Source organism: Hemiscyllium ocellatum, chromosome 23, assembly GCF_020745735.1.
Source record: "Hemiscyllium ocellatum isolate sHemOce1 chromosome 23, sHemOce1.pat.X.cur, whole genome shotgun sequence".
NCBI classification, from domain to species: domain Eukaryota; kingdom Metazoa; phylum Chordata; class Chondrichthyes; order Orectolobiformes; family Hemiscylliidae; genus Hemiscyllium; species Hemiscyllium ocellatum.
The window spans coordinates 51,890,644-52,012,539 of record NC_083423.1 but is presented as its reverse complement, the minus strand read 5'-3'; the positions used below and the strand labels follow the sequence as shown (position 1 = coordinate 52,012,539).

Below are 121,896 nucleotides of genomic sequence, written 5' to 3'. Positions count from 1 at the left end.
AATTTCCTACTAGTTGATGGTGGCTTGAAGATGAACAATAGAGGATGGAAAGAGAATGACAGCTGAAGTACCCCAGGCTGGTGCCAGGGATAAACCTAGGCAGTTTGTAGAGGGTGGAAAGAGGAGACAGTAGAGGGTGCTCTTCTGGTAATAGGTATGAGGTTGGGGTTAGAATGAAGAGGACATTTGGGCTACAGCTTTCTGGCGAGTGTTCATTGTATAAAAGTAGAAAGTTAAAGATCACACAACACCAGGTTATAGTCCAACTGGTTTATTTGGACTATAACCTGGTGTTGTGTGATCTTTAACATTGTACGCTCCAAAACAGGCACCTCCAAATCATAAGAGAATAAAGAGCACCTCATTCTGCAGTCAAAGCATCAGAAACAAAAAAAAACCCAGAAATTGCTGGAAAAACTCAGCAGGTCTGGCAGCACCTGTGCAGAGAGAAATCAAAGTTAATGTTTCGGGTCGAGTGACCCTTCCGCAGCACTGGGATGATAAAGAGGCATTGATGTTTAGAAGAAAACTGAGGCGAATACCCACTGCTAAAAAAAAATCCCTGTCATGATAATGACTGGAGAGGGAATAACCCTTCCATACATATAGATTTTTTTTTTGTTTTTCTAAATGAAAAGCCTCGAAGCGGATGATGAATGGGCACGGTGGCGGTTTTGATCAACATGTGAGCTGGGGAGGGGGAAGAGAAAGGCGAAAAATAGCCTGAGTGGAAACCCTCCCACTGCCAGCAGACGGGGCAAGAGGCGAACACTCCGGCTGTGGCTCCCACACAAGGAAGGCTTTGTGTATTGGAGCGGCAACATTGCATCTCTCCCTCTCCCCTCTCTCTCTCTCCTTCCCTCATGGATGCAGCAGCCGCTGTCTGTGATAACCTGCCTTTCTGATTGATCTCTTATCATTATTTCGTATTCCAGGCGCCCTGCTTTATTACCGATGCACTGAGATTAAAGCAGAGCGAGAGAGGCAGGGAGAGCAGAGATTCCCATTGTTTTGGAATCCTTTTAGAAAGAGGGGCTTTTTTTTTCGTTAGTGGTTACAGTGAAGCGATGGGGATGGGAGCTCTCCGTTCGCACATCCCCCGCAGACGCTGCATTGGCGTGACCTGCATCCCAGCTGGAAGGACACTCAGCCGGGCGACGATGTGAGGTTGGCCCGTTCCCTAAGCCCCTGCCTCCGGCCGCTGTTGGAGCATGCTGTGGAGGGGGCTATGCCCCCGCTCCCGGCTCTCTCTCGGGCTCGCCCTCTGTGTCTCGCTGCTGTGCTGGCTTTATGTCTACCCGGTCTACAGGATCCCCGACGAGAAGGAGATAGTCGAGGAGATCCTGCAGCAGGCGCGCTGGAAGAGGAACCAGACAGCCATCGCCGCATTCAGGTACGGCAAGGACAGGGGAGAGGGAGGCTGCCTTACACCGACATACATAACGGTACAGCAAGGTACCGGGGGCGGGGGAGGCTACAGGGCACCGAGGGATCATCACAGCAACTGGCTCAGGCTACAGCACCTCAAATACACACACATTAGTATATCTCACACACGTATTTAAACATATCTCACACACAAACATACCTCACACACAGAAATATCGTATACAGAAATATAACACACAAATATCTCGCACAGAAATATCACACACACATAGAAATATCACACAGAAATATCTCAGGCACAAAACTATCTCAGAAATATCAGATACAGAAATATAAGACACAAATATCTCGCACAGAAGTATCACACACACAGCAATATCACACACATAGAAATATCATGCACAAAAATATCTCTCACAGAAATATCTCAGTCACAAAAATATCTCACACACAAATATCACACAAAGAAATATCACACACAGAAATATCATACACAGAGAAATATCTCAGACACAAAAATATCTCAGACAGAAATATCTCATTCACACAAATAACACACACACAAATATCACACATACAATTGTATAACACATAAATATGTAGCACGCACAATATATAGATATGTACTTCATGTTATAAAGCATTGGAGCTTGGATAGGGAAATGCCTAAATTAATATATAACATAATATTTATATAGCAGGCATTCGTATATGAAGCATACATTTAACACATACCTTTATGTATTATATAGTATATGCATAACACTAAGGCATATGACATAAAGACAATGCACCTGCATACAGCACATGTTCATATATTCATGCTACTTGAAGTGCATATATATAAATTACGTTATATCTCATGACATATTATGCACACTTACAAAAATATAAAACACACCGTGCATGCAATATATAAGTTATATATAAAATGTCAATCAAATATGTATAATATGTTAATTGAATATGTATACATGCAGAAGGACACATATTTAGGTGTGTGTGCTGGACTTTGCACCACTAGGAGTCTGAGATCGTTAACACAGCAATCCGGTCCCAGTCAAGCTGTCTGACAGCAAAAGCCAGCTATCACTCCCAGTGTCTCTCAGATAGCTTTAATCTTCCTGTGAGTCCACAGTGGTGAGACTTCAGGACTGGTGAGGTGAATTGGTTTTACTTTGGTGCTGTGACTCTACACACACACACACACACACACACACACACACACACACACACACACACACACACACACACACACACACACACACCCCTGGAGCGTTTAATCATTCACCCATTCCCTTTGGTTCAAACTATGTGTGGAGCCACAGGAGATGGGGGAGATACTAAACGAGTATTTTGCATCAATGTTTACTGTGGAGAAGGACATGGAAGATATAGAATACGGGGAAATAAATGGTGACATCTTGAAAAATGTCCATATTACAGAAGAGGACATGCTGGATGTCTTGAAACACATAAAAGTGGATAAATTTCCAGGACCTGATTGGGTATACCCTAGAACTCTGTGGGAAGCTAGGGAAGTGATTGCTGGGCCTCTTACTGAGATATTTGTATCATCAATAGTCACAGGTGAGGTGCCGGAAGACTGGATGTTGGCTAACGTGGTGCCACTGTTTAAGAAGGGCGGTAAAGACCAGCCAGGGAACTATAGACCAATGACCAAGTTGCTGGAGGGAATCCTGAGGGACGGGACGTACATGTATTTGGAAAGGCAAGGACTCATTAGGGATAGGGATAGGAGCTCCTGCTCCTCCCTACCTTTTATCTTAGCCTGCTTGGCACACTTTCCTCATTCATGAAGAAGGGTTCATGCTTGAAATGTCGATTCTCCTGCTCCTTGGATTCTGCCTGACCTGCTGCGCTTTTCCAGCAACACATTTTCAGCTCTGATCTCCAGCATCTGCAGTCCTCACTTTCTCCCTGATTCAATACAGTCAACATGGCTTTGTGCGTGGGAAATCATGTCTCACAAACTTGATTAAGTTTTTTGAAGAAGTAACATAGAGGATTGATGAGGGCAGGTTGTGATCTATATGGACTTCAATAAGGCGTTCGACAAGGTTCCCCATGGGAGACTGGTTAGCAAGGTTAGGTCTCATGGAACACAGGGAGAACTAGCCATTCGAATACAGAATTGGCTTAAAGGTAGAAGACAGAGGGTGGTGGTGGAGGGTTGTTTTTCAGATTGGAGGCCTATGACCAGTGGAGTGCCACAAGGATCGTTGCTGGGTCCTCTACTTTTTGTCATTTATATAAATGATTTGGATGTGAGCATAATAGGTATAGTTAGTAAGTTTACAGATGACGCCAAAATTGGAGGTGTAGTGGACGACGAAGAAGGTTACCTCAGATTACAACAGGATCTGGACCAGATGGGCCAATGGGCTGAGAAGTGGCAGATGGAGTTTTATTTAGATAAATGTGAGTGCTGCATTTTGGGAAAGTAAATCTTAGCAGGACTTATACACTTAATGGTAAGGTCCTAGGGAGTGTTGCTGAGCAAATAGACCTAGGAATGCAGGTTCATAGCTCCTTGAAAGTGGAGTTGCAGTAGATAGGATAGTGAAGAAGGTAGGAGAAAGTGAGGACTGCAGATGCTGGAGATCAGAGCTGAAAAATGTGTTGCTCGAAAGGCGCAGCACGTCAGGCAGCATCCAAGGAGCAGGATGCTGCCTGACCTGCTGTAGAAAGGCTTATGCCCGAAACCTCGATTCTCCTGCTTTTCCAGCAACACATAGTGAAGAAGGTGTTTTGTATGCTTTCCTTTATTGGTCAGAGTATTGAGTACAGGAGTTAGGAGGTCATGTTATGGTTAGGCCACTTTTGGAATATTGTTTACAGTTCTGGCCTCCGTCCTATTGGAAGGATGTTGTGAAACTTGAAAGGGTTCAGAAAAAATTTACAAGAATGTTGCCAGTGTTGGAGGATTTGAGCTATCGGGAGATGTTGAATAGGCTAGGGCTATTTTCCCTGGAGTGTTGGAGACTGAGGGGTGACCTTTTAGAGGTTAATAAAATCATGAGGGGCATGAATAGGGTAATTAGACAAAGTCTATTCCCTGGAGTGGGGGAATCCAGAACTAGAGGGCATGGATTTAGGGTCAGAAGGGAAAGATATAAAAGAGACTTAAGGGGCAACTTTTTCACACAGAGGGTGGGACGTGTATGGAATGAGTTGCCAGAGGATGTGGTGGAGGATGGTACAGTTGCGACGTTTAAAAGGCATCTGGATGGGTATATGAATAGGAAGGGATATGGGCCAGGGATTAGGAGGGACTAGATTAGGTTAGGCTATCTGGTCGGCATGGACGAGTTGGATCAAAGAGTCTGTTTCCGTACTGTACATCTCTCTGACTTTCTGACTCTATGTAACTTTATACCTACAGGAGGCCACTGATTAAAGGGTCAGGAAAAAGATGATAACTAGGCTTTTGCTTTTTTTAGTAAATTATAAGTCTCGCCGTCGAATCATCCACTGATTATAAAACGTAAATTCTCACCTAATTCATATTGTACATAAGCAGGGAGGAAGCAGTGTGTGGTTTTGCAGAGCCTCATGCAAAAACCCTAGTGGCAGCTCCAAGTACACTGAGTGAATAAGTTCCATGTCCACGATTCTGCTCCTGTTCCACGACCATTGCTAAGAGACCAGTCTCAAGATATACTGCTGACAGTATTTTATCTTAACTGCCCTCTCGCGACCTCCCCCAGCTTGGAGAATGGTGTGTGGGGATTTGAATACAGCTTCGTCTGGGGTTATATATCAATAGGAAAAAAAATGGCAGAATTCAATCTTCTCCTGAAGGGTTGAGAAAGAAAGGTCCTTGCATTGAAGTGTTACCTCTCATGGCTCCAGGATGTTACAATCTTACAGCCAATCTTCTGAAGATTGTAATAGAGGAAAGGCACAGCTAGCAATTTGTGCGCTGTACAGTCTCCCAGAACTGCAGTGCCGATAAAGCCAAATTATTGCGGGTTACTGAAAATCTGACATAAAAACAAAAACAGAACATGGGAAGTATTCAACAAGTTTGTCTGTAGATAGGGAGAATCTGTTCCTTTTCCTAAAAGATAAAAGAATAAGAGGACATAGATTGAAAGTGATTAGCAGATGAATCGATGTTGTTTTGACACAGTGATGTTTTGACACAGTGAACACTTAGGGTATGGAATGCATTGCCTGGAGGCAGATTGAGGTGAATCAATTGATTCGGTTCAGGAGTTGTGGGATGGTTATTTGGATAGAAATGGTGTGCAGGGACCTGGGGAAAAGGTGGGAGAATGGTTCTGGGTAGCGGAACACTTACACTTGTATTGGGCTGAATGGCCTCCTTCTGGGCTGTAACAATGGCTATATATGCTCTATATGTTCAATTCCCGACTCAGGCGACTGACTGTGTGGAGTTTGCACGTTCTCCCCGTGTCTGCGTGGGTTTCCTCCGGGTGCTCCGGTTTCCTCCCACAGTCCAAAGATGTGCGGGTCAGGTGAATTGGCCATGCTAAATTGCCCGTAGTGTTAGGTAAGGGGTAAATGTAGGGGTATGGGTGGGTTGCGCTTCGGCGGGTCGGTGTGGACTTGTTGGGCCGAAGGGCCTGTTTCCACACTGTAAGTAATCTAATCTAATCTAATCTAATCTAATCATATTGTAACGAAGGCCAAAGTTCTATCCGTTGCCACTGAGCATGACCGGACAGCCTCACTGGGAGGCAAGCTATGCAAATGTTTGCTGGTGCAATCTAAGAGCAGGGAGTTGCTAAGTGATGTATTGAATAAGGTATGTTCTCACAGCTCACCGTATCAGCCTATGACAAACTGCCTCTGCTGAAGTGCCTTTCCAGAATGTTTTCAATGAGTCCCGTTTCTGGTGTGGTCGTTTCCTGATGAAGAGCGTTTGTTTGAAATGTCGACTCTCCTGCTCCTTGGATGCTGTCTGACCAGCTGTACTCTCCCAGCGCCACACTTTTTGATTCTGATCTCCAGCATCTGCCGTCCTCACTTTCTCCCCGTTTCTGGTTTGGTCAACAATTAAAACTATACATTTTTAAAAATTCATACACGGGATGATGGCATCGCTGGTTAGGCCAGCATTTGTAGCTCATCCCGGAGGGCAGTTAAGAGTCACATTGCTGTGGGTCTGGAGTCACATGTTGGCCAGATCAGATAAGGATGGCCATTTCCTTCACTAAAGAACATTAGTGAACCAGATGAGGATTTTTTCTGACAATTAACAACAGTTTCTGGGTTATCATCAGACTCTTAATTCCAGACTTTTACTGAATTCAAATTCAAATTCCACCATCTGCTGTGGTAGGATTTGAACCCAGGTCCCCAGAACATTTCCTGGGTCATTGGATTAATAGTCCAGTGATAATACCAGTACGCCATTGCGTCCCCTCAAATAACTGAAATAGTGGCCTAAACGGAGCAAATCAAAAAATGGACAAAATTAGCATACTTCATTAAAGTGTAGCATTGGGCAGAGCATAATTTAATTATCATATTACCATTCTGTTCAGTCCTATCTCAAATAAATGCCTGTGCAATCATAGGACTGTGCCACACTTTGGCCGTATCACTGTGTTTGAAAATGTAAACTAGCACTGTCTTGGGTTTAGTAAACTCTTGAACAAATTCAATAGAAGGTTTACCCATTTTTAGTTTACTTGTAACTTGTCCTATGTTATTGCTGTCCAAAATGTGGTCTTCATTGTTACCTCTGTCTCAGATATACTAACAGCTGTTTGGTAATGCAGAACTTGACCTAAAAACAAAAGACACACCTTGTTAAAGCTTTTCATTTGCACGCATCAGGACATTTTGCAAGAATACCAATTCGAGCGGAAAACCACCATTTATACTGCATCAGCGGAGAGTGCTGATTTGTTGGCAAACGGACAGTGAGTTGCGGAGGCAGTGTCATGGAGAATGCATCTATTAATGCTAACCAACGGGCACAGCTTCTTACTCAGTGCCAAATGCTGCGTGTGCCCAGTATTTCCCATATGGAACTCTAAGGTAGCTTCCAGGTGTTATCCATGCTATGCAAATGTGGAATGTTTAGAATATACGTTTGTAAGTTTGTGAATAGTTGCAGAATCATTCATTTGTAATTGAACGATTTTTAATCCTCTGCAATTGAGAGAGATCATTAAAGCAAGAGTAGCAATGCTTGATTAAAGAAAATAGGAATTTAAAGATGAGCAAAAATAGCATCCTGGAAGTCAGACAACAGTATTGAAGTTGGTGACTTGTTATAGTGATCTCTGATCGCTATCAATTAATGGTAGAGCCTTGGGTAGTGTTGTAGAACAGAGGGACCGAGGGGTGCAGTACATAATTCTTTGACCTTTACGTCACATATAGACAGGGTCACAAAAATGGCGTATGACACACTTGGCTTCATTGCTCAGTCTTTTGTGTATAGGAGTTGAAGTTGTACAGGACATTGGTGAGGCCTTGTCTTGAAAACTGTCCAGTTCTGGTCGCCCAGTTATAGGAAGGATATTATCAGGCTGGAGAGAGTTCAGAAGAAGTTTACCAGTATGTTGCCAGGTATGGGAGATTTGAGTTATGAAGAAATGCTGAATAGGCTGGGACTTTTTTCATTAAAGTGTGGGAGATTGAGAGCCAATCTGATAGAATTTATAAAATAATGAGGGATACGGACAGTGTTAATGGTTGTTGTCTTTTCCCAAGGGATTTCAAGTCCATGGGACACATTTTTAAAGTGGTATTTAAAAAGACAGAGCAAGCAATTTTTTTTTACACAGAATGTGGTTGATGTGTGGAATGAACTTTCTGAGGAAGTGGTGGATGTGGGTACAATTACAATGTATAAAATACATTTGCATAAGTGCATGAATAGAGTCATAGAGTCATAGAAGTATACAGCACGGGAGCAGACCCTTCGGTCCAACTTGTCCATGCCAACCAGATATCTTAAACTAATCTAATCCCATTTGCCAGTACATGGTCCATGTCCCCCTAAATTCTTTCTATTCATATACCCATCTAGATGCCTTTTAGAGTCACAGAGGTATACAGCTTGGAAACATACCCTTTGGTCCAACTTGTCATTGCTGACCAGATATCCTCATCTAATCTAGTCCCATTTGCCAGGGCTTGGCCTATATCCCTCTAAACCCTTCCTATTCATATACCCATCCAGATGCTTTTTAAATGTCATAATTGTACCAGCCTCCACCACATCCTCTGGCAACTCATTCCATACACACACATGCTGGAGATCAGAGTCGAGAGTGTGGTGCTGGAAAAGCACAGCAGGTCAGGCAGCATCCGAGGAGCAGGAGATTCGATGTTTCAGGCAAAAGTCCTTCATCAGGAATGAGCCTGATGAAGGGCTTCTGCCCGAAACGTTGACTCTCCTGCTCCTCGGATGCTGCCGGAACTGCTGTGCTTTTCCAGCACCACACTCTCGACCATCATTTCAACATTCTCCATTCTGCCACATTCTGTTTTATCTTCACTTGAAAGTACAAGTTTAAAACATAACTGTCTTAGAAATCGTATACACCACCACCTGCACATAATGTAATGTGATTAATATACATTTAAGCGATCCCTTATATCTAGTGAAGAAATAGTTAGAGCTTATATATAAAACCAAAATTTCAAAATAAATTACATTAATAACTCCGTATTCTGTACATTATGAGACATGTTGCCTGAAGGACCCCCAATAGTTTCTTCACTCCATGGCAAATAAGGTTAATGAGAACCCAAAGAGATTCTATGAATACATTAAGGACAGGAGGGTAACGAGGGAGAGAATAGGGTCCCTTGAGGGTCAACAAGGTAGTCTGTATGTGGAACTACAAGAGATGGGGGAGATACTAACCGAGTATTTTGCATCAGTGTTTACTGTGGAAAAGGACATGGAAGATATAGAGTTTGGGGAAATAGATGGCGACATCTTGAAAAACATCCATATTAAAGAGGAGGAAGAGCTGGATGTCTTAAAACACATGAAGGTGGATAAACCCCCAGGACTTGTGCAGATGTACTCCAGAACTCTCTGAGAAGCTAGGGAAGCGATTGCTGGACCCCTTGCTGAGATATTTGTATCATCAATAGTCACAGGTAAGATTCCGAAAGACTGGATGTTGGCTAACGTGGTGCCACTGTTTAAGAAAGGTGATCAGGACTTGGCAGGGAACTATAGACCGGTGAGCCAGATGTTGGTGGTAGATGAGTTGTTCAAGGAAATCCTGAGGGACAGGATGTACATGTGTTTGAAAGGCAAGGAATGATTACAGACAGTCAACATGACTTTGTGCGTGGGAAGCCACGTCTCACTAACTTGACTGAGTTTTTTGAACAAGTAACAAAGAGGATTGATGAGGGCAGAGCAGTGGACATGATCTATATGGACATCAGTAAGGCATTTGACAAGGTTCCTCTTGGTAGACTGATTAGCAAGGTTAGATCTCATGGAATATAAAGAGAACTAGCCATTTGGATACAGAAGTGGCTGGAAGGTAGAAGACAGAGGGTGGTGGTTGAGGGTTGCCTTTCAGACGAGAGCTGAAAATGTGTTGCTGGAAAAGCGCAGCGAGTCAGGCAGCATCCAAGAAGCAGGATAATCGACGTTTTGGGCATGAGCCCTTCTTCAGGAATGAGGAAAGTGTGTCCAGCAGGCTAAGATAAAAGGTAGGGAGGAGGGACTTGGGGGAGGGGCGTTGGAAATGCGATAGGTGGAAGGAGGTCAAGGTGAGGGTGATAGGCCAGAGAGGGGGTGGGGACAGAGAGGTCGGGAAGAAGATTGCAGGTTAGGAGGGCGGTGTTGAGTTCGAGGGATTCGACTGAGACAAGGTGGGGGGAGGGGAAATGAGGAAACTGGAGAAATCTGAATTCATCCCTTGTGGTTGGAGGGTTCCGAGGCGAAAGATGAGGACAGCCCAGGACAGAACCCCACTAGTCCTCACCTACCACACCACCACCCTCCATATACATCGTATCATCCGTCGTCATTTCTGCCACCTCCAAACAGATCCCACCACCAGAGATATATTTCCCTCCCCTCCCCTCCCCTCCCCTCCCCTATCAGCGTTCCAAAAGGACCACTCCCTCCATGACTCCCTCGTCAGGTCCACACCCCCCCACCAACCCAACCTCTACACCCGGCACCTTCCCCTGCAACTGCAAGAAATGCAAAACTTGCGCCCACACCTCCCCCCTTACCTCCCTCCAAGGCCCCAAGGGATCCTTCCATATCCACCACAAATTCACCTGCATGTTCATACACATCATTTACTGCATTCACTGCACCCGATGTGGCCTCCTCTATATTGGGGAGTCAGGCCACCTACTTGCGGAACGTTTCAGAGAACACCTCTGGGACATCTGGACCAACCAACCCAACCACTCCGTGGCTCAACACTTCAACTCTCCCTCCCACTCCACCAAGGACATGCAGGTCCTTGGACTCCTCCATCGCCAGACCATAGCAACACGACGGTTGGAGGAAGAGCGCCTCATCTTCAGCCTAGGAACCCTCCAACTACAAGGGATGAACTCAGATTTCTCCAGTTTCCTCATTTCCCCTCCCCCCACCTTGTCTCTGTCAAATCCCTCGAACTCAGCACTGCCTTCCTAACCTGCAATCTTCTTCCTGACCTCTCCGCCCCCATCCCCACTCCGGCCTATCACGCTCACCTTGACCTCCTTCCACCTATCGCATTTCCACCTATCACCCCTGCCCCAAGTCCCTCCTCCCTACATTTTATCTTAGCCTGCTGGACGCACTTTCCTCATTCCTGAAGAAGGGCTCATGCACGAAACATCGATTATCCTGCTTCTTGGATGCTGCCTGACCTGCTGCGCTTTTCCAGCAACACATTTTCAGCTCTGATCTCCAGCATCTGCAGTCCTCACTTTTTCCTTTCAGATGAGAGGCCTGTGACACGTGGAGTGCCACAAAGATCGGTACTGGGTCCACTGTTTTTCATCATTTATAGAAGGTAAAGGAGGTATAGTTAGTAAGTTTGCAGATGAAATCAAAATTGGAGGTGTTGTGGACAGCAAAGGAGGTTACCTCAGAGTACAATGGGATCTTGATCAGATGGACCAATGGGCTGAGAAGTGGCAGATGGAGTTTAATTCAGATAAATGTGAGGTGCTGCATTTTGGGAAAGCAAATCTTAGCAGGACTTATACACTTAATGGTAAGGTCCTAGGGAGTGTTGCTGAACAAAGAGACCTTGGAGTGCAGGTTCATAGCTCCTTGAAAGTGGAGTCGCAGGCAGATGGGATAATGAAGAAGGCATTTAATATGCTTACTTTTATTGGTCAGAGTGTTCAGTACAGGAGTTGGGAGGTCATGTTGCAGCTGTACAGAACATTGGGTAGGTCACTTTTGGATTATTCTGTGCAGTTCTGGTCTCCTTCCTATTGGAAAGATGTTGTGAAACTTGAAAGGGTTCAGAAAAGATTTACAAGGATGTTGCCAGGGTTGGAGGGTTTGAGCTATAGGGAGGGGCTGAATAGGCTGGGGCTGTTTTCCCTGGAGCGTTGGAGCCTGAGGGATGACTTGATAGAGGTTTTTAAATCATGAGGTGCATGGAAAAGGTAAATAAACAATGCCTTTTCCCTGGGCTGAGGGAGTCCAGAACGAGATGGCATAGGTTTAAGGTGAGTGGGGAAAAATTTAAAAGGGACATAACGGACCACCATTTCACGCAGAAGGTGATGTGTGTATGGAATGAGCTGCTAGAGGAAGTGGTGGAGGCTGGTACAGTTACAACGTTTAAAAGACATTTGGATGGGTACATGAATAGGAAGGGTTCAGAGAGATGTGGGCCAAGTGCTGGCAAATGGAACTAGATTAGGTTAGGATATGTGGTCAGCATGGACCAAGGGGCCTGTTTCCATGCTGTATATCTCTATGAATCTATGTATTTAATATTGTAAAGTAATCACGACAGTTGATGGCTTGTGTCTTCTTGGTTGATTTGAGATATCTCTTTTCTCTTCAGAAATTGGTTCGAGCCCCAGCGATATCAATCTGTAATTGACAGATGATGCCATTTCTCACTGGCTCTCCTTGTGTGTACATTATTCTTTTAAGGAAAGATTGCCCAGTAGTTGTAAATGCTTGCATGAGCTTCAGCATGGTGATTGCACAGATGTAAGAACTAAAATTCCATATCCAGGACTTCCTTAGAAACCAATGTTTCAGCGATGTAAGTATTTTTATTTGACCTTCCTGTTACATCTCCCGTTTTTGCTGAAACGACCTATTCTAAGAACAGCCGTACCCTGGCAGCAGGGGAGGCATGTGAAAAATAACTGGTTTTATATTCCTTGGACCTAATGGCATGCAGTTACACAGACTGAATTGTTTTTAATGCCTTGTTTCCCCTTGCAACATTTTCTACTTTAGTGTGTTCCATTGCAGTACTTAGCTCGAACACATGTCTAAGTTCCTAACCAGTTCAAGTTTCTTAATTTCTCTGTCTCTTTTTGAGCTGACCTGGTCTGTTTATTCAGGTTGAGAGTAACACTCTCTAAGTAACATTGTTGATTAAAAGTTCCTCCAGACCTACTCTGAGGTCCTGTGGCGCAGTAAGTATAGTCCTTGCGGCACAGTGGTTAGCACTGTTGCCTCACAGCGCCAGAGACCCGGGTTCAATTCCCGCCTCAGGTGACTAACTGTGTGGAGTTTGCACATTCTCCCCGTGTCTGCGTGGGTTTCCTCCGGGTGCTCCGGTTTCCTCCCACAGTCCAAAGATGTGCAGGTCAGGTGAATTGGCCATGCTAAATTGCCCGTGGTGTTAGGTAAGGGGCAAATGTATGGGGAATGGGTGGGTTGCGCTTCGGCAGGTCAATGTGGACTTGTTGGGCCGAAGGGCCTGTTTCCACACTGTAAGTAATCTAATCTAAATCTAAACTAGAAGCTCCTCGTTTGAGTCTGACTCCAGGATCCTGATGGCCACTGAACCTGTATATTCATAACATGACTGAGGAGGTTGAATGTCATCCAGTACATCTTTCCAATGGTAGATGGTAAGAATGTGAGAGACTCCTTATTAACCATGTTAATGTAGAGGGGCACCCCCTCAAACTGTTCCACCATCAACAGGAGATAATGACTGTGGAACTAAACTTAAGAGTGTGCTTTCTCTGTCTCATGCATGAGTGGATGTAGAAGTCTTCTGTGTTTAGAATCTACTGTGAGTATTTTCTGAACCAGTGTGTTTAAATACCTCACAAGTCTATTTCCCATTTTTAACATATTTATTCCAACATTTTTAATATTCTCAAATCCCGTGGTGAAAGAAATCAACAACATGCATCATAAAGGTTCCTGTATGTTCTCTTTGTGGCACCCATAAAATGTTATAGGATGTGTATTTAATTAACTGCAATTAGTAAACAAAACCGAGCCTGCTGAAATGATGATCAAGTTTCACTTGTGCATCTATGCTGCCTTTTCAGTGGTGGCTGGGTGCAGGGAAGGTTTTGTGTTGTGTGGGCAGTGGGATTGTAGGTCTTAGTTTCTGAAGTATTTGCATCTAAGAGTTATTGTCCTGTGGAAATCTGGTTTGAATTTTGATTGGTCTGCCCTCCTGTGGATATGTCATCAAAGGGCTGACAAATATTTTGAAGATAGTGTAGACAATTATGGGAGAGTCCATTCTAACAACCACATAACTCAGTCTCCCAAATCTTGTGCTGTTAGCTGCACTTTCATTTTCTGACTCTCATTCACAAGGAGTCTTTCAGTTCAAATCCATCAACATGACTAATTAACTCCTCGTGATTGTTTCTTATTAGTTTATCGTCATGGCCACGAGGGCTCCTGTATTCATCTGGGTCAAGACTGCTTTGCTGCCTTCATTTCATTATGTAATCTATTCAAGGCCTCTACTGGTATTTTTTGGATCTGTCAAGCTTACTACACAGAGACGGCTCTTGTCACCATCAAATGCTCTTTCTCCATTACAAGAAAATTCAGGAGAAACTCAGCAGGTCTGGCAGCATCTGTGAAAAGAGAAACAAAGTTAGCATTTTGAGTCTAATATTGACTCTTATTCAGAAGAAGTTCTAAAGATATCAGATTTGAAATGTTAACTCTGCTTCTCGCTTCACAGATGCTGCCAGACCTGCTGAGTTTCCCCAGCATTCTCTGTGTTCATTTCAGAACTCAAGCATCTGCGATATTTTGCCTTTAATTGAACGTTGCATTCTCCATCACATGCTTGTTTGTGGATCTATGAGCCATCTTCTGATCCAGTATCAGAGCTTGCACTACTTTTTCTTACTCTTCATTCTTCCAGTGCATTCTGCCAGTCCATGGACCTCACGTCTTGGCCATTATCCGGAATATTCAGCTAATATTCAAACTTCCCAGTAGCATTTTCCTGCAAATTATGTCAATGGAGTATGCATTCTGGCCTGTTAGCTTGTGGATTTGTTATCTCTGCCATGATCACTCATGTTATCATATCCAACCAGTTGTCTAATGCATTTGGTTCCTTAAGTATTCATCAGAAAACCCAAGTGCCTCATTTATTTCATTATCTTTTACGAGTCAAAAGTTTGTAATTCGTATTGATGACTTGATGAATGAACTTCAACAGTTTCATTTCAGGATTTGGAGGTGCCGGTGTTGGACTGGGGTGTACAGGGTTTAAAATCACACAACACCAGGCCCACAACCACCTGATAAAGGAGCAGCGCTCTGAAAGCTAGTGCTTCCAATTAAACCTGTTGGACTATAACCTGGTGTTGTGTGATTTTTAATCTAGTTTCATTTCAATTTTGGTGAATACGATTTCCCATTATACCTATCACTTTACCTGGTCTTTCTGTTCTCTCTGACACCCCTCTTGTAAACTATACCAAATTTTCTGAATTGAAATCTCATTCAGATGGTCATATAGAGTCCCTCATTGATCTTGAAATATTTTCAAGACCTCGGCCTTGAGGAACTTTTGCCTCCTTGCTTCTGGAGAATAAATGGGACTACGTACTATCACTTCCAGAGCAGGGTGTCGATTGCACAGAACAGCAGGCACTGTGCATTGTTAAGTTGATATCCTCCAGAGTGAACTCTGCATGAACTGTATGAGGATGTACACGAGTTGATCAGCTCCGGATTTATGCACCAATTTGTCACTCACCAGATGATTCCTTTTGTAAAGTGTGTGGCTGAAAGGAGTTTTGGATGCAGTAATCAGGAACATAATGTTTCTGTTTTCGCATTTGTCATAAAAAAAACTGACATGAGGAACAAATTCTCCATTCACAATAAAATCTGAGTATTCCAAACCAGATATCTGTTCATTTCTGTGTGATTTTGGGGATGATCACCCTTACTAAATATTATTGCAAAAAGACAGCTGGGTGAAAAGAATTGTCAAATTGAACTATTTCTATTATTGCAGGCAAAAGTGAGGACTGCAGATGCTGGAGATCAGAGTCTAGATTAGAGTGGTTCTGGAAAAGCACAGTAGGTCAGGCAGCATCTGAGGAGCAGGAAAATCGACGTTTCGGGCAAAAGCCCTCTAACAGGAATGGTGAAGGGCTTTTGCCCGAAACGTTGATTTTCCTGCTCCTCGGATGCTGCCTGACCTGCTGTGCTTTTCCAGCACCACTCTAATCTATTTCCATTGTAGTCCCAGAGCATGACAATGATCGTCTCAAAGTCATATACCAAGGGAAGGCTTAGAAGAAGACTTAACGGCACTCTCCAATAATTTGTATGGACCTTCACAAGTCTTTTTTTAAAATTAATTATTGGAATCTGGATGTCACTGTCAAAACGAGCATTGCTGCCCATCCCTAAGTGCCCTCGACAAGGTGGTAGTGAACTGCCTTCTTGAATTGCTGAAGTTCTCGAGATTTGGGGGCACCCACACTGGTGGCAATTCCAGGATTTTAAATCGGTGACTGTAAAGGATGTATTTCCAAGTCAGGGTGCTGAGTGGTTGGAGGAGAGCTTGCAGGTGGCACTGTTCCGTGTATCTGTCTTCATGGTTTTTCTAGATGTTAGAGGTCAGGGTTTGGAAGGTGTTGTTAGAGGAACCTTGCAGTGCATCCTGGCTATGGTACACTCTCTGTCCACTAAGATCATGACTAATCCGATAGCCTTCAATTTCACTTCCCTGCCTTTTCCCCAAAATCATTGGTTCATTTCCTGATTAAAAATGTGTCTCTCAGTTGTGAACACATTTTGCAACTCAGTCTGGACAACTTCTGTGGTTTAAAAAAAAAATTCACAGATGCACTTCCCTCTGAGAGAAGACATCGTCTGCATTCTCTGTCTTAAAAGGCAACCTGTCACTCTGCGATGGTGTCCTCTGATCCTAGATTCTCCCAAAAGGAGAAACAACCTCTCTGTGTCTACCCTGTCAAGTCCCCTAAGAATATCTCATGTTTCAATAACGTTGCCTTCTGTTGTTCTAAACCCAGTGAGTAGAGGCTTAACCTGCTCAACCTTTCTTCATGAGAAAACCCCTCCATCATCAGGATTAAACCTAGTGATCTTCTCTGGACTACCCTCCCAATGTCAGTAAGATCTTTCTATTGATAGTGGGACTAAAACCATTCACAATACTCCAGCTGACCCAGGGGCTTGGATAGTTTTAGCAAGATGTCCTTGTCTCTCTACTCCAGTCCTTTGGTATCAAGGCCAACAATCCATTCGCTTCTCTATTACCCACTGAACTTGAATGCTATCTTTTTCTCATTGCTGTATGAGAACACCCAAATTGCTTTGTCATAGAGTCATGCAAAATATTAGATTAGATTACTTACAGTGTGGAAACAGGCCTTTCGGCCCAACAAGTCCACACCGACCCCGCAACCCACCCATACCCCTACATTTACCCCTTACCTAACACTATGGGCAATTTAGAATGGCCAATTCACCTGACCCGCACATCTTTGTGACTGTGGGAGGAAACCGGAGCACCCGGAGGAAACCCATGCAGACACGGGGAGAACGTGCTAACCACTGTGCCACCGTGCCGCCCACTACCTCCCTTAGACTAAGAGTGAAAATGACTGTTTCCTCATAATTTTTTGTTGAAAGCACTAGATGCTGAATCCTTCTCTGAGCAGTTGGAACCAATCGATTCGCACAACCCAGTAATTTAAATACCCCCCAGTAGCAATCCAGGAACTCCCAGACAAATTTTGATCAATTTTTCCTTTAATCTTTAATGTCCAGTTAAAATCATAGAGTCATACAGGACAGAAAAGATCCTTTGGTCCAACTTATCCATGCCAGCGAGATATCCGAAATTAACCTGCCAGCACCTGGCCCATATCTCTCTAAACTCTTCCTATTCATATACCCATCCAGATACCTTTTAAATATTGCAATTGTACCAACCTCCACCACTTTTTTTGGCATTCAATCCAGACACGCACCACTCTTTGCATGAAAAAGCTTTCCCTGAGGTCCCTTTTAAATCTTTACCCTCTCACCCTAAACCTATGCCCTCTAGTTCTGGATTCCCCCAACCCAGGGAAAAGATCTTGTCTATTTACCGTATCCATGCCTCTCATAACTTTATAAACCTTTATAAGGTCACCCCTCATCCTCCAATGCTCCATTGAAAACAGCCCCAGCCGATTCAGCCTCTCCCTATAGCTCAAACCCTCCAACCCTGGCAACATCTTTCTAAATCTTTTCTGAACTCTTTTGTGTTTCTCAACATCCTTCCTATAGGAGGGAGACCAGTGTTGCACACAGTATTCCGAAAGTGGCCTACCCAATGTCCTGTATAGCTGCAACATGACCTCCTATCTCCTGTATCTAATGCTCTGACCAATAAACAAAAGCGTACTAAATGCCTTCTTCACTATCCTCTAAATGTTCAAGTTTTAAATTGGAGAAAGGCCAATTTTGACGGTATTAGATAAGAGCTTTCGAAACCTGATTGGGGGCAGACATTCGCAGGTAAAGGGACGACTGGAAAATGCGAAGCCTTCAGAAATGAGGTGACGAGAGTCCAAAGAAAGTATATTCCTGTTAGGGTGAAAGGAAAGGCTGGATGACTAAAGAAATTGAGGGTTTGTTTAAGAAAAAGAAGGAAGCATATATAAGGTATAGACAGAATAGATCGAGTGAATCCTTAGAAGAAGTAGGAGTATACTTAAGACGGAAATCAAGAGGGCAAAGATAGCTTTGGCAAATAGAATTAAAAAGAATCCACAGAGTGTTTACAAATGCATAAAGGAACAAAAGGGTACCTAGGGAGAGAACAGAGCCCCTCAAAGATCAGCAAGGCGGCCTTTGTGTGGAGTCACAGAAAATGGGGGAGATACTAAATAAGAGTCATAGAGTCATAGAGATGTACAGCATGGAAACAGACCCTTCAGTCCAACCCGTCCATGCCGACCAGATATCCCAACCCAACCTAGTCCCACCTGCCAGCACCTGGCCCATATCCCTCCAAATCCTTCCTATTCATATACCCATCCAAATGCCTCTTCAATGTTGCAATTATCAGTATTTACTATGGAAAAGGATATGGAAGATATAGACTGTAGGGAAATAGATGTTGACATCTTGCAAAATGTCCATATTATAGAGGAGGAAGTGCTGGATGTCTTGAAACGGGTAAAGATGGATAAATCCCCAGGACCTGATCAGGTGTATGCTAGAACTCTGTGGGAAGCTAGAGAAGTGATTGCTGGGCCTCTTGCTGAGATGTTTGTATCATCAATAGTCACAGGTGAAGTGCTGGAAGATTGGAGATTGGCAAATGTGGTGCCACTGTTTAAGAAGGGCGGTAAGGACAAGCCAGGGAACTATAGACCGGTGAGCCTGACCTCAGTGGTGGGCAAGTTGTTGGAGGGAATCCTGAGGGACAGGATGTACATGTATTTGGAAAGGCAAGAACTGATTAGGGATAGTTAATGTGGCTTTGTGCATGGGAAATCTTGTCTCACAAACTTGATTGAGCTTTTTGAAGAAGTAACAGAGAGGATCGATGAGGGCAGAGCGGTAGATGTGATCTATATGGACTTCAGTTAGGCATTCGACACGGTTCCCCATGGGAGACTGATTAGCAAGGTTAGATCTCACGGAAAACAGGGAGAACTAGCCATTTGGATACAGATCTGGCTCAAAGGTAGAAGACAGAGGGTGGTGGTGGAGGGTTGTTTTTCAGACTGGAGGCCTGTGACCAGTGGAGTGCCACAAGGATCGGTGCTGGGTCCTCTACTTTTTGCATTTACATAAATGATCTGGATACAAGCATAAGGGGTACAGTTAGTAAGTTTGCAGTTGACACCAAAATTGGAGGTGTAGTGGAAAACGAAGCGGGTTACCTCAGACTACAACAGGATCAGGCATAAGCCTGATGAAGGGCTTGTGCCTGAACCGTCGATTCTCCTGCTCCTCGGATGCTGTCTGACCTGCTGTGCTTTTCCAGCACCACATTCATGCTGACCATAACCCCAAACTGAACTAGTCCCACTGACCTGCTCCTAGCCCATATTTCTCCAGACATTTCCTATTCACATACTTATCTAAGTGTTTTTTAAATGTCGTTACTATGCCCACCACCTCCTCAGGAAGTTCATTCCACAGGCAAAGCAAAAGTATGTGTAAAATATTTTCCCGTTGTGTCTTTTTAAAATCTCTCTCACCTTACATGGTTGGTTTGGACATTTCTATCACTGTTTGTTAGTGATGGCAAGAACAAGTGTTTAATGTGGTGGATGGGGTGCCAGTCAAGTGGGCTGCTTTGTCCTGGATAGTGTCAAGCTTCTTGAATGTTGTTGGAGCTGCACCCATCCTGGCAAGTGGGGAGTATTCCATCACGCTCCTGACTTGTTCCTTGTTGATGGTGGACAGGGCTTTGGGGAGTCAGGAGGTGAGTCACTTGCTGCAGAATTCCAAGCCTCTGACCTGTTTGTGTAGCAATTGTATTTATATGTCTGGCCCAATGGCAAGCCCAAGGATGTTGATTTTGGTGTCTCAGTGACGGTAATTGAAAGTTTAGTTGGTTAGTTTCTATTTTGTTCAGATAATAATTGCCTGGCACTTTTGTGGTGTGTATGTTATCTTGCCACTTCACAGCTCAAGCTTCAATATTGTCTGAATTGTGTTGTACATGAGTATGGACTACTTCAGCAGCTGAGGGGGCCATGATGCTTAACATGATGTAAACGTCCCAAAATTCACAATGTTGAAGGAAAGGTGATAGCTGAAAAAGCTGAAGATGCTGAAACTGAGATGGTTGACCTCCAATAAATTCTTTGTAAGCTTTTCCATTGGCTACATGTCATTGTTGACCACACCTGCATTTTTTTGTGGGGGTTATAAGTTTTGTCTAGTAGGGTGAGCACACTGACTCCATAATTTTTCAATAATTTGATTTTTGCCTTGCTAATTCCTCTCACTTGATGCTATTAACACTTGTCTAACACTCTGTTGAGAAACATCAGTTTTTTAAAAAAATAGATGCAACAATTTTCTGACAGGGTAATGTATCCATCAGATTTCCAAAAGTAATTGCCTTATCTCATGTCAGGACTTATTTGTGTCTTTCTCGTTAAAGTTTTATGGCATCTCATTGGAGGATACAGCATTACTTACAAAGTGGCTTAATCCAGCTGTTTTATATGGAGTTACAACTCTCCATAGGGATCTCACATTTACTGCCATTGCCAAATCTGAAGCAGGTAGTACTTGTGTACTCATTAGCCTTGTATTGGTAAGTGATTTAAGTACTCTGTAGTACTGCATTGTTAAAGGAATCTGTGACTAATAACTAATTAACCTAAGCTCATTGTGATCATTATTATTTGTCTGGGTTCATCATTATTTTCATCTTCGTCCTTGGGACGGTCACATGTCCTTTCGAGAACCCAGTCTTATTTGAGCAGCCCATTGTGTAGAGAAAAGCTTAAAGTCATCTATTAACTGTTCTATAGTCATTCCTTGGATTTATTGGTCCATTATTGTTGTTTATTTTTGTCATTTGATGTAAACAGCAGAGTCCCGCGAGGTTTTTATACTCATTACACTTGCCTTCAATCCTGCCAATGGGTTAGTGCCTGCAATTGGCAATTCACAATCTGGGAAGTGTGAAGTCCTCAAGGCTTTGCATCACTGCAGAAGGTCTCCTTTGGCCTAAGAATGAAAATGACTGTTTCCTCATAATTTTTTTCAATGCACCAGATGCTGAATCCTTTCCTGAGAAGTGAACAGCAGTTGGAACTAATCGATTCACACAACCCAGTAATTTAAATACCCGATAGTAATCCAGGAACCCCCAGATTAGTTTTGAACAATTTTTCCTTCAATCGTTAATGTTCAGTTAAAGTCACACATAACAGAAAGAGATCCTTTGGTCCAACTCATTTGTGCCAACCAGATATCCAAAATTAACCTGCCAGCATTTGGCCCTTATCCCTGTAAACTCTCCCTATTCGTATACCCATCCAGATGCCTTTTAAATGTTATAATTGTACCAGCCTCCATCACCTCTTCTGGCAGTTCATTCCATATAGACACCACCCTCTGTATGAAAAAGTTGCCCCTTAGGTCCCTGTTAAATCTTTCCCCTCTCACCTTAAACAAATGTCCTCTATTTTGGACTCCCCAACCCTGGGGAAAAGCCCTTGCCTGTTCAGTCTCCCAAGCCCCTCAAGATTTTATAAACCTCCATAAGTTCACCCGTCAGCCTCCAACATTCCAGGGAAAATAACCCCAGCCTATTCAGCCCCGGCCTATAATTCAAACCCTCCAGCCCTGCCAACCTCCTTATAAATCTATTCTGAACCCTTTCACGTTTCACAATATCCTTCCTGGAGCAGGGAGACAAGAATTGAACACAGATTCCAAAAGTGGCCAAACCAATGCCCTGTATAGCCATAACATGACATGCTAACTCCTATACTCAGTGCATTGACCAATAAAGGCAAGCATACCAAACACCTTCTTCAACACCCTATCTACTTGTTCATATCCTTCCATGCAATGTTCACCTAAGATTGATCTGAGTATAGACTGCCTCATACGTTTTGAATAGATTGGCCTTTGTGGAGATCGCTTCCAAGAGCTCTGTTGGAAGGTCCAAAGCTTCATCACTAACAGACTGATGGGCCTTCATCTCACCAGGTACTTCTGATTTAATTCCTAGTGGGAAGCAATCAAAACAAGCCACACCTTGTTTCCTATTCAGTCAGGGTTTGCCCCTTGTCTAGATTTCCACTTCATTCTTTTCCTCATCATGTGGTTCAGAACCAGAGGACATTGGAGAATAATCAAACCCCAACAAGTCACACAATGTTTGCCACTTTTTACAATAGCCACAGGATTTTAGTTCCTTTGATCCAATGTCCATCTTTAGGCAGACGTCCTCTGCTGCCATATAACATTCCAGGGAGTCGGCAGTGAAGGATGGACGTGGAGTCAATCCTTTTGCAATCTTATAAGCAGAGATACACATAACAGGTATGTGCCTCCCTACCTATATCCACAGTTTCACTCAGTTCCTTTTAATAGAATCCCAAGTTAGTGTTCAGCACCTGACATACTTAATATACAGTCATACCCAGTGCATCTCTTTCTCCCTATACAGTCTATCCTGAACAATTTTTCCCCTTCCAACTATGTATCTAATTTTTTGTGATCATCCTACAAGTCTCTGTGTTGCCAACTTTGTGCACAATCTTTCATGTTACTGTCGGAGAATTCGCCCAATGAGTTAGAGATCACAAAGCACAGCTCGGAGTGAAATTGACAAACAGTTCATAACAAGCGATATCACTGGAGGAGAAACAGACTAGGCGAACACAGAGCTGACAGTCTGTACAAGTAGATCAGAATCTCTCTTCCCAGAGCTGAGGATGAGAGCAGTTTTTATAATAATGCTGTACAATAGGCTGATTAAGAAATGGGGAAAATGAAGTGTATCTGGAAATGGAGTAATCTAGTTACAAGGATGCTAATTGGAAAACAGTTTTCGGATAAATGTCCTGTTCCTTCACACAGTACAATATCCTGACATTATCGATAGTTCCATTCCTCTTCACAGGTAGGTGTTAATGTCTCCTCTGAAGGGGTGAGGTGCTTTCATTGTCCTGTTCCTGGAGCATGTCGTTGCTGGTGCTTCTCTGACCTGTTCCTTGTGTGGCTTTGATATTGCTGGGTTGTGAAACTGCCCTTGGGGATTTGAGATATCTGTGGCGCTCAGTCATTGTGAGAGAGTTTGAAGTGTATTCCCTTGTCTGTGTGAGCTGTCTGATTTGGCTTGTGAGCCTGCTTGAGAATTCTGGATGTTTTTGGTACAGTTTGGCCAATTTTGCTATTGTTGGCCTATCGTGGGTTGGCACGGTGGCAGATCTTTTCCCACAGTTACATTAGCACATGTAATTAGCAAATCTCTTGCACCAGTATATCTTCATTATTTTTCACCTCTCCTATTTACTTTATGGCAATTTTCATTCCAGCATTGGAATTATTAAATTTAGTTTTGTGTTTTCATTGATACACCTTTGAGGGTTGGTCTGCCCTTTCTCCAGCTAGTACCAACTACCCAAAGGCAGGAAGTCCTGAGAGAACTGTTCCATCACTGGGGTCAGACAACATTGTCTGTATGAGACCAAGAAACTGGGAGGGAAAGAAAATCTAGCAAAATGGACTGTAAAATCTGCTACATATTCATAAAAATGAAACAGTTGGATAACTCATTGCAGGCAGAGTTAGGAGAATTTAGAATGGGGAATAATGACAGAGAAAGTAATATTTACTTTGCGTCTGTTTTCACTGATGAAGTTAACAGGAATCTCGTAGAATCAGAGATTCAAGTGACTAGGAATAGAACAGATCATTCTATTATGTCAGGGAGGTAATGGTCTAGTGGTGTTATCGTGGGGCTGTTCAGCCAGAGATCCAGGTAATGTTTCAAGGTTCAAATCCCACTGTAGCAGATGGTAGAATTTGAGTTCAGGAAACATCTGGAATTAAGAGTCGATTGATGACCCTTGAACTGTCAGGAGAAGCTCACCTGGTTCACTCATGACTTTTAGGGAAGGAAACTGCCATCCTTACCTGGTCTGGCCTACATGCGACTTCATTACCCTCTGGGCAGTTACAGATGGGCAATAAGTACTGTTCTTGTCAATGATGCCCACTTCCTGTGAATGAATAAAAGCATTTCCAGTACATAGGGGCAATGAGAACTGAAGGAAATTAATAACAAGATTGTACCATGGAAATTAATGGGGCAGAAAGTTGATGAGTCCCTGGGATTTGACAGTCTGTATCCCTGAATATTGAAGGAGGTGGCTATAAAGAAAGGAGGTCCATTGGTGGCCACCTTCCAAAATTCCCTGGATTTTGGAATTATTTCGACAATTTGTAAGCTTGCAAATGTCACCTCACATTTTAGAAAAGGAACAAGAGAGAAAACAGGAAACTACAGACCTGTCACCTTCTTATCAATAACAGTGACAATGTTAGAATCTATCATCAAGTACTTGATTAATGGATGATAATGATCTAATTAGCCGTAGTCAGCATGGATTCTCAAATGGGAAATTGTGTCTGACAAATTTGTTGGAGTTTTTTAGAGGCTGTCCCTAACAACATTGATAAAGAGGAATTGATGGATTTGTAGGTTTGCATTTTTAAAAGGTGTTTGATAAGGTCCCCACAGGAGATTGCTTGGTCAAACTGAAGCACAGGGGTAGGTCATGGATTAATGATTGGCTAACAGACAGAAAACAGAGAGCGTTGGCAGACTGTGACTATTGGGATGGGCAAGAGTGCATATCGATGTGGAGATCAAACGTAATCCAAATTTGCAAATGATACAAAGCTGTTGTCTGTTTTGAGAAGGCAGTAAAGTAGTTTCAGAAGGATTTGGACAAACTTAGTGATTGAGCAGAATGTGACACGTGGACTACAATATGGAAACCTGTGAGGTTATCTGCTCTGGTAGCAGGAACTGTTGTACAGAGAATCTCTTAAGCGGTGGGAGGTTGAAAAGTGTAGATACGGAAAGGGACCTAGATGTCCTTGTTAATAACCACTGGAAACTAAAATAGAAGTGCAGCAAGTTATTGGGAATTGTTAGCCTTACCACAAGAGTTGAAAATGTGTTGCTGGAAATGCACAGCAGGTCAGGCAGCATCCAAGGAGCAGGAGAATCGACGTTTCGGACATGAGCCCTTCTTCAGGAATGAGGCAAGTGTCCCAAGCAGACTAAGATAAAAGGTAGAGGGGGAGGGACTTGGGGGAGGGGCGTTGGAAATGCAATAGGTGGAAGGAGGTTAAGGTAAGGGTGATAAGGTGAGGGTGATAGGCCGGAGTGGGGTGGGGGCGGAGAGGTCAGTAAGAAGATTACAGGTTAGGAAGGCGGTGCTGTGTTCGAGGGTTGGGACTGAGACAAGGTGGGGAGAGGGGAAATGAGGAAACTGGAAAAGTCTGAGTTCATCCCTTGTGGTTGGAGGGTTCCTAGGGTTTACCACAAGAGTATAAGCATAGTGAAGTCTATTTTCAATTGTATCCGAGAACATAGAACTAGAGGGCACAGTTTAAAACTAAAGGAGATGCCACTTAGGTCTGAGATGAGGGAATTTTTGTTTTACACAGAGAGTTATGAACCTTTGGCTTTCTCTACCATGAGGAATGTGGAAGGTCAGTCTTTGAGTACACTGAGGTAAAGATTGATAGATATCTGGTTACCAGTGGCATACGGTGTCAAGGGGACAGTATGGTTAAAAGTGTTCGATCAGCCATGAACATATTGAATGGCAGGACAGGCACGATGGGCTGAAAGGACTACTACTATTCTTACATTCATTTAGGGCAGAGAGCCAGCAACCTTCTAGTATGATGAAATCTTGTTGGACCAATTACGCTGAAGACTGCATTTTGTTCAGTAGCTCCTTGAGTTTTGAATGAATGGTTCAGACTAGTAATAAAGTGCACCCGCTTTAATTACAATTGGCTTGATTCTTGCATCTAATTGAGATTAAGTGAAACCACAGAAGAAAGGCAAATAATGACTGCTGAAACACCAGGCAGAATCTCTTTAGAAACAGCTAGGCTCCTGTTGAATACTTAAATGCTGATTCCCAAGCCACATTTTGGGTTTCACTAGTATTGAGCTGAATGTTATCAATTTACCCTGGTGCAGATTTCCATAGCTTTGAAGTCACATGGACAATACCGTAATGGATTAATTGAAATGGTCATCTCGTTGAGAAAGCTTCTTTGTACCTGAAGAGAAAAAATAGAATGCACTTGGACTTCTAAAGTACGTTCCACATCCTTAAGACATTCTAAAGAGCTTTGCGGTCAATTGATTACCTTTAGAACTGTAGCCAACATGGCAGCCAATTTGCAAAGACCCAAGAACAGCCTGAACTAACACTGATCTGAGATGTCATACAGTATGGAAACAGACCCTTCGGTCCAACCAGTCCATGCTGAGCATTATCCCAAGCTAAACTAATCATAACAGCTTGCTCCTGGCACATGTCCCTCTAAATCTTTCAGATTCATGTCCATATCCAAATGTCTTTTAAACATTGTAACTGTACCCATATCATTCAGAATCCTTTGCTTTCAGTTAATCTGGGAAGAATGCCCTTTGTGAGTTTATTGAATCAGTAAATACATTTGGCCATACATGGATATTAGCTTGCCAGAAGTCTCCATATCAAAGAGGGTATTAGATTACTTACAGTGTGGAAACAGGCCCTTTGGCCCAACAAGTCCACACCGACCCTCCAAAGAGCAACCCAGCTGGACCCATTCCCCCACACTCACCCCTTCGCCTAACACTACAGGCAATTTAGCACGGCCAATTCACCCATCCTGCACGTCTTTGGACTGTGGGTGGAAACCGGAGCACCCGGAGGAAACCCACACAGACACGGGGAGAATGTGCAAACTCCACACAGACAGTCGCCCAAGGCGGGAATTGAACCCGGGTCTCTGGCGCTGTGAGGCAGCAGTGCTAACCACTGTGCTACCGTGCCACCCCATGTTTTGATCTGAGCAATGACTTTTACACACAGGAGTACACACTCTGGCAGAGATGTCAGATTTACTGAATAAACCCATCTTTCCTTGTAAGCAGAGGCAGAGCTAGTTAACTTGGGAACCTCTGGGCTCTGATAGGAATTATTTGACAATTGATCATCGTCATTTTGAAAACTGTATTTTATGGAAAGCTAGGAAAGTTTATGAGACCGAACAAAGCAGAAGAATGTTCTTGTGCCATATATTCATTAGCATGGACCAGATGGGCTGAACATAGTTTGCAGTACTTAGTAATTTTGTAGTCTATTCATTCATGTATTTTTTTCAGTGCCTTGTTGTGTGCTCATTGGTCACTGACTAGGGAGTTTATCAGCCCATCTCTGTCTAGGTGGCATTGCAGGGATGGGCACTGTGTGAGACAGTATTAGTCACTTCCCCCAACAAGGGTACTGTGTTATTATACCCGGGTCTTAATTAGTCGAAACAGGCTTGGGATTAGAGAGAACCTGAGAGCCAGTTTTGTGGGTGGCTGTCAGAGGTGAACCCCAGAAAATATTGAATGTAAAATTCTGGCAAGTTGCACAAAGTCTTGGAAAATACGAGCAAAATGCGTTGCGACACCAGTCCTACAGTCACCTAGGCAATGATCACAGACACCAGGCCCATAATAATGCACCCTTCATAGTCTTCTGGGTTTGTTTCGGAAGGTTATGATGAATAACTGAGATGAACAGGTTAGTGCAATTCTCCATCAGTATTCCTGGTGAGAATCCCCAAATATGGTGATTTTTGTCGTCTCCAAGCAGCCACAAGTTGATTGATTGCCAATGGGATTCTCAGCAGTCAGAAGGCGTGATGCTGGAACGACTTCTTAGAGATGTCTCCAGCAGTCTGGTATATCTTCTCTGTGTATCTCTGTGAAAGAATGAACCCAGTTTACACGTACCTGAACATGGGCTCATAACTGCCCAAACTCCAAAGGAACGAAAACAACAAGGTGCCTCAGTGGTTAACATTGCAGCCTCACAGTGTCAGGGACCCACGTTCGGTTCCAGCCATGGGCAACAGTCTGTGTGGAGTTTGCTCATTCTCCCCGTGTCTGCATGGGTTTCCTCTGGGTGCTCCAGTTTCCTCCTACGGTTCAAAGATGTGCAGGTTAGGTGGATTGGCCATGCTAAATTGCTCATAATGTCTAGGATGTGTAGATTAGGTGGATCATGCAGAGATATGGGGGCGAGATGCTCTTCGGAGGGTCAGTGTAGTCTCAATGGGCTGAATGGCCTGCTTCCACACTATAGGGATTCTATGATTCTAACAGTGTGAGTGCTTAAACTTATAACAACATGCAATCTTGAAAATGCAGTAATGTGGTGCTATCTGAGTGGAATTATTAATTCAGAGGAAACTATATTAAATTTTATCATAGCAATTTGAGAACTTGAATTCTAGTTTGAGATACAGGTTCAGGACGTTTGACACAAAAGGCCCAACCAATGCATAGAGGCATCACTCTGCCATTAGAGAGAGACGACTGAAGGGTGACTGTGTCTCAGGAGAGGGACAAGATTGTGACAGGGAGTCCTTCGTGGTAGCCTCAGCCAGTACCATGTATATGAGCGCGGTTTTACTAGGTTCAGTATCTGCATTGCTATTATACTTCCTTTTGGATCATTATTGGGGTTCAGGGTAAGGGTCATTTAAAGGGGCCCGAAATATTTAAGCAGAACCTTCTGGTGACAACAGCTGCCGTTGAAGTGCTGTTGGTAATCCTCCTATTGAAAGGATGTTGTGAAACTTGAAAGGGTTCAGGAAAGATTTACAAGGATGTTGCTGGGGTTGGAGGGTTTGAGCTACAGGGAGAGGCCGAATAGACTGGGGCTGTTTTCCCTGGAGGCTGAGGGGTGAGAGATTTTTAAAATCACAAGGGTAATGGGTAGGATTAATAGCTGAGGTCTTTTCCCCAGGTTAGGGGAGTCAAAAACTAGAGGGCATCGGTTTAAGTTGAGAAGGGAAAGGTATGAAAGGGACCTAAGAGGCAACTTTTTCGCACAGAGGGTGTTGTGTGCATGGAATGAGCGGCCAGAGGAAGTGGTGGAGGCAGGTACAATTACTGCAATTAAAAGTTATCTGGATAGGAAGAGGAAGGGTTTATAGGGATATGGGCCAAATGCTGGGAAATGGAACTGGATTAATTTAGGATATCTGCTCAGCATGGATGAGTTGGATTGAAGGGTCTGTTTCCATGCAAGACTAATTTTAAAAAGATATTTCTAAGCCTGCAGTAAAATTAAAATCACTGTCTAACAAGGTAACTGCTGACAATCTGCAAGTCCATGGTACATGAGGATACTTATCCAAGGATGAAATATGGTCAAACCAAACTGTGTACACACACAACCAATAAAACCTTCCTCATTATCCAATGTTTACAGGTTTCCATTCAAGCAGAGACATGGAGGGAAGAATTGAAATGAAGTTGAAATGTTCAAAGGGGAAACTGCATTTTGATTAATCGAAATCTAAAAAAAAGTTAACCTTTTTTGCTGCATCTAAGCCTTTCCTCAGCACTTCACCTTTCGCCCCTGCAAAACAAAATTTATAGTTTTTAAACTTCGCCTATGCAGATATAGTGACAATGTTTCCCAGAGTTCTAAAGCAAATTCTATTAGTATTTTTGAAAGGTTGTAGGTTTTGTTTCAAACCCTTCAAATAACGCACAGACTACTGCAGCCGTGATGTACACACATGGGAAGACGTTATTCAAGTAAATAGAAGGCACAAAGGCCCATAATTCAGATGGTAGAAGCTGTGATGCTACTTGTACCTTCTGCACTGAGTACATTGATCTCTAGCTGTTCATGTCACATTAACAGTGAGTGCTCAGCAGCAGTTTCTGTCGTAAATCACAGTTGATTTGGTAACTTTATACTTTGATCACACAGTTTGGTCTGATATCCATACACAACAAAGAGTTTCATTTTCAGAGTGATTCCAGAAACACAGTTTGTGAACTATTGAATTGGCTCCAGAAGTCACTTTGCAGATGTAACCATCACTGTATGTGGGATATTGAAACACATGAAAAAAATAAGAGAGACAGTAGTTTTATTTGCCGAAAAGAGCAAGTCAATGGAAAACGTTGCGTTTCCCCAAGTTGGTGACATGATTATGTAGCAGCAACCTTGTAATTTCATTGACTAGTGAAACAGAGTGCAAAGCTCCAGTCAGAAAATGCCGAGATTACCATAAAGGTCTCGCTTTCTGTCTTCCCCTGAGGCATGGTGACTCTAAGGTTAAACCACCATCAGTCATTCTCTGAAAAGCGATTGAAATTGTTTGAAAATAGGTTGGCAGATTTTCATCTAATTTAGACTTATTAAAAATTTGCTTAATTTCTTGTATTACAGCAACATGAGCTGCAACACTTTCTAAACCATCTTGTCAAATCTTGAGGGGAAAATCTTGTCAAATCTTGCTTTAAGGTATCTCAAGATTCCAAGAAGTATTTCTCAAATAAAATCTTTCTATTCTCCTTGACTCCAAACCAAGAGAATGGCTTCAGTATTTTTTATCTTTTCAACGTCAACAGAGTTTGAAGAAATGCGCACGAACTTTGCTTTACTCTGTTATAATCCAGCAGCTACCTGCTCATGTTCCACTGGCATGAGATCCACCACCAGTTCAACAAGTGCTTGGGGACTAATATTTGGCTTTCCCAATTGCCTTTAAACTGAGTGGCTGGCTCAGCCATTGCAGTGGTTAGCTAAGGATGAGCCACATTACTGTGGGTGTGGAGCCTTATATAGGCCCAGCCAGGTATGCAGAATTTTTTCCTCAAGGGCATTAGTGAGCCAGGGAATTTTTGCAACAATAAATGAGAGTATGGCTAACGATCAACGAGCTGGGATTTGAACCTGTCTCCCCAGAGTCTTAGTCTCTTGAGAAGCAAATTTAGTGACATTAACATTACATCACCAGTTCTCTCTGTTTTGATGTGGAGCTGCTATCCAGGAATGCATCCAGTGAAGTCTGGGAAATACATGCCTCATTGACCTTTCTGGATGGCAATTCAGCTTTCAAGCAAGAGCCTTGATCTTAAACCAGACCATTCTTTGTGGGTGAAGGAGGGACAGGTCAACAGTGCAAGCCTTGTGTTTTAAATCCTCTTCTCCTTTGGTTAACGTATGGTGGAATGGAATGGAGTGGGGCTGCACAACATGGGAGTTTAAACAGACATGCGGGCGAATGTCTGTAAAACACATGGGCACATGTGTGGCCATAGTCAACCTCCTGGAGACAAGATGAAATGTCGGAATTCGTTTGTCAGCGGATTGAGGTTCCTAGCACATGCTGGTAACCACACAAAAGATGCACTGAGTTGCTCCCGACATGGAGTTGAGCCTTGCTGGACTTGTTGATACAATTCGTATCAGAGCCCACATCATTCAGGCCCCAACTGTTTTAGCACTTTGAGATGTTAAAGGTGCTACATAAATACAAGTTCTCGCTGTTGTTACCGATTCCCTTGGATGTGATAGTTTGATTTACTGAGGCCCTCTATGTTGGTATTGGGAATCCCCACCTCAGCTTCCTCTTTCCCACCTACTACAATGTGTTGCTGAATTTGTTCAGTACTTTAGCTTCTAATTACATTTTAGACACATCTAAAAATGTTTAATGAGTGAAAAAATATTGCAACAGGGCAAATATTTGTTGAAAATAAAACAATATTAAAAGTTAACCCTGTAAACACTGGGGTAAAACATCTCAGAAAGAATCTTCCTCTACTCGAGAACCTGATTTAAAATGAGCTTTTAGAACAACCAGACCTCATTTCTGTTCTTAGCCAATGCATCTGACCAGAACATCTACCTCAGGGAATTCAACGGGAATAATTTGAAAAATTCTTGAGAGTTACTTTCTTGGAGACAATGCGGTTCACCCAATCATTTCTGTGCTGGTTCTATGGCAGAGCTATCTAATACATTATTACAATTTATTTGTGGGACTTGGGACTTCTAGCCTGGCCAGTCCAACATTTGTTATCCATTCCTCATTGTCCTTGAGAAGGTAGTGATGTGTTGCCTTCTTGAACCACTGCAGTCCATGTGCTGCAGTTAGATCCTTAGGGAGGGAATTGCAGGATTTTGATCCGGGGAAATTCAAGGAACATCAAGATATTTCTCAGTGAGAGTGGGGAATGACTTGGAGGGGAATTTGAAGATGATGCTGTTCCCATGCATCTGCTCCCTTTTAGATGGAAGTGGGCATAAGCTCAGAAGATGCTCTCTAAGGATCTTTAGTGAATTTCTGCAGTGCATCTGGTAGGTAGTGCATACTGCTGCTCCTGAGTGTTGGTGGTGGGAGGAGTGGACATTTGTGGATGTGGTGTCAATCAAGCGGCTTGCTTTATCTTGCATGGTGTCAAGCCTTCTCAGTGTTGCTGGAGCTGCAGTCCATCCAGGCAAGTGAGGAGTATTCCCTCACACTCCTGACTTGTTCCTTGCTTTGAGAAGTGAGGAGGTGAGTTAGTCACCGCAATATTCCTAGCCTCTGACCTGCTGTTGTAGCCAGTGGATTAATATGGCTGGTCCGGTTCAGTTTTTGGTCAACTAGTCCCACTCCCTAACTCTTTCCCCAGAATTCTACAGCAGTTTTACCTTCAAATATTTATCCAATTGTCTTTTGAAAGCTGATATTCAATTTGTTCCTCCATCCTTTCCAGCAGTGCATTCCAGATTACAGCATTCTTTCTAAAGTGTGGTGCCCACAATTAAATGCAGTCCCTCCACAACCCAAATCCAAAGATGTGCAGATTAGGTGAATTGGCCGTGTTAAGTTGCCCATAGTGTTCAAGGATGTATAGGTTAGGTGCATTAGTTAGGGATACATGTAGAGTAGTAAGGTAAGTGTATGGGTTTGGGTGGGTCACTCTTCGGCTGGTCGGTGTGGACTTGTTGGGCCAAAGGGCTTGTTTCCACGCTGTAGATGATCAGATGAGGACTGGCATGTGTTTTTTATACAGCGATTTTATATAGCTTCTTCCATTCCTTTATTAATAATGGTTGCTTTATGTTTCTTTCACAGCTTGCTTTAAATACCTTTCTACTTCCACCCCAGCTTCCTGTTCCTGCGTACCTTTTAAAATTGCACCATTTAGTTTTTAATCGCCTTTTCTCGTTCTTTTTTTTTGCCAAATGTATCACTTCATACTCCTCTGCATCATCTGCCATATGTTTGCTCATTTCAGCAAGTTATCTATAACCTCGGAAGTTTGGTACTCTCCTCATTGCTTATCATAATTTTAAATTTCATGTCAACGTGAAATTTTGGAATTGTGCACAGTACAGCCAACTCCACTTCATCGATATCTGCCAAAGAAAACCCAGAGTTCCTGAAACGCGGCTATTTGCTACTACCCTCAACTTTCTGTTCATTATCTTGCATCTGCTATACCACTGACCTTTCAGCCAGGTGCAGAATCTTGAACTCTGTGCCTCGGAGCACAAGTGGTGGTTGAAGACACTGTGGCACATCCTCAAAGTAGGGAGTTACGTGGACAGCATGTTCACAAAGGTGATCACACCCCAGCTTATGGGTTTTGAGATAAGCAGGGAGTAGGTGACCATTAGGTCATTCTAGAAGACCTAGCCAGGTGGTGCAGGATTTCCTCAGGGTCCTGCTCACAAATCAGGTTTCCATTTTGGAGACAGATGGCTGTATTGCTTCCTCGAGAGTGTGCAGTCAGAGCCACTTTTGTGTTCTTTGTGAGTGGCTTGTGACTTGAGGTGGCACGGTGGCTCAGTGGTTAGCACTGCTGCCTCACAGCGCTAGGGACCCCGTTCGATTCCAGCCTTGGGTGACTGTCTGTGTGGAGTATGCACATTCTCCCCGTGTCTGTGTGGGTTTCCTCTGGGTGCTCCGGTTTCCTCCCACAATCCAAAGATGTGTAGGTTAGGTGGATTGGCCATGCTAAATTGCCCAAAGTGTCTAGGGATGTGTAGGGTAGGTGCATTAGTCAGGAGCAAGTATACGATAATAGAGTAGGGGAATGGGTCTGGGTGGGTTACTGTTTGGAGGGTTGGCGTGGACTTGTTGGGAAGAGGGGCCTGTTTCCACACTGTAGGGATTTTATACAGAAAGGGAGGATGGAGTAGAAGGAGTGACAACAAAAGGAGATTCATTACTTAGCGGATCAAACAGGTATTTCGGTGCTTTGATGTGACTCCAGGATGGTATGTTATCCCCTTGGTGCCAAGATCCAGGATGTTGCCATTCTTCTGAGGGAGGGAAAACAGCCAGAGGTCAAGGTCTACACAGTGATGTAGGTAGGAAGGGGGAAATCATTAAATTGCTACAGTGTGGCAGCAGTCCATTCGGCCCATCGAGTCCACACCGATCCTCTGAAGAACATGACACCCAAACCCAATTACGATTCACTGCATTTCATGGCCAATCCACCTAGCCTGCACATCCCTAGACACTGGTCAGTTTAGCATGGCCAATCCACCTAACCTGCACATCCTGGACACTGCTCAGGTTAGCATGGCCAATCCACCTAGCCTGCACATCCCTGGACACTGGGCAGTTTAGCATGGCCAATCCACCTAACCTGAACATCCTGGACACTGCTCAGGTTAGCATGGCCAATCCACCTAGCCTGCACATCTTTGGACCCAGAGGAAACCCTCACAGAAGCAATCTATAACATAGGAAGGATATTAATAAACTGCAGAGGGTTCAGAAAAAATGTTGCATGGAAGGGAGGATTTCAGTTACAAAAATAGGCTGAATAAGCTGGGACTTTTTTCATTAGATTAGGGGTGATCTTATAAAGGTTTATAAAATTGTGAGGAGCATAGATAAGGTGAATGACAAAGGTCTTTTCCCTTGGGTAGGGGGAGTTCAAAATGAGGGGACATCTTTTTAGGGTGAGAGGAACAAGATTTAAAAAGGACATGAGGGGCAACCTTTTTTACACAACGAGTGGTTTGTGTGTGAAGTGATCTGCCAGAGGAAGTGGTGGGTGCAGTTACAGTCACAACATTTCAAAGGCATTCAGATATTCGTGAATAGGAAAGGTTTGGAAGGATGTGGGCCAAGAACAGGCAGATGGGACTAGTTTAGTTTGGAAACATGGTCAGAATGGACTAGTTGGACTGAAGAGTCTGTTTCCATTCTGTAAGACTCTACGAGGAAGTTCAGTCATGATGATAGATTGAAGAAGTTGGGACTGTTCTCTTTGGAGAGAAGAAGGCTAAGAGGAGATTTAATAGAGGTTTTCAAAGTCATGAGCCACTGGATAGAGTGGATAGCAAGAAACTGTTCCAACTTAGAGTCATAGAGATGTACAGCATGGAAACAGACCCTTCCGTCCAACCTGTCCATGCTGACCAGATATCTTAACCTAATATAGTCCCACCTGCCAGGACTTGGCCCATATCCTTTCGAATCCTTCCCATTTGTATACCCATCCAAATGCCTCTTAAATGTTGCAATTGTACCAGCCTCCACCACTTCCTCTGGCAGCTCATTCCCTACATAGACCACCCTTTGCATGAAAAAGTTGCCCCTTAGGTTCCATTTATATCTTTCCCCTCTCACCCTAAATCTATGCCCTCTAGTTCTGGACTCCCCCACCCTAGGGAAAAGACTTTGTCTATGTACCCTGTCCATTCCCCTCATGATTTTATAAACCTCTATAAGGTCACCCCTCAGCCTCTGATGCTCCAGGGAAAACAGCCCCAGCCTGTTCAGCCTCTCCCTGTAGCTCAGACCCTCCAACCCTGGCAACATTCTTGTAAATCTTTTCTGAATCCTTTCAAGTTTCACAACATTTTTCCAATATGAAGGGGACAGAATTGCACACAATATTCCAAAAATGGCCTAACCAATGTCCTGCACAGCTGCAACATGACCTCAAAACTCAATGCTCTGATCAAGAAAGGAAAGCATACCAAACGCCTTCTTCACTATCCTATCTACCTGCGACTCCACTTTCAAGGAGCTATGAACATGCGCTCCAATGTCTCTTTGTTCAGCAACACCTTCTAGGACCTTACCATTAAGTGTATAAGTCCTGCTAAGATATGCTTTCCCAATATGCAGCACCTCACAATTTATCTGAATTAAACTCCATCTGTCACTTCTCAGCCCATTGGCCCATTTAATCAAGATCCCGTTGTAATCTGAGGTAACCCTCTTCGCTGTCCACTGCACCTCCAATTTTGGTGTCGTCTGCAAACTTACTAACCATACCTTCTATGTTCATATCCAAATCATTTATATAAATGATGAAAAATAGTGGACCCAGCACCTATCCTTGTGGCACACCACTGGTCACAGGCCTCCAGTCTGAAAAACAACCCTCCACCACCATCCTCTGTCTTCTACCTTTGAGCCAGTTCTGCATCCAAATGGCTAGTTCTCCCTGTATTCCATGAAATCTAACCTTGCTAACCAGTCTCCAATAGGGAACCTTATCGAGCGTCTTACTGGCGTCCACATAGATCACATCCACCGCTCTGCCCTCATCAATCCTGATTGTTACTTTCTCAAAAAGCTCAATCAAGTTCATGAGACATGTTTTCCCATGTACAAAGCCATGTTGACTATCCCTAATCAGTCCTTGCCTTTCCAAATACATGTAGCTCCTGTCCCTCAGGATTCCCTCCAACAACTTGCCCACCAGCAATGTCAGGCTCACTGGTCTACAGTTCCCTGGCTTTTCCTTACCACCTTTCTTCAACAGTGGCACCACGTTAGCCAACCTCCAGTCTTCTGGCACCTCACCTGTGACTAAACAAGAATGAGAGTGTATAGACTTAAAGTGATTTACAAAAGGAACAATGTAATGTTCACAGAAAGTAGTTAGGGTGTGGAATGCCTGAAAATACAGTGGAAGCATTTTCAACTGAGGCATTCAAAAGGACATTAAATGGTTATTTGGAAAGAAATAATATGAAAAATGGGGAAAAGACAAGAGATTGGTATGAGGTAATGATGCTCATTTGAAGACATGTTGGGTGGAATGGCCTGCTCCTCTACTGTAATAATTCTGTGATTTTTTAAAATATAAACTAGGATGTTGTCAAATACCTTTCAAAAGCCCTTTTACACGTTGATCTTTCTTCCATCAGAAACAGTTTCATCCTATCAGGGGTCACAGACTATAGATAAGGTGAGGAGAAATTTGTTCACCGCAACAGTGGAAGCCTGTGGAAACCATTGTCATAGAAAGCATTAGAGACCAAACATTGAATGTTTTTAAGAAGAATTAAGACATAGTTCTGAGGTGAAAGGAATCAACGGGTGCCAGGAAAAAGCGGGAATAGGACGGAGCTTGATGATCAGCTGTGATCGTACTGAATGCAGGAGGAAGCTTGAAGGGCTGAATGGTCTACTCCTGCTCCCATTTTCAATGTTAATTAACTTTACCAAAACCATTCATGATCTTGAACACCATTGTCAAATATTCACTTAACCTTCTCTGGTCTGAGGGTATAGTCTCTAGTCTCTCCAAGTAACTTAAATTCCTCATCACTGATATTATTCACTCACTAATCCTCTCCGTTTTCTCAACTAAAAGCTTAATGACATTAATTAGCTAGCTCCTCTGTATTTTTCTATTAAGTCCATTATTAATGCTACCTTTACATTGGTAACATGCTCTTCTTCAGTGAAGACAAGTGCAAAGTACTCATTCAGTACCACAGCTCCTACAAGCCAAGGTTCCTTTTATTGATCCTTTCCCCTACCAGTCGCAACTTTCCTTTGACTACATGTTTATGTTTAGAAAAGTGTTCCTTTTTGAATTAACTGTCCAGGGAAAACTCTGGACCAGGAGAACAGAGTGGTAAAATTTGTTGTCAATTCTCTTTCATTTAAAATGACTTTTGTTTTATTGTAGGAGACTACTTGAACAATGTTGTGATGCACAACGGCTGTTTGCTGTGACAAAGTTGAACTCACCCTTGGGAAAGAATCTCAGGTTTGATGGAGAGTTCCTCTACTCACTTGCTGTCAACAATGAAATCTTCTCCATGTTTCCACAGGTTAATAATCAATGCTTTGACTTCAGTCCTAACCTCGGTCTCAATGGTGCATGAGAAAGCAATGAACTAGGAACTAAAGTAGATGTGAAAACTTTACATATTGACAATGATGAAGGTTATTGAAGTTTGCGAAACAAAATGGTCAGAGACATGTTTTAATATGGCCAATAGGGCATGATTCTTTCTATAGTGTAAAACAGGCTTTAAACAAATGAAAATATGGGAATCTTAAACTAGTCTTGTGCATGAAACATTTTAAGGCCTGGTATACTGTATAAGGGTTTTAATTCTTGTATTGTGCATATAAGATCTTTATTATGGTGTAATCTTTGAAGGATATTGAAGCAAAACTAACCTTTTGTAAAGCCAGTAGTCTAAGAAATTGAGTGAAAAGCTCCCAGACCTTAAAGGTCAAAGGCGACGAAAGACTTGGAAGAGGGCAGGCTGAATCCAATAATTGAAAGCAGCTCTCTTTGTTGCTAGGATACACCATTCCAGTTGCCGCTGAAAAAGTGTTCGGTTGTGGGAAATGGCGGAATTTTGAAGGAGAGTAATTGTGGCAGTCGGATCGACAAGGCAGATTTTGTCATGCGGTAAGAGACCATTTTAACGATCTTTGTCTACAGTTAAGTAACTCCTGCTGTTGAGTTTCACCTCGAAGCCTTTCTGTGTTTTGTCTGCTGCACACCATAGTGTTGGCTCTGTTGTAAATATTCCACGCTGAACCACAATGTTGGTCCTCCTGAATTAAAATAACAATGAAAGAATCTAGTCAGAGGGATTGGGGAGGACTGTTTCATTGGCACTTAGAATTAATGAAGCCTGATAAAGTCTGCACTTGTCCAGTATCTTCTGTTTTTATTTTCAATATCTGTAATGTACTGTGAGACACTGAAAATCTGACATTAAATAAAATTTATTGGTAATATTCAGTCAGTACTTGTTGGCAAAAAGCAGAGTTAACATTTTAAGTCAATGAGTTTTCATCAGAACTGGTGAAAAAGAATGTTTGAAGCAAATATACAGACAGGAAAGAGAATGGAATTCCTGTGATAGAGTACCAGACTGAAGGGATTTAATGCTGACTGGGATGATGTGCAAGGAAACAGATGGTAGTTATAGGGTGAGTAATAAAACAGAAGATGGGTCCAAGTGGGCTTTAAATAGAAAAGCAGAAACATTGTTGAGAGTTGGATTTCAGAAATATGGAATCAATTTTTCTTGTTCCAAATTGTTGAATTCTTTGTTGAATCTGGAAACCTGATCAAAAGGTGCAGGCTGTTTCTTGAGCTACTGTCTTTGTGGTGATTAAAGGGGTATGGAAGAGGCCAAGTTCAGGGAAGTCAGAATTGGTATCAGGAAATGATTGAAAGTGACAAATGACCTTAACATCAGAGTCGTGCTCCTGGGTTAAGTGGAATTGTTTAACCTGCATTCCTGATTTTAATGATTTATGTTTTGTTTTAAGAATGGCCTATTTTCTATAACTGTTGCACAGTTCTGTAGAGTATGGGGGAGGTAGGTTCAGTGGAGTCATTCAAGAGGGAATTGTGTTTTTATTAGAACAAGAGAATGTAAGGGGGGAGGCAGGTGCCTTGCTGTTTGGAGAGCCAGCATCAACAAGATGGGTGGATTGTCCTCCTGTGCTGTACCAATGCTGAATGGTTTGTGCCCTGATTCACCTTGATTGCATGTAAATGGCCTCCATATTCCTCTTGTCACAGAAACATAGAAAATAGGTGCAGGAGTAGCCCATTCAGTTCTTCAAACCTGCAACATCCCACATTCACTGGCCACATTCACTGGCCATTAACAGCCTGGAAATTTGTAAATATCTTCCTGTATTTTGTTGCAGTTCTCCACTGTGTTAACCATATTCCTCAATAGAAGTGATCCACATATTTAAGAATTGTAAAATTCACAAGTCCAAATTATGCTGTAGAGAGAGAGAGAGAGAGAGAGCAAGCAGCTGTGCTCCCAGGCACTACTCCCTGTGGAATACACTCCCAATTTCCTGTTAGTATGAGTAACTTTTTTTGTAGTGATTGTAACAAGGTCAGCCAGGTAGACCTCATAGAGCATGAGTTCCCTTATTGGGGCTGTTAATCTGGTTCAATCAGGGAGCCCTGGCTGACAGATATACACAGGAGGGTCAGAGATTCTCCTCACTCTGAGAGGTAGCTCTGAGGGAGATGGATGAGTGTTTAGGACTCTTCACGTATAAATAAAGGGTGACTTGGTGATGGGATACTGACCTCTGTGGAGTCGTTTCAATCTTTACCTCCTACCTTCTGTTTGCTGTTTTGTAATCAGTTTATCATGTGTAACTTGTGCCTGACTCCATATTCTCTGACCATAGACATGTATCCACAATGTGGTACTTCAGGTAAACTTTTTTTTCACTTTTGACTGGACAAATATATTAGTTTTTACAGTATCTCTTATAAAAACACACAGTTTTAGCTTTGATTTTCTACTTTGCATGATGAGAGTTATCAGGCAATGGATAATTTTGTTTTGGTTTTTTTTTCCTCCCTGTTCCAGTTCTTGCCTCTCCCCAGGAAGGAGGAAATGATTTGTAATTTAAAGTCACGTATCAGTGGGCTAGCTTTGCTCAGATCAGAAAGTTGCCCGTTCAAGTCTCATTCTAGAGACCTCAGTATAAAAGCTCGGCTTATCCTTTCGTTGAAGTGCTTGGGGTTGGGGGGGGGGGGGGGGGGGGGGGGGGGGGGTTTGCATTCTAGGAGGTGCTGTCTTCTATATGGAATTGTGCAGTGATGGTGTGTGTACGGTCTCTGTTGGGTGTAGAATACCCTATGGCACTGTTTGGAAGAAGAGTCATTGCAGCATAGAAAATGGCTGTTCTCTGAATGGTGGCTCTCTGTAGACTAATCCAGTCAGTCCTCTTTCCCTGGCCTATGTCTGTAGTGCAGCAATATTACTCTCTTCAAATGCATTACATTTTCTGTGTAATAATTGATTGCCTCTGCTTCTACCATGCTCACCAGCAGGAGTTTCCACTTATTGTCACTCACTGTTGTTTATCATATTCTCCTCTGCATTACTTGCATATATAACTGTGTTCCCTAGCCCTCGTACTGTTTTCTTTGTTCATCTCACCAATACCTCTCACAGTCTTGTCCAACTCTATCAGAATGTCCCTCAACCCCATTTTCTCCAAGGAGAATAACCAGACTTTCCAAGCTTACTTCATAGATAAGCCCTACGTCCTGAAGCCATTCTGGTATATCTCCACTGCGCCCTCCTGAAGGGCATTGTGGGTCTACCCCCAGCGCATGGACTGCAGTGGTTCAAGAAAGCAGCTCACCACCACTGTCTCCACGGCAGCTAGGAATGGGCAGTAAGTGCTGGCCCAGCAAAGATGCCCATGTCCTGTCAATGAATATAAAGAAAACTCAATGGTCCCATTGGATCATTTCCATTCACCTTTAGTCAGGACATTGTGGGTTCAAGCCCCATCCACTCTCAGCACTTGACTTGATTTCATTTAGATTGGATTATTCTTGTCATATGTACTGTGATACAGTGAAAAGAATTGTTTCACGTGCTAACCAGACAAATTATACCGTACAAAGTACATCAAGGTAATAGAACAGAATGCTGAATATACCATTACAGCTATGGAGAAGGTGCAGAGAAAGAGAAGAGATGAGAGGCCTATTCATAAGTTGGATAACAGCAGAAAAGAAACTGTTCTTAAATCTGTTGATAAGAGGTTTCAAGTTTTTGGATTGTCTGTCCGATGGAAGGGGGTGGAAGAGAGTATAACCAGGCTGGGAGGGGTCTTTGATAATGGTGACTGCTTTCCCGAGGCAGTGGGAAGTGTAGCGGGAGTCAATGGAAAAAAGACAGGTCTGTGTGATGGAGTAGACTGCGTTCACAACTCTCTGTAATTTCTTGTGATCTTGGACAAAGCAGTCAAACATTAAGGTTGACACTGAGCACTAACTAACACCGATCCCGGAGGATTTCCTTGTGTGAACACACATACGCTCCCATATATCCATACGTACTTTCAAGGGGAGTTACATGCTCTGCAGGGTTTTTCTCCCCATCAATCCCTGCTGGTGATTCCTAACCGGTCCCCGGTCTATCCCACACAGAGACGGGTCCCTTGTCTGTCCCACACAGAGACGGGTCCCCGGTCTGTCCCACACAGAGACTGGTCCCCGGTCTGTCCCACACAGAGACTGCTCCCTGGCCTGTCCCGCACAGAGACTGCTCCCTGGCCTGTCCCGCACAGAGACTGGTCCCCGGTCTGTCCCGCACAGAGACTGGTCCCCGGTCTGTCCCACACACAGAGACTGGTCCCCGGTCTGTCCCACACACAGAGACTGGTCCCCGGTCTGTCCCACACAGAGACGGGTCCCCGGTCTGTCCCACACAGAGACTGGTCCCCGGTCTGTCCCACACAGAGACTGGTCCCCGGTCTGTCCCACACAGAGACTGGTCCCCGGTCTGTCCCACACAGAGCCGGGTCCCCGGTCTGTCCCACACAGAGACGGGTCCCCAGTCTGTCCCACACAGTGACGGGTCCCCGGTCTGTCCCACACAGAGACTGGCTCCCGGTCTGTCCCACACAGAGACGGGTCCCCGGTCTGTCCCACACAGAGACTGGTCCCCAGTCTGTCCCACACAGTGACGGGTCCCCAGTCTGTCCCACACAGAGACTGGCTCCCGGTCTGTCCCACACAGAGACTGGCTCCCGGTCTGTCCCACACAGAGACTGGTCCCCGGTCTGTCCCACACAGAGCCGGGTCCCTGGTCTGTCCCACACAGAGACTGGTCCCTGGTCTGTCCCACACAGAGACTGGTCCCTGGTCTGTCCCACACAGAGATGGGTCCCTAGTCTGTCCCACACAGAGACTGGTCCCTAGTCTGTCCCACACAGAGACTGGTCCCGGTCTGCCCCACACAGAGACTGGTCCCTGGTCTGTCCCACACAGAGACTGGTCCCGGTCTGTCCCACACAGAGACTGGTCCCCGGTCTGTCCCACACAGAGACTGGTCCCCCGTCTGTCCCACACAGAGCCGGGTCCCTGGTCTGTCCCACACAGAGCTTCTCCTCGGTCTGTCCCACACAGAGACTGGTCCCGGTCTGTCCCACACAGAGACTGGTCCCCGGTCTGTCCCACACAGAGCCGGGTCCCTGGTCTGTCCCACACAGAGCTTCTCCTCGGTCTGTCCCACACAGAGACTGGTCCCGGTCTGTCCCACACAGAGACTGGTCCCTGGTCTGTCCCACACAGAGACTGGTCCCGGTCTGTCCCACACAGAGCTTCTCCTCGGTCTGCCTCCTGGTGGTATTCTTCGTCTAGCCCTCCCCTGCAATGACAGAGGAGAAAGAATCCTCTACTTTCTGAAATTACAATTGTTGGTAGAGGTTGGGTATAGCCAATGAGCTTCTAGCATATCCTGTTAGAAAATGTCGCCCAGCCAGGGTTAGTGAGGAATTAACCTTATGCCAGGTCCCTCAATGGCACTGCCGTGAGAATCCCACCGTTGTGATAAGAGCAGTGGGCAGGGGCAGAGCTAACAGGGAGCTCTATTCCTTGAATGAGCTGGTGACATCAGGACACATTCAATACCCTGCCTTTGACAGCCTGACGTTTTATCTGTTACTATGAATTCTCCGGTTATTTCGCTGTCTGACTTGTCTGATTTCTAAATTTATCCATTCACGGCACTGGAGTGCTGCTCCAACACTTATTACCCCATCCCTAGGGAAGGTGGTAGTGGAACATCCACATTGCAGTTAAGAGGTCTTTGACCCAGTGACAATGAAGGGCATAGTCCCGAAACCAGATGGTGTGTGGGACTTGGAAGGGAACTTGTAGAGCTTGCTGTCCCTATGCATCCAATGTTTTTATCTTTCTGGTGTCTGTCTAGAGCCTGTGGATTTAGTAGATTGGATAAAACATCTTTTATATGGCACGCACTGTACATGGCTTATTTCAAGTGATGGACGTGTTGCTGATGGAACAATTTGCTTTATTCTTGAGGGTTTGCTGTTTAAATTGCTGTTTTGAGAGTATTTCAGTTTCTAGCTGTAATTGTACTTTGTGTTCCATTTAATTTGAGTGCACTGATTAATTGAGTCAGATGGCATTAATTAATTCTCTGACAGCCACGGCTCAATAGACAACACTCTCACCTCTGAGGCACAGAGTGCCCTTCCTGAAACCTGAGCACAGGAATTAGGGTGGCTCAGTGGTCAGCATCAGGGATCCGGGTTCAGCTCTACCCTGAGGAAATTGTCTGTGTTGAGTTTGCATGATCTCCCCGTCTCTGTGTGGGTTTCCTCTCACAGTCCAATGATGTGCAGGTTAGATGGATTGGCCATGGGAAATGCAGGGTGACAGAGAGAGAGGGTAAGAAGTGGATCTTGGTGGAATGCTGTTTGGATGGTCAGTATGGGCTGACTGGCCTGCTTCCACACTCTAGGGATTCTGTGAATCATAGCCAGCCATTGCTTTTCTGAGTTTAGGGCACACTGAGGCCTGAAACAAAGGCTCTCTCTGTCTTTTCCAGTTGGTGTTAGGATCCCAAGGCCTATTTAAAAGAAGAATATTGCTGATGTCCTGACCAATCCTTATTCATCAATCAACAGTAGAAACTACATGATCTGGTCATTATCACATGGTTGTGTGTGGGACCTGCTGTGTAATAATGGACTTCTGAGTTAGGGTGCAATGTGATTGCATTTCTAAAGTACTTCACTGATTGTAAATGCTTTAAGATGACCTCTCGTTATCCGAAGCAAGTTATTGAAGGCAAGTCTTTTCCTTTTGACTTCCAGTACATTCTGAATGCATCAGAATAAACCTAAATGGATATTTTCACTTGAGTATTGCTAGTCACAGAGTCATACAGCACAGAAACAGACCTTCCAGTCCAACTAACCCACCCTGACCATGTTCCCAAACTAAACCTACCCCGCCTGCCTACGTTTGGCCCATACCCTTCCAAACCTTTAATACTTATCCAAATATCTTTGAAATGTTGTAACTATACCTGCATCCACCATTTTGTCTAGCAGTTCATTCTACATGCGAACCACTCTCTGTTAAAAAAAATTGCCCCCTTCGTGTCCTTTTTAAGTCTTTCTCCTCCCACCTTAAAAAGATGCCCCCTAGTTTTGAACTGCCCCACCTTAAGGAAAAGACCCTCATCATTCACCTTATCTGTGCCCCTCAGGATTTTTTAAACCTCGATAAGTTCATCCCTCAACCTCCTAAGCTCCAGTGAAAAAAGCACCAGCCTATTTTTATCTCATTTCTGGCAACATCCTGGTAAATCTTTTCTGAAGCCTCTCCAGTTTAATAACACCCTTCCTATGACGGGACAACTCGACTATACACAGTATTCCAGAGGAAGCCTTAACAACGTCCTGTACAACCTCAACAAGACTTTGCAGTTTCAAAGATTTTCACATTTTTTCATCAATCTCCGTCGAACTTATTGTAAAATATGAAGATAAACATACGATAAATCGTGACCCCAGGCTCCTGAACTGTTTAAAGAATCAGCAGATGCTGCTAGGGCAAGATGATGTCTTAGGTCTCTTGGAAGACTCAAATAGATGGACAAGTGTATTTGAGCTTATCTAGTGACCTCGAGACTAACTTGTCTACATAATTTATTACATCAAGGCCATTTAGATTAGATTCTCTACCGTGTGGAAACAGGCCCTTCGGCCCAACAAGTCCACACTGACCCTCCGATGAGTAACCCACCCAGACCCATTTTTTCTCTGACTAATGCACCAAACACTGTGGGCAGTTTAGCATGGCCAAACCACCTGACCTGCACATCTTCGGACTCTGGGAGGAAACCGGAGCACCTGGAGGAAACCCACGCAGACACAGGGAGAATGTGCAAACTCCACACAGACAGTCACCCGAGGCTGGAATTGAACCTGGGACACCGGTGCTGTGAGGATGCAGTGCTAACCACTGAGCCACCGTGTATAAATGAATATATTTGAAAATTATTCTAAATTTAGAGCGTGAAGTTGTACAGCACGGAAACAGACCCATCGGTCCAACTTGTCCATGCCGATCAGATATCCTAAATTAATCTAGTCCCATTTGTCAGTATTTTGCTCATGTCTCTGTATACCTTTCCTATTCAGGTACATATCCAGATGCCTTTTGAATGTTATCATTGTCCCAGCCTCCACCACTTCCTCTGGCTGCACATACCGTACATTCACTGCCCTCTGTGTGAAAAAGTTGCCCGTCAGGTCACTTTTAACTCTTTCTCACCTGAAACCTATGTCCTCTAGTTTTGGACTCCCTCACCCCAGGGAAAATACTATGTCTGTTTCTCCTATCCATGCCCCTCATGATTCTATAAACCTCTATGAGGTCATCCCTTAGCTTTTGATGTTCCAGGGAAAACAGCCCCAGCCTGTTCAGCCTCTCCCAATAGCTCAAAACCTGGTAACATCCTTGTAAATCTTTTCTGAATTCTTTCAAGTTTCACTACATCTTTCCTAGAGCAGGGAGACTATGTTTGAACACAGTTTTCCAAATGTGGCCTCGTCAATGTCCTGGCATCCCAACTCTTATAGCGATGCTCTGACCAATAAAAGAGAACATACTAAATGTTACCTTCACTATCCTGTCTACCTGTGACAGTTTTCAAGGAGCTATGAACCTGCACTCCCAAGGTTTCTTTGTTCAGCATCACACCCCGGGATGTTAGCATTAAGTCTTTAATTCCTGCTCTGATTTGCTTTTCCAAAATACAGCAACTCACATTTATCCAAATTAAACTCCATCTGCCTCTCCTTGGCCCATTAGTCCATCTGATCAAGATCCCGTTGTACTCTGAGGTGATCTTTCATCCTATGTTCACATCCAAATAACATATAAATAAATGTAAGCCCTGAATTGTCGTAGAACATAGAACAGTACAGCACATAAACAGGCCCTTCGGCCTACCATGTTTGCGCTGATCATGAGGCCATTCTAAACTAATTCCACTTGCCTACATATAGTCCATATACCACTACTCCCTGCCTATTCATGTATCCGTCTGAATGCTTCTTTCCTAATCTTTGCTCATGTATCTGTTTCTATCACCTCTCTTAATTCCAGGCACCTCCTACTCTCTGTTTTAAAAAAAAGTGCCTGAAGCTAATCTGTCAAACTTTACCCCCTCAGCTTAAACCTGTTTAACATTTTCACCTGGGAAAAAGACACCAACAATCCATTCTACCTTACCTGTCATAATTTTATATACTTCTATCAGGTCGCTCCCTTGGCCTCTGATGCCCTAGTGAAAACAATCCAAGTTTGTCCAACCTCTCCTTATAGCTAATACACTCCATTCTAGGCAACATCCTGGTAAACCTCTTTTGTACCCTATCCAAAGCCCTCCACATTGGTCCTATGGTGTGGTGACTAGAACTGTGCACAATAGTCCAAAAATAGCCTGAATAATGTCTTATACAACTGTGACATGACTTGCCAACGTTTATTCTCAATTCCCTGACCCATGAGGATAAGCATCCTTTACGCCTTCTTTACTATCTTGTCCACTTATATTGCCACTTTCAGGGAGTTATGGACTTGCACTCCAAGATCCATCGGTGTATATCAGTGCTTCCATGGGACCTGCCGTTTACTGTATACTTGCCTCTTGCATTTGACCTCTTAGAATGCATCACCTCACAACTGTCTGGTTTAATCTCCATCTGCCATTTCTCACCCAACTTTCTACCTGATCTACATTCTGCTGCGTCCTTTGACAACCTTCCTCACTATTCACAGCTCCCCCAATTTTCATGTTGTCTGCAAACCCATGAATCAGACCACCTATATTTTTGTCCAAGTCGTTTATATTTATTTCATAAAATAGAGGCCTCAGCACTGAACCTTACGGAACACCACTGGTCACAGGTCACCAGTCGGAAAAGCACGCAACTATTGCTTCGTAGTAAAAGCTACTGTGACTTGTCTCCTAATAAAGTTGGGACTGTCGTGCATTGGTACCAGTTTGTGTGTGTATTGTGGGGCTCTTGGGCAAGTTCATTGATAACATTCTGGTTGGAATTGTGTGACATGTTTTAGGAGACACAGGCAACCTCTGACATATATAAGGAGGGACTAGAGAAAAACAACATCCCAATAGCCAGTGCAAGATAAAGGAATAGATATGTAAGTAGGTCAGGGAAAGATGTAAAAACAACCCTGCCCTGCTTACATATCTGTTTCTCTGTCTTTCACTGGCTGTTGGGAGGCCTACTTTCTAACCCCATCATAGTGATTGGGCCTTTCATATTCTTAAGTCCTATCCATAAGGCCTCGTTAGATGACTCCTCCAAGATGTCCTCTCTTGGTACAGATTCTCTTTAATCAGTAATCCAACTCCCCAACCTCCTTTCGTGAAGGCCCTGTCTCAATCTTATGCTGCAAATTTGGCAAGAATGTGATCAAAGCTACATGAGAGATTTTAAATGGGCTGAAAATGAATTGTAATTAGGTTATCAAGTATTTTAAATTAACAATCATGTAAAATAGGACAAGATATCTAATTTACCGATGGTGTCTGAAAGCCGGAACTGCAGCACATTGTGAGGAGACACTCCTCCGCATTATTATTTGGTTCTACTGTTGCAACCTTTCTTCTGTTATTGTCAGGGTCAGACAATGCAGTTCCCTACTCTCAATATCAGGGTTGCACTGAAGTAAAAACCCAGTCTACTACTCTGATATGTGGCCAAGCTAACACCTTATTAATGGTCTGGATCAGAATGGGTCAGTTTGCATTTTTGTTCTTTTACAAGAGGCAAGGGCTGGAAGAAGCCAGCACTGACACAATAGATATTTTATAAGGTTATTTAGAGTAAGCGTGAGCAGTCATAAATTCACTGCTTTTCTTTTACTTCATTCATGGGATGGGAATGGGGATAGGCCAGCATTAATTGCTCATCTCAAAGGGCAGTTAAGAGCCAACCACATTGCTGTGGGTCTGGAATCACATGTTACCCAGGCAAACATGGCAGTCTACTTTCCTAAAGGGCATTAGTGAACCAGATGGATTTTTCCAAACATTGGCAATCAATTCATGGTCATCATTAGACTCTTAATTCCAGATTTTTATTGAACTCAAATTCCACAATCTGGGATTGGAATCCAGGACCCCCGGAATGTTACCTGGGTCTCTGGATCAGCAGCCCATTGATAATACCATTAGACCTCTCCATGTGAGGGTGATGGAAGTAGAGACGACCATGGATTTCAAAAGGAAATTGGATGCCCATTGAAGGAAATCAACTTGCAGAACAGTGGGCACTAAGCATTAGAATGTGACTGATTTGATAAACCCTCAAAGAACCACAATGATACATAGAAATGAGGTCAAAGTTAAAATTCACATAACACCAAGATATAGTCCAACAGGTTTATTTGGAGGCACTAGGTTTCGAAACACTGCTCCTTCATTAGGTGGTTGTGGAACATAATCATAGAGCAGTGTCATGGAATGTAATATTAAACAAATTTAGCTTAAGTCTTTCATCTTTTAGTGTAAGTTCTGGTTCCTTCAGAAAGAGTAGGCCATTCAGCCCACAGTGTCATTCAATATGGTCCAGGCTGATCCTCTAACTCAATGCCAAATTCCTGCTTTCTCCTCACATCCTCTGATGCCTTTAAAGTCTTCAAAAAGCTATCTCTGTCTTGAATATATTCAGTGCCTTGTCCTCCACAGCTATTAAAGTGAATGGTCTCCCTCTACGTATCTATATAATCCCTTTGTTTAACAGCACTGAAGCAGCTGGAGTGTGTACAACAACAACAGTCAGGCCATACTAAAGCATTCAACTGTCCCATTCCAGTGGGCATGCTAAAGGCATGTTGACAGTGTCAGGCAGAGTGAGTAGGTTTTTTCAGAATGTGTAGAAAAGGCTGCACATGTATCACATTGAAAGAAGAATTCTGCAGAAACCTTTACGATGTCATGCAACCTCAAAGTGCTTTCCAGCCTTTTGCAGTGCGGTCACTGGTGTGGTGTATGAGCTGATGCAGACCGGTTTTGCACATTGACCTACTACAAGCAGCACTGTCGTTTGTTCTTTGGTGATGTTGACTAGTAGCAGGGACAGGAATACGACATACCAGAACTGCCAACAGCCAACGTGGAAATGCATTCACTTGCAACAAGTTTATCGACTCAGATTTTGAATCAGATACTGTTCATTTGTGCCATTGTCATGGACAGAATGTATGTTATTCCTCCCACTGTCTGTGATCAGTTTGTTTTGTTTGGAAAGGGCATGATATTTCCTGTCCTTGTTGTATGTGTCTAATTAAATGCTTCTGCAGCAAGCATTGTTGATCTTAATGTAAGGGTTATTTATTCCCACTCACTGAATGTAAATTTAAAGCAAATCACACACACACACACACACACACACACACACACACACACACACACACACACACACACACACACACACACACACACACACACACACCCCAAGGCAATAGAATTATGGCTAATCTAGTCTCTAGCTCATAGTCTTCATCTCTAAGTTCGCAATGAGGGCCACATAAAGTACAGGGTTTGAAGCAGTTGTGAGGATCTCTGTGGCTGCATTTCAGGTAAGTTGATGCTCTGCTGAGGTTGAAGGTGAGTGCTTGTGTTCATTGTTCTATCTCCAGCTTTTGGTGTTGCGGGGGTGGGGGGGGGGGTGGTCATGCTGTTTATTACCTTAGCTGCTCGATGATTTGCATCTAATGAATACAGTAATATCCACAGGTTCTGTCATTGACAATGCAATGCAAGGCAGGAGGTCTAGCTGTCTGTGTAATAGAAACTACTGGAGCAACTTTAGGATCTGCCAACATCTGTGGGGACAGAAAACAGAATTAACGTTTTGAATCTAATAAAGTTCTGTTTTGGAACTAAGAGTGGCTGAAAAATTATGTTTTTTTATCCTGTTAATGCATAAGGAGGAACGAATGGAAGGTACTAAGTAAAAGCCAAAGAGGATGCACATTATGGAAAGGAGCGATATAGATGGATAGCCAGTGTTAATGGTTGGTGGGAATACCAGAAATAGATCAAAGGCATGCAACCAAATGTTGGGGGGAGGGGGTGTGGAGGTGTGGGGGTTAGTCAGTTTAAAAGGGGGAAATAATCTAAGTAGCTCCGACTGCAAGACTCACAAGTCTCATCATGTCCGAACATAAAACAATGTGTAAAAGCCGTTCTCACCTTTTAACCTGAACAGAAATAAAACTGATTCAAGCTTCAGTTTATTTATGGAAGTGCAAAGATAGAGGAGAATCATCAGCAAAACAAGGTTTGCTTTCGAACTTTATCATCAATCCAACTCTGTAGCTCTTTATTTTTTATTCACCCGTGGGATGTGGTCTCGCTCACTGAGCCCAGCATTTACTGCCCGTCCCTAGTTGCCCCTTGAGAAGGTGGGGGTGAGCTGCCTTCTTGAACCGCTGCAGTCCACCTGCTGCGGGGTGACCCACAATGCCCTGAGGGAGGGAATTCTAGGATATTGACCCAGTGACAGTGAAGGAATGGCGTTATGCTTCCAAGTCTGGATGGTGAATGGCTTGGAGGGGGATCTTGGTGTTTCCGAGAAACCAGTTCTCCTAATTAGTAAGCAAAATGGCTAAATTGAACAGGTTTGTTCCAGTGTGACAGGATGTCAGCTTTAGTCAGTCTAATTCTGAAAGTAAATGTGGAAAACATACCAGAATTATTGACGCGCATGCAGCAGAAATATGTATGTGTGTTTGTAGCGATACATGAAATACATCCCAGGCATCTTAAACATCTATCTCTATAAGACATCTAAATATAGGTCACAGATACAAATAGATATTCTTTTGAAACAAGTGGTGAAATTTCCCTATGACCTGAACAATGTGGTTAGGTACTTTCTGAATAAAGCAGTTCAGACTGTTTTTATATACCTCTGGAGTAGGTGGGATTTGAATCCAGGCCTGCCTGGCTCAGAGGTAGGGACACTACCACTGCACCACAATGGCCCAAATAACATGGCCTTGGTGAAAAATCTGGGAGAATAGCGAGAGGCGTCGAGTGCATTGCCACTGACAAGTCGCATTTTCCAACCATGTTCCATGTTCAAGATGTGATTCTTGTTAGTGAGCAACGTGCAGTGAGCAATTGGCCTTGCTAAATTGCCTATAGTGTTCAGGGATGTGTAGGCTAGGTGCATTAGTCAGGGGTAAATATAGGACAATAGGGTAGGGGAATGGGTCTGGGTGGGTTACTTTTCAGAGGGTCGGTGTGGACTTGTTAGGCTGAAGAGCCTATTTCCACTCTGTTGGGATTCTATTCTATAACAGGAGGTCTATTAGTAGAGATTATCATTCATTATCATCTTCATTATGACTGTATCATCACTCGATAATGTGTAGGCTCCCATTCTCCCAGTCCCTGGATGGGAGCAAAGCACTGGGAATTACTGGCATGGAGATTTGAGCAGGTACCTGGTGACTCCAGCTCACTCCTTGTTCCTGCGGCCCTCCATCTTGGCACCCTCACCTGAGGCCGCGCTCCATGGGAAGTGGCTACATGCATCCCACATCCGGGGACATTGGCATCCAATCTGTCCCAGCCCCTCTGCACCACTGTGGGACGTCTCCAATCCCACTGACAGTGTGCTCCTGCCCTGTGTGCTGCACTTTGGGACCCACTGGATATTCTCACTGAAAGACTGCTGCAAGGACACTTTGAACGCAGACGGGCACCCAGGCTGCATCTCAGGGCTGCTCACTGAGTCAGAGCACTCACTCACTTTGCACTTACCAGCATGTTTGCAGCTCCATGCCTTGCACCCTGAAGCACATTTTTTAAAGGCTTCTCGTATCTCCTTCAGATCTTGCAGTTTAATGCAGAATCAGTAGAGGGGGCACTCACAATCAGAGGGTTGGTGCCCCTTGTCTGGGGAGTAGACCAAGGTCTTAATCCAATCATTACGAGGAGCCATGGGAAAGCCGTCGGGGTGACATACAAATCTCAGTCGGGTTGGTTGGGGAGGGGTGGTCTGGTCATTTCAGGGCTTTCTGGTTAAGCCGCTCAAGGAGGTTCGCCCCAAAGTCCTGGGGGTCTAAGCACTGAAAGTTAGGGCAGGTAATCAGTGTGCGAGGAAGGCTGGCTAACTTAATTGTGGGGTCGGGAGTCAGAACACTAAATACCAGAATGTGAAATACTGAGGTGGGGGTGGGGGACAAATCAATACACTAGAGAAAGGGGGGAGGAGGTGGAATGGCAGGAAGCGTCGATGTTCAGTAGCACCCTGGCTTCAATCAGGGGAGCTTCCATGCAGGGATAGCGGGCTACCATACCTGGTATGTTTGCTTGATAAAATGGTGCTGGGGAGGTAATGTGGGCAGACAAAGACTCAGAGAGTTGGGTGGGGATTTGGAGCATGCAAAACTGATGGGGTTGATTGGGGCAATCAGACAGGGGTGTAAACATCTGAAGGTTCACCAAGATGAAGAGGCAGAGCCTTAAGACTCTCAGTTTGAGGCATGGTCACTGCCGCTTTCTACTGTACTGTAACATTGCGCAAGGGAGATGAAAATGGCTGTGCCCACACCTGGAGAGGATGGAGGGGTGAAGTTGGGTGGGGGGGGGTGGGATTTGCAGGGAGTTGGGGGTAGCGCAGTGGGATGGGGTAGAGTTTTGGACAGTGATGGATTAGGCCTCTGCTTGCAAATGATGGGAGACCCTTCCAAGGGTAACACCATGAGACAGACACCTACACGGAGGCTGACACACACTACGTGCTGTGGGAAGCTGAGGTATTGGCCTACTGTGTGCAGTCCAGATCCTGGCCCCAAGCCAAGATCATTCAACACAAAATTTCCCCAGTGTTGCCTGTGATACAATAGCAGTGTTTGTCTGGAAACATTCAAAGTAGTGATCACATCACAAGCCGTGAAACGTTGTGTAGCATTAACAGTGCATAGACTCTGTCCCTTTAGTGTTAGACTTGGGGCTAGACAGAGACTCACACGTACAAGAAATGGTGACGAGAGAACATACAATTATAAATGTGGCTCCGTATTTTGGAAGTTATTTGACTTATTTATAGTCACGCGTATTTTGTTACTTCAAGATGGTACCAACACGAGATGACTATTTTTGAGCCCTCTACAGCAGATCTTATTCTCACATTTCTCACAACCATTATGCCTCACTCAGTCTGGGGATCCCGTGATCTGTATGTTCTTGTTTGCTATGATCTGCCTGCACTGCTCACAAAACAAAACTTTTCATTGTCCTCAGGTACACGTGACAGTAATAACTCAAATTGAATCAAACAAAATACAGTGAAAAGCATTGTTTAGTCTCGCCACTCTCCGGCGCCATCTTAAAACGCAGAAAAATAAGCCAAAACATTGAACATAAAGGCAGAAAAATAAAGAAATAATGTGTTCAACTTTACAGTCCTTCTTGTGAAGTGCTCCACCTTGGGCCTGGTGGCCAGGCATGACTCTCCTTCACCGTGCCACCACCACTCGATTGAAAGTCGTCACTCTTCGAGGGGTGACTTGATAGAGGTTTATAAGATGATCAGGGGAATAGATAGAGTAGACAGTCAGAGACTTTTTCCCCGGGTACAACAGAGTGTTACAAGGGGACATAAATGTAAGGTGAAAAGTTATGGGGGGATGTCAGGGGTAGGCTCTTTACCCAGAGAGTGGTGGGGGCATGGAATGCGCTGCCTGTGGGAGTGGCAGAGTCAGAATCATTGGTGACCTTTAAGTGGCAATTGGATAGGTACACAGATAGGTGCTTAAGCTAGGCCAAATGTTTGGCATAACATCGTGGGCCGAAGGGCCTGTTCTGTGCTGTATTGTTCTATGTTCTATGTTCTTCGGTGCCATCTCCCCTCCACCGATGCCTTCACCACTGAGTTCACCCTGCACCATGCCATTGCATATGCCACCGGTTACAGCTCTGGCTCAAACTCAACTCCACCGCCACCATGTGTCCAGTTCGGGCCCACTTTGCCAATGCAGCCTCTGCCAATGCCGTCTAGTCTCATACTGGGCCCTAAACTCACCTCCGTGGCATGCCATCTGTGCCATCCATGTGCCCTCAGATGATCTTCTTTCTTTCCGTTCCGCTATGCCCACGTCTCCAAAATAGAAAATCTCTGCCTTAGACTTTGATTGGATTCCCTACAGCATGGAAACAGGCCCTTCGGTCCACACTGACCTTCCGAAGAGTAACCCACCCAGATCCCATTTCCCTCTGATTAATGCACCTAACACTATGGGCAATTTGGCATGGCCAATTTACCTGACCTGTACATCTTTGGACTCTGAGAGGAAATCTGAGCACCTGGAGGAAACCCACACAGAATGTGCAAACTCCACACAGACAGTTGCCTAAGGCTGGAATTGAACCTGGGACCCTGCTGCTGTGAGGCAGCAGTGCTAACCACTGAGCCACTGTGCCACCCATTTCTGGAGCAAAAGGTCAAATTCGCCATGTCATCGAATCAATTGTGCACCTAGACCTTTACAATGCTGTGGATAAAGTAATCTTTTATTTCTAAAAGCTACAGGCTATGTTCCCAAGTTAGCATATCATGATTTTTAAATCAATATAAGAAAGACAGTAAAAGATATTTTGAAAAAAAAACTACAGTTTACTTTGGATATTTTTTAACATTAATTCTGCTCCTCACTCTTTGTATTCCTGTTTGCTTAATTTTGATTTATAAGGGAAATCCCTGAAGGAGCATGCAAAACAATTGATTCTGATGTTGTCTTTCCCAGAAAGCAGCATTGCGTTCCTCATTCAGCAGTAAATTAGGTTGAATTGAGAAAGGACATGGAAAACTCGAGGCATTGTTTAAAGGTCCCAGTTAGTTTCTTGACTGTCCAGCATCCACTAATTGATTGTATGTAGCAGGTACTGAGGTGGTTTAGTACTTATGTGGATTTCATGGAGGAGGTTAAATTACTGGCGTTTTTGAGGAGCTTTAGGTTATTAAGTTGGGGCACCCTTTTGAGGGCATTTGTGGCTAAGCAGCATTTCACTGAGAGGGGTTAGGGAAAGGTACTTGCTAGTGTGCAAAGGGCCACAGAACAACACACTTGGAGGATGTAATCACCGATTATATTTGGGAGGTCACTTACATCTTCTATTGGCTTGGAAAGAGCACTGAAGATCATGCACTGTAATGTTTTACAGTGAGGAGTTGGTTGACACTTACTTGAGTAGTCAGTACCAACCATAGAGGACTTCATATCCCTACAGTTGTTACACAGTTAATATCATATGTGCCAAGCACCAGCTTCATATGACAGCCAGCATGTCAGACAAAGAGCATTTCTGTGACTCCCTTGTGGAACATTCCAAATTGCAAGAGGCTGTGCACTTTGCATGACTTCACTGCACATTAATTCAGTGCAATGTACCTCAGTATAGTACTGTACAGTTTCTATGCAGATCTACTGTGAATGTGATCTCTATAAGCCAGGGAAATGATAAAAAAATTGTAGGAAAGTATATATCTCTCTATTGCATAAATTTCCACAAAGTGTCAATATTGTGAGCAGAGCATGACCATACAATGCTTTGGAAAGAACGAGCTGTCCATTAAAGCCCTCCAGTCTCATCTGCCCCTTCCATTGTCTGCTGTACAGTTTATTGGCTTCACTGCCAAATTTTCAGAGTGATAAATTGAATGAATGCAACACAATTGTGCTCTAGATCCTACTCAGGCATCCTCATTTCTGCGTTCCTGATGTTTACCTCCCCTGCTGATAAGGTGATTGCTATATAGCAAGTTCAACAGGGCATCCCAAAGTGGGGTCCCAAGTACAAAGGTGCCTCCTGTGGAGCTCTAACAAAGTTGTAATAGCTGTGCTGTTTTAAATACATTACCCACCTTTTACAACCCTCGCCAATCCATGTCCTGACTTTTCACTGAGGGTTCATAACAATTTTCATTCCTTGAAAATTCAGTCACAGCGGAAAAAAACATTGGGGCAACCAGTGTCCATGTTGGTTAATAAAGATCTGATTACACTCGTCCCATTTTCTAACTCTTGGCCCATCGCCCTGGAGACTATGATAATGCAAATGAATATTTAAATACTCCTCAAATATTATGAGACTTTCTGGCTCAACCATCCTTTTTTGGCAGAGAATTCCAGACTCAAGGCCATACATTTTGTAAAAATATTCTCAGTGATCCTGTTAGCCTCCTGTTTCATTTTAAATCTGTGCTCCCTCTGCTAATGAAAAAATACCTTTCTATCCACCCTATCTAAGCCCCTCATCATCTTATACACCTCCATCAGGTACCCTCTAAATGTTCACTGCTCCAAGAAAAACAATAGCATCATATCCAATCTTTCCTCATAGTTCAGATCCTCAGCCCAGGGCAGCAACATGGTAAATCTCCTCTGCATCTTCTGTAATGCAGTCACAACTTCCTATAATGTAACGATTGCCCATAGTTCTACAGTTGTGGCCTTACCATCAGGTTTATATATTTCCAGCGTAACTGCTTCCAATGTTTTTGAATACTATGGCTTGGCTAATAAAGGCCCATATGCAATCTTAAGAGATCTGTGTATATGCACACCATGGTCCCTCTAATCTTCATTAGTTTCCAGGGTCCTACCATTGCTTCCTACCAGGGTGCAATCTCTTGTCACGTTAGCCCTCCCAATTGCATTAATTCACACCGTTCCAAGTTGAATGTCATTTTCAATACTCTGTCCATCTAATCAGTTGATTGATATGTTCCTGATGTTTACAGCTATCCTCTTTACTATTTACCACCTCAGATATTTTTGTGTTACTTGCAAACTTAATCATACCCTCTATACTTATATCATAATGTTTCATGTACACCACCATTGTATGGGCCTTGCCAGTGAGCTTGTGGAACTTCATTAAAAACAGACTTCCAGTCACCGGTACATTGTACTATCGCCACCCCCACCCATCACCTTTTGCTTCCTGCCTCAGTCAATTTTTCTGTCCAACGGATCCCAAAGATTCTTACTTTCTTTACCAAACTGCCAGGAGGGACCTCGACAAAATCCATGGAAACCACATCAAATGCATTACCCTCATAAACACTCCTGGTTTTGTTTTCCAAAACTGATCGCCTGATTAATTTGTTTGTAAAAAAAAATTGAATCAGTTGCTTGAACATGTTGTGACACAGCTCTGGGGCTGGTGAGATGTGAACCCAGACCTTCTATCCCAGAGGCAGGGATGTTATGATTGTGCTACAAGAGCAGTTATGTTCTGTGCCTTAGCATTTTCCAATAACCTGTCAACCACTGAGGTTAGACTGACTAGCCTGTAATTTGTTGGTCAATTCCTTTGTCTTTTCTTAAATAATTGGACATTCGTAGTTAGCTGAAACCTCACCTGTGGCCTGAGAGGATTTGAAGATTAATGCCAAGGCCCCTGATATCTTCTCCATTGCCTCCCTCAAAAGCCTGGGATACATCTAAACAAAACCTGTGGATTTATCTACTTTTAAGGTTGTTAAACTGAGTAGTAGTGCTCCTTCTGTTGATTTATTCTAATATTTCATAGTCTTCCACCCTGATGTCTGTACTTGTATCATTCCTTTCCACTATGAAGATTCTCAAGATATTCAAAAAAGATGATGCCCACATCTTCTGAGTTTACACATACATCACCTCTATGGCTCCTTTCTTTCTGTGGATATACACTTGCCCTTTTTACATTTTTCCTTTATTCGACCTACCAATACTTTATCATTATCTGAGCTTTCTGATATGCTTTTTAAGTTCTGCCTTGCTCTTCTCCAGGAGCTCTGCCTTGACACATCAACATTACAGATAGGAACAGGTTTAGGCCATTCAGACTTTGAATCTGCTTTGCCATCCAGAATGATCATGAATGCTCTTCTATCTCAATGCCATACTCTCAGTTTCTCCCTATACACTTTGATGCCTTTAAAAGCCATCTCTCAAGTTTCTTTTTTTCTTCTTAATCCTAACCTTTATATCCCTTCGCATCTAATTTTCTCTGGTCTTGATCCCACACTTTGCCCATTTGCTTGTTGTATGCATCCTATTGCGCTAATAGTTTCTTTTTATAAGCAATTGCTCCCAGTCCACTTGACCAAATCATATCTTATTAAAGTTTGTCTTTCCACAATTTAGAACTTTTATTCCCAGTCCTTCATTTCTATAATTATTCTAAATCTAACCCAGTAATGATCACTATTTCCAAAATACAACCATGCTGATATGCTGTCCTGTACTCAATACTCTGACCAATTAGCTTGGGCTATTTTTCAAGTGTTAGGTCCACAACTGCTCCCTCTATATTTGGGCTTTCTGTGTATTAGTTAAAAAGATTCTGCTGGATGTAACTTAAGAAAATTTATCCCCAGTTAATATTTGGAAAGTTAAAAACTGTGCTCTAAGTTTTCTTATTCTTACACTTTCCTGAAGAAGGCTTTTCTTTATCGGTCAGAGTATTGAGAACAGGAGTTGGGAGGTCATGTTGCAGCTGTACAGGACATTGGTTAGGCCACTGTTGGAATATTGTGTGCAATTCTTATCTCTTTCCTATCGGAAATATGTTGTGAAACTTGAAAGGGTTCAGAAAAGATTTACAAGGATGTTGCCAGGGTTGGAGGATCTGAGCTACACGGAGAGGCTGAACAGGCTGAGGCTATTTTCCCTGGAGCGTCGGAGGCTAGGGGTGACCTTATAGAGGTTTACAAAATTATGAGGGACATGGATAGGATAAATAGGCAAAGTATTTTCCATGGGGTTGGGGAGTCCAGAACTAGAGGGCATAGGTTTAGGGTGAGAGGAGAAAGATATAAAAGAGACCTAAGGGCAACTTTTTCACTCAGAGGGCGGTACGTGTATGTAATGAACTGCTACAGGATGTGGTGGAGGCTGGTACAATTGGAACATTTAAGAGGCATTTGGATGGGTATATGAATAGGAAGGGTTTGGAGGGATATGGGCCAGGTACTGGCAAGTGGGACTAGATTGGGTTGGGATATCTGGTCGGCATTGACGGGTTAGACCGAAGGGTCTGTTTTCATGCTGAACATCTCTCTGACTCTATGACTCTAGGTATCACACATAAGAGGGTTCCTTTATACTCATTGTTAACATGAGGGGGGAAAAAGTGGGCCACATTGTGGTCTTTAAACTGAATAAGAAATTTCAAACTGGGTAAAAGGTAGAGTTCCTGGTTGGGAAATAAAGTCCCTACACCCACAACATCTAGAATATAATCACTGTGATAGATCAAGTGGGTGTGCACTCAGCACTGGAGAAAGCCTGAATGTCAGCTCTCTGTATTACAAATGTTTTGGATCTCCAAGTCTTGCAGCACTCTTAAAGCAAGTCACATGATGAAGAAAAATGTGATAGATCCAAGCGCAATACATTTCAATCATACAGTGCGTGCATGATGATCTGAAGAGTCTTTGAAAGTGCCAATCGTGTGTCCAAAGTGAAAATGACACCGCTCGTGCATCTCTGTTTTAGTCAGCACTATTCACAATCAGTCAAAACAGGGCAATCACGGGAGAAAAACTAATCACCTTAAGATCAGCTGGCGATGCAAACGATCATTTCACAACCAAGCTTTGGTCTGCAGAGGTTGGGCAAAGATGCCACTACATGTTGTCTTCAAATGATAAGCTTTTGTAAATGTCACCTGGCCAAAAGGTCTGATCATCTCCGAATGTGGATAAGTTTGATGGATGGATATTTGACCAAAGACAGGTCATGAGTGTGTGGCCCATATCTCCCTCTTGGGCAGATGTTTTGCTTGGCAGCACCGAATGCCATAAATCAAGGCTATCCCAGATGGTAGTAAGCCAAACCTTGTCATTATTCCCAGGAGAGTAGGGAGTCAGTTAGTAGTGATGGATGTCAGCTACAACTGATCATTTAAACAGCAGATGCAGCAAAAGTGAAATCTATCCTCCACCGTCAAGTAATCCTAATTTTAATCATATTTTTAAAATATTTTTAAGCTGTTAGCTGCTTGCTGTCCCCTCCCTCCCTCCACTCCAAGCTTTATAAGTCAAGAATAATTGAAATAAAAGAATAACTTTAATCACACATGGCTTCATTCATTCTCAGCTGACCCCAGCATGTAGTGGTGCTGAGGAAGCTGTTGTCACCAGCTCCCAGTTTCTCCCACCAGTTGCTGCACATTCCCCACTCAGTGGGGTACTTTTATCATTCCCAGTCCTCACTGAGCTTTACCCCTCTCTCTTTCTTCATAATGCTACTTATATTCTCAGACTCTGACCAAACCAGTGGTCATCCGTCCCAATATTTCCTTGCCCAGATCAGCATTATGTCACTTGATAATCTTACTCCTAATATGCCAAAAGTCAAATTGCTCAATCTTATATTTCTCAAGCTGCCAATAATTTCTGCAATGTTTTCCCTGATGAACTCACCATTACTTTCTGCATGACTCTCACACCATCTGACATTTGATGTTGGAAACCCCTCCCTTAAAGTCTTTACTGTGTTTAACTCTTTCTCCTTCTTTTCAATCCCGTCATAAAACTCATCTCTTTGAGCAAGTGTTTGATCAGCCCCCTCAGAGTATCTTTGGCTTTGGCTCTGGGACCTTAAGCCTTTATTGAATGCCTTGACACTTTGTCCTATTTTAAGGGCACTATAGATCATAATTGTAAAGCAACATTGAATTTTCCTGATTTATGGTCCCTAGTTTGGCTGTGATGTCTTTAATATTTTAATGGTCATCATGTAATAGTCATTAGACATAATGGTTTGTAGACAGATGGGACAGGAGTGGTATTATAGAAGGCAATACTTATCTGTGGTACTTAATGGAAGTAAATATAGAGAAGACATTTCATACGTTACACTTATCATGTGTTTTGCTTTTGTCCACCTACATCAGACTCTTTAGGTGCATAGGGTTAGAACTTGGCATGAGCTTTAATGGTGTATGGAATTATTAAACCCATTGTTTTAAACCTGTAGTCAGTGTGCACGTGTCCTCCATTTTAAGCTTGTGGAATGTTTTGTTACACGTCCTAGGTGATCCCCTTAAGCAGGTGATAAATACCTTAAAGCGTGAAGGACTCCATTCAGAAACTAGTCAGCTGTGAGTGGGACCGAACACTTCGGGATTCCTCACAACAAAATATTGTTTTCCTTAAAAACGATGTTTCTATGTGAAATAACTCCTCAGAGGCTGGCATCCCATCACCAATCACCCTTCGTTCACAAATGCATAGCCCTTGAACATAGCATTGCCTCTCTCTCACTGAGTCAGGCGTTCTGGGCTCCATATACCTGACATTCACCCTTTTATGTCAGCCAAGGCTCCCTGATTGAACCAGACAAATAGCCCCAATCAGGGAACTCATATTCTGTGAGGTCTAGCTGGCTGACCTCATTACAATTACGACATTGTGAAGTGAAGAAGAACAGTTATATACCCCCTTCTACCTCACCATGTGCCCAAAGCCATTGCCAGCTAGGTAGCTGACCCAACGCCGATATTCCTGATTGAGCCAGTGGCCTATAGAGGCACAGCCAGTGGTTGTAGCTCTGTGTGTAAAGGCCCTAGGACCCCTAAGGGTAGATGGTATTTTTCATGTTGAAAGTGAGGACTGCAGATGCTGGAGATTAGAGTCGAGAGTGCTGGAAAAGCACAGCCGGTCAGGCAGCATCCGAGGAGCAGGAGATTCGAAGTTTTGGGCGAGAACCCTTCATCGGGAATGGGCCCTTCCTCTTTTCATGAGTGTGAACAAGTAAAGTAAGCACAGATTTCAATGATTTAAAGACATCTTTTTTTTTCTCTCTCTTTGCAGATGTAACCTCCCTCCTCTATCTAATGAATACACCAAGGACGCAGGGTACAGGACGCACCTAGTGACTGCAAACCCAAGCATCATTGAGAAAAGGTGAGTGCAGCGTTCTTACAATAATCCAAAACTCAAGATCAGAGTAGAGGCAGAGTCTGGTTCATTGAGATTTGTTTCTCCTGCACTGGAACACATCCAGTTCACAGAATCATAGGACTGGTACAATGCAGAAGGTGACCATTCAGCCCATTGTATCTGTACCAGTCCTTCTCCCTAGTGCCAATCTGCTGCTTTTTCCTCATATTCCTGTGCCCTGTTATTATCTGAGTTGTTCAGGCCTCTAGCTGACCTTCCGTGGCATAACATCAATGATAAGGAGGATAAGCATAGCAGCATTTATGGTCTGTACCTTTTAACTCAGTCTGCGCAGTTGAAGCATCATGTCACTCATTAATAATCATCATGCCTTGTGGACCTATTTCAAACATTAAATATTAGCAACCTGAAATGCTCAGTGAGAGCAAATGGCAAACTGTCTTCAGACAAAGGATAGTCTTTGCTTCTTCATATTTGAAGACCAGTGTCACTGTGCTAACATGATTTGATTGTGTTACTTATGTTTTGGAACCTTTCAAGAACAAAGCAATAGGAGACTATTCAGCCTCTTCCACTTATCCCCAGTTACATTGTGACTGATCTGCATCTTAATTCCATTGACTTTTCACGAGCTTGACTACTGCTGAAGCAATTATGGTGATTTTACTGTTTTACTCTCTTCTTCACCAAGCAAAACAGTTTCTGTTAGAAACAGAGTTGAGCTGGGATTCAATTCCTCCCCCAACCCCAGTTGCCCAGTTGCTACAGACTGGGAGGATCTCTGATGTGATTGTTGGTCCTCACCAAGTAAATTGTTTTCGTTTAGGCCAATTATGGTACCCAACTGTTACGACGATTCCCAAGTTTCTGTACTGCTCCTCTCATGGTTGAGCGATAGCATTCTCAAGTTAAAAGTCAATATTTGTGGGTTCAGGCCGGGGCCTGAGCACAAATGGTGGGCCAACGTTTCACTGCAGTACTGAGGAAGTGCCACATTGCCGAAGGTGCTGCCTTTCCAATGGGAAATTAAACTGAAGTCCCACCAGCTGCATGGAAAAGAATCTAAGGCACTATTGCAATGAAGAACAGGCGAGTTTACCTGAGGAAGAATTTTGCCTCTAAAGTCCATCCCTAAAGGCAGATTTCTGGTCACTCTATTGATTTTGTTGGATCTATCGCATTGCCCACGTTACCTCAGCATTTTGAAGGTATACTGTTTGTTGTTTGCGTCGTGATGAAGCTGTTCAAGCTTTGAGACCAAGTTCCTTCTTTTCTGAGAGTGGAAATACTCTGCATTACTGGAAGAGCGTGCCAGGTGAATAGTTTACGTCAGTAATCTTTCACCAGCACCGTGGTTTCCTGCTCTGCTTTATGATGGTGCCGCAGAGTTTGAATTCTCAGTCGAGTCTGCTGTAAGTGTTGTTCACAAAAATCCCAGACTAAGTATTACTGTCTAGGAATGTTCAGCAGCTTCTCGCAGTGTAAGATCAAACTCCATTTACCTGATAAGTTTCACCGTGCTTCAGATACAGAAAAATACTCAGAAAACACTCAAAGCTTAAAATAAACACAAACATCTTCGAATCATAGACTGGTACAGCACAGAAACAAACCTTTTGGTGCAGTTTGTCCATGCTGACCAGGTATCCTAAACCAATCTAGTCCCATTTGCCAGCATTTGACCCATACCCCTCCAAACCCTTCCTATTCACATACCCATCCAGATGCTTTTTAAATGTTGCAATTGTTCTGGCCTCCACCACTTCCTCTGGCAGCCTATTCCACACACGCACCACCCGCTGCATGAAAAAGCTGCCCATTAGGTCCCTTTTAAATCTTTCCCCTCTTACCTTAAACCTATGCTGTCCAGATTTGGACTCCCTTATCCTGGGGAAAAGGCCTTGTCTATTCACCCTATCCATGCCCCTCATGATTTTATAAACCTCGATAAGGTTAACCCTCAGCCTCTGACACTCCAGGGAAAATAACCCAAACTGTTCAGCCTCTCCCCCTACCTCAAATCTTCCAACCCTGGCAACATCCATGTAAGCCTTTTCTGAACCCTTTCAAGTTTAACAATATCTTTCCTATAGCAGGGAAATCAGAATTGAACGCAGTATTCCAAAAGTGGCTTAACCAATGTCCTGTACAGCTGCAACATGACATTCTAACTCTGATACTCAATAATGTCTTTACAAAGCTTTTTGTAAGTATCAGTTACACATGTTTGTTACGTATAACAATACACAAATTCACAAGAGGTTTATAGTTAATAATCTCCTGTGTAACAGCCATCTTTTGCAGATTCTACTCTACAAATGGATGGAATTGCCCATTGCTGGTGGAGTACCAAATACGTCTTTTAAAATATCCTCACAAGATAGTCATGAGTGATCTATTGACTCATCGAGTTTAAGTATCAAAATCTACTTGACCACAGTATCCAATGATACGTCGAGTTCTTTCTTTAAATCATGGGGTTAAAGCCCGTCCTGATAGAGTTCACCTTTCTTAAGCCTTTTTCAGAAACTTTCTACTACCCTGGATGCCGCAGATGTCCTGAGATAAATATTTCATATATTCTCAGGATACAACATCTCCACTCACACATTGAGCACAGCGCAGAGAGTGAAACCATCAGAGACCGTCCAATCAGAGTCAATGCAATTTCCTGCTTAGCAGCTAAAAAAGAAACAAATTGACCTGATATTACAAAGCATAAAAGAAAACCACACAAGCAGCTTGTGGATTGAGCTTTTCAGTATCTGAAAGAAAGACAAACTTTGACTTTATCAGCCAACGCCAGCTTGTATTGGAATCTTGCCTTGAAAGCAATTTGGATGCACCGCATTCAGCTGAACTAGTAACAATGCAAACCATTTTTACTGATCGTGTTAGTTGTCTGTTCCCTAGTCGGGTTTTTTTTCTAACCTCCCTGAAACCAGCATCATGAAGTGGAATTTTAAAGCAGCCTGAATGATGTGGTGAGATTTGTGGCGGAATCCCATGAGAAGTCAGTAAGGCCCCCCCTCCCCCCGACCTTGACGTTGGGAGCAGTTCCCTGCGGTGCTTATGCTCCTGTGGGCAGAAATGTGAGGTTTTCGCTCAGCAGCGGTGAGGTACCGATGAAGAGGGACTGCGTCTTGTAAAACACCTTGTTATTGGCACAGCTCAGCTCATTAACGTTCACTTTCCTATCTTTCCAAACCTGCCTGGATACAGAGAATCCACAATGTGAAAGTCTGTGTGGGCACTTGGCAATTTCAGCCACCAGTGTCTCAGGGCATTTTCATGGGCCCTGACCATGCACACGCATCCCCCATGTGCATGGGCATTAGCATCCAGTATGTGCCAGACTTTAAGGACCCTCGTCACACATCTCCCATCTGCTTGCATGACAATTCTGCACAGGAATTGTGCCACAGGAACTCTCTTTGCAATGCTCAGGGACACGCTGCCACCGCACGGACTGGGTCAGGCTGTATGCCTGGACTGTGCATTCCCTACTATTGTTCTCACTCACTCAGAGCACACCTGGATGCTCTGATCATCCCTGTCTTGTCTTTTTGCACTTGGCAGCACTCAGCCAGAGATACGAGGTTGGCTGACTTTGCTGTTTAGCACTGACACGAGGGAAGGAGACCTTGTCAGCTGACCTCCGTCTGAGAGATAGCCTTTTGTAAAAGGAGTCTGGTCACAGTAGGCAAGGGCAGCCTCCGTGTAGGTCAGCTGCTTGGGGAAGTCAAATTCAGGGGTACAGAGCTGAATGTCAAGGCAGCCAACTACCCCATCTTAACTCTTTCTGCCCTACTGGAGGCTGTATTCCTCCTGGAATGAGAGAGAGGGGCAGATGTTAAGGGAGATGAAATTGGGTGGTACAGCTATTAATGTAGATGGTGAGGTGACCTGAATGGGAGAGTGGGCTGTGCAAACGCCACACGTTGTTTGATTGATTGTTGTCACATGTACCAAGACACAGTGAAAAGTGTTGTTTTGCGTGCATACCATACAAAGTGCACAAAGGTAGCAGAACAGAGTGCAGAATGCAATGTGACAGCTGCAGAGAAGGTGGAGAAAGACAGACGAGAATTAACATTTGAGAGGTCTGTTCAAACGTCTGGTAACAGCAGGGAAGAAGCTGTTCTTGAATCTGTTTGTACGTGTTTTCAAACCTTTCTACCTTCAGCCTGGGGGAAGAGAGTACGACAGGAGTGAGTGGTCTTTAATTATTTTGGCTGTGCCTGAGGCAGTGGGAAGTGTAAACGGTGTCTGTAGATGGAAGGCTGGTTTGCATGGGGGAGTGGAGACAGCTAGTGAGGGAAGATATTGCAGTTATTAGTGCGAGTGGTAGAGCACATACCTCGGTGGGAGCCAGCGACAGAGCGTGAGGGTGCGATAGCGGAGAGAAGTTGGTGTTCCTTACCGTGGCGGATTGGAGAAGGTCATTGACTCCCTTCCTACGTTTCAGTGTATTCTTCCAGACAACTGATGTGTTGATCCAGGCAGGCCCGACATGGTATGCCGTGGCATCCTCTGCTAATCAAGTGGGGAAGAACGTCCCTTGTGTGTACACCAGCCTGTTCTGGAAGAGCTCCAGGTTCTTGCCTACAAGACAGGGTGCCAAACTCCCCTTCTCTGCCTTATCCAGGACAAATATCAGAGACTGTGTAGGGCAGCTCGAGACCGACTGATTGTGCGATGGGCTTTTAACGCTGTCACCAGAGACCCTGGGTTAATTCTGGGACACCTCAGCATTGTTTCGGGAGCAGGGCACGGTAAGATGGGGTTAGATGAGAGAGACTGCATTGGAGAAGGGGAGCAGTTGGTAGTTTAGTAAGGTAGTGAGGAGAAAACCATTAGAACCCGCAGTGAAAAATCCTCAAAAAAAACGCAACACAGCTGGCACTTAGCCAATGAATTCAGCCGCTTATCTTCAACTTGTAAACCAACTTTTATGGATCTGTTATCACTTATTTATGATCTGGTTTCCATTCTTATGAAGTTTCATGAAGATTCAATTTTTGTGGTTCCACAGGTGTTATAAGGGGACACAGTTGGCTGCAATACAGCTGTAGGACCTATAGTGGGACATCTTTTGTTTTCTAAGCTCTTAGAAAACACACCTTTACAGCGTGCCGTAATTTTATGCCACTTAAAGAAGCTGCTGTACGTCTGCAAAGCACTTTGGGAAGCTCGGCTTAAGTGTGGCTCAATTGGCGACTGCAAATACACTTCTGTATTTGATTTACACTGTTGGGTTGGATCACCTCCAACTCTCAACAGCAGGCCTGGCCTAAAATACCATTATTTTACTCTGAATTGTTAACCATTTCTGACAACAGCTCTCAGCTCTCTGTCAACTCTGTAAAAACAGGAATGATAGGTGACAGGACTGCGTGATAAAAATGACCTTTATCATAAAAATCCAACTAATTCAGTGTTTATTAGGAATGGAAACCTTCTGATCTTACTCTGTCACTCTTGTCCCACATTAGCATATTGACTTTGAAGTGGCTGCCATCCTCCCTCACTGAGGGTGGAAAACGTACTCTAGGTGGGGAATTTCAGTGTCCACCACCAAGAGTGACTCCACAGCAGGACTACTGATCAAGCTGGTTGGGTCCTAAAGGATGTAGCTGTTAGACTGGGTCTGTGGCAGGTGGTGAGGGAACCAACAAGAGGGGAAAGCATACTTGACCTCATCCTTACCAATCTGTGGGGTGCAGATGCATCTGTCCATGACAGCATCAGTAACCGTAAAGGAGCCTTCCACATCCATCGAAGTTTTACCTGCACATCTACTAATATCATTTATTGTATCTGTTGCTCCCGATGCGGTCTCCTCTACATTGGGGAGACTGGGCACCTCCTAGCAGAGCGCTTTAGGGAACATCTCCAGGACACCCGCACCAATCAACCACACCGCCCCGTGACCCAACATTTCAAGTCGCCCTCCCACTCTGCCGAGGACATGGATGTCCTGGGCCTCCTTCACCGCCGCCCCCTCACCACCAGACCCCTGGAGGAAGAACGCCTCATCTTCCGCCTCGGAACACTTCAACCCCAGGGCATCAATATGGACTTCAACCGTTTCCTCAGTTCCCCTTCCCCCACCTCACCCTAGTTCCAAACTTCCAGCTCATCACTATCCCCATGACTTGTCTGGACTTGTCCTACCTGCCTATCTCCTTTTCCACCTATCCACTCCACCCTCTCCTCCCTGACCTATCACCTTCATCCCCTCCCCCACTCACCCATTGTACTCTATGCTACTTTCTCTCCACCCCCACCCTCCTCTAGCTTATCTCTCCACGCTTCAGGCTCACTGCCTTTATTCCTGATGGAAGGGCTTTTGCCTAAAACGTTGATTTCGCTGCACTTTGGATGCTGCCTGAACTGCTGTGCTCTTCCAGCACCACTAATCCAGAATCTGGTTTCCAGCATCTGCAGTCATTATTTTTACCTAGCATCACTAACAGCCCACAGTCCTTTTCCCACTTTCACATTGAGTATAACCTCCATCGCCTTCAAACAGATCTAGCAACTCCAGTCTAGGCTTCCATGCGGCGTTGTGGGCCATTGACAGCAGCAGCCCCCACTCAACCATTACCATCAAGCCAGGAGATCAACCCTGCTTCAATGGAGAGTGCAGAAGGGCATGCCAGGAACAGCACCACGCCTTCCGAAAAATGATGCATTAATATGGTGAAATTACCTAACAGGACTACCAAATGGCATAAATGGCAAGTGATCCCACAACCAACGGATCAGACCTAAGCTCTGCAGTCCTGCCACATCCAATCATGAGTGATGGTGGTCAATTAAACAGCTCATTGGAGGAAGACGCTCCGCAAACATTCCCATCCTCACTGATGGAAGAGCCCAGCACATCAGTGTAAAAGATAAGGCTAAAGCATTCGCAGCAATCTTCAGCCAGAATTGTCGAGTGAATGATCCATCTCGGGATCCTCCAGTGGTCCCCAGCATCACAGATGCCAGTCTCCAGCCAATTTGATTCACTCCACATGATATCAAGAAATGGTTGAGGACTCTGCAAAGGCTACAGGCCGTGATGACAACATCCCGACAATGGTACTGAAGACTTGTGCTCCAAAACTGGCCACTCCCGAGCCAAGCTGTTCCAGTACAGTTACAACACTGGCATCTACCCAACAATGTGGAAATTTGCCCAGGGATGTCCTGTAGCAAATCCTAACCAGCCAATTGCCACTCCGTCAGTTTACTCTCTATCATCAGTAAAGTGATGGAAAGTGTCATCAGTAATGCTGTCAAGCCACACAGCTTCTGGCCTCATTACAGCCTTAGTCCAAACATGGACAAAAGAGCTGAATGCTTGAGGTGAGGTGAGAGTGACAGCTCTTGACACCAAGGCTGCATTTAACCTGGTGTGGCCCGAGCCAAACTGGATCAGTGGGTATCGGGGGAAAGCTCTCCCCTGGTTGGAGTCATACCTGGCAAATGGTTAGGGTTGTTGGAGGTAAGCCATCTCAGCTTCAGGACATTTCTACAGGAGTTCCTCAAGGTAATGTCCTAGGCACAACCATCTTCAGCTGCTTCATCAATGACCTTCCCTCCATCATAAGGTCAGAAGTGGGGATGTGCGCTGATTGTACAAAATTCAGCACCATTCATGACCCCTCAGATGCTGAAGCAGTCCATGTTCAAATGTATCAAGATCTGGACAATATCCAGGCTTGGGCTGACAAGTGGCAAGTAACATTCATGCCACACAAATGCCAGGCAATGATCATCTCCAATAAGAAACAATCTAACCACTAACGCCTGACATTCAATGGTGTTACAATGACTGAATGCCCCACTGTTAACACCTTGGGTGTGACCATTGACCACAAACTCAACTGGGCGAAAGTAAGGACTGCAAATGCTAGAGGTCAGAGTCTCGATTGGAGTGGTGTTGGAAAAGCACAGCAGGTCAGGCAGCATTCAAGGAGCAGGAAAATTGACGTTTCAGGCTTTTGCCCAAAACAATGATTTTCCTGCTCCTCGGATGCTGCCTGACCTGCTTAACTTTTCCAGCACCACTCCAATGTAGACCAACAAACTCAACTGTACTTGCCATGTAAACACAGTGGCTACAAGAGCAGGTCAGAGGCTTGGAATACTGTGGCAAGTGGCTCACCTCCTGACTCCCCATGCTGCCTGACCTGCTGTGCTTTAACCAGCAACACATTTTCAGCTCTGTCTGCCATCTGCAAGGCACAAGTCAGGAGTGAGATGGATTACTCCCCACTTGCCTGGATGGGTGCAGCTCCAACAACACTCAAAAATCTTGATGTCATCCAGGACAAAGCAGCCCACTTGATTGGTACTATATCCACAAGCATCCAGTCACTCCACCACCACCACTCAGTAGCAGCAGTGTGTGTCTTCCAAACCTATGATCATCTCGAAGAACAAGGGCATCAGATATATGGGATTACCACTCCCTGCAAGTTCCCCTCCAAGTTACTCACCATGCTGACTTGGAAATATGTCACCGTTCCTTCACTGTCGCTGAGTTTAACCCTAAAATCCCTTCCCTAAGGCCATTGTGGGTCCACCTACATGGACTGTAGCAGTTAAAGAAGGCAGCTCACCACCACCTTCTCAAGGGCAATTAGGGATGGACAATAAATGCTGGTTCAGTTGCATAAGTGAATGAAAAGGATATGAAATAATTGTCCTGGCCATTGATGCCCTTAGAATGACTAAAGAAGTGAATGAATAGAAGCCTGTTCTGACAGACCTCACATTGGGAAATGCTATGGCTGCATTACTCACTGGCACACAGCATGATGACACTGAATGCATAAGCATCGTTTCTGTACTCACCCTAGAGGTCTGAAATCTGTGGCGGTTCACATAGCCTGTCCTTTACAGAGTTGCCTGTCACGTTTATGTGTGGCTGGGTGCTTTTCAGCAGCCTTTGTGAGTTTGCAAAGTTCACACAATGCTCATTAACATTTTGGTCAGACAATGGGAGTCTGGAGAGGGATACGCTGGGCTGCTGATTGACTGTCACGCCTGCTTGTCATGAACATATAGAAGTGCCATTGAAGTGCTGAAATTCGAGAAACAGACTTTTTTTGTGTCTCAATTGAATTTGAATGTTTTTAAGGAAATGAACTGAAGACAGTGGTAATTCTCAAGTTACTCGGTGCACTTTATTAGTGAAAGAATCATCTTCTCAACTGATTTGGAGATGCCGGTGTTGGACTGGGGTGTACAAAGTTAAAAATCACACAACACCAGGTTATAGTCCAACAGGTTTAATTGGAAACACACTAGCTTTCGGAGCAACGCTCCTTCATCAGGTGATTGTGGAGGACACAATTGTAAGACACAGAATTTATAGCAAAAGTTTACAGTGTGATGTAACTGAAATTATACATTGAAAAATACCTTGATTGTTTGTTGAGTCTTTCATCTGTTCGAATACCACGATAGTTTCACTTCTTTCATGTGTAAATCACAAAATCTTTTTTATAAAGTTGCATTTTCAGGTTAGCTGTAACAATGGATGATAGCTAGACAATATGTTGAAGACATTAGCCCACTGTGTTCTCTGTCAATGCCATGATGTTTAGATTGATTCTAATCTAAAAAGTGAGATAACAGAGTTTCACACAAATTCATGCAGTTTTTGAGCAAAATACAATGTAACTCTGCAAATATGGGTCTTTGTCTGTGTGTCTGTCTGGGTTGGGGGTTGTGAGTGTGAGAGAGAGTGTACATGTATGTGTAGTGAGTGCAGAGTGTCTTAAGTCTGTGAGGGGATGCATATGTGAGTGTGAGAGTGTGTGTGTGTGTGTCTGGGGTGGGGGGTTGTGAGTGTCTGTGAGAGAGAGTGTATATGTGTGTAGTTGAAAATGTGTTGCTGGTTAAAGCACAGCAGGTTAGGCTGCATCCAAGGAATAGGAAATTCGACGTTTTGGGCATAAGCCCTTCATCAGGGAGTGTAGAGTGGTCTAAGTCTCTGAGAGGATGCCTGTGTGAGTGTGTGTGTCTGTAAGGGTGTGTGTGAGTGTCTGTGTGCGTATCTGACACACAAACAGACAAAGACCCACATGCACACATATATTTCGTGGGGTGAATTTGTACTTACAGATTTACAGTGTACTTTGCTCAAAAACTGCATGAATTTATGTAAAACTATGTTATCTCACTTCTAGAATTAGAATCAATCTAAACATCATGGCATAGACAGAGAACACAGGGGGCTAACACCTTCAACATATTGAGCTGAAAATGTGTTGCTGGTTAAAGCACAGCAGGTTAGGCAGCATCCAAGGAACAGGAAATTCGACGTTTGGGGCCAGAGCCCATATTGTCTAGCTATCACCCATTGTTACAGCTAACCTGAGAATGCAACTTCATATAAAAAGGTTTTGTGATTTGCACATGAAAGAAGTGAAACTATCGTGGTATTCGAACAGATGAAAGGCTCAACAGACAATCAAGGTATTTTTAAATGTTTAATTTCAGTTACATCACACTGTAAACTTTTGCTATAAATTCTGTGTCTTACAATTGTGTCCTCCACAACCACCTGATGAAGGAGCGTTGCTCCGAAAGCTAGTGTGCTTCCAATTAAACCTGTTGGACTATATCCTGGTGTTGTGTGATTTTTAATCTAAGCTGAATGATTCAATTGCGAAGAAGGTTCTTGTTTGAAGAAAAAGAACAGATGGTGGTGGATTTACACAGTCCTGAATATTTCTTTCCTTCATCATCTGTCACAAATCTTTTACCAATCCTCAAAGACTTTAGGTAGGCTAACGTGGTCTTTTAGAGAAGCCCCCCGCCAGGTTCAATGGCCGATTCTCCAGCCTTTGTGTTAAACCTGTCCTCAACTAACCTTCATGTGCAGAATTGCTGCAAATTGTCCCATGAAAAATGTCAAAATTCTATCTTTCTAAATTTCTGTGCTGATTTTAAAGAACAACTCCTTGGGTTAAGAAGCTTTTAATTGATGTGTGATTTGATCAGTTCATTCCAGAACATACACATGCGCTAATTTACTGATTTTTAAAATTCTTCCACAGGGCATTGGCATAGACTGGCATTTCCTGCCCATCTGATTGCCCTTGAACTGATTTAGAGGGGATTTAAGAAGATTGTCTTTCATCCAGAGGATCCGGGATGGGGTCTGGGGTACCTGGAATTCACTGCCTAAGAGGCAAGAACTGTTAAAACATTTAGAGTTAAAAATCACACAACACCAGGTTATAGTCCCAACAGGTTTATTTGGAAGCACTAGCTTTCAGAGCGCTGCTCCTTCATCAGGTGGTTGTGGAGCAGGTCCATAAGACACAGAATTTATGGTCCTGCTGCACAACCACCTGATGAAGGAGCAGCGCTTTGAAAGCTAGTAATTAACCTGTTGGACTATAACCAGGTGTTGTGAGTTTTAACCTTATACACCCCAGTCCAACACCAGCTCCTCCCAGTCATAACGTTTAGAGTCATAAAGTCACAGCACAGAGGCAGGCCCTTTAGCCCAAACTGGTCCATGCTGACCAGAATGTCCATCCACTCTAACTCCATTTCCCTGCACTTGGCCCATATCCTTCTAAATCTTTCCTATCCATGTATTTGTCCAAATGCCTTTTAAATGTTGTTAATGTACCCATCTCAACCACTTCTACTGGCAGCTTATTCCACGTGCATACTACCATCTGTGTAAAAACAAATTGCCCCTCATGTTCCCTTTTATTCTTTCCCCCCTAACCTTAAACTGATGCGGTCTAGTCCTCAATTCCCCAAACCTGGGAAATAGACTGCATGTGCTGTATCCATTATCTGTTGTCACAGCCACCTGATGAAGGAGCAGCGCTCCAAAAGCTAGTGTTCCAAATAAACCTGTTGGACTATAACCTGATGTTGTGTGATTTTTAATCTCATGATCTTATACACTTCTATAAGATCCCTCCTCAGTCTCCTATGCTCTGAAGAAAAAATCCCTAGCTTGTTCAACCTATCCCTATAACTCAGACCATTGAGTCCAGGCACCATCCCTGTAAATTTCTACTGCATTCTTTCCAGTTTAATAACATCCTTCCTGTAGCAAGGTGACCAAAAGTGAATACAATCCTCCAAGTGGGGCCTCACCAATGTCCTGTATAATTGCAATATAACTTCCCAATCTCTATACTCAATGCTCTGACTGATGAAGGTTAGTGTGCCATAAGCCTTCTTCACTGCCCTGTCTATCTGTGACTCTACTTTCAGAGAACCATGAATCTGAAGTCCAAGCTCCCTCTGTTCCACTACACTCCTTAAGGCTCTACCATTCACCATGAAACTCCTACTTTGATTTGACTTGCAAGAGCTCTCATACCCTTCCACTATTACACTCTGCTTCCTACCATCAAGCCAATTTTATATGCAATTTGCCAGCTCCCTCTGGATTCCACACAATCTAACCTTCCAGAGCAGCCTCCTATGTGGAACTTTATCAAAGGCTTTACTGAAATCCATATTGACTATGTCTACTGCCCTGCCCTCGTCAACCTTCCTGGTCACTTTATCAATGAACTCTTAACACATTTAAGAAGTATTAGATGGTCACTTGAAGTGCCTTAGCATACAAGGCTTTCCGTCAAGTGCTTGAAAATGGGATTGGAGTTAACAGGCATTTGATTACCAGTGTGGATATGATGGGCTGAAGGATCTCTTTCTATGCTGTGCAGGCAAAAATGTTGACAGTGTCACAATGTAGGGATGTATGTTGTGTGTGTGGGATTCAGAGGTTAGGTGAAAGATGACATGATTGGGACTGAGAATATTTTGACCTCCATCGAGCATCGTGGTGCCACACCTTGACATAGATTAGATGGGAGGCAGGAATTGCAAGCTAGATCTTCATGATAGAATCACGTTGACAGGGAGAGTCGCTGAGACTGATAACTACAGAAATTAGAAAACCCAATCCATTGTCTTTGAATTTTCCAATCATCAACATGAGCAACAGAATAATAACGGAGAATATAAAAAAAAACTCATTCAAAACCCATTTGGCTCAATCAATAAGTGAGACATCAACTTTTCAACCCTCTTCCAAGATCCTTTGAATTACTGAGTTTGCTTGGTCCCACCATCAGACCATAATCATAAGAAATAGGAACAGCGGTAGGCCATTTGGCCTCTCAGGCCTGCTCTGCCACTCCATAGGGTCGTGGCTAATCCGATATTCTTCATGCCCACTTTCCTCATGACTCTTGTTTCCCCTCCTCATTAAGAATCTATCCATCTCTCAGTTTTAATTATATGCAAGGACTCTGCCCCTACATCTCTCTGTGCAGGCAAGCCTAGATCATCTCTCATAGCTGTCCTCAATTCATCTCTTACTAACAGTGCTACCCCACCACTTTCTCCTTCCCTCCTGTCTTTCTGCAAGATCAAATATCCCAAAGGTGGTTAGGTTCCTAGCTTTGATGTCCTTGTAGCCATGTTTCCATAATGACTATGAGATCATATTTATTTTCCTCCATTTGCAGAGCAGTTCATCGACCTTAATCTGAATACTTTGTGTTTAAAGATACAAAGCCTTGAGGCTTGGCTTTTTGCTATTTTAGCCATATTACCTTTACATTTGCCTCTTGCTATTGGTTACCATGTTTTCATATTATACTCTTCCTACTTCTATTGCTGTCCTGGTTATTCATTCCTTGCACCCTGCTTAGCTTCACATTCTCTTGCTAATTCAGTTTCAACCTTCCCCAGTCACACTAACAAATACACACCTAGGGTAATCCTAGTCCTGCCCAGTTAGTACCGGTCCCACCTCACCCAGAACATGTCCTCGTGTTGCAGGAATCACTCCCCCATTGCACCACACGTGTACATCCAATAGATCCTGCTGTGTCTACACAGACCAGCACGTTGCAGTGGTAATAATTCTGAGATCATTATCTTTGAGGCCCTATTTCAACCTACTTCCTAACCCCCAACGTTCAGCTTTCAGGACCTCATCCTTTTGTTTTAACTTACATCTTTGGTACCAATGTGTACCACAATCACTGGTTGTTGACTAGAATCTCCATTTCAGACTGTCATGTAACCTTTCAGAGACACCCTTGATCCTAGCACCAAGGAGGCAACATACCATCCTGGAGTCTCATTTATGGTCACACAGATTCTTGTTATTTACCACAAATTTACCCCTGCTTGATAGAAGTACAGAATAGCACACCATTGATGGTAACTAGTCAGCTCCTCGTGTCTCTGTGTGTGTAACTTTGGCTCTTTCAGCACTTATTTTGGAGCAGGAACAGCAAGGACAGTCTCTGTCCTTGCTAATCCATGATAGCAATAGGAGAGGGGTGGGTTTTAATTGTTCCAAAATGCTTTTCATGGAAGACCCACTATATTTTGACTAAAAGGTCAGTCCTAGAAATAATACATGATACGAGTATTTATGCAGCCTCTAAAGATTCCTCTTATCCAATATGCTTGCTAAATCTTCAAACATTACAATAGATCTGTCAGCCATAATTTCCTTTTCGTATTCACTCTGTCAAATCATATTAGAATTTTCTTAATTCACTACTCCCCCTTTTTTTAAAACAAATTAAAGGGGGAGGTGATGGCTGAGTGGTGTCATTACAGGGCTGTTGATCCAGAGTTGAAAAATGTGGTGCTAGAAAAACACAGCAGGCCAGGCAGCATCCGAGGAGCAGGAGAATCGATGTTTCAGGTATAAGGAATCCTGAAGAAGGCCTTATGCCTGAAACATCGATTCTCCTGCTCCTCGGATGCTGCCTGGCCTGCTGTGCTTTTCCAGCACCACATTTTTCAACTCTGGTCTCCAGCATCTGCAGTCCCCACTTTCTCCTTGTTGATCCAGAGTTCCAGCTGATGGTCTGGGGACCTGGGTTCAAATCCTACCACAGCAGATGGTGGAATTTGAGTTGGGTGAAAATCTGGAATTAAGAGTCTAATGATGACCGTGAATCCATTGCAAGTTTACAGGAGAAAAAGTCCAGCTGATTTATTAATCCTTTAGGGAAGGAAAATCCTTACTTGGGCTGGACTATATGTGACTTCAGACCTATTGCAATGTGGGTTGACTCTTAACTGCCCTGTGGGATGGGCACTAAATGCTGGCCTAGCCAATGATGCCCTTACCTGTGAATTAAAAAGAAGCCTTGTCTTTAGTGACTGATAATTGGACAAGCTGGTCTGTCGTTCCCTGCTGTCTCTGTCTCCTTTCTCAAAAAAGTGGTAAAGCATTTGTTAACTTCCAATCTGCTGGGACCATTCCAGAATTTGAGGAATGCATCCATTATATCTGCAACTACCTCTTTTAGAACCTTCAGATATGGGCTGTTTGATGCAGGGAATTTGCTGAATTTTAGTCCAGTTAATTTCTCCAAAACTTTTTCTTTACTAATATTAACTATTTCTAAGTCCTTCCCTCTCTTAGACCCATCCACTATTACTGGTAGATTTTTGTACTTTCTACTGTGAAGGCATTTCATAATTTCCTGGTTACAACAACAATAACTCATTAGTACATAGCACCTTTAAGGTTGTAAAAAGTATCCGAGGTACTTCACAGGAAACAAATGACAAGGAGCCAACACAGGAGATATTAGTTTAGATTTCTTAAAGCTTGGTTAGAAAGCTAGGTTTTAAGGTGTCTTGAAACAATGTTAGAATTAGTTTATTGTCATGTGTACCAAGTTACAAAAGAATAGGAAGACAGTGAAAAGTGTACAATGTCGCCAACACATGGCATCATCTGAGGTAGAAATTACTTGGGTACAAAAAATAGAGAAAATAAAGAAAAAAGTCACAGTATATTACAGGTGGACATGGTATAAGTTTGGAAAATAAGAAATAAAGTGTAAAAGGTTGACATTATGATCTTTCCACGAGGGCTTCCACATAGTTTGTCCAGATTCCACTGTCCCTAACCAGTGACAATCTTGGCTCCAGGCCACTGTCCCCTCTCCACTCCAGGCCACTGTCCCCTCTCTGCTCCAGGCCGCTGTCCCCTCTCTGCTCCAGGCCACTGTGACCTCTCTGCTCCAGGTGCTGTGCCCTCTCTGCTCCAGACCACCGTTCCCTCTTCGCTCCGGGCCACTGTCCTCTCTCCGCTCCAGGCCTCTAGTCACTATCCCCTCTCTGCTCCAGGCCACTGTCCCTCTGTGCTCCAGGCCACAGTCCTATCTCCGCTCCAGGCCACTGTCCCTCTCCGCTCCACGCCTACTGTCCCCTCTCTGCTCTGGGGCGCTGGCTGCTGTTTATGCTTCACTGAATAATAGGAATAAGACAGAGACAAAAAGGGAGAGAACAAAGTAAAGGAATGGATGGAGCAGATGAGTTCCGGCTGGGGCATCCTACTCCGACACCATCTTGGGTCCAAACGATGGAGGGTTAGAGAGGGAATTGCAAAACGTGGAGCCGAGGCAACCCAATACTGCAAAGGGAAAGCGATGGCCTCGTGGTATAATCACTGGACTATTAATTCAGACATCTTGGCAATGTTCCAGGCATCCGGGACCAAATCCTGCCACAGCAGATGGTGGAATTTGAATCAATGAAAAATATGGAATTAAGACTCTAATGATGACTGTGAATCTGTTGCCAATTGTTGGAGAAAACCTTTTGGTTCACTAATGCCCTTTTGGGAACGAAACTGCCATCCTTACCTGGTCTGAGACAAAAAAACTGCAGATGTTGGAATCCAACGTAGACAAACAAGAGACTGGAAGAACACAGCAAGCCAGGCAGCATCAGGAGGGTGTGACCCTTCTTCAGGACTGGGGGTGGGTGTAGGGGGAGCTGCAGATAAAGGGGCAGGGTGGTGAAGGGATAGGTGAAGACAGGTAGAGGGTACGACCTGGTTGGTCAATGGGAGGAGTGAATCCAGGGTTGGTGGCTGGGAGGGGGAGGGGGCTTGGAATGGAGTCGGGGGATGGGAAGGGTGGTCATTGGAAATTGGAGTCCTCTTTACCACCCTGCCCCGCCACCCCTTTATCTGAGCTCCCCTTACACCCACACCCATTCCTGAGGAAGGGTTACACCCCAAACATCGACTTCTCCACCTCATGGTGCTGCCTGGCTTGCTGTGCTCTTCCAGCCTCCTGCCTATCCTTACCAGGTCTTGCCCTTATGTGACTCCAGACCCACAACACTATGGTTGACTCTAACTGTCCTCTGGGCAATAAAGTGCTGGCCTAGCCAGTGACAGCTTCATCCTGTGAATGAACTCAAAGACAAATTAAACTTGGAGATGTACCAGAGACCAGAATCAAATGAATGCAGAGGGTTGTTGTGTAGAGAAGATTATAAAGATATGGGGAGAATAGGAGGCAAGGTTATGGGGGGATTTGAAAATGGATGACCATTTTAGAATTAAGATTTTAATTAATTCCAATTTACACAGAAAACACATTTGGGAGACTGACCAGCAGCTTCAAGGAACAGTCTGGTCTGAATGAAACGAAGGCACATTTGAGAGTTTCAGCAACAGATGAGCTGATACAAGATTAGAATTGGGTTTTATTGTCCCACATACTCAAGTACAGGGATACATGTGAGAAATTTACAAAGTCCATTTATGGGGACTTAGAAAAAAAAGGTTAAAAAGCATTACAGCCTGTCTAAAGCAGAGAAAGAGGAAAAGGTATATAAAAGCAGATGGAGCAGATGAGTCTGCGCTGGGCCCTCACCCCGAGGCTGGTCCCTCACCCCGAGGCTGGTCCCTCACCCCGAGGCTGGGCCCTCACCCCGAGGCTGGTCCCTCACCCCGAGGCTGGGCCCTCATCCCGAGGCTGGTCCCTCACCCCGAGGCTGGTCCCTCACCCCGAGGCTGGGCCCTCACCCCGAGGCTGGTCCCTCACCCCGAGGCTGGGCCCTCATCCCGAGGCTGGTCCCTCACCCCGAGGCTGGTCCCTCACCCCGAGGCTGGGCCCTCACCCCGAGGCTGGGCCCTCACCCCGAGGCTGGTCCCTCACCCCGAGGCTGGTCCCTCACCCCGAGGCTGGTCCCTCATCCCGAGGCTGGTCCCTCACCCCGAGGCTGGTCCCTCACCCCGAGGCTGGTCCCTCACCCCGAGGCTGGGCCCTCACCCCGAGGCTGGGCCCTCACGCCGAGGCTGGTGTCAGCACTGGGCCTCACCCCAAGGCCAGGGGTCCGCGTTGGGCCCTCACCCCGAGGCCGGGAGTCCATGCTGGGCCCTCACCCCAAGGCTGGACCCTCACCCCTGAGGCCGGGAGTCTGTGCTGGACCCTCACCCCGTGGCCGGGAGTCTGTCCTGACCTTCCCCTCACTGGGTGAGATTGGGTAACCTTACAGAAATGGAAAAAGACAGTCTCAACGTGGCACAAGTTGAGGTCAGAATCTCATTCTGGAATCAACTATGACACTAAGGCTGTGAATAGATGTTTAATCTCAGACTGTTGCCAGGGAGAGCGATGGCATTTTAAAGCCAAGGAACAAAGTTTGGAGTGGAACCTAAAAACAATAGCATCAACCTTCCCAGTGAGTAGCTGAAGGGTATATCTGTTCACTCAATATTTGATGTCAAATAAGCAGCCTGTAAATTTAACATCGGTGGAGGAGTCTTGAGAGGTGATGGTGATGTACAGCTGGGTCACTGTGGCATATGCCTGAACTAACACTGTGCTGTTAGATGTTGCCACTGAGAAGCTGTAAGCGATGAGAAATCAGTGGAGGTCAAAGGGTTAGCGGAGGTAATGGCATGGGAACAGGAAGAGAAGCCTTTGCAAGTGTTTTCCTGACCATAAATAGATAAGGATAGAAAGCATATGGGCGCAACCTCATCTAGCTGGATGACAATAGGGAGGCATTGATGGGAATGCACGTAGTGTCACAGGCTACAGACAGGCCCGAGGTCAGGGTGGGGGGGATTGTGGGTTGGGATACGATTTATATTTGACATAGTCACATGATGGTTGCCTATGAAAATTTGTCTTGGCCCCAGCCCTAGCGGGACCCACACTTACTTTCACTGCTCCTGTCTGTCTAAGATACTTGTAGAAATGACAACCACTTGCTTCAATGCTTGTTGCTGGTTAGTCCCTTTCTAATATCTCATTCGATCAAGTTGCTGCTTTCTCAGGCCTTGCTAATCGCCTTGGCAGTGCGACAATCCCATCCTTTTAATTTAGCACTATCCTTAGCCTCTTAGTTAGCCCCAGATGGATCATTTTTCCTGCGGGCTGCTCAATAGTATACATACTGAATGAGAATTATGAAATGCCTTTTTAAATGCCATTACTAACGTTGCAGTTAGATAGTGAGGTAGGAAATCTTCATCCTAGTGCAATGCCAAACCCAGAGGTGAAAGGTCAGATCAGTAGCTCACTGCATTGAACTGTTCCAAATTTTCAATGGAATATCTGGAAACAATAAAGCTGGGTAATCCATGATGCAATAAATAGGTGTTCTACCAAGTGTGAAATGTTGAGTGCCATTCATTGCTATTTGTAAGATTAAAAGTTTAAGAGAATTTATGTCAAAATTTGACAGATAACAGCGAAGATTCAATTTTTCTTTTGTTTTCTTCCAGATTCCAGAACCTTCTGTGGTCCAGGAAATCCTTTGTGGAAAGCATGAAGGTGTATGGCCATAGCTATATTTACATGCCTGCCTTTTCCATGAAAACAGGGACAGATCCTTCCTTCCGTACCTACTACACATTGTCTGACTTCAGTGCCAACCAAACCATACTCTTTGCCAATCCGGATTTTTTGCGCAATGTTGAGAAGTTCTGGAAGGGCAAGGGAATCCATGCCAAGCGCTTGTCCACTGGCCTATTCCTTGTCAGTGTTGCCTTGGGCCTCTGTGAAGATGTGACCCTTTATGGATTTTGGCCATTTTCAATGGACCTGCAAGGGAGGATAATTAGCCACCACTACTATGACAATGTGATGCCTTTTTCAGGCTACCATGCCATGCCAGAGGAGTTCCTCCAACTCTGGCTCCTGCATAAAAGTGGCATATTAAAGATGCAGATTGGCAAATGTGATGAGAATACAAAGCAGTGAATTGCAGAAGTGTGGAGGGGTGTAACATACAGATTTCTGATGTAGCCCTTGCAGGGTAAATCTATTGACTTGCACAGACATTTCGTTTTGATATCGACCCATATCATGTGAGAGAAACGGTGACTGAACACAAAACCAGAACATCTCTCTTCATTGCCATAGACTGCGAATGCATTTACTGAAATAAGTGATGGAGTGACCTAGATCCGTACTGACTTCTACTTCCAACACTTCACCTGCACTGTGCATGGAATATCTTGCTGAAAAGCGTATGGACAGACTGGTAGAGTTGATGGACTGTGTCAATTTATACCAGTTGGTAGGCACATCCATTGTTAATTAATGCGTAGACTGCCAGAGGCTTAGTTTTATAAAAGGTTGCTTGTAAATATTATCTTAGTTGTTGTTTAAAGATTCCCATGGAAGCAGCTGGTAACAAGATCTCTGTTGTCCTCGGATTTGTCTGTGAGTTATATTGGACCCAGACTAGTCGATCTGGTCAGCTCCATAAACAGATTCCTAGCATTTCCTTACTTTTTGATTCTTTTTGCAAGCCCCAGTGCAAAGCAATTAGCTTAATACTTTTTTAAAACTGAGTGGGGTTTTCTTTCAGACCTGCATAAATAAGTCAATCTCAATCAGTTTTTTTTTGCCTTAACTTCGTAGATACAGAATAGGCTTCCACCTCTTGTGTTTGTCTTATAACTTTGTTGCATCTTTCCATGATCATTTACTTTCTATTCCTATGCTGTGGGTCAATGCAAACTGTCACTGAGGATATCTATTTCTCCCATTGCGAGAATATCATTGAACATATAAATATGGACATAAAATCCAATTGGAATCATTTATTACACAAAACTGACAGCAATTGAATGCAATCATTTATTGTATAGACTAGACAGCATGGGAGGTCTTTAGTTAGTTGCAACTCCTTGGGCTTGAAATCTTAAGCAGAAGAATTTAGTTTTTACATGCTCCATCTGCAGGATGGACAAGTCTTTAGTGCTGGCTTGGAAACTCATTGGATAGAAATTTAGCCCAAGGGACTGCTGGTGAGTGTGATGCTGTGCTCCCCACAGCCATGGAACCAGGCCATGTTGGGAATGAATCATACAAATTTAATTCTTGCTAGCAGCAATAGTATGAGGTTTTCAGAGAATTGCCTTTCAGGCCAAGATATTTCATATCGTTACTGTTGATTTGCGAGAGAAACCTGACTTTTCTGCTTTGCTGTTGTGAGAATTTTGCCTTTGCTTTCTGGTTGTGTATCGGGTTTAGAGAGACTTGGGGATGGAATGAGAAATGTCTGTTGTCAGTGTTGTTACAGTGTTTTTTCTAACTCAGGTTTAAAACTGTTTCCAATGCTGAATTTTCTCACGGCAACATTTTAATGTCAGATCGACATATTATTTGAAGCAAGTTCATGTCAAATCTTGGGGAAAATAGAACTCCTGGAGACAGTTGATCTGTCTCCAGCTTGGAAATCTATTTGGGGTTCATTGTCACAGTTTTCAAGATAGAGTGTTATAACAGTCAACTCTGCAAATTTGGGACAATACTGACCCTGGCCCTGACAAATATGTCTGCCTGGATATTTTTTCTGAAGCATATGTTGAATTTAGGAAACAGGTTTTGAATTTGCAAAATTTGTTAATGTTTTTTGTACATTAGTAAGGTGAATCATATCACAATGCAAAAGAGGGTGAACTCAATCATCAGCAGGATCGCATTGCAACCTTCGCACTTAGATCGTTGCTATTAGTATTTACAATGCTATGTTGCCATTCAAGGGGACTTTCAACCTGGATTGCAGTTGTAAGGGATTGTATGTTGTTGGACATTGAATTCAGATAGGCCCAAGTTTCATTCCAGTTGTTCATTTAAGAATGCTGTAGGTTCATCCCAGAAGCCGCCATTCCCCATACCCCAATTTGATATTGTTCAGCTGTGTTCAGCAAGTTGGAGTTTGTTCATTGGTTAGAACCGAATGCTTCACTTACAAGGGCAAAGGTGAGTTCCACTCTATGAAAGCAGCTTCCTGTACGCTCATTGCAAGGCAGAAATTGATGAATGGTTAGAAAGATGGATCTGACCCAGCCCAGGCCTTCTTTGTCAGAGTGGGGAAAGCCTGTGAAAACAGAAAAATGAGAGCGTCTATGTTTAAATGTAAAAAGTACAGCAGTCAATTGTGACCAATGTGTTCAAAGAAAGTGAAAGATCCGTCTGTGCGTGTTGCAAATCCAGCTGGGTGGATATATTAATCTTAACACAGATAGTAGGTATTAGGTGGGTATCTGTGAATGTATTGTCTATGAAATGCTGTAGCAAACTGTCATAGAATACCCTGTCAAAACTCCCCATATGTTTCTTAAAAACATTAGAATAGATCTTGTAGAACCCTAGTGGAAGAATTGCATATCCTGTAAGGTTTTGCTGATTTACCTTGTAAAACAGGGCTGTCTTTAACCTTTGTAACGTAGTTGAAAAGGTGGAAGAAATCCTTGAATCTCCATGTCTTTGCCTCCTATTGTAGCTGCCTGTCAACATAGGAACTTCAACTCCCGCAGTGAGGCCCAAAGGATTCCGCTTGGGATCCCGGTATTATTAAGGTGCAAACCACCATTCCTGTGTGTGCTGATATTAATTGTTTCTTGATCTGTTAAAAGGGGCAGTGTTGTGTGTGCTGTGTGCGCAGTATGTGTATAAGCCAAATGTGCAGCAAGGTTATGCTGCACTGCGAGAATATTTCAGCTAGCTGGCTTGTTCCTTTACCATGAACAGCAGATTTGATTTCACCTGATTTCATATTTGGCTACCTCAGGTATGTATCTGACTACTGGCTGCCTTAATTATTCTCCCATCGGTTAATGAAAAAGGACACAAGTCTGTAAATGGATAGAAGACAAATTTGAATCAACTAATCTTTATCATTGTAATCCAGTTAATTTACATCGTTTTTGCTCACAATCGATGAATCCTGTCCTTTTATTATGACACCCATTCCAGTAATATAAAGGCAACTGGCTCCTTTTTTACGTTCAACAGTGCTGTTGCAGTCTGGATCAACATTGTATAAGAGTGAATTGTGAGCTTTTTCATGGTCAATTAGATGAATCTTCTACTGGACTTGTGGTTTTTCTTGGTGCTATTAATGTAGCTTCAGATTAATAATTTTATTTTCGTTTTCTTAAACATTTCATCAAAAATATGCACATCAAATGTACTTACAGTTTTTGATATGTGCCCTCCTGTTTCAGTAGATTATGGCATACTTTAACAATTACCGGTTCAGTCAGTTCCACAACAGATATATAAGTCAATAGCAACTGATGTTTGCACACATATATGTTAGCGATCTCCTTATCAAGGTGTTCATTATAGGACAATGGAGCTTTAGTCATTGTAACGTATTAGTTTTGTAAATCAGAAAGAAAAACTATTGTACTTAGTTCATTTTGTGCAAACTGTTGCATACATTGAAATCAATTGTGTACCTGCAGACATATGAGATGGCTGTCCAGCTATTGGGCTCGTGATTTTTTTTTGTGAATGATGCAATCACTGTTTGATTGTTAGCATTTTAAGTGTAGCATGTGGAAAATAACAAGGTTACAGAATTGCATGAAGACATGGTTAGTTAATAGCCGCCTCTCGTTCATTCTGTCTTCGTTTTTGTTTCAGAAGCCTTAAGCGCTTTGCAGCTTGAGCTGTTTCTGATATTTCTGTCAGTATAGACTTTTAAGAAGTATCTGCACTTGGAATTGAAACTGTTTCCACATGTAGGCAGGACACTCCATGGGGCGAAGTACAACTCCAGGGGCCTGAGCTGCTGTAGTGGATACAATTACATTTTTGAAGGGAGACAATGTATAAAATTGCATGCAAAATTCAAGGAAGGATAATGGCAAAGATTTTGTTTGCTGCAAAGTTTTATCGATGTTTGACTTTTGACATCTTACACACAATGTCGCTGGTGTCAGAATAGATTCACACAAAACTTTTGGTTTTAATTGGAAGAATTTGTATTTCAAAGCCAGTGTCTATATTTTAATCATATTCTTTTGTGAGCCCCAGGTTTATGACCATTCCTGACATACATCCAGTAGCCCCGCAGAGAGCAGTCAGATTTCCCAGCATTACATTTGAGTGTCTTCGTAACTCACTGAACGCAATGCTCATACCACAAGGGGAGGTCTTTCTAAGTCTGAGCTATGAGCTGGGGAGTTACTGGGCGTAAGGAACTCATCCCATTTTCCTGTTTAATTACTGATAAAGAGAAGCCATTCCACTCACTTTGTTGATCCAGTCGATCCTACATTCCTTCATTTTGGCATTTATCTGGCTGATCACTGACCCCCAGGAGTTTTGCTTCCATTTTTTCCTTGGAGGGAGTTTCTGAGGGAATATCTAAGTTTGTCTCTCACCAGTTCAGCTGGTCTAACCTTCTCAATTTAACTTAATATTCTGAATTTTCTTTATCTGTGAAAATATTGAAATAGGAGTGGGTTATTCAAACCCTCGAGCCTGTTCTGTCTCATCTACAGTCTAAACTCCATTTATCCATCTTGATCCCATAACGTTTAATACCGTTCCCTAATGAATTGTGCTCAGCTTGGAGACTTTCAGTTCCTTTGGAAAGAGAGTTACAGGTTTTTATGACTCTTTGGAGTGCTTCTTGATATCTCCTGTGAATGGCACAGCACAATTTTTAACACTGTGACTCCTAATTCTGGACTTGCCTTTAACTATGAAACATTTAGGATCAATTTCTTCACCTTACTTTGTTGCTGGAGGAGCTAACTCATTTATTCCAAAGGGGTTAGATAGTCCATGATACAAAAGGAGAATTTGACCCTGAATGAGCCAAACTTATTATGTTACTGAATAAAAAAACCATGTTGCAAACTTATACTTGTTACACTCATCAGGACAAATGCAAGAGTGCCAAATTTCAATTGCTCACAACAATTTATGCAACAGACTTTGGGGAGGTGATGGCCGAGTGGTATTATCGCTGGACTGTTAATCCAGAAACTCAGGTCATGTTCTAGGGACCTGGGTTCGAATCCCACCATGGTATATGGTGAAATTGAGGATCTAATGATGACCATGAATCCATTGTTGACTGTTGGAAAAAAACATCTGATTCATGAATGTCCTTCAGAGAAGGAAATTGCCATCTTTACCTGGTCTGGCCTACGTGTGACTCAAGACCCACAGCAATGTGGTTGATTCTTAACTGCCCTCTGGACAATTAGGGATGGGCAATAAATACTGCCCAGCCAGCAATTCCCTCAACCCATGAATGAATAAAGAAAAAAATTTGGCATTCAGGGTAAACTCAAGAATGCCAAATTTAAAATCTGATGTATAACTAGTTGTGATCAATTAAAGTTTGGCAGTAATGCGTTTGTTCTGATGAGTGCAAGATTAAAAGTTTCAGCAACATGTCTCTGAGCAACTTTTGAGTTCTGACCTACCAAGTTATTGTATATTAATGTTGCTCCATTACTTCCAGGCTCATCTCTGACTGTGCTTGAGACAGTGTACCCCATGCACCAATGTGAGAAGGTGACTTAGAGTCGGCTTCAACAGATCTCAGCTTAACACAGTGGCTAACAATGTTTATTGACTAACTTTGTATTGAGAGTTTTTAACGGATTCAGAATTCTTACTGGTTTAGGCCTTGTGAATGTCAGTAGGCCCCAATTTGTGTCAACATGCAATAAATTTCTGCAAGTTATAAAGTGTGACTTTTGACTGACTTATTTCTTGTTGCTATATCAAATAATTGTGAAATTTAGTGTGAAGGTCTTATGCAATTGAACTTCCCAGCCTTTCAATTTTATCCCACGAGGAATACGCTTCTGTGCTTGGACGTTTTTATGAAGAAAGGCCAGAGAATCCTCTGGCTGCAGCCTCCATTCCAACAGCACGCCTTGCCCCTCCACCCATTCATCAAATAATTTTGCTGTCTAGTGAGGAATGTACAAGAACTGCCCTCAGGGTTGGCACGATTGTTTTTCAGATGCAATACTTTGGTTTAGTGCTCCAGCATTGAAATACTCTGACGTTGTATCGTTCAATTCACAATTCATATCGTTCAATTCGTTGAATGAGTTGACCAATCTTCAAATGGGGGAAATTAAGATTTTCAGAATCATAGAACCCCAACAGTGTGGAAACAGGCCCTTCGACCCAACAAATCCACACCAACCCTCTGAAAAGTAACCCATCCAGACCCATTCCCCTATTAACCTATATTTACCCCTGGCTAGTGCACATAACCTACACATCCCTGAACACACTCTAGACAATTTAGTTTTGCCAATCCATCCAACCTGCACATCTTTGGATTGTGGGAGGAAACCCACGCAGATGCAGGGAGAATGTGCAAACTTCACACAGACAGTGTGAAGCTGAGGCTGGAATTGAACCCAGGCCCCTGGTGCTGTGAGGCAGCAGCGCTAACCACTGAGCCACCATGTAACCCTTCAATGGGTAATTACCTCAGAAATGTTTCATAACTCTACATGTAAACAAAATGTACCTTGGTACCATGGCCAAGTATGTAGTCATGAGTAGAAGAGAGACATTGGCTTAATGCAGATGTCAGGGTAAGCCTGCCTCTCTTGGCTGAAAGACAGTGAACGGCTGCTTGGCTAAACACTGACTTGGGATAGGTCGTCAGCCGGCCAACCGGGAGGGAGTCCCACCTGTAGGAATTGCCCACCAATTAACTGACCAGCGGACCTGTTGTCCCAGCAGGACATGGTAACCAGGTTCAAGGTAAGTCCAGGTAACATAACAGACAGTTCTAATAGTCTGTCTTTTGTGGAACCTCTTTTGCCAGTGTCTCAATGCTTATTTACAGAAGATTAAGAGAGTATGAGGTTTGAAGCCCCTCTCTTAAGGCCATTCAACCCATTGAGTCTGCTCCACCAACCAATCATGGTTGATAAGTTTCTCAACCCCATTTTCCCACTTTCTCTACATAACCCCTGATCCCTTCGATACTCAAGAACCTATTTATCTCAGTCTTAAATATATTCAATGACCTGGCCTCCATTTGTTACTTTCGCGGCCTGTTTGATAGGCACTTCTACAGGGCTGTAGGAACAGCAGTTTCTTCCATCAAAAAAAAATCTGTGAATTTTTTTTCCCTGATGCCATTGTGACTATAAGGTTCATTGGTTCTATACAAAATCTTTACTGGGAGAATAGGTTTTGAAGGTATGCCATTCCGCATGGTGCGTATGAGAGGGAAATCGGGGATGGGAAGAGGATCATGACAATGTACTGAGTTGGCATGGAGGGGTCATGGTGAGTGAATGTGGAGCCAGAAACCTCACATGTTTTTCTGCAAGTGGGGCAAAAGCTCCAGTGGACTCAAACAGACCATTTAGCCATCCCATCTTGACCTTCAGCTCTCCCTGTGGCCACCTCTTTGCCACAGTTGTCATTCATCGAGTGAAAGGCATCCCACGTGGGGCATACCTTACGCACCCCAACAGCAGAAATCCAGGCCATGGGGGCAGGGTCATGGCTAAATGTGATCTTGGTCAACTTACACAGAGGATTGCTCTATGCAAAACCAAATAGCACCTCCTCACACTATCATCCAAATTTAAGCCAATTTACCATTCACCATGTTCCATATGGCGTCCTGGGCTCATATTCCCACACTCACTGTTGGCAAAAGTTCTCGCCACTCCCAAAAGCACCCCATCATTCCTGGTGTTATTGTTGAACTTCAGCTGAACGACTGGTGGAGTGTTGGTGATCCAGAGTTGCCTTCCTGTGAAGTGGAACACTTATGCTTCATCAGGTACTGCCTACACTTGCTTTCATTGTGCAGCTCACCATTGTCGTCTCTGTTTAAGCACCAAGCTACACAGCTTAGCCATTCTTCGCCCCACTCCCTCTTATCACCCTGAGTCAGTGCTACAGTTTCCCCAGTGCTCAGTGTAGCCCAGCATCTTCCCATGGCTCGATGTAGGACCATCACATACAGGAAATGGTCCAAAACATTCACTATATCCAGTTACAGTAAAAGTGAACAAAAGACAAACAGAAACTGCACTTGGTTCTTGGAACTCAGAGGGACAGCTTACATTCCAATCATTGACAAATCCCCAGTCAATGAATGATCATTGCACCCTGCTCAACATCTACTGGAACTGGGTGTCAGTTAAGCCCCAACATTGCTGTCCTCACTCCTGTCATGCAGAAGGGGACATTCAGCTTGTTCGAAGGTCTCACTTTCTGTTTTGCAGTCTGTCTGCCCTCTTCAGCCTTCATCATATCCCTGCTCATTGCCTGCTCCAGTTATTTGGAGGATTGCAGGTTTGGGTAGTGAAGCACACTCTGCCTGGAGTGAACAGTCAGGTCCCCTCCAGACCGATCGATCCTAGCAGCAGAACCTCAGCTGTAGCAGACTGCTCCATCATGGCCTTGGTCAAAGAATGGGGCTACACCGTGTCTGCATTCAGCCTCAATCAGGGGCTTGTGGAATGGTCATCGTCAATGGTCAAGGGGCTAGTCCCTGTCTCTCAATAACCGTCAATGGAAGGCATCTAGCTCCTCAAACACAGCAACTGCAAGAGTTCTCATGGATATTGGCAACACAGCAGCTCCCTGGATACTTGCCGCAGATTTCTGGGATGTGGTACCAACGATCACAGATGGTTTGTGCATTAGTGGTGTGGAATCCTTTTCCATTGATGAACTCCACTGTGTTATGATGGAACTCCATTGGTGGGACGTGTCCATCACACCCTGCACCTAGGGAATGTCAACAAAACCTGCATCCAGGCTGCAGTACTGATCATTATTGTGGGGATGGTCCTGTGTGATACAGTCTTGATACATCTGCGGGTGGGGGATTGAGAGATTCCACACAGGTCACCAGAGCCTCATTAGAAAGAGGCAGATGAATTAAAGTTTTATTCAGTTGTTACCCTGGCAACCTAGCAGGATGGGATGGCCATACATTCCATATTGCAGGTTTTGCTTCAGCACTAGCTACAGTTCTGTGACAGTATCCTGGGGCATCCTGAATCTCAATGAAGGAAACGGGCAAAAGACTCTGGGTGTCCTGTACTTCCTGCACACTCTGAAGGGACCTTTAGCTGTGACCACGTCATGTGGAGGATTTTGTTACCCACTAGAGGTCCAGGACTTGCTGGTGGTTCTGTTCCTTGGGACCTTTGTTGTATCACAGCAACAGCGACAATAACTCCCGTTATGGCTGGATCCATCAGTCACACTTGCCATGCCCCTGTGTGGATAATATCAGAAACAGAACAGTCTCTTAATAATGTGAGCAGTCAGCAATGGCATCAGTTACAAGTGATGGTTTGACACAGTCCTCCATCCAGTGGGATACAGAGCACTCTGATAAGAGAGTTATGAAATGCCTTTAAATGGAACTTTGATGCTGGATCTTATAGTCTGATGACTACAGTACCATCATATTGCAGAGAGGCAGTCGGAGGCTGTAAGTGCAGTGTGAACACTGAGACCTTGTCCTCCCACCCTACATTAACCAAGAAAGGCACCATTGTATTTCAGACTATGTCTGTGAATACTTACAGTTCAAGGTGAGAGGTAATCAGTTCTGTGTCCCTGTGCAGACTATGAGATCTTGCAGTATCTCTGTGTTTTATGGCCTGCAAGTTATCATGTTCAGAGATGACTGTGATCACTTTGCAATGACCAATGACATGGTGAAGCTTGTTGTGGTCTGGATTTGAATCCCACACAGTTGGACATTGTATAGGTTTCACATACAGAGGTGTAGGAATACAGATTGCACCCTGTAGTACTTAAGCCCCTCCTTCGGCCTTGCATTATTCACATGTGGTCTCCACATGCTGTGTCAGAACAGAAACCCTGACTTCGTTCACACAAGTGCCCATGTTCAATTTGCATTAGGCACGACTGAATATGTGAGACAGCACAGATTTCCCTTAGCAGACTGGGGCTCAGGCTCTGTCTGCTAATCAAGGACCCAATGAACCTCCATGGTCCTTTCTTCCTGGCACACCCTGGCCACACCATCACTCCTGATTCCCCACGTATTCCCACATACCACCTGGAATGGCATCACCCCTACTCCCTGAAGGCTGTATGGTGGGGGTGATGGGGGGGTTGAGGGGTCTCAGGGAAAGAGCTTCCCCAAGGTTCATGCCCCACCCACTGACCCTAAGGTAGTGTTCACCTGGCTGTAACATAATCATTCACAAGCCCAGTATCAGTTATGATTAGATATTTTGTACCACCTCTGAATCTCGCAATGCAATCACAGACAAAGGGGTGCTTTCGAAATGCAGTCACTGTAGTCATGTAAGAATTAGTAGCAGCTGAAATCAGCACAGAGAAGGCTCACACACAACAAAGTGACAGCAACCAGATCATCTTTTTGTGTGATGTTGATTGAGGGATATACATTGGCTGGGCTGCCAAGGATAAGTCCCTGTACCTCTTCCAAGTATAGCTCTGGGATTCCTTCCAGCCACCTGAGAGGGGAGCTGAAAACATGGTTCAGATATCTCAGCTGGAACATCGGTGGGTGACATCTAATTTTTAATTAGCATACAAATATTTGCTTGTTGCATTCATCATTGGCGTACAAGACTGCAGCCTCTGTCTGTTATTATTACATTTTCATTCCGAAGAGTGTGTCAGCTGAGGCTTGGCTGTCGAACAATAGTCTCTGAGTGAGTCACAGAATTGCAGCAGAGCAGATTGAGGTCATTCAGTCTATCACATCCACAGTTGCTCTTTGAATGATCAATTCACCCCATGCCAACCTCCTGCTTTTTCTCCAGTGCCCTGTGCATTCTTCCTTTCCAGACCGTAGTCTAACTCAGTTTTGAATTCCCAGTTAAACCAGTGCCGACCACACATTCGGGCAGGGCATTCCAAATCCTAATCACTCACTGTGTGGAAATCTCATGCTTCTTTTGACAGTTACTTATACAGTCACAGAGTCATAGAGTTGTACAGCATGGAAACAGACCCTTCGGTCCAACCCGTCCATGCCGACCAGATATACCAACCCAATCTAGTCCCACCTGCCAGCACCCTGCCCATATCCCTCCAAACCCTTCCTATTCATATACCCATCCAAATGCCTCTTAAATAGTGTAATTGTACCAGCCTCCACCATTTCCTCTGGCAGCTCATTCCATACACGCACCACCCTCTGCATGAAAAGGTTGCCCCTTGGGTCTCTTTTATATCTTTCCCCTTTCACCCTAAACCTATGCCCTCTAGTTCTCGACTTGCTCACATTCACCAAGCAGCACCACCTAATTCCTGCCACTCAGCCAGTTTCATATTCACCTCTGATGTTGCTGCTGTCCCTTTATTCCATGACTTCTAGCTTTGCTCATGGGTCTCTGTGTTAAACACCTTCTGCAAGTTCATAAACACCATCACTCCTCTCTGTTTTTTTTATTATTTACCCTGGGTAGCATCCTTGTCCTGGCACTCAGGGTTAGCCTCACACTCACCCTTAGACTCCAAGTGGGAAGATTAAGGGTTCAAGTTCCAACTCCAATGCCTTGAAGTATAGAATCTAGGGTGGAGAGAGAGCTGTACTCACTGTAGTAAGTGCTATCTTTCTAACCCCCATCTCAGATTAGAGCTACAATTAGATCTTATTGTCATGTGTATTCAAATACAGCAATACAGCAGTGCTAGCAAAGAAAGTGTGCAAAGTCACCATTCTCCAGCGCCATTTTGGTTACAAAAACTAAGAATTATAAGGAAACAGCAGAAATAAAAGAAACAGATCCAAAACGAAAGAAAAACATCTAGATCTTAAAGTTGCATCCCAATAAAGGTGTACGTCACGTTCAGCCTCCCGCACCCAGCCCTAGTTGTGGTCTCTTGTCCTATGCTGCCACTGTTTTCCTGATCGATGGGAGGCTGCTGCCATTCTGCGAAAGGATAGATGACCCCGCCACAGAAACCTTTAAAGAGAAGAAAACAAGCAAAAGAAAAACAACTGAGAGCAGGCGGGAGCAGACGAGCCGCTGGCTCAGAGGCCCTGCTACTCGGCCACCATCTTGGAAATCAAGCCATCAAAAGATGGACATGGCAGACCTAGATTGGAAGCAGAGCAACTAAGTTTGTCTTCGTGCCCTCGCTAATCTTTCAACCAGCATCACTAAAACTATCATCTGGCTATTTTCCAAATTTTACACCGAGTTAGACACTGTGCCTGTGTTGGTGCTGGGTAAGGACAAAAAGGATAATCTGCTGCAAGATCGCTCCACAGAAAGAATTCTTCAATGTAGAGACTACGTACAGATATCAAGAGGGTAAGATGCAATAGGGTAGCTGGAACTGATGGATCTGCAGTAATGTTTTCAGGAGGAAGGAGAATCAAAGAAAAAAAATGAAAGGAAAATCTTAGCTCTTTGCGAGCAGAAATTAACCGCGAGATTAGAGGTCATGCGATCCTCATCTGTGACAGAAAATGTGACATCTTAAGAGGAGAGCATGTGAAGAATATTTTCTGCACATAGATGGGATGAATTTAATTATGAGCTCGAATGGCTTAGCTGTGTTTCAACAGAATAAAGTATTTGACCAGAACCTGCTCTGTTATTTACAGCTCCTGATGAATGAAGCTAATTCATCTGTCTGCTTTCAACCAGCTGCTTTTCATCCTGTTTCAACAGATTCTCAGATCAGCACCAGTTTGATCAGTCTTGAAGGGCTGGATCCAAACCAGTCTTTGATTTCATTCTTTAGCTGAGAAAGTACAACAATAGCCTTATAATAATGTATCCAATTGAAAGTACTACTATGACTCAGTGAGTAGCTCTCTCTTGACTCTGAGTCATAATCGTGTGGGTTCATAGACCCACTCTAGAGACTGAACCTCATCACCCAGATTGAAAACGTGCAGAGGAAAAAACGTCTTGCATTTGTCGTTTCCCAACCACAGGATATTCCAAAGAAGCTTTACAGTAATTGGAAGTGCAGCCAGCACTGTATTATTGGAAACATGGCAGGCAATATGGATGTGCTCCCAAAAACAGGAATTGTGTTTCTGTAATGAGGATAATCAGTGACCTAGACACTTTGGTGAACTTTTCTGCTCCAATGCAAAAGACATACCACAGGATTTTTAAAATGCACCTGAAAGGGAAATCACACCTTCAATTTATCTGAAAGTTAACACTTTGGGCATTGTAACACCATTTGATACTGCACTGGAGTGTTAAGCTTGATTTTTGTTCTCGCGTCCTAGAGTGGAACAGTCAGTCGACAACGTTCTAACTCTGAGGTGGGATTGCTGCTAACTGAGCGGTGTGTAAATAAAAAGGCTGCTTTTGTCAAAGATGCTATCTTTCAAAAGAACTGTTTTTAATTTGATTTGATTTATTACTACTGAGGTACAATGAAAAGTGTGCCCTTATATGCTTTACAAGCAGATAGTACTATATACGTGCATCAGGGTAACAGAACTGAGTGCAGGATACAGGGTTACAGCTGCTTGGAAGGTGCACAGAGAGATCAGCATTAATGTTACTGATGACAGTCTGTTGGCCAGGAAATCGAGAATCCAGATAGGGGAGCAGAGGCCTAAGTCCGGGAGTTTGGAGCTTAGTTTGTTTGGAATGATGGTGTTGAAGGCTGCATTGTCCTCTATAAGTAGGAGCCTGATGGAGGTATCTTTGTTATCCAAATGTTCCAGGGCTGATTGTAGGACCAGGGACATGGTATATGTTGTGGACCTATTGCACTAGTAGGCAAATTGTAAAGTGGGATCAAGGCAATCTGGGAGTCTGGGGTTGATGTGAGCCATGACCAACGTCTTGAAGTACTTCATAATGAGCCACTGGGCGGAAGCCACTGAGGGCATCTGCATGACTTTCCTTTGGCACTGCTGATAATGGTTAAACCAATATCTGTTCTTCCACTCAAATGCACGTAAAAGATACTTTTGAAGAAAAAGTGGTCAGTTTACACCAATGTTTACTTGTCAATCAATATAAGATCATAAAACATTTGGAGTATTGTGCGCAGTTTTGGGCCCAATATCTCAGGAAGGATGTACTGGCTTGGAGCGGGTTCAGAGGAGATTCATGAGAATGGTCTCAGGAATGAAATGCTTAACATATGAGGTACATTTGAGGACTCTGGGTTTAATTGATGGAGTTTAGAAGGATGAAGGGGAATCTGATTGAAACTTACAGAATACTGCATGGCCAGAACAGAATAGATGTTGGGAAGATGTCTCCATTGGTAGGGGAGACTAGGACCCGAGGGCACAGCCTTAGAGTAAAGGGAAGACCTTTTAGAATGGAAATAAGGAAAAACTTTTTTAACCAGAGAGTGGGGAATCTATGGAATTCATTCACCACCCTTTTTGTGTAGAAGTGCTTCTTAACATCTCTCCTGAATAGTCTGGCCCTAATTCTCAGGTTTTGCCCTCTAGTTCTAGAATCCCCAATGATTGGAAACAGTTTATCTTTATTTACCCTGCCTTTTCCTGTTAATGTCTTGAAGATTTCGATCAGATCACCCTTTGAAATTCCAGAGAAAACAGGCCTAATTTGTGTAATGTCTCATCATAAATTAACTCCTGAAGTCCAGGTATCATTCCTGTAAACCAGCATTGAACTTTTTCCAAGGCCAATGAGTTCCTCCTGAGATGTCATGCCCAGATCTGCTTACAGTACTCCTAGTGGGGTCTTAGCAGAGTTTTGTATGGCTGCAGTAGAGCTTTTGCATTCTGAATCTCTAGTCCTCTAGACATCAAGGCCAGCATTCTATTAGCCTATTTGATTATTTTTTTGCTAGTGACTCTCTGTTTCTGTAACAATGACCTTTTGTCAGGCCCCACTTCATGCAACGGCAACTGTGTGTCAGATGCTTAGCTTAGACACTCAGCTCTGAAATTCTCCCCTTACAACCTCTTTGTACTTTTAACTCTCATTAGCTGATGCTATTACTGGACAGTCAGATCCCAGACTGAAAACCAGCCTGATAGATCATATTTTGATGTTTTGTTTTGTTCTGGTTTTAACACTGAAACATAAGCATTCAATGCTACAGATTTAGTTTAAACAATAAAACAGAAGGATATTACACAAAGGAAATGATGATAGAACAGAATAAACCTAACTACTTACATATAATAGTTTAAAGATTTCAAAATGCATGATAAACTATAATCCCCCCATTAATTCCAATAGCATGCCTTTACAATATTCACTGCAGAAAGAATTCCCTTCTCTATCATATCAACAGGGTTTGACTTACTTGTGGTTTCAATTTCTGGCCTTGAGAATCTGACAGCCTCTTTGTTCAGTCTATCATTGATGTAGCTTAGACATTCTCAGCTTCAAATAGCACCGCCAGGGTTTTAACCAAACACTTCTGGTGTTGAGTCAAGAATGTAGTGCTGGAAAAGCACTGCAGATCAGGCAGCATTCGAGGAGCAGGAGAATTGAAGTTTCGGGCAAAAGCCCTACTTCAGGAATGGCTTCTGGTGTTGAATTTTCATCCTAAACTCCTTACACTGAGATATATTACTTCTCAACTGTTCTAAGCTTCATTTAGTTAGGAATGCTTCCACTTCATTGTGCTGTGAAAGTAATGTTTTTGACAACAAATTTATTCTGCTCACATTTCTTGAAAAGCTTTGATTGTCTGGCAATGAGGTTTTATGCAGTAGATCGTATACTGCAAAATTATCAGATCTTTTCACATCTGAACTAAAACCAGAATGAAAAGTTAAGTGAAAAGGAATAACTGAATTGAATGCATTGCAGAATCAGAAAATAGGTAAAGCATGAAATGAGGCCTGTTGAATCCATTCTGGCTCCTTTTAAAGGCAAATCAATGAGTTCCACAAGCGATGAAGTGATACATGATTAGAATAATAATGTGGAAACTTGGGCTGAATAATGTGGGCCATGGCATGAAATGTAGCAGAATCACACAACAAATCCAGTGATGCCTATCTCAAAGTGAGGAATAACTTGTTACCCCTCTTAACCAAGTACTAGGCATTCAGGCACAATTCTCACTCATTGCCTATTACAGCAGATTACTGCTTGCTAACAGCCTTATTAACTGCACAACTTACTTCATTATTGGGTTGTTTTCTACCATATCATCCACCATCTGCAAACTGGGCATTGAGAATGGAAATCTTCCATTGACATGGAAGTCAGACTGGGTACCTGGTGATGTCAACTCATCGGTGATCGGTGGCTGCAAAATGCCTCTATGTTGGTCTCCATACAACAGCATTTCCACCCCCTCCCCCCCACCTCCCGCCACCCCAGGTATGATCCATGCGTACCAGTCTCATGTCAATGGACATTGGCATCAGACAATTGCCAACTTCATTGCACCTCTCTGATTCACTTGTAGGATACTTAGGAAGTTGAGACCTACATTTCAAGGTGCGCTGGCAATCAGCAACGAAAGGCAGCTGCAAGGTTCTTTGGTGAACAGGGACAGGCACCCGGCTCACTGCTTCCACCAGGTTGCTTCTCAGGGCTTCTCACTTGCAGTCTGCAGGTTATCTTACCTAACCTGCTACCCCAAAACTATGGCTGACCTTGTATCCAATTCTAGCCTCACTCCACCTCTCGCTGTATGCAGAACAACCCACCACTGCTGGGATATCCCAGAATGCACTGGCATCCCTGGCACCAGTGCCTCCTTTAAAAGCCCGTTGTGCACCTAGTCAAATACCATCAGAGGGGTGCTGCCTTGCATGGTTCCTGTCATTAGTCCCAGACCTTTCAGGGAAAAAATGGCATCCACTTTGAGGGGATCTGGGGGTCATGCTGGACAAGGTAACACACACTGCTGTGACCGCAGAACTAGCAGTAGAGATCATGGCATCAGACCACACCAGCCTGGTTAGAAATTACCATCTATATCAGTGCAGGCTCAGTCATCTGGAGGTATGCCCAACAATGCAGGTAGTAGGTCAGTTACTTTCTCCACTCCACTGGCAGAAATACCACCATCCTATCTCAAAACCTTACTCCATCTCTGCTATTTTGCCCACCTCCCACCATGGCTCATGCTCTACCGCTCTCACTACTGCCTACAACATCTTCCCTCACTCGTTATCACCCGCTATCACCCGCCCCAACTCTCAATGCCACGAACCTTACGTGCCCTCTGCGCTGCTTTCTCACTCACTCGAGACACCTTGGTCCTCTGCACCCACAGTAACAGTTATGCCACCCATCTCCCTTAACACCTGCCCCTCTCTCTCGTTCCAGGAGGAAAACAGCCCCCAGTAGGGAAAATGGAGTGGAGGGATGCCTGATATTTAGCTCTGCATCCCTGAATCCGGAATCTGACCAACCCTAAGCAGCTGTCTGACTGTGTCCAAGCCTCTGATTTGTATTGGAGGCTGTCTTTGACTTACTATGCTATGAATACCCAACCAAAGGTTATCCCCCTTGACTTATGTGAGGTCTACTGACAACAAGCTTTCTGTGCACTATGGCAATACAGTGGTAAGGTGAGCCCAATATCTTTGGCTGATATACAAGACAAGGAGAGGCAAGGCAGGAATCCCTAAACATCCAGGTAGGCTCAAAGTGTGTGAGAGTAAAAAGTGAAGTCTGCAGATGCTGGAGATCAGAGCTGAAAATGTGTTGCTGGTTAAAGCACAGCAGGTCAGGCAGCATCCAAGGAACAGGAAATTCGACGTTTCGGGCCAGAGCCTGATTCCTGATGAAGGGCTCTGGCCTGAAACGTCAAATTTCCTGTTCCTTGGATGCTGCCTGACCTGCTGTGCTTTAACCAGCAACACATTTTCAGCTCAAAGTGTGTGAGAACCAAGAGAGTAAAAGAATAGCCGATACTGGCAGCCTGGTCCAGTCCACGGGCTGGGTGCATGTCCCTGAGCATAAAGAGTCCCTTGATGCAAGATCACAATAACAGCTACCATTGTACCTTAAGGTACAATATTGAGGTGTTAGTAGCATCCTATAAATGGATTGGACATTTGCCGTGAGCAATCTTAGAGGTGGCATGTGTCGATGCCAGTAGGCATGGATGTGGGATGTATGTTGCCCACGGAGAGTGCCTGAAGCTTTATTGCCTGGTCTCCAACAATGAGCTCCTTTGGAGCAAGAGGTGAGCTGGGGTTGCAAGGCACTTACCCTGACCACCATGTTGAGAATTGTTGATGCCTATTTCTCTCATGACAGATGAGAGCATAGAAAGCTGAAGATGAATGAGTTAAGCTCTGTAGTTAATAATGTCATTAACCAGCAAGAACTCCCTTTAATAGGCAAATGGCTGCTGTCTAGTACAAATCTCTGCTCAATATTTGGATCTCAGTCTGAAAATGTAATGAATCGGTCCCACTATCAACACTCTCACACGATTCTACCGGATTTCTTGTCAATGCCCACATAGTTCAGGCCCCTATAAGATTCAGCCCTGAGCCAAAACAAAATTCAGTCCTTGGTTTTTAAAGTGTACATAACAATGTATAGCTTTAAGTCTGATTTTTGTTTTTACATTGTCTGTGTTAGGAAGGAGAGACAGTTTTAGTTTAACCTTTAAGTTCTGTGTCAGGTTGATAGAAATTTGTTGACACACATTTAAATGATGCTTCTAAAAGTAGTTCAATGTCTTGCAAATAAATGTAGAGGAGAGACAAGTTTAACAAAATTGGGTTGTTGTCTAGTAACTAGGTTCCAATGACACAAGAGACATGGACAGATACTAGCACCTTTAGATAGACCAAACTATCCAAATATCAGTGTTTGTGCAGATTACATTCAGAGAAAGTATGTCATTCAGAGAGAAAAAGACCTAAGACATAAGTGGTACAGTTTTGCAATCTCCAAAACAAACAGGCCAGAGGAAATTTAAGTTGAGAGTATGTTGCTGGAAAAGCACAGCAGGTCAGGCAGCATCCGAGGAGCAGGAAAATCGATGTTTCAGGCCGGAACCCTTCATCAGGATTCCTGATAAAGGCGTCCAGCCTGAAATGTCTATTTTCCTGCTCCTCGGATGCTGCCTGACCTGCTGTGCTTTTCCAGCAACACACTCTCAACTCTGATCTCCAGCATCTGCAGACCCCATTGTTTCCCAGAGGAAATTTAAGCCATTCAGGACTAATGTCAGAAAAACTGTTCAAACAGTCTGACTGTGGGGCAGGGGCTTACAGAACTCGTGTGGACTGTGTTTGGTGTTTAGTTAAGGATCTCACAAGAGATGTTATTTCAACAAATGACACTTGGTGAATGCAGATGTTTGCTGAAAGAAACCAACTGAATAAGGAATTTTAAAATAGGAACAACGTGACCCTTCATTGAGCTTTTGAGTATCTTTATGATTATTGCTGATAGTAGAAGTTAGATGTTTATTCCCAATATTTGTTGAAAGACAGGTTTAACTAGTTCTTGTAAAGTGTAAATATCTTTTTGATATTTCTCTGGTTCTTTTGTTTAAAGTACGTTGATAGCCTGTTGTGAATAAGCTCAGGGATTGTTCAGCATGGCAAGCAAGTAGTTAAAATAGCTCTATCAAGCCATGTCTTATTCTGGGATTGGATTTACCCAGGACTATCATCAGTTGATATCAAATCAAATGACTCTTTTCTCTAACCTTAATCCAGGCAGTTATCCCATTCCCTTTTAACAGCCACATGGAATGGGATATGTTTGATTGCAAGCTCCTTCCAGGTTCAGCTGGTGCCTCCATATGTGTTTACTCACTAATGTCTTCGAGGGAAGGAAATTTTCTGCCCTTGCCAAATCTGACTCATATGCGACTCCAAACCACAGAGGTGTGGTTGCTTTTTAGTGCCCTTTGGAATGCTACTCAAGCTCCTCAAATCCAGGGCAGTTACAGATGGGCAATATTTGCTGCACGTGCTACATCTCACAGAAGAATACATATTAAAATGAAAATCTTGATCGCATTATAATCATTTTAAAGCATAGACCCCAATGTTATCATGGAGTTAATCAAGAGGAACAGACAATTTCCTATTGTAGACTTGGCAGAAGATAGAGAAGATCATGTTTTCGCTGGTTCTGGTGACATTGTGTGTGAGTATCTCATCGAAAGAACAAACTCACTTCTGTTGGTCTACATAATGTAAACTTGTTTTAAAATCCTTTGAGGACCAGTGCTGGCACTTGCACTCCTAGATAAAATAAGATCCATTATTCATGTCTGTTCACTGTCAGTGCATTGTCATACAAGCATTAAGTATTTGTTTGGCATTTTTCCAGGGCTTCTCAATCTCAAATGTGCTTTTTTAACACAGGCATATCCAACGTTTGGATTTTGCAGGTTGCACTATTACGTAATGCAGGATGTTAGGAGATTCAAATAAAATCTATGATTATGCCATCGTTAATTTTTGTTAGCTCCGGGTTACCGGCTTATACAGGTCAATCTGAAGCAATGCTTGTACAACGTTGCCACATTTCTCAAAATGTTGAGAACTCAAAAAAGCCCCAAGGACAGATACAAAGGACAGGACAGTTTAAAGAATTCAATTTGTACAGCTTCTCATGATCTCAAGGCTTTCCAGAGTGCTGTGCAATCAGTGAAATATTTTTCAAAGTGTAATATTTTTCACTGTGTAATTGTAGGAAACATGGCAGCTTATTTGTGCAAAGTAAGCTCTCACAGACAGCACTGTGATAAAGTGAAGATAATGTGTTCCACGGCTGTTGGTGAAACTATAAATATTGACCCCAGAAAGTTCTGAATGTTCCATTCTTAAGTAAATTTAATGCTGAGATGGAAAGGACTTTTGGTTTCTTAAGGAATCATGGGAGATAGGGAATAGGAAAAAGGGAATGGTGTTGAGGTGGAGGTCGAATACGATTATACTGAATGGTGAGGAAAAGTCGAGGTGCCATATAGTTCACAACTGCTTCTATTTCTTGTATGTCTGATTTTGTTCCCAATTTACCAATGGAGATCAGGGTCAGTGTTTTTTGAGTTTGAGTTAATGCAGAGGCTGCACTGTTCACTTACCAGGGGATTTCTGGTACATTCTAATGTTAGTTGTGTTCCTCCTTCCTAACCCACAGTCTTTGGAGTTGAAATTTCAACGATGGTAATGCTTGACATTTTTCTTGGGGAACTCCCGGAGTTATTTTCTCCTCTGGCTTGATCTGCTCTTTCCTTGTCGAAAGCATCACAGTGGTGCTGCATATTCTCACTGCAAACTCAGATTTCGAAACCTTCAGTCCTATATAACGTTAGATCACTGTCAGCTGTGGTTTGGAAAAGCACTTGATATATTTATAACAAATACCATTCATGATGAATGAAGGGATTAACCTGTCCAAAATTAACAATTTAAACTTGTCTTTCATTTGGAGATAAAATGATCAAGTTGAGGAGAAAACTATCAACTACAACAGGGGTGTGTAATACGGGAGCACATTCTCGCAGATGCTGGAATCTGTACTGAAAGCATGAGATGTTGGAGATTACACACAGGCTCAGACATCATCCATATAATATATATATATAGAGAGAGAGAGAGAGAGCAAGTTAATGTTTTGAGTCTATAACTCTTCGTCAGTCAGCTCTGATGAATAGTCATCTAAACTTAAAATGTTAGCTTGCTCTCTCTTCATGGATGCTGTTTGATCCACTGTGATCTCCAGGATTTCATGTTTTCAGTGTATAACATTGATTGGGTATCTGCAATTGTTAGAGAAGGTAATGGTTCTGAAAGGGTTAATGCTGGAGCCTGCATTAAGCTTCAACTAAACTGACAATATTATGCGGTCTTGAAATTGGGAGAATAGCTCTGAATCTCAACAGGGACAGCTGTGACATCTATGTCTCCCAATACTGACAATGTCTAACTCGCTAATATACTTCACTGCTATTATGCAGTAAACTACCTTTGTTAAGAGGCAAAAGTGATAACTGCAGATGTTGGAGATCAGAGTCAAGAGTGTGGTGCTGGAAAAGTACAGCCGGTCAGGCAGCATCCGAGGAGCAGGAGAATCGATGTTTCGGGCAAAGCCCTTCATCAAGAATGAGGCTGGGAGCCTCCGGAGGGGAGAGGTAAATGGGAGGTGGCTGAGGCTGGGGTGGGGAGGTAGTTGAGAGTGCAATTGGTGGATGGAGGTGGGGGTAAAGGTGATAGGTCGGGGAGGAGGGTGAAGTGGATAGGTAGGAAATAGCTAATAACTTCTGCCCTATCCGCTCCCCCCTCCTCTCTGACCTATCACCTTTACCCCCACCTCCATCCATCTATTACACTCTCAGCTACCTTCCTCCCAGCCCCACACCCCTCCCATTTATCTCTCCCAGCCTCATTCCTGACAAAGGGCATATGCCTGAAACGTTGATTTTCCTGCTCCTCGGATGCTGCCTGATCTGCTGTGCTTTTCCAGCACCACACTCTTATGTGTTGTTAAGACTTGAGTGTCTTCTTGTTAAGGCTTACTCACTTTTGGTCATTCCTCTACTACTGTAAACTAAACAGGACCTGAGACCTAGTCAAGGAAAGACGAGTGGTGGCAACATCTTTATCCTCTCAAATACAGAAACTCAGAATTGTTATGCCACAGAAGGAGGCCATTTGATCCATCGTGCTTGCACCAGCTCTTTTACCTAGTGTTCATCTCTTGCCTTTTCCTCCGTATCACTGCACACTATTTCTCTCCAAATAGACATCTCAACCTGATCCTGCCTCTGTTACATTCCCAGTACATTCCTAACTACTCGGTATGTGAAAATGGTTTTTCTCATATCACCTTTGCTTCATTTGCATATCACTTTAAGTCTATTCTGTCTTGTTTGTTTTTCTTTTACAAGGAGAACAGCTTCTCCCTATCAACTCTGTCCAGCCCCGCTCACGATTCTGGAAGCAAAAATGCTGTACATGCTTTCATTTACATGACAATCTCATGTAGGTTTATTTATAGCCAGAACGAACACATAGAATACAAATGCTCTTCATATCATTGACCCAAGGTGCTGGCCATATAATAATATCCGAGCTCTTTGCCAATTTGTGTATTGAACTTTGAAGCTACCTTCCTCCCAGCCCCACCTCCCTTCCATTTATCTCTCCACCCCGAGTCTCCCAGCCTCATTCCTGATGAAGGGCATATGCCTGAAATGTTGATTTTCCTGCTCCTCGGATGCTGCCTGATCTGCTGTGCTTTTCCAGCACCACTTATTGAACTTTTAAACCAAAAAACAATGATATATGCCTGATATGCATAAAGTAAAAGCATATTAACACTGGGTAATAGCATTATTAGTTATATAGAGTTAAGACTTGTAAAAAATTGTCAGTACAAGATAAGATGTGAAATTGATTACAAAAGCCTAAGAGTACACCTATATTGTTTTGTTATTTCCACAACTCTTCCAGAACTTGTTATGGTGTAACTTTCTGGAGATGTGGGTTTTTGCCTTTAGTTGCTTTTGACTTGTGGATACATTATGAGTATGTTGATTGTTTTGTCCTGGTGTTCCATCATCATCGGAGGATGAGCTGGATCTGCAGGGTGTAATTGGTATATTGTACTTTTCCCTTAGCTTCTGTTCCTCCTCAATGTCGCTTGCATTTATTTTGAGAGGACTTGAATATAAAAGCAAGATGCACTTCTGAGGCTCTATAAGACTCTGGTCGGACCACATTTGGAGTATTGTGCGTAGTTTTGGGCCCAATGTTTCAGGAAAGATCTACTGGCCCTGGAGCGGGTTCAGAGGACGTTCACGAGAATGGTCCCAGGAATGAAAAGCTTTCCAAATGAGGAACGTTTCAGGATTCTGAGTTTACACTCGATGGAGTTTACAAGGATGAGGGAGAATCTAACTGAAATGTACAGAATACTGAATGGTCTAGACAGAGTAGATGTTGGGAAGGTGTTTCCATTGGTAGGAGAGACTAGGACCCGAGGGCATAGCCTTAGATTAATGGGAAGACCTTTTAGAATGGAGATAAGGAGAAAGGTCTTCAGCCAGAGAGTGGTGAATCTATGGAACTCATTGCCACAGAAGGCTGTGGAGGCCAGGTCATTGAGTATAGTTAAGACTGATGTAGATAGGTTCTTGAGTATTAAGGAGATCAAGATTTATGGGCAGAAAGCGGAAGAATGTGGTTGAGAGACTTATCAGCCATGGTTGAATGATGGAGCAGGCTTAATGGGCTGAATGGCCTAATTTCTGCTTCTATGTCTTATGGTTTTATTGGGTTTTGTGACTTCATACGACCAAGGCTTACAGTGTGCTTTAGCTATTCCTTCCCAGCGTAGGGTGCTTAACTCTGAGCTTTCAACCTGGTATTGTTGAGGTACTTGCATACCTCTTTGCCAGACAAGCACCATCTCCATTCTACCTTGTAGTTTGAGAAGAACATTCGGAATCTCAGAATTTGAATAAACAGTGGCTTGGCGAAATCATTGTCATTCATCTTCCAAAAGTGATCTGTGCTGGCAATGGCAACCCTATATTCAGGGGTAAACAGGAACAGTAATCGCTGGAGAAGCTCAGCAGGTCTGGCAGCATTTGTGGGAAGAAAGCAGAGTTAATATTTCCAGTCCATTGACCCTTCCTCAGAACTCTGGATTTGAAACATTAAATCCGCTTTCTTTCCATAACATTGAGTCCAGAGTTCTCAGGAAGCGTCATTGGACTTGAAACATTAATTCTGTTTCTCTCTCCGCAGATGCTGCCAGACCTGCTGAACTTATCCAGCAATTTCTGTTTTTGATCAGGGTTCTGACATCCACAATTCTTTGTTTTATTTTGCTCTCTATCCAGAGGTATCGTCCTGAAGTGTAACGTGGTAACATGAAAATCGTCTTTCTTTGTCCAAACTTTACGATAAATGACTTTAGAGTGAACCATTTAATTCATTGAGACATTTTGGTCCTTACTAAGATGGTAAGACTGACAGATTGGTCATGCCCCATTCAGCACAATGGCTCAGTGGTTAGCACTGCTACCTCACAGCACCAGAGACCAGGGTTCGATTCCAGCCTTGGGTGACTGTCTGTGTTGCATTTTCATGTTCTCCCCGTATCTGTGTGGGTTTCCTCCAGGTGCTCCGGTTTCTTCCCACAATCCAAAGATGTGCAGGTTAGATGAATTGGGAGAAAGTGAGGAAATTGCCCATAGTGTTCAGGGATGGTAGGTGAGGTGCATTAATCAGGGGTAAATGTAGAGTAATAGAGTAGGGAAATAGGTCACTCTTCGGAGGGCTGGTGTGGACTTGTTGGGCCTGTTTCCACCCTGTAGGGATTCTATGAACTCTACCTCAGTAAGTTCTACCTGCATACTGTGGCTCATTGTCAGAAGTGGTCTTTCAAGGTACTCCAGACTGAACATGACACTCCATCTATCTGTCATTCACCTGTCTGACAATTGAAAACATCAGAGAAATAAATGATGACCAAGACAAAATTAGTGGGCGGCACAGTGGCACAGTGGTTAGCACTGCTGCCTCACAGCGTCAGAGACCCAGGTTCAATTCCCGCCTCAGGCAACTGTCTGCGTGGAGTTTGCACGTTCTCCCAGTGTCTGCGTGGGTTTACTCTGGGTGCTCCAGTTTCCTCCCATAGTCCAAAGATGTGCAGGTCAGGTGAATTGGCCATGCTAAATTGCCCATAGTGTTAGGTAAGAAGTAAATGTAGGGGTTTTGGTGGGTTGTGCTTCAGCGGGTCGGTGTGGACTTATTGGGCCGAAGGGCCTGTTTCCACACTGTAAGTAATCTAATCTTCATTTATGGCAAATAAATCAATGGTGATTTTGGATCAAGGAACTGATGGAACCTCATGATGGTGTGAAGGTTCTCTACTTTGCTGTGGTTGGTTCCAATGGAATACCTTGCATATTCTCATTAATGTTTTGTTGTCAGCGTTAATGGCCGACCAATAAACTATAACACATACGAGTTTTTTCCACCAGTCTATGCCCTCAGTTGTGACTATAAGCCCTGATGAAAAGGTTTGAGCACAGATATTTGTTTCCTATTGAAACTGATACTTCTTGAGATACTGAGCTCGTCTCTGTGAGGCTAAAAGCATGTTTAAGTACCTTCAACTGTGTCAGGCAACTCTCAATGCAAACTATCCAAGTGGTCCTTGGCATTGTTTGATTGAAGTTGGTCAGATTTATGCTGACTAAAATGCATTAGATCGATTTGAGCACATCCTCCTCCTTGGTGGCCGTGCGTTTATTTGTAGATCCAGAGAAATGTCTGCATCCTTGTTCAGATGTGGCGATCTGTTTAGTGCAACTCAGGTAATGAGATGCCCAGCAAGTAATAACATTACATTCCATGTCACCATGAATGTGTGTTTTGCCAGTATTCATTGGGTATCAGACACAGATTATTTCCTGATGAAGGGCTTATGCCCGAAACATCGACTCTCCTGTTCCTTGATGCTGCCTGACCTGCTGTATTTTTCCAGCGCCACACTTTTTGACTCTGATATTGATTATTGGAAAGCTTAGACTTAGACTTACAGTGTGGAAACAGGCCCTTCGGCCCAACAAGTCCACACCGACCCGCCGAAGCGCAACCCACCCATACCCCTACATTTACCCCTTACCTATCACTACGGGCAATTTAGCTTGGCCAATTCACCTGACCCGCACATCTTTGGACTGTGGGAGGAAACCGGAGCACCCGGAGGAAACCCACGCAGACACGGGGAGAACGTGCAAACTCCACACAGTCAGTCGCCTGAGTCGGGAATTGAACCCAGGTCTACAGGTGCTGTGAGGTAGCAGTGCTAACCACTGTGCCACCGTGCCGCTTCTTGTTGACGATCTCTGTCCATCAAATCTGTTACATTTACAATGCAGAATTTATCCTCTGCTTGCAAGTTGTTTCACTCTGGGTCTTGTCCTGGCTGCTCTGTCTTGACGTGAACCTTAAGCATCGACTTAAGTTTATGCAGTTCTCTGGTGCATTCCTTGTTGCTCTTGCCATATTTTCCTGTCTTCTGTTTGGTTGTGCCCTATTTTTAGCCAGTTTTTCTGGCAAATGCATCCCAGAATTTTGTTGTATACCAAGCCACGCACAGATCTTGCAGGATAGTGTTGTGATTTATTACACGTCTTGTTTGTTTTGTGTGTCCTTGCTAAAGTGCCATTACTGATAGCCACACCTAGTGATTGCTTGCCTGCTGACTGGGCTACAATGGGTTTATATTTTCCATCATCTGCTAATAGTTCATCGCTTCAGTGAACTTTCCCTCTATGTTTGTAGAATTCTCTGATAGGCATCGAGGCAATTAACAATTCCATTATCCACTCTGACAGTTCAGTCACAGACAAACACTTCCATTCCCTCGTGGCATTTACTAATAAATTGATCTATTGACTTCTGCAGCTGATGCTTATAGAACATCAATTCTAAGCAATTAATTCAAGTACTTCTTCTAACATGCAGCTGATCCTGGAGCCTGTATTATTTCTATGTGAGATCTTCATTGCCCTTTTCAGATAAGATAAAAATATTAATTCTGAGAAACCTTTCATTTTCAACTGGTATCAATATTATCAACTGGGCTGAAGGACCTGTTCCTGCACTTCACTGTTCCCTGTTCAATGTTTTACATTCGACATTCTATATTCCACATTCTATGGACCCCCCCGGTCCTCACCCTCCACCCACTACTCCTCCCAACACAACAAGGACAGAACCCCCCCGGGCCTTACCTTCTCCCCACCACCCCTCACAATGCTATATTCTATGTTCCATGTTATACATTCTGCATTGTACATTCTACGTTCTATGTTCTACATTCCACATTCTGCATTCTATGCTCTCTATGTTCCACATTCAACAGTCTATATTTTAATTTCTGCATTCTACATTCTATGCTCTATGTTCCACATTCTACATTCTATTTTCTATGTTCTACTTTCCACTTTCTACATTTTTCATTCTACGTTCTATGTTATATGTTCTACATTCCACATTTTACATTCCACATTCTATGCTCCATGTTCTACATTTTACATTCTATATTCTATGTCCTACATCCCACATTCTACATTCTGTGCTCAATGTTTTACACTCTACATTCTGCATTCCACATTCTATGTTCTACGTCCTACATTCCACATTTTGTGTTCTACATTCCCCATTCTACATTCCACGTTCTATGTTCTATGTTCTATTTTCTACATTCTACTTTCTGTGTTCTAATTCCACATTCTACATTCTATGTTCTACATTCCACGTTCTATGTTCAGTCATTCCTGAAGAAGGGCTCATGCCCGAAACGTCGATTCTCCTGCTCCTTGGATGCTGCCTGACCTGCTGTGCTTTTCCAGCAACACATTTTCAGCTCTATTTTCTATGCCTTGTTCAGTTGGTTCTGTAATTGTTTAGCCTAAGGAGCATCACAGTATTCTTTGTTTAAAAAAGTCTGAACTTGGGTACAACAATAGTGGCCTTTCGCTTCATTTGGCGTCTGCTCATTTGCTTTTTGTAAACGCTTTAGATGTCCAGCAATTTGCAGAAGTCTTACTGTTATGGAGAAATTTATTGGGTCTTTCAAATAATATATTTGCTGTACTCTGCTGTTTCTGTTGTATACTTTGCTTTGACCAACTCTCTGTCTGGCTTTAGCACCGTACATGGAATGATTTTTAAAAATTTTGTGCTTAGTATCTGTTCTGCTGTCTCTGCACTACTCCCAATAACAATCTGCTCTGTTTGGATTCACGTAATTTTCTTTGTTATGTATATAGGTGGCACTCAATGGTCCAGTAAATTTTATCTAACTTGATCTGACTCAACTAGCTGTCTACACAGCCCAAGTCCTATTGGGATGCACTTGCAACTTTTGAAGAAACCTTATTTTCTTTAGTTTTCTGTATCTGGGAACTTCTGGATTGCTGTTATCTCTCCTCTAACTTATTTTGTTGTCTTCTTCATTTTTTTTTAAAGAGAAAGACATTGCTGCACATTATTTAGTAGATCATTGTAACATCTCTATGTAAAACACATGAATCCATTCACTTGAAAATTTCTTGCATGTTTATTTACAATTAATACTAATGTATACAGTAAAGGATTTATAGACAAATCCTGGACCCGAGACACTGCAACACAGTAAATGTTGCTGGATCAGTGGTGCTGGAAGAGCACAGCAGTTCAGGCAGCATCCAACTAGCAGCGAAATTGAAGTTTCGGGCAAAAGCCCTTCATCAGGAATAAAGGCAGAGAGACTGAAGCGTGGAGAGATAAGCTAGAGGAGGGTGGGGGTGGGGAGAGAGTAGCATAGTGTACAATGGGTGCGTGGGGGAGGGGATGAAGGTGATAGGTCAGGGAGGAGAGGGTGGAGTGGATAGGTGGAAAAGGAGCTAGGCAGGTCGGACAAGTCCAGACAAGTCATGGGGACAGTGCTGAGCTGGAAGTTTGGAACTAGGGTGAGGTGGGGGAAGGGGAAATGTGGAAACTGTTGAAGTCCACATTGATGCCCTGGGGTTGAAGTGTTCCGAGGCGGAAGATGAGGCGTTCTTCCTCCAGGCGTCTAGTGGTAAGGGAGCAGCGGTGAAGGAGGCCCAGGACCTCCATGTCCTCAGCAGAGTGGGAGGGGGAGTTGAAATGTTGGGCCACAGGGCGGTGTGGTTGATTGGTGCGGGTGTCTTAGAGATGTTCCCTAAAGCGCTCTGCTAGGAGGTGTCCAGTCTCCCCAATGTAGAGGAGACCACATCGGAAGCAATGGATACAATAAATGATATTAGTGGATGTGCAGGTAAAACTTTGATGGATGTGGAAGGCTCCTTTAGGGCCTTGGATATAGGTGAGGGAGGAGGTGTGGGCACAGGTTATACAATTCCTGCGGTGGCAGGGGAAAGTGCCAGGATGGGACAGTGGGTCGTGGGGGGGGGGGGGGGGGGGGGGGCGTGGATCTGACCAAGTAGTCCACCACTAAATGTTGCATCTAGTCATGTGACAAAATCCTGGCCCTTAGCCCCTCTGAATATTACTCTTAAAGCATCAATGCTCTTAAAATGATAATACTCACATTGTGTTCCTCAGATGCCACCTGACCTGCTGTGCTTTTCCAGCACTACTCTAATCTTGACTCTCATCTCCAGAATCTGAGTACCCACTTTTGCCTTATTCATAATGCAGCTTGGTTCCAGCTCTAAGCCCCTCCATATCCTATACAAGTCATGGATTTGTCCATCAATTCAACAGTTACACAGATCGTAGTTCATATTCAGCTCATTTACTTCATTATCATAAAATATCTTATGTGCTGCTGATTCACTCTTCGATGTTCTTTTGACATCTGTTGCAGTCAAGGCAATCACCCTTTAAATAATTTGTCTCTGGTTCTTCCACAATGCATTGCCAGCAGTGGTAGTAGGGTCAGATCCATTAGGGACATTTAAGTGACTCTTGGATAGGCACATGGATGATAGTAAAATGAAAGGTATGTAGGTTTGTCTGATCTAAGAGTAGGATAAAAGGTTGGCATAACATTGAGGGCCGAAGGGCCTGGACTGTTCTAAGTTCTAATGCATCCTGACTATTGCTTTTAAAAAAAGCTTTTGTGTTCTAGGAGGAAAAGTCTAATGTATACTTAGTGGGATTGTCATGCATAGATTTTGACACCTTTGCTTTGGTGACAGATAAAACAATACCCAGCTTGGGTATCTTGTGAATTAATATGAAATGTGGTCCCATGAAATGAATCATCTTCTGTCGGTTTGTAGAACCACGGTAAAGTACATCTTATGAAAGGTTCACACCTTCCTGTCAAATTGTCATGTCAACCATTTTAAGAAAACATTGAATGGAGTTCTGAAGAAGAGTCATACTGGGCCTGAAAGGGTTAACTGCTTGTCTGTCTGTGTCTCTCGGTCTCTCTCGCCTGCTATCTCCAACAATGGAGAGAGCTCAGTGCAAACGTTAGGGAAGATGTGGCTAATTGCTTATAAAGTAAAAGTTCTATCCAGACCCTTGTCAAAGACAATTAACCCTTTAACAGCTCAGCTAAGCTGTCAATCAAACTGTGAACTCAGAAACACCTACTGAGCTAACAAAGGCTTTGAAGTCCAACCAAACATTCATAATTACTTCATTGTAACTTTAAAGAAATAATGACAAAACCCTTGACAGAAACTGCACGGCTAGTTGCTACTTTCTGTCCTAGCCTCTGCTGGTCAATCAAAATAACCCAAAAGAGATTTTTAAAATCTCAAGGAAGCTGTTTCTTGTTTTTATTTTAAAGTTTAATAACAGCAACCTTAAAAACAAGAAAACTGCAAATCCTGGTATTTTACATTAGTTTCAGGAGGGCGTGCATCTACTCTATTAAAAAGACTCCCAAACTGTTGGTTAAAGCACATGAAACAGATAAAATGGGTTCTGTTGGAACCCTTCTGAGTGCAGGATTTCTCTTCTGTGTAAATCATAGTGTGTCCTCTTCCCACTGCTGGGCTAAATCATCTGTTGAAAATGGAGGCTGAGCATAACTGAGTCCCATTCATTTTCAAAGGTCTGCAACATCTTCTGACTTGAAAAGTATTCAGTCTTACAGCTCTGTTTATAAATCGCTTGATCCTGTAGGCCTTTTTAAACACTTCTTCAACCAGTCCCGGAACCTTCAACAATTTGTAACTTTCTTTGTCTTTGTGCGTAGAAATGTACACTTTATTTGATATTGTGTCTTGTTTTTCTTACAAAAAAATCCATTTCAATCTTCCATCATTTATTTATGTCTGTCACATGCCCACCCTATTCCTCTAGCCTGTCTATGTGTTCTCAAAGTCGAAAATCACCTTCCTCCCAGTTAATGATTCTTCCAAGCTTTGTAACAGCTACCCATTTTGCAAACAAGCTCTGAGCATCTACATCTGGGACTTTGATATATATTAGCTAATTGAGTAGTCCTGGTTATGGAAAAAACAATGACTGCAGATGCTGGAAAGCAGATTCTGGATTAGTGGTGCTGGAAGAGCACAGCAGTTCAGGCAGCATCCAAGACCCCACTGTAAACCTTCCTGTAGGGTAAAAAAAATCACACTGCTTCCTGTCAATCAGTCAACCTCACAATCATGTTATCACTTCCCTTTTCATTCTACTTGCTTGAGTGTTGCTGACGAGTCTGTAACGTGACACTTCATCTCTTTGGAAGTCAATCACGTGAAATCCACTGACCACCCCTGTTATCTCATCAGGAAACTCAGATTTTCCTTTCCCAAATCTGTGCTGGCTTTCCTTAACTGATCCACACTTGATTACAAATGATTACTCATTTTATCTCTGAAAGGATTCCCAACCTGAGGTTAAACAAAGTTGCTACATTTATCCTTACCCTCCTTTTAGAAAAATGGATTGACATTTGCAATTTGCGAGCGCGTGTTTGTATCTCAGGAAGATTTTGAACGGAGTAGACAGGCAAGAGGCTGGAAGAACACAACAAGCCAGGCAGCATCAGGAAGTGGAGAAGTCGACGTTTCAGTGTAACCCTTCTTCAGGACTGGGGGTAGGTGTAGAGGGAGCTGCAGATAAAGGGGGCTGGTGGGGGAAGGGTGGTGAAGTGGGGATAGGTGAAGACAGGTAGAGGGTACGACCTGGTTGGTCAATGGGATGAATGAATCCAGTTGGTGGCTGGGAGGAGTGGAAGGGTGACAGAGGGACTGGGAAGGGAGTTGGGGGATGGGAAGGGAGGCTATTTGGAATTGGAGAACTCAGTGTTGAGTCCTCCAAGCTGCAGGGTGCCCAGGCAAAAGATGAGGTGTTGATACTTAACTCTGCCTTCCCCCACTTGATATTGGAGACTATCAGTTTTAATTAGTGTGTTTTAATGTGTTTTTACTTTATATTTTATTAATGTTTGGCCTACCCAGTATCTTTTCTGTCAGTATGACTTTTATTTCTTCCTTGATAAAAACACATTCAGATTATTTACTTAATATCGCAATGACAACTTCTGACTCCATCCTCCTCTTCTTCTATGTACTCCATGCTTAATGACCTTTGGTTTTTATAGTTGGCAAGCTATGATAATCCAGTATTAGTGCAGGACAATGCTAAGCACTAATTAATTTTATTCACATGTCAGATATAATTGGCATTTCCTTAGCATCCTAGATGACATTTTCTTTGAATGGAAGCAGAAAGTACTGTAAACCTTTGGAACAAAACAGAAAACTGTGGCCCAATTCTCTCATTAAAGAATTTACCCTGCTTTTGATCATCAAAAGGCAAAGTTGAATACTTTAAGAATTTGACCTTATCTCAACAGTTCCATACAAAGACAGATTCTGCTTATGCTGTGGGAGTCTCAGCAGAGAGCTCCCTGATAAACTGAGAAGATAGGGTGTAAGTAAACCATTAGGGCCTGCACCCAGAAGGGAACTTTGAAGCTGTAATGGAATTCACGGGACTGCACATGCATACTGAACCTTAGCAGACAACTATCTGGGAAATGTGGCTGTGTTATGAAAGCAGATCATGCAAATAACAGAAAATATAGAGCAAAAACTCAAGTGCAGACACAACACTTACAGGACAAGTATTAAAGCAAATTCCTGATTCATTGAGTTTCAAGGTAGCTAAAAAAAGTGTCATTCCATGAAGTTTCTAACATTAACCTCCTGTTAGTCCCCATTACTTTTAAATTCACAAATCTTGCTGCTGGAAATTATTTGAACTGAGGACAAAACCACTCCGAGAGTCAGAAGGTGCACAGACCTTGCAAAATATGAAATTCTGAGGCCAGGCTTGAAGGCAGTGTGAAAGGAGTGAAAGGACTTTGCCTGGGGTCAGGGTACGCTTTCTCAGTTGATGGTTTCTTTTCAGCGCATTATACATTCAAGCGGGGGTAATCTGCCAAATTTTAGTGGGCGGGCACAAGGTTCTGAAGCATGAGGAGACCTCTCAAGTTCCAAAATCCCAGCATCACGTTTAAAAGGCACATGGGCAGCACAAGATCCTTTGTGTCAGGGGTCCATCAGGAGACCTCAACACCACACAGCCCTAACCTACCCATCCGTTGAGATGTTTGATTGACATGAGCCTGATTGGAAGAGTGTGCTGGTAACCAAGCTCCACCAGATCACCACAAAGTGAATAACTGAATCACCAAATTGCAAAACTAAAAGTAAACAGGTAGGTGCAGCAAGCAGTAGGAAGATAAATGATCTAATTTGCTGGAGGATTTGAGCTCAGCAGGAATGTCACATTGAAGTTTTTTTTAAAAATTCATTCATTCATTCAGTGGGTGCCACTGGCTGGGCCAGCCTTTATTGCCGAGAGGGCAGTGAGGAGACACTCATGGTGCCAAGTGTCTGGAGTCACATGTAAGTCCAGCAGTATCCTTCTCTGAGGGATATTAGTTGGGCGTTTCCTCAACAATCAGTTTCATGGTCATCATTAGATTTTTAATTCCAGATTTTTGTTGAATTCAAATTGCTCCATCAGACCTGGATCTCTGGATTAATAGTTGACAGCGTGGTGCTGGAAAAGCACAGCAGGTCAGGCAACATCCAAGGAGCAGGAGAGTCAACGTTTCGGGCATAAGCCCTTCATCAGGAATGAGGAACCATCATTGATCCTCCTGCTCATTGGATGCTGCCTGACCAGCTGTGCTTTTCTAGCATACACACTCAACTCTGATCTTCAGCATCTGCAGTCCTCACTTTCTCTCTGGATTAATAGCCCAGCAATAATACTACTAGGCATTGACTCCCCATCATACTGAGTTATTGAGGGCCTTGGCGAAGCCACACCTGGAGTATTGCATGATGTTTTAGTATCCCAACTGAAGAAGAGTACTTGTTATGAAGAGAGTTCAGTGGAGATTCGCCAGGCTGGTATTGGGAATAGCAGGACTGTCGTATGAGGAGAAATCGGTTAGATTCAGCCTGTATTCACTAGCATTGAGAAGGAGGAGAATGTATAAAATTCTAACATGGTTGGACTATGAGATGCAGGGAGGTGGTTTCATCTGCTTGGGAATCTATTTGTAGTCTTCACAGGTCTTTGCTCCTACTCACGGCTTATCACTTACACCACAGTGTTATTTCTTGTTTCCCATTTGTTGAGGGACTGCAAAAGACCAAAAGCATAGCAGCTCAAGCCATACTCTTTTTACAGGTAACATGTGCAGACAATCATATCCCTGGGATTCGTTCCTGTAGCTGTATCTGTCCATGCAGGCATGTTCTAAGGACCATGTAGGCTGATATTACTTAATTCTCTGTCTTGCATACAATCAGTAATGAGGGTGTGCAGACAGTGGGCCATCTTTGTTGTGAGGTTTGACATGAATTATTGATTTTGAGGGATCAGATAAGCAGCAGGCGCATGCCTGGGCTGAAGGGAGGTTTGAACACATCCAACCATCCATTGAGAATTCTTCAAAGCGAATGCTCCCAGCTGCCAATCAAACAGCAACCTTTTGATTAGATTTTGATTTGATTTGATTTATTATTGTCACATGCACCTAGGTACAGAGAAAAGTTTTGTTTTCCATGCAGCACAGGCAGATCATACCATACAAAGTGTATAAGGTTAATAGAACAGTGTGAGGAATACAATGTTATAGCTGTAGTGAAGGTGCACAAACAGTGAGATCAACATTAAGTTTAAAATTTGAGAGGTCCGTTCAGCAGCCTAATAACCACGGGGAAGAAGCTGTTCTTGAACCTGTGGGTCCTTGTGTTTAAGCTTTTGTATCTTCCAACAGAAGAGGCTGGAAGGGATTATAACCGGGTGGGAAAGGTCTTCGATGATGTTAGCTGTCTTTCCAAGGCAGCGAGAAGTATAGATGGAGTCAATGGATGGAAGGTTGGCTTGCGTGATGGACTGAGCTGTGTTCATAACTCTCTGTAGTTTCTTACAGTCCTGGACAGAGAAGTTGCCATACCATGCTGTAATACATCCAGACAGAATGCTTTCTGTGGGACATCTGTAACAGTCAGTAAGAGTCTATACGGATATGCTGAATTTCCTTCACCTCCTGAGGAAGTAGAGGTGTTGTTGAGCTTTCTTGACCATCACATCAACATGGGTGGACCAGGACAGGTTGTTGGTGATCATCACTCCTAGGCGTTCCCGATTATTTCCACGTCAGTACCATTGATACAGATAGAGGTGTGCCCTCCACCTTGATGAAGCCTTGAGTGAAGGTGAGGCGTCCCAACACCAACCAATATTTCTGTTTATCTCTTTGAAGTTTCTGGATCCCAGACCTCACCCTGCCAAGTCCATATCTCCCAGCACTAAAGATTGCACCTCTTAGGAGAAACAGCCAAGACTATCTGAGGAAGTGTGGTCAGAGCAATCTACCCCAACTTCCATCAGTGCAGAAATACTCACCTTGGTGGGTAATGTAGCTTGAGTAAGCTTTAGTGGTGAGTATGGGCTCAGAGCCAAAGGAATGGTTGAGGCCTCCAGCTCTTAGAGGACTGCTGAAGAACAGGCTCCCTGCTGAGTTTAATAAGGGAGGTGGATCTCTGATTTGGACTATTAATGAAGTTGATAGAAATGCAAAGGTGATCAGGGAATGTCTGGCTGAGGTGCCAGCAACTGGAGCCAAGCAGAGGAGTTGGCCATGTTCTCCCTGGAGCAGTGGGGAACCAGCTCCAGCAGGACTGTCATTCTTCATCATGCATGACATGAATGTCCTTGTTGGCTGGCTCAGCAAGGGTACCACTGGCTTCCCTCCAGGTGCCCTCCTCCTGCTATGGGGGTGAAGTGAGGTGCTATTGTGCACCAATAGGAACGAGGAGTAACAGCAAGGGATCTAGCATTGTTCACTATGATACTCTAGAGATTCCCTTCCACAGCACCCCTCAATAGAGGAGACAATCCTCTATTGAGAGGCCAGTCCAATTGACTCAAGGAAACCGAGTTCCAAATCAATAGCAAGCCAGGAAAAGTCAGTTATTTTATCAAAATTCCCTAGTTTTAATTGTGACACAGAAGACCTCTTTACAGAATTTTAAATGCTTAAACAGAGCTTTGGGTTCTCAATGCAAGTGTATCCAATGCAAAAAAAAAAGCTGTTAAGATTTGCTTCACAATTGGCAACTGAGATCTACACAGATTTAACACATCAGGATTAGCAGCTCATGATCTAAAAGATCAAAAAATATAGGCCCCATTAGAAAACCAATCCAGAGTCAGATTTAACAGAAGCCCATTGAATCCTGACTCCATAGTAATCTCTAAAGCCTAATCCTCCATGAGCAGATGCAGAGAAAAGGTCTCATTATGCCATTTTTCAAATGGGGAGCTGTCAAGCAGGATTGTTCATTTGGTGATCGTACCCACATGGAGGCTTTCCAGAAAAGTTTGCAATCCAAACAAAAACCTAAGGTCTTGAAGAGTTACTGAACAATGGGTTTAAGTTCATAGTGCTCCTTGCAGGTTGACAAGGCTTATGGGTCTGAATTATGAACTCAGATCATACGAGACATTGTGTAAAACCTCAAAGCCGTAAGAAGGTGTGGCCTCCTTTATGCCCCAAAGGAAAGCCCAAGTTTCCATCAATTTTGGAAACTGCATGGCAGAAATGGCCATTGGAAAAGGCAGTGCACTAGAGAGAAAGCTGATTCAGTGACAAAGAGCCATGTGCCAACCCAAACAGACTGCACACAAGGAGCACCAAACTACAGTAAAAACCATCTGGTAACCTGCTAGGGCATATATATATATGACTTTAAACAGTCCTACTTTCATGTCTTAACTCCATACTCTTTGATGCCCTTAGTGATTAAAAATCTGCCTCTCTCTGACCCAAATATACTTAACAATCTATCCCCTTCAGTCCTCTGGTAAACAATTCCTCTGAGAGAAGAAATTCCTCCTCATGTCTGACTGAAATGGGCAGATCTTCACTTTAAGATGATGCTCTCTGGAACCAGATTGTACCACAAGCCAAAACAACCTTTCCATATCTGCACTCTGAATGTCTCCTCTCGCTCCTCTAGACTCCAGTAAGTACTGGCTCAACCGACTCAATGTCTCCTCGTGAAAAGATCTCTCCACATCCGGGATCAGCCTATCGTCCTGTGGAAAACATAAGTGTCATTCACACTTCTCAAAGTGTTATCTATCTAGAGAAACTATTCATTATTGGCTGAGATTGACACAGAGGCTGCCAAATGGTATCTCTATGAATTCTGAAGCAACATGGACCCACAACATAGGACTCAGCGACCTTAGAGGAGCAGCTGCTCCTTGGATGCTGCCTGAACTGCTGTGCTCTTCCAGTACCACTAATCCAGAATCTGGTTTCCAGCATCTGCAGTCATTGTTTTTACCTCAGAGACATTAGAGGCCAAGACAAAAGCCACAAATATCAAACCTTCAGCATCCTACCCTATTATGCAGGATCAATAATGTTGCAAGGCAAGTACAGTCAACCTGCGTTGAGATCAGACATTCTACAATGTCGTCACTGCTGGACCAGCATTCTGTGACCTTGCAGT

General features: G+C 43.6%; 1 protein-coding gene across 1 annotated transcript; it reads left to right on the top strand.

Annotated features, from left to right (window-relative positions):
• Positions 1 to 877: 877 nt before the first annotated feature.
• On the top strand, positions 878 to 83,687 carry st8sia1 (ST8 alpha-N-acetyl-neuraminide alpha-2,8-sialyltransferase 1). Its single transcript, XM_060843246.1, has 5 exons — positions 878 to 1,393; positions 38,304 to 38,448; positions 38,932 to 39,041; positions 63,323 to 63,415; positions 82,977 to 83,687. Exons 1-5 carry the CDS (start codon positions 1,212 to 1,214, stop codon positions 83,452 to 83,454), a joined length of 1,008 nt encoding a protein of 335 aa, XP_060699229.1. The 5' UTR covers positions 878 to 1,211; the 3' UTR covers positions 83,455 to 83,687.
• Positions 83,688 to 121,896: the final 38,209 nt, after the last annotated feature.

What these genes read in the sequence shown, in the direction of transcription:
- st8sia1 (XM_060843246.1), top strand. Translation starts at nt 1,212, where the DNA reads ATGCTGTGGAGGGGGCTATGCCCCCGCTCCCGGCTCTCTCTCGGGCTC. An exon ending in ACAGCCATCGCCGCATTCAG is followed by an intron (nt 1,394 to 38,303) that starts GTACGGCAAGGA and finishes GTTTTATTGTAG; the next exon opens with GAGACTACTTGAACAATGTT. An exon ending in CCAAGCATCATTGAGAAAAG is followed by an intron (nt 63,416 to 82,976) that starts GTGAGTGCAGCG and finishes GTTTTCTTCCAG; the next exon opens with ATTCCAGAACCTTCTGTGGT.